This window comes from Zingiber officinale, chromosome 9B (genome assembly GCF_018446385.1).
Source record: "Zingiber officinale cultivar Zhangliang chromosome 9B, Zo_v1.1, whole genome shotgun sequence".
Classification (NCBI taxonomy): Eukaryota; Viridiplantae; Streptophyta; class Magnoliopsida; order Zingiberales; family Zingiberaceae; genus Zingiber; species Zingiber officinale.
The window spans coordinates 23,163,292-23,307,470 of NC_056003.1; the positions used below are offsets into that span (position 1 = coordinate 23,163,292).

At 37.9% G+C, this 144,179-nt stretch overlaps 7 protein-coding genes, 1 long non-coding RNA gene and 1 pseudogene across 11 annotated transcripts; 6 read left to right on the forward strand and 3 right to left on the reverse strand.

The window, feature by feature from the left end:
* Window positions 1–27,042: 27,042 nt before the first annotated feature.
* On the forward strand, window positions 27,043–31,078 carry LOC122023541 (FHA domain-containing protein FHA2-like). The gene is made up of 3 exons (XM_042581684.1): window positions 27,043–27,690; window positions 30,624–30,778; window positions 30,858–31,078. The coding sequence occupies exons 1-3, from the start codon at window positions 27,084–27,086 to the stop codon at window positions 31,056–31,058; spliced, it is 963 nt and encodes a 320-aa protein (XP_042437618.1). The 5' UTR covers window positions 27,043–27,083; the 3' UTR covers window positions 31,059–31,078.
* Window positions 31,079–33,003: 1,925 nt separating this feature from the next.
* On the forward strand, window positions 33,004–41,500 carry LOC122023540 (probable glycosyltransferase At5g03795). The gene is made up of 6 exons (XM_042581683.1): window positions 33,004–33,255; window positions 33,350–33,649; window positions 35,824–36,110; window positions 39,653–39,885; window positions 40,019–40,176; window positions 40,797–41,500. The coding sequence occupies exons 1-6, from the start codon at window positions 33,106–33,108 to the stop codon at window positions 40,896–40,898; spliced, it is 1,230 nt and encodes a 409-aa protein (XP_042437617.1). The 5' UTR covers window positions 33,004–33,105; the 3' UTR covers window positions 40,899–41,500.
* Window positions 41,501–48,009: 6,509 nt separating this feature from the next.
* LOC122024000 (U-box domain-containing protein 9-like) lies at window positions 48,010–51,306 on the forward strand. 3 transcript variants are annotated; one of them, XR_006123284.1, is made up of 3 exons: window positions 48,010–48,516; window positions 49,343–50,526; window positions 50,689–51,306. XR_006123284.1 is itself a non-coding variant. In XM_042582481.1 (3 exons), exons 1-2 carry the CDS (start codon window positions 48,196–48,198, stop codon window positions 50,438–50,440), a joined length of 1,419 nt encoding a protein of 472 aa, XP_042438415.1. In that variant the 5' UTR covers window positions 48,010–48,195; the 3' UTR covers window positions 50,441–50,472; window positions 50,689–51,306. The 3 variants fall into 3 exon arrangements, 2 of the variants coding, with proteins under 2 accessions (XP_042438415.1, XP_042438414.1); XM_042582481.1 differs by having other exon boundaries at window positions 49,343–50,472; XM_042582480.1 differs by lacking the exon at window positions 50,689–51,306 and having other exon boundaries at window positions 49,343–50,527.
* A 1,641-nt stretch (window positions 51,307–52,947) lies between these two features.
* Window positions 52,948–56,139, reverse strand: LOC122022275. The gene is made up of 2 exons (XR_006122922.1): window positions 55,217–56,139; window positions 52,948–53,262 (listed from the first exon to the last, which is right to left on the reverse strand). It is a non-coding gene; the product is annotated as an uncharacterized LOC122022275 (long non-coding RNA).
* LOC122022274 (pirin-like protein) lies at window positions 54,424–56,284 on the forward strand. Its single transcript, XM_042580234.1, has 7 exons — window positions 54,424–54,735; window positions 54,828–54,877; window positions 54,958–54,996; window positions 55,078–55,106; window positions 55,202–55,264; window positions 55,361–55,464; window positions 55,619–56,284. Exons 1-7 carry the CDS (start codon window positions 54,461–54,463, stop codon window positions 56,103–56,105), a joined length of 1,047 nt encoding a protein of 348 aa, XP_042436168.1. The 5' UTR covers window positions 54,424–54,460; the 3' UTR covers window positions 56,106–56,284.
* Window positions 56,285–77,730: 21,446 nt separating this feature from the next.
* On the forward strand, window positions 77,731–81,052 carry LOC122022882 (centrin-1-like). The gene is made up of 3 exons (XM_042580993.1): window positions 77,731–78,040; window positions 78,095–78,201; window positions 80,651–81,052. The coding sequence occupies exons 1-3, from the start codon at window positions 77,731–77,733 to the stop codon at window positions 81,050–81,052; spliced, it is 819 nt and encodes a 272-aa protein (XP_042436927.1).
* Window positions 81,053–81,846: 794 nt separating this feature from the next.
* Window positions 81,847–87,728, reverse strand: LOC122024597 (high mobility group B protein 9-like). 2 transcript variants are annotated; one of them, XM_042583253.1, is made up of 7 exons: window positions 87,654–87,728; window positions 87,141–87,369; window positions 84,406–84,484; window positions 83,342–83,501; window positions 83,147–83,254; window positions 82,482–82,858; window positions 81,847–82,384 (listed from the first exon to the last, which is right to left on the reverse strand). In XM_042583253.1, the coding sequence occupies exons 1-7, from the start codon at window positions 87,697–87,699 to the stop codon at window positions 82,010–82,012; spliced, it is 1,374 nt and encodes a 457-aa protein (XP_042439187.1). In that variant the 5' UTR covers window positions 87,700–87,728; the 3' UTR covers window positions 81,847–82,009. The 2 variants fall into 2 exon arrangements, with proteins under 2 accessions (XP_042439187.1, XP_042439188.1); XM_042583254.1 differs by lacking the exon at window positions 87,654–87,728 and adding an exon at window positions 87,443–87,642.
* A 1,323-nt stretch (window positions 87,729–89,051) lies between these two features.
* On the reverse strand, window positions 89,052–93,793 carry LOC122023556 (GPI transamidase component PIG-T-like). Its single transcript, XM_042581712.1, has 5 exons — window positions 93,413–93,793; window positions 90,207–91,397; window positions 89,913–90,062; window positions 89,593–89,773; window positions 89,052–89,245 (listed from the first exon to the last, which is right to left on the reverse strand). The coding sequence occupies exons 1-5, from the start codon at window positions 93,659–93,661 to the stop codon at window positions 89,112–89,114; spliced, it is 1,905 nt and encodes a 634-aa protein (XP_042437646.1). The 5' UTR covers window positions 93,662–93,793; the 3' UTR covers window positions 89,052–89,111.
* Window positions 93,794–140,207: 46,414 nt separating this feature from the next.
* Window positions 140,208–143,178, forward strand: LOC122024962 (annotated as a pseudogene).
* Window positions 143,179–144,179: the final 1,001 nt, after the last annotated feature.

The window sequence follows — 144,179 nt, forward strand, 5'->3', positions numbered from 1 at the left end:
ATTGGGACTCCTGATGAGATTTCCAACATAATTAATCATCTCAAGAGTGAATTTGAGATGAAAGATCTCGGAAAAACAAAGCTTTATCTTGGACTACAGATTGAATATTTAGAGAATGGAATATTCGTTCATCAATCTGTTTATACATCAAAGGTGCTAAAAAGATTTTATATGGATAAAGCACATCCATTAAGTAGCCCGATGATTGTAAGGTCGCTTGATGTAAATAAAGATCTATTTCGACCCCGAATGGATAATGAAGAATTAATTGGTCCTGAAGTACCATATCTTAGTGTTATTGGAGCACTGATATATCTCGTTAGTTATACAAGACCTAATATTACATTTGCCGTAAATTTGTTGGCAAGATATAGTTCTTCTCCAACAAGAAGACATTCGAATGAAATTAAACATATATTCTGATATCTTCGAGGTACAATGGACGTGGGATTATATTATTCTTATACGCTTGAAGCGGAATTAATTAGATATGTAGATGTCAGCTATTTATCTGACCCTCATAATGGTAAATCTTATATTGGGTATGTATTCACATGTGATGGTACAGTTATATCTAGGAGATCTATGAAACAAATGATTAGTGCTACATCGTCTAATCATTCTGAGATCATAGCGATTCATGAGGCAAGTCAAGAATGTGTATAGTTGAGATGTATTATACATCACATTCGAGAGGTATTTGGTTTAACTTTAAAGAAGAATGCCCCAACAACATTATATGAGGATAACGTTGCATGTATCGCTCAATTAAAGAGAGGATACATTAAAGGCGATCAAACGAAACATATATCACCAAAATTTTTCTTTACTCATGATTTCCAGAAAGAGGTGATATTGATGTTCAACAAATTCGTTTATCAGATAATTTGACAGATTTATTTACAAAGGCCTTATCTACTTCAACCTTCGAGAGGTTGGTGCATAAAATTGGTATGCACAGATTTAGAAATTTAAAGTGATATCATAATGAGGGAGAGTAAAATTACTGCACTCTTTTTTCCTTCACCATGTTTTCCCACTGGTTTTTTTGGTAAGGTTTTTAATGAGGCAGTAAACTAATTGACATAAGGGGAAGTGTTATGAATATTAGTGGATGCAATTAGTGGAATACCTATCATCTATCTCAAAGGTTTTCTAACTCCCATGATAAATGTTGTGACCTTCTGTATATGTAACTTACAAGTATTGAATGTGACTATTGACTTTTTATATTCTATAACTTACATTAGTTTTGTTCTATAAATGGGACATGCTCAAGCCATTTGTAAGATAGATGTGAATTGAGTATGGAATAAAATTTCTTCCCTTTCTCTCATTCTTTTACTATTCTCTTCTTTCCATGTCTCGACTCGACGGTACGCTCTCGCCTTGATCACTCGCTCTTGATTTATAAGAGCACTGACTCTTGATTTATAATAGCTTCTACATTTATAGAGATTTGATAATCCACATTATTAATTAGTCTTTGAATAAAAAATAGTAAATCCATGATTTTTTTTATATTAGATATCCATATTTTACTATCTGATTAATCTTAGTAGACATTCGATCTCATATTCCATCCACTAAATAAATCTAACAAGTGTGATGGGCAATATCAAACTTAATTCTTTTATCTGAATTGATCTTTAAAAATGTGTCTATATTTATAGAGATGATTTGATAATTAATGATTTTATATTAAAATCTTACCACCTCATTAATTCAAGGATATACGATTATCCTATATTCCGTCCACCAAGTAAATTTGGGAAGCATGATGATTCTTGACATGACACTCCAATATCACTTGTAGTTCAATCAGGTGCTTTGCATAGGAATCAAACCCTTGTTAGGAAAATACACTTTACCTATTACCATTACACCCAGCCCTATATATATAACTCTATATTTTGGCTACTAAGTAAATCTAGAAAGTGATGTGACTCCTGACATGGTGCTCCAAGATCACTAGTTGTTCAATATGTGTGTGTTGCATGAGTTTTGAACCCTAATTGTTGGGAATAAGTAAAAATACTATCTTTTACCATTACATCACATCACATCTGGAGTCAATAGTAGATCAATGATTTTTTTATATCAAATATTCAAACCTTACCATGGAGCAAAATGTGAAGTCGTCAACTTAGCGACCCCTCTAAGGGGCCCCACACTCTCTAGAAAAGGATAAATTATGAGGGACATTTGCCCTAGCGTATCAATCCTTTGTATGAGGAGGTCGATATCTATCTAGAGATTTTGCTTCAACTTAAAATTGATCCCAAGATTTATTGGAGTAATCATCCTATCCAAACATTACAGTTTGTGGTAAAAGGTGATAACGCTAACCTCAGGCGACCTAGTATCATCAGCCCCTTGAATAGATATAGACGGGTAAATCACGGAGGTTTCGCCTTGGAACATTAGTGCATGAAAGGATGAGGTAATCCGTGGGATTTCCACACATGTTGGAAATTAACCCGGACTTATTTGTGACAACATCACTACACTAACCTAACCGGTTATTCTATCTCGCGGGGGCTATTCAAATCTTACAATTATAACTCACTCTAGTTATCCCTCATCTTTTATTCCCTAGTATGAAAAAGAAATAAATCACCCCATCAGTTTATGACCACCGCAAAATCTCCAAACATATGCCAGTGAAAGTGATGTATAACTACCGTATAAACTCATAAGGGTACATTTATTATCCGAAGCCGTATCCAATAGTTGAAAAAGTGCGTCGAGAATTTAAAAATGGCATGATTCAAATCGTCGTATCATCACCCTACCAGTTCGAACCATTTATTTGCCAACGAGTTAATTAACTAATCAGACCGAATATGAATATGTCGAACTAATTAAATTCCCAAAAAAAAAAAAAACCGACCACATTGTGTTCTTCCCCGGCCCGGCCTAAGAAGGGAAGCTTGATTGTCAGAATTCATCCGTACTTTCTGATTTCTTATGATGGTCGATTGATCATGAATTAATTGGATCAAATATCTAGATTAAAATAATAATAATAAATAAAAGAGAAGCTTGTTTGCTGGCTATATCTGAAACATGGTGCAGAAGTATCTAATTTGGGATGAGGTGTTAAGGTCTGTGCTTCTCATCAATATTATCCTTATCCCAGAGTTTGCTGGTGGTTAAGATGTTTTTTATTGCTTTCAGTAATCTGTAATATGTTGAAATTTTTTTATTGTTCCAAATTCTATTTGGTTTATATTAATTATTTTAATAATCTTTGATCCACATTAAACTGTTAAAATTTTAATTGACAATAGTTAATATTTATCGATCCGAATAAACACTGCAAAAGTTGGTAAGTGTCAATTGTTTAATTATGGAAGGCACATGCACTGTCGGAATAAGATGGGTCTGTGCTATCTAAGCTGCCCCTAAGGGGAGCGCAGATCCTTCTACGATATAAAGAATAGACTGATTTATTTATAAATGAAAATTTTTAAATCCCACCTATTAGATCATTCACATCAATTTTCTTATCCAAAATACATAATTTAAGATAACAAAATTACTTTATTAAATTTGGATATCCACTTTTCAATACATCATATATCAACTTCCCTATTTCTTCTCTCTCCTCTATAATGTTTAGGGAATGGAATCCATTCCCTAAATTTAGAGAAGTAATGTTCATAAATGCATAATTTAAGGAATCGATAAGGTAACTGATGTAAAAATTTTTTAACTACCCTATCCAAAATTTAAAGTAAAATTTTTGAATAGGATATCTGATGTGAATGCTCTTATATGAATATGATGCATTGAATTCCATCTAGGAGCGGCTTTTGATCCAAAAATAAATCCGGGATCGTGATCCAGAAGCTCCGATCTACTTGACGGCACTGCTCTCATCTCATGGAGATGGAGGGGGTCCACCCAAGGGTCGGTGGGGCCCATCCCTCTGTGAGTGGTGAGGATAGTACTCTTAGGATATATTCAATGAGAGATATTTGGAGGAAATATTTCTCTAAATATATTCTCTTTCAAATATCTCCGATGATTTCATTTTATGTGACATGCAAGTGGGTCTTACAAAAGGTAATGATTATTTTATTGAAATTTAGGATATTTGAGGAGTAAGATATTTGATTGATAATGTGGACGTGGGGATCATAATATTTAGAAGAAATATTTAATGTTATTATGAATATTCTTAGAGGCAAGATCGAATTAACCCTAACTAAGCCCCACCCCCCACATTTAACACTATAAATTAAGACCGGAGTTGAGAGGAGGAGCAGCAGCATCTCTATATAAAAGGGCATTGGAAGACGCAGACCTCGGCCTCCTCCTCCTCCTCCTGCTGCTGTCCTCCCCCTCCTTCTTGCTCTTGTGTGCATTAATACTCGTTAATCTCTCGGACGGGACAATCCGTCGGCCAACCAGTGCGCCAGCTACTGCTAGACGCCGATCGAATGCGTGCAATGGGATAGTGGGAGGTGGCCATGCATGCAAGGAAGAAAGTGCTGCCGCTGCCGGTGCAACATTGTTGCCGAGTGAGTAAGAGATCATACAGAGTCTAGTTTGGTCAAAACGAGACTGAGTCCAGACCCTTTGAGTCTCTACAAGAACATTGATATTTAGCGGCGAACTATTTCATCACTAACAAATATTTTTTCGTCACTAACAAATATTTCCGATGAAAATGTATCATCGCTAGTATCGTTGTTATAAGCTTGTCGTAAATACAAATTAGTGATAATTTTTTATATTTTATCACAAATTGTTTGGCGGCGTGAATAATTCGTCTCTAACCCATTATATCCGTTGCTAATTTGTTTGCGATGAATTAAAAAAAAAAACGTCACTAAAAAATTGTTAGTGACGAATTCATATGATTCGTCACTAAACAATTTGCTACGAATTGAACCAACCCTATTTCGTCGCTAACACTGATAATTTCGCCTAACGTTTAAGATGAGGGGTTAGCGACGAATTTAGCATAATTTGTTGCTAACCCCTTGCTTTAAAAAAGTTCCGGCGAAAAAAATTTGTTAGTGACGAATTTGTATTTGTTCGTCGCTAACTATTTTACTACGATTTATCCCTATTTCATCGTAAGACCATAGCAATTTCAATAACTTTGATGGATTAGCGGCGAATTTAGCGTAATTCATCACTAACCCTTAATGTTAGTGGTGAATTCTCATATTTCGTTGCTAACCTCAAGTTTTTTTAAAAAAATATTTTTTTTGTTTTCATAATTCTTATTCTGTAAACACGTTTACAAACTCATACAATCATCCCAACTCTAACAACAATATTCACAACAATCATAACTCTAACAACAAATTCACAAATAAACTCACAAACAACTAATACATCAACATAAATAAGTTCACAACATTCACAATTCTAGCAACATTCACAAACGTACTCAACATCAAAGTCTAATAACAAGTAACATAACATATAAATTACACAAGTAACAATTCAAAACGTCAAGTTCACAAACAAAAATCCACAACATCAAAGTCTACCAAAAATAAACTTTGCAACATCATGTTCATATCCAAAAGTTCACAACATCGAAGTCTAAGATCGAGGAGGAGGTGGAGCTGAAGATGAATCATGGATCAAGGAATCTAATGCTCCAGGTGTTAATCGATACTACAACAAATATGACTTTTCATAGTGCATTATTATCAACTACGCACAGTTAGGATGCGCTGCTAATAATAGTTTTTACAGCGCGACCAATAAAGTACGCGGCGGATAGTATTATATTTGTAATACAAATGATGACGTACAGAAAAAATACACTGTCAATACTTTTTTTATGGCGTGTAGAGTACACTATTAAACTTTAATATTAATAGCTTGCCGAGCGCGTTGTTAATATTATTATACTTATATTATTGACGGCATATAAAAAAAAACATGCTGTCAATGGTTATTATTAAAATATTAACAATGTGTGGTTGCATGCTGATCCCGTCCGGAAGCTGAGTCAGACGGACCGTCGGATGAGGTGGCGAGAATGTTGACTTAGTTGCGACGTCCCGGAGGAGGGTGTGCTAAGATGGCTTCTGTGTTGACCAAGTCTTCAGAAGTCCTCTGGTCAACGCTACCTGCAGCCAGTGACCGGGTTGACCCGGCCCCCGGTACCCCGATGCTCGAGGCAGATCCAACGAATATATGAGTACAAGACTAAGCCATAAAATAATAAAATGCAGAGAGAATATGGACGAAAAACGTACCCTGGCCCAGGGGGCGCCCTCGGATGGGACGCGGCTCGAGTTATCACGGCCCGGAAGAGCAGATGACTCCGATCAGGCTGGAGAGCTGGATCTGACGACGAGGAGCCGAACGCGACACGAGCCCGGAAGACGAGCTGCGGGTCGAGATAAAACACCAGCATGCAGGCCGGGAAGTACTAGCGGCACGTAGACCGAGATATGAGATCAACACATAGACCGGGACACTAGATTGGCACGCAGGTCGAAACACGAGATCAGAACGCAGGTCGGGACACTATATCGGCACACAGGCCGGAACACGAGATCAGCACGCAGGCCGGAACACGAGATCGGCACGTAGGCCGGGACACTAGGTTGACACGCAGGCTGGAACACGAGATTGGTACGTAGGCCGGGACACTAGATCGGCACGCAGGCCAGAACACGAGATCGACACGTAGGCCGGGACACTAGATCGAAACACAGGCCGGGACACTAGATCGGCACGCAGGCCAGGATATAAAGTATCACACAAATCAGGACAAAATATAATGACAACAGGGGCTCGAAGACCCGGTCAACATCGGAATTGTACGACAGGAACAGATCGGATATCATACCGACCCTAGAAGTGTACGATAGGGTGTATCGGATGTTGGACCGATTTTAGATGCGTAAGACACTGCGGATCAAGAGTTGGAGTGCCGGATCACCAACTTTGAGATGCTGGTAGCGGCGCCGACAACAGAGGACTGCTCGCCGTGGATTATCGAGTGCATGACGACGCGGGAAGACGAAGAGATGATCGGCGGAATGTCGGACCGGTGATGATAGTACGGTTGCGGAGAAGAGATGGAGGAGGTGTGCGAAGATGGGGGAAGCGCGGCTATGGCAGCGGACTGGAACGTCGGAACAGGGGCGAAGTTGGCGCATGATGGCTGTCGGCGAAGGGAGGATGAAGAGAGGGCAGCAGGCGGCGGTCGATGTCTTCGTCGGCGAGGACTGTGAGAGGGAGGAGGAAGCGATAGCGGCGGCTGCCCCATCCCCGGACCCCGCAGCCACCTTTGAGCTTGGCGTGGTCTATTCGCGGAAGAAGAAATAGAGAGAGAGGAGAGGAGGCATTGGCCGAAAGAAGAAGAAGAAGAAGAAGAAGACGGCCTGAGGCTGGCGTCGCGCCGGTGAGTAGCGTCAAAGGAAGAAGAAATGCCCTCTCCTCCTTTTTTCTTGGCTGCGAACAGAAAGCACTGAGAAGAGAGGAGGAAGAAATGTGCGGCAGGCGTCGTGAGGCGAGGAGAAGAAGGAGAGGAAGAGAGGTGGCGGCCGGCGGTGGCGCCGGCGAGGAACGTCGCGTGAGGGGGCTGGCGGCGGAGAAGAAAACACGCACAACCCTCCTCCGCTAAAGTGCCCTCCTTTCCTCTCTTAAAGCCCTAACCAACAAAAAGACAAAAATGCCCTCCCTTTCTCCCCTAATTTCTTCTCTGCCCTTCTCCCAATATTCGTATCACAAGCCTCCCCTTCAAGTCTAGTTGAAGGAGGCGCAAGTCCGACTGACTAGACCAAGCCCAAAACAGAACCGCTACTGAACACGGAATCAGATCACTGAACTCGTCTTGTTACATTGAACGAGTAGCTGCGGTGATGCCGAGCAAGTGACTCACTATATTCGAGCAAGCGATGAGAAATCGCGACGGGGCAAATAGAATGAGTGATAAACAAGCCAAGCTGTGAGCGCGACCGAAAAAATACCGACTGGGCGACGATAAATTGCGACCGGGTGATAGAGATAATAATGGACGAGCGAAGCCGTGAGCGCGAACGAGAAAAATACTGATCGATCGTCAATAAATCACGACCGGGCAATGGAGAGAATAATGGACGAGCGAAGCCGTGAGCGCGACCGAGAGAATGCCGACTGAGCGATAATGAATCGCGACCGAGCGATAGAGAGAATAATGGACGAACGAAGCCGTGAGCGTGAACGAGAAAAATACTGACCGATCGTCAATAAATCGTGACCGGGCAATGGAGAGAATGATGGACGAGCAGAGTCGTGATCACGACCGAGAAAAAATACTGACCGAGCGTCCATAAATCGCGACCGGGCGATAGAGAGAATAATGGACAAGAGAAGCCGTGAGCGCGAACGAGAAAAATACTGATCGATCGTCAATAAATCGCGACCGGGCAACGGAGAGAATGATGGGCGAGCAGAGCCGTGATCGCGACCGAGAAAAATACTGATCGAGCATCCATAAATCGAGACCGGGCCATAGAGAGAAGGATGGTCGCACAAAGTCGTGAGCGCGACCGAGCGAGCGCTGACCGAACAACCGTAAATCATGACTGGACAATAAAGAGAATGATGGACGCGCAAAGTCGTGAGCGCGACCGAGCGAGTGGCGACCGAGCGATAGTAAATCGCGCCCTGGCAACAAAACAATAGTGGACGAGCAAAGCCATGATCACGACCGGGCGAGGGTCAACCGAGCGACAGCGGTGAGCGAAACGCGAACGATGAGTGCAGAGCAGAGTGGCGAGTGAAGCGATGAGTGCCGACCGAGCAACAGCGGTGAGCGAAAACGCGAACTGAGAATGTCGGGCCGAGCGGCAAGTGGATCAAGTGTGATGAGTGCCAGGCAGAGCTGTAAGTGAGTGGTGAGTGGCGACCCAGTAACAGCGGTGAGTGAAAACGTGAACTGACAGTGCCGAGCAGAGCGGTCAAGTGAATCAAGCGTAATGAGTGCCGGGCAAAACGGTGAGTGAGGAGTGAGTGCCGATCGAGCAACAACAGTGAGCGAAAACGTGAGCTGAGAGTGTCGGGCAGAGTGGCAAGTGAATCAAGTGTGATGCGTGTCGGGCAGAGCGGCGAGTGAGTCAGTGCCGACCGAGCAACAGCAGTAAGCGAAAACGTGAGCTGAGAGTGTCGGGCAGAGCGGCAAGTGAATCAAGTGTGATGCGTGTCGGGCAGAGCGGCGAGTGAAGCAAGTGTGATGAGTGTCAGGTAGAGCTGTAAGTGAGCGGTGAGCATCGACCGAGAGGTCGTTGGGCGTGAGAGCATGCTCACTTATAACTCGCACTGGGGCGAGAGTCTAGAATCTCGACCGGGAGGTGATCCGAAGGCTTGACTAGTACTTGATCTGGAGACCTGACCAAGAATTGATCTGGATGTCTGACCAGGACTTGATCTAGAGACCTGATCAGGAATTGCTCTGGAAGTCTGATCAGGAATTGATCTAGATACCTGACCAGAAAACAATCTAAAGGCCTGTCAAAGGAGCAATCTGGAAGTCTGACCAGGCATTGAGCTAGAGGTCTGACCAGAAAACAATCTAAAGGCCTGACAAAGAAGCAATCTGGAAGTCTGACCAGGCATTGAGCTGGAGGTCTGACCAGGCATTGATATGGAGGTTTGACCGGGAATTGATCTGGAGGTCTGACCAGGAATTGATCTAGAAGCCCGACCGAGAATTGGTCTAGAAGCCCGACCGAGAATTGGCCTAGAAGTCCGACCAAGAGATCGTTAGTGATACTCTGATTCGAGACCGGTGGTGACCTTCTGGTCCGAGACCAGTGGCGATAGCTCGACCCCGAACGGAGGAGGATAAGCCTTGAAGTCTATAAAAGCGGAGCTCGTAGCAATATGAGGGAATAAAGTCTTTATCATACCTGATCGCAAAGTGGTGTCAACTGACTGAGGATCTGTCTCGGTCCCTCAACTCCCAAATACCCATGGAGCGAGGGGAGAAGATAAAGAGCGTGAAGCTGATATAAGGGAGCAGAGCCCATAGCCATAGAAGGAAGCAGAGCACCATGGGTGAAGGGAGCAACACCTGTAGATGTAAGAGGTTGCACAACAAGTGAAGGATGCAAAGCATATAATAATAATAGAGTGAAGCGCCTATAGCAGCAAGAGAATGCTGAGCCCCATGGTGAAGGGTACAAAGTCTGTAGCAATAAGAGGATGCAGAGCCTCATAGTGAAGGGTGCAGAGTCTGTAGCAGTAAGAGGATGCAAAGCCTCATGGTGAAGGGTGCAGAGCCTATAACACACCTGATCGGGGAGCTGGAACTCTGGTCCCTGATCGGAGAGTAAGGTCCCTAGCCAGTAATCAAAGAGCGAGGCCCCTAGATCCTGATCGGGAAGTGGTACTGCGAGTCAATGATCGGGAAGCTGTGTCCCTAGTATATGAGCGGGGAGCTGTATCCCAAGTGTATGTACGGGGGAGCTGGCCCCTAGTGTCCGATCAAAAATCGAAGGCCCTAGTCTTTGATCAAGGAACTAGGATTTTACTCTCTTATCAGGGAGTTATATCAGTTTCTATAATCGTAAAAAGGGAGCAGAGCTTGTAGCGTACCTGATCGGGAAGCTGTGTCAACCGGCTAAGGGTTTGTCTCGGTCCCTTAACTCCCGAATACCCGTGGAGTCAGGAAAAAAACATAATGGAAAAACTAACCTGTCAGCCAGCTGAAGCTCCACTCGATCCCTCGACTCCGGAATACCGGTAGAGTGAGGATAGAAGATAATATGTGCGTCGAGATCCTCCGGGATTATGATAATAGCATAGAACCTCCCGACGTCGTCCATCTTCACGTTCCAGAACAGGTGGTTGTGTTCCCACAGACGGCGCCAAATTGATCCCTTCCGGAAGCTGAGTCAGACGGACCGTCGGGTGAGGTGGCGAGAATGTTGACTGAGTTGCGGCATCCCGGAGGAGGGTGTGCTGAGATGGCTTCTGTGTTGACCAAGTCTTCATAAGTCATCTGGTCAACGCTACCTGCAGTCAGTGACCGGGTTGACCCAGCCCCCGGTACCCCGATGCTCGAGGCAGATCTAACGAATATATGAGTACAAGACTAAGCCATAAAATAATAAAATGCAGAGAGAATATGGACGGGAAACGTACCCTGGCCCAAGGGCGCCCTCGGATGGGACGCGGCTCGAGTTATCATGGCCCGGAAGAGCAGATGACTCTGATCAGGCTGGAGAGCTGGATCTGACAACGAGGAGCCGAATGCGACACGAGCCCGGAAGACGAGCTGCGGGTCGAGATAAAACACCGGCATGCAGGTCGGGAAGTACTAGCGGCACGTAGGCCGAGACATGAGATCAGCACAGAGACCGGGACACTAGATCGGCACACAGGCCGAAACATGAGATCAGAACGCAGGCCAGGACACTATATCGGCACGCAGGGCGAAACACGAGATCGGCACGCAGGCCGAAACACAGATTGGCACGCAGGCCGGGACACTAGGTTGGCACGCGGGCCGGAACACGAGATCGGCACGCGGGCCGGGACACTAGATCGGCACGCAAGCCAGAAGACGAGATCGACACGCAGGCCGGGACACTAGATCGGCACGCAAGCCAGGATATAAAGCATCACACAAATTAGGACAAAATATAATGACAACGGGAGCTCGAAGGCCCGGTCAACATCGGAATCGTACGACAGGAGCAGATCGTATATCAGACCGACCCTGGAAGTGTACGATAGGGTGTATCGGATGTTGGACCGATTTTAGATGCGTAAGATGTTGCGGATCGAGAGTCGGAGTGCCGGATCACCGGCTTTGAGATGCTGGCAGCGGCGCCGACAACAAGGGACTGCTCGCCGTGGATTATCGAGTGCATGACGACACGGGAAGACGAAGAGATGATCGGCGGAATGTCGGACCGGTGATGATAGTATGGCTGCGGAGAAGAGATGGAGGAGGCATGCGAACATGGGGGAAGCACGACTATGGCAGCGGACTGGAATGCCAGAACAGGGGCGAAGTCGGCGCATGATGGCTATCGACGAAGGGAGGAGGAAGAGAGGGCAGCAGGCGGCGGTCGATGTCTTCGTCGGCGAGGACTGTGAGAGGGAGGAGGAAGCGATAGCGACGGCCGACCCCATCCCCGGACCCCACAGCCCCCTTTGAGCTTGGCGCGGTCTGTTCGCGGAAGAATAAATAGAGAGATTGGAGAGGAGGCATTGGCCGAAAGAAGAAGAAGAAGAGGACGGCCTGAGGCTGGCGTCGCACCGGCGAGTAGCGTCAAAGGAAGAAGAAATGCCCTCTCCTCCTTTTTTTCTTGGCGGTGAACAAAAAGCACCGAGAAAAGAGGAGGAAGAAAGCTGCGACAGGCGTCGCGAGGCGAGGAGAAGAGGGAGAGGAAGAAAGGTGGCGGCCGGCACCGGCGAGGAACATCGCGTGAGGGGGCTGGCGGCGGAGAAGAAAACACGCACAACCCTCCTCCGCTACAGTGCCCTCCTTTCATCTCTTAAAGCCCTAACCAACAAAAAGACCAAAATATCCTCCCTTTCTCCCCTAATTTCTTCTCTGCCCTTCTCCCAATATCTGTATCACATGCGATTAATAAACTTTAAAAATTTATAATCCCCTAGATCGTTCCCAAACCCTCCCCCCCTTCCCAACCAAAAACTTCGATCCCTCCGACCCTCATGATCAAAACCATCTTCTGTCAAAAAGGCTCACCGCGGAAACGCGAAAACCATCTTCTCCATGAAAACCCTCCTCGCCCTCTTTTGTGAAACCCTCGTCAGCCCTTCTTCGGCCTCCTCCAAAATCTTTATATAGCAGAATCCTAAACTTCCTCTTCGCCGTTGTCATTCTAATATGCCCACTGGCAGTCACTCCATTGACAATCACACCAATACGTCCACTGGCAGCAACCCAAGCCCTCTTCGGCCAACCCGTCTCCTCTCCATAGAAATGAAAATATAGAACTAACAATTAGAAGACTCTTGAGGGTCTAAACCTACTATGCCTAATAACCCTATTGAATTAAAATATGAGATGGGAAACATGTGTACTAGGAAAAATTTATTCTCCAGTTTCTGAGAATTTTTTATATATTGAATTTGTTAAGGTTTGGACTCCTGTTTAATAATCTTAAGTGATATGTATGATTTTACATAACTTTATCCAACCATTTGGTTTTACAAGTCAATCTCGGTGCCTATAATGAAATGCATTGCACCTTGTTAACACCTTGCTAACCCATTAGAGTTTAAGCCAAGAGAAGACCTTTTTATAAATAGGAAAAAAGTTCTTTTTTGTAATATATTGATTTTTTTCAATAAACGATTATAAACTTTGATCCGGTATGAAAACTATAGAGATGATGCGCTAGGTATAGTGGATTAGTGGTTGACTAGTAAAAGACCTTTTGCTTCACGGAAAAGTTGCCTTGTGCTCCTGCACACACGAGGACGAGCCAACAAAATATCAGCGCCCAAAAACCAATGGAGGGAGTCCCTGGCGAAAATCCTCCGACACTCAAGTAAGTACAAGTCCGGAAAAGTGGATGAAGAACAATATGCAACATGCGTGTGAGAGTAAGTTGACGATGTTCAGAGAATGTACCTTCACCAAGGACTCCCCCTTTATATACCACCTCTTAGAATTTCTGCAATCATGAGGTGGCAAAATATGTTAGAGTTTGTTAGGCAATGCACAATAATTATTTGAGTAATCTTCCTTTTACCCATATGTATATCTCTTTTGTCATTTATAATTTTTGTTATTACTAAGGTTGATGAAAGAATATGTTGTTATAAATGGTTGGCTGACGGGAGACAAGATGGTCCCTGAAGAAGGTTTTAGAAAAATATTCTCTGACATATAGTTCATCATTTTGAAAGGATGTTAGGATATTGCCTGCTAAGTATATCTCGACCGATCTTTAAGATGGCCACCTTGTTAGGATGTTGTCTGCTGAGTATATTTCAGCCAATCTTTAAGCTGATCGCTCTGTTGGGATGTTGTCTGATAAGTATATCTCAGCCAGTCTTTAAGCCAACCACCTCTATTGGGATGCTTGGTTATATTTTGTACAATCTACTATGTTGTATATTGTACTGCATGTATTTTGGCCAGCCACTAAGGCAACCATGGTTTTTCGACTCAAGAGGCCCAGGGCGAAAAAATAAAATGAGGTTCAAAATAAATTTTTAATAATATACAATTTATCTATAACTTTTTCTAGTATTTCTATTTGCAAAATCGTCTATAATATTATCAGTTCAAGATTTTTCAAAATATTTTTCTCAATACATAAAATTGTCAATTCATTTAATTTTTCTTGCAACATTGACGATCTCATATATGTTTTCAATAATTTTAATTTTAAAAAACTCCTTTCAACCGATGCTACCGTAATAGGCATAGTTAATAAGATTCTATAAGTAATTGCAACATTTGGATAACAATTTATACTTTGAACAAATTCAAGAATATCAATTGTAGACATTATTACATTTGGTAAAGTCATTTGTAATATTTTTTAATTCGGTAAATAAATCATCTAACTTAACATCTGATGAGTTGTTATGAGTTAGAGTAGATTTTAGATTGACACAATATTTTCGCAATTCATCATCGTATAAAGTTCTTAACATTTTTTAATCAAATAAAAAATCAAATATATTTTCAAAAGTTTTCATTTGCTCAAATCTACATTTTAAAGAAGCAATTGTCATGTCCACGACAACAATAAAATAATCAATTCTAAAGAACTCTAATAGTGAAACTTCATTGTCCTCTCTTTTATTAAATAATTTTTTCTTAAAAATATGACACTTTGTTGTAAATATTGGCTCTATGTTCATATATGATGCAAGACTTTTAGTGATAGTCAAACTTGTAACAAAACCATCATGCCTATACTTTTCAAAAAAATAAGATTATACCTTCCAATTGTTTCTTGGCAGCCCCAAATCTCTAATTTTTCATTTGTTTACCACTTTGCAAATTGCAATCTAAAATGATAAAAGGGAAAGACAATATCAAAAGGTTCTGAAATATGAATTTGAGCTCAACTACCCAAGGCCCCAACTACATGCCTATAATACATAATAGTAAAAAAAAAAAAATTAGGCCCTCCCAAATTCTGGGCCCAGGCCATCGCCCAGTGTGGCCCTCCTCCAGGGCCGACCCTGCACTAAGGTCGACCGCCTTTATATCTGTCTCGGCATTAAACCACTTGGTTATATTTTGTGTCGTATTTAGATATTCGTTCAAAAAATAATATAATGCCTTGGTCATATTGGAAATCCACTCAAGAAATAATACAACACTAAGTGTTATAGGCCTGTCGTTCTTTTATCCGACCGGGCCTATGATGGGCTTGTTAGAGTGTATACTAAAAGCCTAGCTTTTGGTATAAACATTAATCTAGAAATAAGAATCGCATTGGTCAAATGTCTACATTTATGATAAATGTAGTTGCTCAATTAATTTATATTGTAGATAACATGGTGTGTGGTGTCACATACAGAAGATCATGTTATCGATTCCTTATAAATTATAAACAGTAGCTCACGACCAAGATGGAAAGGAACAAACCATTGGAAGGTCGTAGTGTAATTAGGTATTAGTTTATCTTAACTATATGATTACACTAGTACACTTAGAGTGTATTGAGTAGGACCATTTGAGGTCGTTCCTTTTATACTGACTTTATAAAAGAATAAAGACCTCAGTTATTATGGAAGTGTGTGCTCTTAATCCTAATATAATAACAAGCACATATATTTGATATTTATTTCTTTAATTTATCAATGGGTGAGATTTAGTTCGATAAATCAATAAACCCGATAAGTTGGGAAATGGTATCACTTATAGTGTGTGTTGTTGATTATAGAAGGAAACTGTGTCCTAGAGATACTAGGTTGAGAATGTCCCCAAGAGGAGCTCATAAGGATTGTCATGTTAAACCCTGTAGGTGGACATAGTCCGACATGACGATGAAGTTGAGTGGTACTACTCTTGGAGCTAGATATTAATTAAGTGAGTTGTCAGTAACTTACTTAATTAGTGGACATTTGTTATCTTAAACACAGGGAGACTAACACACTCATAATAAGAAGGAGCCCAAAATGTAATTTGGGATTGGTGCGGTAGTTCAATAATAGTTCTTTAGTGGAATGAATTATTATTGATGAAATTAAGTTGTGTGTTCAGGGCGAACACGGGATGCTTAATTTCATCGGGAGACCAAAACCAATTCCTCCTCTCGGTCCCTATCGTAGCCTCTAGTATATAGAGATTTATACCCACCGCATACCCACCTTCTTACCCATCCAATGGGGCCGACCAAGCTAGCTTGGAACCCAAGCTAGGGCCGGCCAAGATCAAGTGGATGAGTCATGTAGGTGGCCGGCCAAAGCTTGGGTCCCAAGCTTAGGTGGCCGGCCACTAGAATATTAAAAAGGATTTTTATTAAAATTATTTCTTATGTGGATATCATGATTTTAAAAGAGAGTTTAAAAATTAAAAATTTCCTTTTATAGTTTTCTACAAAAGATTAAGAGAAGAGATTAATCTCTTTCCTTATTTGTAGTTTAAAAGGATGGTTTTAATTTTTGGTAAAAACTTTCCTTATTTGTAAATCATCTACATGTTTAAAAGAGAGTTTAAAATTTGAAATCTTTCCTTATTTGTTGATTAAAGGAGAATTTTAAATTTTAAGAAAACTTTCCTTTTTAAACCATGTTCATGATTTAAAAGAAAAGTTTAAAAATTAATAATTCTCTTTTATTAGTTTCTACAAAAGATTGAGAAAAGATTTGATATCTTTCCTTATTTGTAGATTAAAAGAGATTTTAATTTTTAGAGATAACTTTCTTTTTATCCACATGTTTAAAAGAAAGATTTTAATTTATTAAATTTCCTTTTTATAAACCAATCATGAAGGGATTAAATTATTGGAGAAATTTTATAAATTTCTGGAGACAAATTATGAAGTTTTAATTAATTAAAACTCTCCTTGTTTGTAGCTTTGGTGTGGCCGGCCATGTAAATTAAGAAAAGGAAAATTGTTTTTAATTAAATAAAATTTTTCTTTTCATGGCAAAAGAATTAAGGAAGTTTTTAATTAAATTTCCTTATTTGCCAAGACCAAGGATTATAAAAAAGGGGGTAGAGAAGGCTTCATTGAGAACAACCTCTATTATTTCTCTCCCTCTTTTCCTTGGTGTTGTGGCCGGCCAACCTCTCTTCCTTTCTTCCTCTTGGTGGTGGCCGAACCTTCTCTATTGGCTTGGAGCTCTTGTGGTGGCCGGATACTACTTGGAGAAGAAGAAGAAGAAGGAGAGAAAGCTTGTATCCCTTGGAGCTTGGTTGGTGGAAAAAGATCTTCATCTTTTGGAAGCTTTGTGCTTGGCCGAAACTTGAAGAAAGGAGAAGAAGGTGCTTTGGTGGATTCTCATCTCGGAAGATCGTTGCCCACACAACGTCCGAGGTTAGAAGAGGAATACGGTAGAAGATCAAGAGGTCTTTCTAAAAGGTATAACTAGTAATTTTTCTTTCCGCATCATGCTAGTTATTTATGGAAATAATACCAAATACAAGAGGCTTACGATTCTAGTATTTGGAATATGTTTTTCGAAGTTGTGTTCTTTTGTTTTATTTTTCCTTGTGATTTGATTGTTCTTTTCGGTTAACCTAAAGTTATTTTAGGAAATTAAATATTAGATTTCTATAAAAGGTTTTGTCTAGTCGGTGGTGGTTGCTCCCATATCCAAGAAGGCCATGTGCCTCGCCACGTCAGTACTGGGAACCAATTATGGAAATTAATATTTAATGGAATTAATAACTTAAGGTGATTTGGGTCGAACGTGTTAAGTTCCGCAGGAGATCCAAGTCAAAACCTAAAAGAACAAATAGATTAAGTTTTGGATCAAACGTGTTAAGTTCCGCAGGCGATCCAAAATTTAATTTAAAAGAACACATGGTAGCTAGGAAAAGGTCCAGACCTTTGTACAAAATTTTTGTACAGTGGAACCTCTAGGCTTTCCGAGTAGCAGGGCTGCCCAGGGAATGAAATTATTTTCTGAGCGGCTCGGTCAATATGTTAAATTAGGCCGCGTTATGCCCGCCCGACTCTCTATACGACTAGAGCGTATGAACTTGTCCGACTTTATAACCGGACGGATACACAAACATACCGCCACATGGAAATTCATTAGGGAGGCCGACAATCAGGGTCGCCCGGGTATGTACAGAGAGACCTGTACAAAGTAAGGAAATGAGTCGGTCACTCTAGCCGGTATGTAAGGCCGACCATCCTTTATCTAGGTTCGATCGATTCAAAGGTTAGCCACCTCTTCCCCGACCAACTTATAACTTGGGCGAGTTGAATCTAAAAAACCTTAACGTTGGGTGACTAATCAAAGTCAAGTAAGAGGTGTTATCCTTTATCAATTTGATTGTCATGTCATCTTGACTTTGACCATCCCGTCAACTTGACTTTAATTGCCATGTCACCCTTGGGTCCGCTCGTCATAACCTATATCACTAGCCTCCCTTTCAAGTTTAGTCGAAAGAGGTGTAGTTGACTGACTTGACCCAAGTCTCACTTTCACCCGTTCACTCCATTTTACTTGGTTACAACCGGGGAGGTTGTTAATCCAAGGAAATGAATCGCACTAAGTATCTCCTTCAGGCAGAGAAGCCTCTTACAGCAGTGAAAGTACAAAAAGATGAAACTAAACTAACAAAGTGAAGCACACAAGTGTTGGAACTCAAATTGTTTGTTGTTTTTCAGCTTCTGGACCAAGGCTGTATTTATAGCCTTGGTCGGGGCGTCTGGAAAGGTTCCAGGCGCTTAGAGTGGGATAAAATTCTATCCCCTATGCAACGATCAATATCCACATCGAATGTGGATAAAAAGAGGTTCCGGACACCCGGACTTCGAGCACCCGGAATGGGTCTGGGCCCTCTGCTCTAGTGTTGCTCGCTTCGGTCCGGGTCTTCCGCTCCGGCTCCGTTCGCTTGGGTGATTTCGGTCATTCGGAATAGGCTCACCCGAACCCAACTTCCAGCCTTCTCGAGCAACCTTCCCCTCTGCTTCTCATCCCTCGGAAACATCGTGCACTTCCTTCTCGTTCGCCCGCGTACTCTTCCGCAGCATCTCGTCCCCAGACACACCGAGCTCATTGGCTCTCTCCCGTGCCGTCCTTCTCGCTAGCTGCTCTTTTTACTCGACTTCCTGTGCTCCTAAGCTCTTGCACACTTAGACACAGGGTTAAACGTAACAAAACGTAACTTAACTTGTTTGATCACATCAAAATAACCTTGGGGTTACAACAATAAAAACTCTAAATAGTCCATACTCTTAACACTTTGCCTTTCGTTTTCTCCATCTTCTCTGACGACCTTTCACTTAAGTGTTCTCCTCTCCTTCCCCTTAAGCAACCAGTAAGTCTTTCGTTCTTTCCTCAATTCATGTTCTCTCATAGTTGAAGAATCCTTTTTCCCCTGGTACACCTTGACCTTTTCGGATTTTGATGTCGTTAATAAAACTTACATTCACTCTTGGTACGAAATCCCCGAGAGCTATTGAATCATCATCATTTCTTTCGACATCTATCCTCATCATCTTCCTGCTAATCATATCACCTTTTTTATGGACCAGCTAGCGATTGGTCTTCGTTTCCTTATTCCCCTGTTCCTATCAGCGATAAGCCAGTATTTTAGTATCCCTCTACAATAGTTTGCCCTAAACACTATTTGTGTTGTATGTGGCACATTCATGTTATTCCGTCAGTTTAGCATTCCTCCTACACCCTAAAATTTCTTTTTGATTTCCTATCCCAAGAAATCGGAACCGAGAGTTTTCATTTTTCAATCTCGCCCAAAATCTATTTTCTTCAAAGACATGCCCTCTTCCAACAAGGGTTGGAAGTCATGATTCTTTTTCCTTGAAATGCCTAAGCCTGCCTCTTGGTCAACTGTCTGACAATCTTCCCTTCCTCCCTTTCCTGACATAGGGAATTACAAATAGGACGCTACTTTCTTCACATACTTTTCCAAGTTGAGTAGCCAACAATTTAGAATTCATCGGTGGCTACGGGAAGACCTCCTACACTTGTTAGGCTTGAGTCTCATACAAAAGAAGATTCCTAGCTTTCCTCGTTAAGCTTCGATAACTTGGTCACTATATTATCACTAGCTAAAGTATTCTTTACTTTACGCAATGAACGCCTTTTCTCTGCTTTGGTTGATGACTTGATCGACATGGAAGAAGAAGAGATCCACGCTAAGGAACGAGAGTTCCAGGCCGAGAGAGACTTGCAACCAGGTTCTCCTACCGATGGGGCGTCTAATAGCCTAGCGGCTTGGTCGAGCACAGCTGCTGCTCGGAAGAATTACCTTCGCTTCCGCCTTCGACATCTGAAGGCTCTCCCCTGAGAAGAGAGGATGCTCCTTTAAAAAGGTGCAAAAGGCGCAAACTTGTTCACGCCGAAATCCCTATAGAACTAGTGACATCAACCAAAGCACCCACAAGCGAGGTGTCTTCCGCTCACCTATCTCTGGCCCAAGCAGAGCCTATCCGGGAGGAAGCACAAGAACAATTGTCCTAGCGGATCTTGTCTGCTCTTTTGCTAGCCCAACGTCCGAGCCTGCCCGGATTCAGTAGGTGATCTCCTTGCTGGACGAGGCGATAGATCCCGCCTTCATTATATCTCCTCGTGCAAAGACTCCTTCGGGCTTTACCAGGCCAAGATGGCCTCATCAATTTTCTACCACTTTCAATGTGCCATCTGCCCAGACCACTAATTCTCCTTCAACTGCCCCGACAAGCCAGATACTTCTAAGGGGTCGCTTTACAGAGGTCTGGGAAAACACTGGAAACCAGCTCAGCGAGCTAACTCCTAAGGAGTTAGTCGATGAATATTCTTTCATACGAACCAAGGTGAAATATTTTAAACTACCACTCCCCACTTTGGATGTTTCTAATGCTATCTGTCCCTTTCTTTAGAGCTAGGCGATCGAAATGAGTGATACTTAATAATTGCACTCCCTAGTACAAGAAAAGAAGAATTGAAATAGAAAATTCTGTGGTTGCTCCTGTACCTTCCTCGGAGTGGTTGGTCAGACTAGAAACTCAACTCCAAAAGGTACAACAATTATCACAAGCAGAACTTGAAAGAACGACCAGCTTAAAGACTGTCCTGGAGACTTCTGAAGCTAAACTCCATTTAGAGGTAGCCCTTCGAGCAAACCTGAAGGTGGAGTTGAGTGAAAAAATTGTCGAAATCGATCACCTCTCTTGGCAGCTGAAGGCTGAAACAGGTCGCTTCTCTTCACAACTGAAGGAGCAAAAGGCTGCACATGAAGCTGAACTTGGTGCCCAAGTTTCTGAGGTGTCTACTCGAGATGTTGAACGAGACACTCTCCGCTCAGATTTGGCGACCACACAATATTCTCTATCTTCTAAAGAATCTGAACTGGTATGTATCTCGACCGAGCTAACAGTTATCCAGGCGGAGTTGGAAGCATACCGAGCAGGAGAGGATGATCGCTTCGAGACAAGGAAGAAAGCTCTACTCCAAACACTTACCTTCAATGTACTCATCACTTGCTCTATCAGCAAAGCACTCCTTCTCGGAGCAGAGGGCGCGGTGGAGCAACTAAAGGAAGGTGGTTACTTAGCTTCCGATCTTCCTGCCCACTTCCTTGACTGTAAGAGGATAAATCATAAAGCTCTGCTTGACCTGTTTCTCCAACTATTCTTATTTATTATGATTTACTCTGTAATCACCTTCTTTTTTGTTTAATACACTAGAATTCTATGTTTATGTCTGCAATCCCTGCAATTAAGCTTTTGGCAAATCCGCTACTTGAATTTACCTTAATATTTGCCTGTCGAACAATTTATATTTTCTGTCTTTCTCAAATATGTGACATATGTGCTAAGGACATCTTAAATCTGCCTGAACTAAGTTCAGCTGGGTCATACTGAGGCACAACTAACTTAGGTAGATACAACAACTTTTAGAAATCACTTTGCCTACCAATCGTTGGGATCTAGGACCAAGCCATCCCTAGAAATATTTAGAAACAGTTGATCTTAACTTCGTTCGACCTCAAATCCGCTTAGAGTTATGTTATTTAGGCATGAATCCTGTCGGGTTTCTTGTCATTACCCCTTCCATTGCCTCAACATCCTGCTCAAGTTTAGGACGAGTCGAGCCTCACTTTTAAAAAAGAGGGGCACAAAAAATAAGGCTTACTTTGGTAAACGCACTGATGCCTCGAGATGATTACCTATCGAATCAATTATTGATGCAAGCTTTCAGTTAGTAACACGTGTGTGCATATTATTAAGGGTATACTCCTTGTCTTATACCCATCGCTTCATCTTATCATCTGATGACCCATAATTTAGCCCGTCTATTGGATGTTATAATCCGACAGTTGTGCTAAAAAAGGAGCCCAAAAGGCAACCTTTAAAGGGTTTTCATAAGAAATCCTTATGAACCCTAGCATCCTTAGCCCTTCTTTTTCTTCTTCGCTTCTTCTTCATTATTCCCACCTATTACTTCTTCTCCCTTACTTCCACACCTTCTGTTTCCCTCATTTTCCTTTTTTTCATTTTAAAATGGCAGAGAATAACGAGTGGTATATGCAATGCTCCTCTGACTTCACCATCATGGATGCCTATGACCTCAGCATCAATATAGACTTCCCTCTTACATAGTCAAACCAACCAGTGAATATCGCCCTCATCTTCCCCTAGCAGAAAATATTGCTATCTTCAAAGAGCAGGTCGTAACAGGGCTCTGCTTCCCCTTCACCCTTTCTTTGTCACTGTCAGCCATTATTTTCATCTATCAATCCATCAATTGCTCCCTAATTATCGTCTATTTCACCATTATTTTTATTCTCAACAAGTGATGGATGACCTATTCCGTTTTCGCGCCTTTGTTTGATAGGATTCTAACCCAGGACGAATGGAGAGATAAATATTTCTTCATCCAACTCTAGGCCTCTTTACCTTGCCCTATAACCTGGCAGCAATATCTTCCTCCCATCCCAGACTTGGGCAATATCCGCGTCAATCCATCCTTGCGCTGGGCTTTGGAGAGACTGAGAGGTCTAACATTTAGCCTACCCGAGCTAACTATAGAAGGCTTGTTATACATCTTCGAGGTCACTCGGGTTAACCTTGGGTTAAGCGCCACTTTTGGTAAGAGCTTTTTATCTCTTCATTGATTATTTGTAAAGGTGTTTCTCATCATATCACTCCAACTTTTCTTTTCCAAAGCACTCAGCTGAAGGGAGATGTTTTGAACCAACGGGGGGAAGCCCTGCTAAAGGACCGCGAAGCCAAGCAAGTGTCATCCTCCATGGGCTATTTACCCCCCCCCCCCCCCCCCCCCTAACCGACAAAAGAAGCCTCCTCTTCTAGCTCTTCAGACTCAAACACTCCCCTCACATTCAAGGGCAAAAGGCCCTGATCGGAGGCTTTGGGTCCGAATCTATCTAAGCAACGTATCACCGAGCGGACTTTCCTTGATATAACCAAGGTTTCTTTCGCTCGAGGTAAAGAGCTTGGATCTCAAAAATATAGTCGATCTCATTTTAGAATTGTTATAATGAGGTCTTATATCTGCATCTCGTGCGACTACCCCAGCTATCTGACCAATTGAGACAATACCAGACCTATTAGGGCATGAGTCAATGTCGAATTTGGTGGAAAATTTATATTGGGCAACCTCAGTCTGCAGTATTCACATGTGAGAAAACATACTAGGAGTTTGCTTTTGCAAGCAAAGTACTTAGATGACCTTACAAGGATGATGAAGATTGCAAAGATTAACTACCGACATATTACTGAGTGTTTTTGGATGAATATGATGGGCAAACTAAAGGGAGGGTTGCCCACCTTTAGAATTAGTTACGCGAAGCTTGAGATTATAAAAAAATCAAAAGTAGATTGATTTTTTAATAAAATTTTCATTTCAGTTTATCCTCTTTGTAGAAAAATGATCTTACAAATTTAAACTTACTAAAATAACCCTCCTAAATTCAAAACTCTTCTATTTTTTCCAACTTACACTAATTAATTTTAGAATGACCGATTCAGCCCTATAAAATTTTTTCACTTCACACGGGATGATCCATCAATAGGGATGGTAATTTTCTCTGAATCTAATGGAAGATCCAATATTCAATCTAAATAGAGTAGGTGTTGTGCCCAAAAGATGTTCATATATCTCTATAATAATATAATATTATACACTTTGGGCCTAAGCTCTCATGACTTTACTATTGGACTCTACCCAAAAGGTCTCATGCAATGGAGATATCTTATATCCTTTTAAACATATGATCTTTCCCAAATCTTTTCAACGTTAGACTTTGATTGAATCCCAACAATATGGTATCAAAGCCATGGTTCAGACCATATGTCATATGGGGTGGCCTTGAACGAATTTGAGGTAGGCCCAGAGCAGGTCAAATTGACCAGATGTTTGTGGGGAGGCCTAGAGCAGGTCAGGGTGATCGAAAACTCATGGGGAGACCCGGAGCAAGTCAAGGTGACTGATGCTCGCGGGGAAGGCTCGGAATAGGTCAGGATGATCAGATACTTGTAGGGAGACCCGGAACAGGTCAGGGATGACTGGATGCTCACGGGGAGACCTAGAGCAATTCAGGATGACTGTATGCTCGCGAGAAAGGTCTGGAGCAAGTTAAGATGACCGAATGCTAACGGAGAAGGCCCGAAGCATGTCAAAATGATTGGATACTTACGGGGAGGCCAGGAATAGGTCAGGGTGATCGGATGCTCGCGGGGATGTTCAGAGCAAGTTAGGGTGACAGGATGTTGGCGGGGAGGCCCGGGGCAAATTCGGGTGATCGAATGTCCACGAGGAGGCCTGGAACAGGTCGAGAATGATCAGATGCTCACGGGGAGCCCTAGACCATAAGAATAATGATTGTCCTTCGTTTAAGGGGAGGATTGTTAGGATTCAATTAAAGTCTCATATTGAAAAGATTTGGAAAAGATCATAAGTTTAAATTTAAAGAATGTAAGATATCTGCATTGACATGAGACCTTTTGAGTAGAGTCAAAGGGCAAAGTCATGAGGGCTTAAGTCTAAAGTGGATAATATCATACCATTGTGAAAATATATGAACATCTTTCAGGCACAACAACAAAGTATGGAGGGACTACATCCATACCCGAATATCCGATTAAATAATTTATATATATATATATATAGCAAGGTATAGAGGGACTACATCCATACCCAGGGGTGGATCCAGCAGGGGGCGACATCAGCGATCGATATCCGATCATTTAATAAGTATAAGGATGAATATATGATCCCCAATGGGTATGAAGATGGAGAATATGAAATCTAACTCATTACTATCCCTATTTATCAACCCAACGTTCTTAAGTTAACCATTCATTAAAAAAAATTATTCGTTAATTTATCGAAATTAGAACTTAATTCTTTTTTTTTTTTAAATAATCTAGGTATCTAACTGTAGAAATCGATTAATCTTGAAGATGACTCATCCGTATTAAAAAAAATTTCACTCATCATTAGAGTAAATTAGAAATCGCTTACATAGGCCTATCTACTTCATTGTTAAATGTAGGTACTGTATTTCCCAGCTGCCAAAACTCTTGTACGTTTATACCTTAATTACGTTATTGATATACACATATGGCATCATTAGAAGAATTATTAGAGCAATAGTAAAATTTTAGCATTTAATTTTTAAGAAAGAGACATATATAAAAAGGAAAAAACAAAAAAATTTAGCATGTTTGTTTAATATTTTTAACTATAAATTAAAATCAATGAAAAAATAAATACAATAAATGTTCGTGTTATTTATTACCATGAGATTTAATTTCTATGGCTCTTAAAATTCTAGAATTTATACTTTATAATTCTCAACTCAAGGCTTAGCCAGTTTTATATGTTCTTACTATTAAAAAATTTACCTATACTTTCCCATCATAATTTCAATTTTACATTAACTCCTTGTATTTTAAAATTCTATTTCCATTTTCTAACCAAATATAATGAACATTAATTTACCTAATTATTCTTATATTTTTTAGGTAAAAAAAATTAAAAATGAGTATACTTCATCTTACATTCACCGCATTAAAATAAAATCTAATATATTTTATATCTCATTAAATTATGTTCAATTGGATGAAAAATATATTAAATTTTCTTGTACTGAATTTAGGATGAATTATATTAGGTGGCAAAAAATCATACTCAATTTGATAAAAAATATACTTAATTCTAGTTTAAAGTGCTGAATTTAACAATAATTATACTCATTTTTAGACTTTTATATCTAAAAAATATGAGGGGTAATTTTAATAGACAATATACTCAATTCTAATTTAAAGTGCTGAATTTAACAAAAATTATACTTATTTTTAGATTTTTATATTTAAAAAATATAAGAGATAATTTGGATAGAAAGTATATTTAATTCTAATTTAAAATGTTGAATTTAAGAGGAATTTTATTTATATTAGACTTTTTGTATTATTTTTTACTTTTATACTTAAAAAATATAAAGGATAATTTAATAACAATGTTTACGAGAGAGTAAACTTTATAGGTAAGAATGAAAATAAAATTTTTTAAATATGAAAATTACATGTAAAATTAAAATTATGGTTGAAAATTTTTCTCTAATTAACCGTCAGTCAATATACTCACTCACATGAAAATGTGAAATTTAAAATACAATATATAACAAATGAGTGTAGAGTGTTTACATGGCGATTTTAAAGTTCGTCACTTTGAAAGCTTTTTATTAATCTTAACAAAGAAGAAAAATTAAAATTTAACAAAAAAATAATGAAAACTTGAATTACAATTAAATAATTTCTTGATTCCAGGAAACAACTGATTTTGGATATATCATGGGTCGGGTCGTGTAGCCTGAACCTCCCCTAATTTGAAATTGGGCCAATCCGAACCCTTTAGCCGGTCTAATCAGATCGAACAAGCGCCACTTCGCATCGATTAACACCCGTCTCGTTGTGGCTCAAGTCTGTCCACCACTCCTTTTGCACCTCCTCGCTGCCATGGCCAAGGGACGAAGCGGCGGCTCTGCACGACGCGGAGGAAGCGGCGACGCCGACGAGGACGACGCCGTTGTGGGTTTCGCAAAGCTCCAGGGCGAGGACTTTGAGTACTACATGCAGACCTACTCGATCTTGTTGGGCCGCAGCAGTAAGACGTCGGAGGTGGATGTCGACCTCGCCTCCATGGGCAGCGGCTTGAGCATTTCCCGTTGCCATGCCCGCATTTTCTATGACTTCCCTCGACGCTGCTTCTCCCTAGAGGTCCTGGGGAGGAACGGCTGCATCGTCGAGGGCGTACACCATCAGCCTGGGTCGCCGCCTATCAAGCTCGACTCCCAGGACCTCATACAGATGGGAGAAAAGATGTTCTACTTTCTTCTTCCATCCCAATCCATCGTCGACGAGGCCTTCCCAGGAGACGCTGATGATGCGCATAATGATAAGGGGGGAGGGGAGGAAGAGGGGGAGGAAACAGAGGAGGAGGAGGACGAGGAGGGCGCTGCGTTTGCAGAAACTGGAAAGTTTTGGAAGAGGAAAAGGATCGATTTTGTCGATGAGCATGTTGGGGCTGTTGGTCATGGCAGGGCGGCTGCGCTGGGACATTCAGGTCAGCGACAAAGGTCTCTCTTATTTGGTTGTCTATAAATTAGAAAAGTTCACGCTTATCCCTAGTAGTCTGTTCTGTTCATGAGTGGCCGTGAGCAATAGAAATCGTATATTTGAAGATTATATATTGCAGGAGATTGCTGGAATAAGATGAAATTTCTTTGTTGATTGTCAGCATACCATTATATACAGCTTTACAAGATATGTGGAGACTCAACATAGGAGAGATCATATTGAGTTTGGGGCATAACAATATTTGAAATTATTGATACAGCAATAGCTTGACAGGAGCCTAACATCTATTGTATGGACATAGAATACATGATTAGCTGCATGATAAGTGGAAAAGGTCATAGGAGGAGATTAGTCTTGGGAGGAGATTAGTTATATTGGATGTTTTCGGAGAAGAAACAGATCTACCCCCATGCATCTTAGAACTGTCCAGTAGCCCAAGAATGTGTTTTGGTTAAACCACAACCATCAAGGTCTTGAATAAGCTTCATGCTGAGAAAGAGGTTGGCCACACCAATGTTACAAATGACAAACTCATGATCTAAACAGCGTGATAGAACATCTGTGGCCGTGGAGTAATTGCCAATGATGATTGTGTCAACAAATAAATGAAAATAAAAATTCTAGCAGAAGATTTATATCAGTAAAATAGGGAGGCATTTGTCTTGGATCTTTTAAATGAAAGAAAAGTGTTGGAAGTGTCTAATTGTCCTATTTTCCAGTTAGAGAAGATGACAAGGAAGGCAATGAAGACAATTGCATTGTTGTGATTTTACTTACCAGATTGAAGATCCAATAGAGTTTATGATGGATGTTTTTGGCCACTAGACAAGCCTTAGGCTGCTGGATGAAGCCATCAATATATCATTTGAGTGCCATTTCAAAATAATGAATCAAACTCTGAAATTATAGTTGTGTCATGTAGGGCCTTTGGATGTTTGACTGAAGCATATAGGTACTATTTGATAGGATGAGGCCATTATTGCACTTGTAATGGGATGGTGAGTTAGAGCAGAAGGTAGTTGGCTGCCTTTGAGTACAATTTTGCTAGAGATCATGCCTTTTTGCAGAGGAGTTATACCATTCATCAATACATTGTTTGGTGGAGCAAAACAAGATGCAACTTTGTTTGTTGGAGGTACGGAAGTTTGCTGTGTTCTTGATGATAGGCTTGATGGCATGCTGGAGGATGAAGTCACATAAGATTTCTTATCTAGTGGAAGGAACAAGAACATTGACTTTGTCTGGCCTTAAAATATGAACACCTAAAGGAGTCATAGTAGACACTGCTAATGAGAAGACAACCTCATTAAAAGTAGCATGTCTAGAAATATGAATAATTCTGGTGATATGTGTACAATAATAACCATTATACATATTTTTGAGACCAAGTAAAATGCTAAATCTAAAACAAGGTTAAGTTTATAATTATTCTAAGGAAAAGAAAGGATAACATAACATACATAACTAAATATGCAAAGAAATTTATACTTGAGAATTTGACCATAGGGTGTCGATATTGGTATCAAATACAAAGTATAGGATTATTATTTTAGAGTAATTAATCTTAGAATTTGGGAGGTAGAGAGATTGTTGTGGGAGTGTAATAGAAGACATAAGGAGTATCTTATAAACAAATAATGATTATTCTCAATTTATCCATTCTGTTCAGAGTTTTTTTTAAAAAAAAATTATTTACCAGAGAGAAGATTTAGTTTTATAATTAAATAAATGTGAAACATGTCCTCAAAAATAATGAAAAATTTCATCAAATTCATATTGATTTTTTGTTGAAATATAACTAAGTATATTACCTGAAATCATCTTTAAAACACAATATGATGTATAAGAGACTTGGAATAGGTCTGCTAACAATGATAAATGTTAATTAGATTTAGATGTAAGGAGGAATAACCCTGTCAAGCATCTTACAATAATGCTAGATTGTTCTCCTACAAAATCAATTGTATGGGTAGCTGAAAAGTGATAGGATTCACCCTCAGTTCCTTATGGAGAAAAACTTTTAGTTTTCGACCTCATAAAACATTCATGACTCATGAGGATAAAATTAAAATGAGATATTATATGATATGTAAATTAGAAGGTAAAAGTGGAATTTTCTTTACAGAAGGTAATTGTAGAATAGTTTGAAGGCAAATGCACTAGAGGAAGAGGATACAGCGTGTTTTCAAGGTGAGTTATTTTCCAAGTGTAGAATATTCTACAGCTGTTAATGCAAATTGTGTTAGACCCATGTTAATTAGGTTGTGATCCTCTGGTGTAATATGATGTGAAGAATGGAGATTTCAATACACAATAATTTTAGTAGTGTTGTTTTCATACAGCCTGTGGAAGCTCCTGATTTTGATTAGGAGTAATAGACTTTTGAATTTAATATAGACCGGAAAGAAATACGTGAGATGATTCAAAGCTCTATTTTTGTGAACCAAACCTCCAAGGAGTTTGAGATCTTCAATGAATTAAATTTAACATCTTCCTCAACCTCATCCTCTACCATGGCCATATTCTTGTCTTCCACGTCAAACTACCAAACTGGCATTATTGATTGATAAAGATGTGGTATGGTACCAAAGGTTCCATGCTTTTGATTGTCATCGTATGTTAGGAACTTTACAGTTTATTTTTCTGGAAATTTATATTATCCCCTACTAAGTACTTTTTTCTCTGTTCATACAAATGATTTGATATAACACGAGATTCAGGGATTGAATGGTTGATAAACTAACATATCATATAGTATTTCAGTCTCCCTTGGATCTGGTCAAAAGTTGATGATTAAATCTAGTTATTTTGCATGTTATACATTTCTGTTGCATAACATCTACATCTAGGAACTTGTAACTTATCCAACCAGTGTTTGGCACTGTAATGAATCTAATTACTTTATCTAATTGGATGAAGAAATGGTCAAGACGAGGTCAAGAGCTGACAGAGAAGCAGACAATCAACTACTGCTGCAGTTGGAAGAGAAAGAGGTCATCTCGTCTATAACTACTTTGCTGCCTAGTCTTTGTGGCCCTGGAGAACAGTTCCCCATTGAAAAACTTCATGCGAAGGTGCTTCTTTTTAGTATAAATCCATATTCCTGGAATTTCGGATGTTTAACAGTTGCATATATATTTTCCTTTGATGCAGTTATTCGAAATCTATGGCCATGTATGGCATCGTAGCCGGGTACGAAGATATTTAACATCTGAAGAGTGTCCTAAACGTGAAGCGAAGGGTAGGCCTTGGTTTGGCTTACTGATGCTGCTAAAGAAGTATCCGGAGCACTTTTCAATTCATACAGAGTTTAAAGGAAGAGTTGTATCAGAACTTGTTTCCTTAGTTCATTAGTCTCAGGGTTTTATCTTTCATCTCTATTGGAATCGTCTTATATCCTTCATAAAAACAGAAGGAACTGAAACTAAAGATGGACTTTTATGTTGCCATCTTGATTCCTTTTGCTAAATAGAATGATGATGCAAGATGGCGTCCAAATCCAAAATTTTTTTTTTTTTATATATTTTATTTTCAGATCTCAATCCATGTATTTTTTTTTTTGTGGCTCTTCAGGTAAGTAAGTTTCAAAAGTACTAAATATCCAATATTATTGAATATATTTTTGAATCGATTGAGCTTCTGTAGCAATTGATTCGGTAATATTTTATGACGACGAATAATTTTTTCACCGATTATGTTTTAGTCAATTTGAACATAAGAAATAATGATAATCGACACTACAAATGAGTGGATTCTTCTTTTTCTGAAAATATATTTTTTTAATTTTTTATTAGCTCATTTTAATTGATGGATCTTAGCCATTTTAAAAATTAAAAATTTTATATGTTTAAAATAGGGAGATTCCAAGGGTCTCATTTGTTGGGTCAGTGATTATCAATCGATTGAGAAATTTGTTGATTGCTATATATAATTTCTGAATCATTTGCTACAGAAAGACAGTTTAGGGGAAAATTATTCGATTGCTACACTACTGTCTTAGAAATCGGAAAAATTTACATGCAATCTCTAATTAGAATTAAAATTTTATATGCAACCATCATTGATAAAAATCTTTATTTCTACTCCTTAGTTAAATATAATAAATATTAATTTATCTAATTACTCCTGATATTTTTAAGTATAAAATCATGAGTATAATTCTTCTTAAATTCAGCATATTAAATTAGAATCTAGTATATTTTCTATTAAATTGAGCATGAATCTTTTTTCACCTCAATTGGATGGAAAATATACTACATTTTTTTTAAAATGATGCTCAATCGGATAGAAAATATACTAAATTTTCTTTACATAATATTAAATTTAGGAGAAATTATATTCAGTAAGAAAAAATATGTACTTAATTTGATAGAAAATATACTTGATTCTAGTTTAAAGTGTTGAATTTAATAGGAATTATATTCATTTTAAGATTTTTTGTACCTAAAAAATATGAGGGGTAATTTTGATAGAAAACATACTCGATTATAGTTTAAAGTGTTGAATTTAAGAGTAATTATACTTATTTCTAGATTTTTTTATAGCTAAAAAATATGAGGGGTAATTAAAAAGTTGTGCTCAATTTTATAAAAAATATACTCAATTCTAGTTTAAAGTATTGAATTTAACATGAATTATATTCTTTTTTAGACTTTTTGTACTAAAAAAATATGAGGAGTAATTTTGATAGAAAATATACTCGATTCTAGTTTAAAGTGTCGAATTTAAGAAAAATTATACTTATTTTTAAACTTTTGTACCTAAAAAATTTGAAATGTAATTAGTTAGCAGTATTTGTATGAGAAAATTTAAGCAAATAAAATTTTACACGTAGAGAATGGAAATAAATATTTTTTTCTTGTTAATATGGAGATTATATGTAAAATTAAAATTGTGATCAAAGATTTCTCTATAATTTATTGTTAGAAATATGTTCTAAGGAAATATGGAGGGTAAAATACATAGGGTAATGTTAAATGGTCAAAATCTGGCCAGCTAGAATCAATACATGCAAGTGTACACATGGGTATTTTAGTAATATAATCTGTGTACATTAATTACATGCATGTACATGCATACATTTTAATTGGAGGATAAAAAATTCTAACCAACAAGAATTACCGAAATACATATTGGGTACAGCGGCTATGTAACTCTGATTACATGTTTAGTAAATTTACCGAACTAATTTAGACAATCATTTAGTAGCATAAATAAAATATATTAGAGAGCATTTTGTTAGGGAGTATTTTAATAAAATACATATTAAAAAATTTAATAAACATCGATGGACATTTTGTCTGAACCCCTGGGCCGCTGCTTTCGATCTCACACCGGTTTTGCTCCGTCGGGCGATTCTGCCGCAGCTTGTCACCCGTTCGTCGACAGCTCACTGGCGCCGATGGCTGGAAAGCCACTCGCAACCTCCTCTCCGATGTCCCTTTGCACTATCCAGCGTTCTCTCCTCCTCATTGCCGCTCTAACCTTGATCTGCTTCACCCTTATCTCCCTCAGATCTCTTCGCTCGTCGCCGCAACTCCCCTTGCATAAGGTATCGCGAAAACAGCCAAATGTTGCGTTTTTTCTCTAAATTTCCTGTTTTATTCATTGACTTATTATGATGCTATGAATTTTGGGCGGTGAAGGTCTCTGTGGCTGAATATTCTGATGATCTTCCCAGCCGGGGACTGCTTTATTCCTCGATCTATCACTCTCCTGATGTTTTTTTCAAGGATTACGCAGAGATGGAGAAGAAATTTAAGGTATATATCTACCCGGATGGGGATCCGAATACGTACTTCCAGACGCCGAGGAAGCTAACCGGGAAGTACTCTAGTGAGGGTTATTTCTTCCAGAACATCCGGGAAAGTCGGTTTCGTACGGAGGATCCTGATCAGGCAGACCTGTTCTTCGTGCCCATATCTTGCCATAAGATGAGAGGAAAGGTTAGTGTGGTTGCGCTTTGTGTGTGGTGCTATATCCTTTTATGCTTTACTTTTTTCCTTTTCTTTTTTTAATGGAAATCAAGGTTTGCTATGCGATCAATATAAGGGCCTTTATTTTCTGGTTTGTGAATCTATTTCGGTGACAAAAATGTTGTTCATAAGACAAATAACTGTAACTTCAATTTTACATCATGTGAAGATTTAGTGTACACAGACTCAGTGAATGCAAAACATGAAAAAAAAATCAAATAGTTGCAGAAAGAGTAGATCGTTATGAATTTTCTATTAGATCAATAATGTATCATCTAAGTGTTTTTCCATAATGCATTCTCTAGCTTTAGTTGAAAACTTATAGACTTTCTGAAATTTGGTCTGTCACTTTTGTTTTGCATCTCATTTTTGCTGGCACTATATCTAACAATGGCTTTCCCATTTCATAATATTTGGCTATTTGCATAAATGATCTATTGGTTTGTATATATTGTGTTATCGCTAACTCATTTATGCATTGTAAGTATCTAACAAAGTGAGATATCAGCACTACCTTCCCAACTGGAAGCTACTTTAATTCCCACGATCCGAGTAACTACCAAAATAGTGTTTTGTAAGAGAAACAAGAAAGCTTGATAGAATACAAAAGTGGGTGAATGAATAGCTAATATTGCGGTGGAACTTCAAAGATGCACAGACAGTTAAATCAACAACTTTCCCATTTAATGTGATAGTTTGAATACTTTGAGATGGGTTTCTAAATGTCAGCAGCCCCAAACTTACAGTTATTTTGCATGATCATATGCAACAATGAGTTCATCCCATGTAGGAGCAAAGATGTTGGAGTTTTGGTGGAGAAGTTCATTGAAATCACTTTGTTCGGGTACTTGGACAGCCATTGTTTTTATGTAGATACAGAAGGTCAGTTATGAAGTTCTATCTCAGAATTGGATTTCTGATGTGTATAGTTGAGTAGTTAGGACATGGCTACCCTCAGTTTTGTAATATGGATGGTAGGAATATGAGCCCCATTTGAAAACACGAGTATGATTTGGCATTGCTTAATTGTCTTATTTATTATATTTCTGACTTGCAAGCTGCTTGTTTGTCTTGGAAAAAAGTTATCTTATGCAAATAACATGTAGTTCTCAAGTCTAAACAAACTGTATTTTCACTTGCCCATTGACATTAGAACCTATGGTATAAATAGGTTATAGGAATTTGGCTCAGAGGAGGCCAACTTTAGTTTGATCCTCTCAGCCTCTCAGGTTCCAAGAGATTCTCAATTTATAAATGACTGATATCTTGATCAATATCCTAGGTATCTTAAGATGCTGATTCATGACCTAATTTTAAGGATGTAAAGTTTCAACACTTTGAATTTTGTCAAAAAACAGATCTATTAGGAGGTGGCCAATGAATTGAGTCCATGTGTTGCATGGATATGGCTTTGGGAATCCTTTTGAAATCTGTATTTTTAATCATCAAGAAGATTAGATGAGTGAGTATAGTACAATAGAAGCTTTACAAAATTCTCCACTGTTGTCACTTGTGTAGGGTAGAGTTAGAGAAGTGTCAATCTCCTAGGTGTATATATCCTATGATTGAGCGTATGATTTTGATGGGTGTATATCCACATGATTCTGTGCAAATAGTCTGGCCACTACCGATTCTTGTGCAAAAATGATAGAAAGAAACTACAAGTGAGACCACACATGATTTCACGAGTAGCTTTATGAACTCAAACCAAATACTTGATGCTCCATTTTTGACAGAGTGAAATAGCCTCTCATAATCTCTTTACCTTTTTTTTGTTGTATTGGGGGAATGAAATGTGGGATGTGTTCACCATTAATGAAATCTGTCCATAGATTGTTGTTGTGATCTGCAGTATTGTCATACTCAAATAGTTATCTATAGAAAGATTATCATAGTTCATTTGTTCTCGACTTTCATTTACGCATGACATGTACTGGCATTCCTAGCTTCATTGATGGATTAATCATTAAAGAATAGATCCCAAGGATCAATCATATTTTTGATTGATGTTAGTTCTTTAGGAAGTGTGTTTGCATTTTGACAATGCTTTTTTTCTATTTTCCCTTTTCTTACCAATTAAGATTTGTACTATGATTTGAGTCATATATTTTCCTTTTATATGTAATGCATTTTAAACTTTGCAGGGAATATCTTATGAGAATATGACTATCATAGTTCAAAATTATGTTGAAAGTTTGATCAGTAAATATCCATATTGGAACAGAACCCTGGGTGCTGATCACTTTTTCGTAACATGCCATGATGTCGGTGTGAGAGCATTTGAAGGAATTCCTATGGTTATAAAAAATTCAATCCGTGTTGTCTGTTCACCTAGCTATGACGTTGGGTATATCCCACACAAGGATGTTGCTCTTCCACAAATCCTACAGCCATTTGCTCTCCCATCAGGTGGACATGACATTGAAAACAGGTTAAAGTCTAGCTAGTTTACCTTTCCTGATGACCATTGTAAATCCTAGCACATTCATATTCTTTGTTATTCAATTGGTGACCTGGATGCAATCCAAGTTTTGAGATATATCTAGATACAATTTTTCATAACAATGATGTGATATGTAACTAGGAATATCCATATGACATGAGTTGAGTGTTAATTCACATCATGACATATAGTGGTATCATGTATGAAGATTGCAAAATGTCAGAAAGTTTTTTAGATCTATCATGCAAATCCCTGCATGTGCAATGAATATTTTCAGTAATATATACAGACATTGGCACATGCTTCTTTCTTGGCATATAAAGTAGTATTATGGTATACTCTGGCTATTCATAACTCATATGACCTGATGATTAGGACCTTAATGCTTTTCTTTTGATTATCTTGCATTCACCAAATGCCAGGATAATATAACATAATCTAGTTTGAATCAGAGAAATGAATTAATAACCACCAATAGGTAGTCCTGAAAATGAATTGATCTAATATTTGATAGTACATCATATAACGACTTTATTTTTTAGGAAATGCATGCAGATGACCTGGCTAGAAACTTTTCAATAGATAACACCATTGTGATTATTCTAGATCGATTCCATTAGCTCTCACTGTGATGAGATATTATAGTGTCGCACATGTAAGATGACTAAAGCAACTAGGTAACCCATGAGTTTCTACACACAATTACCAATTCCACATGGACCTTAGGAAAACATCAACATGGAATTTGTACATGGACTTTGTTGTAGGTTTATGCTGATCCAACTAAAGTTTAGTAGTGGTAGATTGATATTCTAAAATGATACATTTTGTTCCTTATCTTTAGGGAGCTAGACTAGACAAGTTGCCCACATCTATAGCTATTTTTGGAAAACCCTATGAAAATTATTTAGGACCCAATTTATGTTCTTATTTGCCTTTCACTTAAAGATTTGTAGATAATCTAACATTGTTAATTGCAGATTAGGAAATTTTCTAAAATGCGTAGTGAGTGAAAATTTAGGTATTTGGATGCTGTATTTTGCTACATGGCGAATTTTCATACAATAATTTATGAAGCCGCTTCTTTAGTTATAGTCCATTCAAAGTTGTGTATGGATCCAAAATTCGTCAACCAAATTCCTTTACCTATCATTTCACATTTATCTGAGTTAATGAGAGGTTTACTAAGCATACTCAAGAGGTTTATGATGGTATATGGAAGAAAATGTGTGTTTGTTAAGTTGATGCATACTGTAAAATCAAGGAGGAGCATAATATAGGGGACTATGTGCATGGTCACATTCACCTTGAACGCCGCTTTCCTGATATCTCCTTCATAAATCTTTATACCTGCTCCATTTTTGATCCTTTAAAACAAAAATTGGTTCTTAATGCATATATTATTGACTTAACTACTAATTTAAATATTAGTCTGATTTTTAATGTGAAGCATTTACTGTCATACTTGGTACATTTGAGCCCTCCTTGTCTATTGATTTACCTACATATCACACCTCCCAATTGTCCTCCATAGTGTTAGTTCCTGCATTTCCATTCACAACCCAACTCACTCCTGAGATCGAGGGTAATATGAATGCTCAGATGGTGCTAGTTTCTCATGGAAATAGCTAAGGTACCTGGTTCATTGGAGAGGACTTCCAGACATTAATAACATCTAGGTTAACTAAGGATAAGCTTCCACACCTTGCTCCTGATTTGTAAAAATGGAGCAATACTCAACTAATTTATCAATAGAGGTGCCCCCCACTTTGCACCTCTTTGAGGCATTGCAGATCTTAATCCCCCAATCAATAGAGTTGAGATCTTGGTGGGGGAGAATGACGTAGTATAACATTTTATTTTAATTCTGTTATTTAAATAAAAGGTTGTTTATAATTATTAGGGGAGCTGTTGAAATGTTTAAGAGAATCAAATCGTATTGTTACAGAGATTATGCCTTATATTTAGTATATAAAAAGGGCTTGGAACCCATGTATTAAAGGAGGCTAGAGGGTATACAAAGAAACCTTGCAAAATTCACAAGTTTATAACTAGTTTTAGGGAGGGTAAGTATTCTAGTTTTCTTATATAAGAATCAGGAAGACGGATAAAATTATGCAAACTATAGGGGTATTAAACTAATGAGTCATACCATGAAACTTTAGAAAAAGTAATAGAAAAAAGATTAAGAAATGAGACCATGGTGATCCAAAATCAATTTGGGTTCATACCTAGAAGGACGATAATAGAAGCTATAAATCTTCTCAGACAACTAATTGAAAAGTATTGGGAGCAAAAGCAAGATCTACACATGGTATTTATTGACTTAAAAAAAAGTTTATGATGGAGATTCAAAAGAAATTATATAGAGAATTCTAAAAAAGAGAACTATTAGCGTAGCATATATTGAACTAATTAAGGATATGTACGAGCATGTAATGACTAGAATGAAGACTTCAAACGGATTAACTGAAGCATTTTCAATAAAGATAGGGTTAAATCAAGGATCAACTCTAAGTCCATATTTTTGTACACTAATCATGAACGAATTCATTGGACACATTTAAGACAGAGTGTCGTGGTGCATGTGGTGCAGCATAGGATATTGTTTTGGTAGATGAGACATGTGAAGGAATAAATGCTAAACTAGAATATTGGTGGGAAACATTAGAAGCGGAAGGTTTTAGGCTTAGTAGAGTAAAGACAAAATATATGGAATTTAAATTTAACAATATTAGACATAATGAGACATTGTTAAGATAAGAGATGACGAGTTGTTTGGAATTGAGAGCTTTAAATATTTAGGATCATTTTTGCAAAACGATGGAAGGAGATGTCTTTTATAGAATATAAGTAAGATGGTTGAAATAGAGGTTAGCGTTGGGTATTTTATGTGGTCGGAAGTTAGACTTGCTATGTTCTATGACGTTGAATGTTGGGCTATGACTCGAGCACATGAGCAGAAGATGCAAGTTGCAGAGATGAGGATGTTAAGGTGTATATGTGGGCATACGAGAACAGACAGAATAAGAAACCAGAGCATTAGAGAGAAAGCCAGAGTTGCATCTATTGAATAAAAACTTCGACAGACACGTTTAAGATGGTACGAATAGGTATTTAGACGACCAATAAATGACCCAGTTAGGCGATATGAAATTATGACAAATACTCACATCAAACGAAGAAGAGGAAGATAAAAAAAGACTTGGTTATTAATGATAAAATAAGATAAAATTTATTTAAATATAGATGATAATATAGTAGGGGATAAAGCCCAATGATCCATATAGCTGACCTTATCTAGTGGGATAAGGTTTAGTTGTTGTTGTTGTTGTTGTATAACTAGGTTTAGTATTTTATGTGCACATATTAAATATATACTTGTTTATTTAATTTGACTTGCTTTAAAATTGTCAATGAATCTCTTTGAATTTAGCCTTAGTTGTTTCTTTGATGACTCTAAGATGCTCTGCAAAAGATTATAGTCATACTCTAACTGCTTGCTTTTCTTGAAACCTAATAAACACCAGGACTATACTAGGATTTTGGGCAGGTCATAGAAACTCAAAGATAAGAGTTATATTAGCCCGTGTATGGGAGAATGATACTGAGCTAGCCATTAGCAACAACCGTATAAACAGAGCTATTGGTGAGTTAGTCTATCAGAAGACATTCTACAGGACTAAGTTCTGTATTTGTCCAGGTGGTTCCCAAGTCAATAGTGCTCGAATAACTGACTCAATTCACTATGGATGTGTTCCAGGTCAGTGACCATTTAACTATGATATGCCCATGTTTATTATTTTAACATATTTCAATAAGCCTCAGGTTGTAACTTTTTTTTTTCCCTTCATAATTGTCAGTTTTCTAATAAAATTTGTTTGTCTAATTTACAGTAATTTTATCCAATTACTATGACCTGCCATTTAATGACATTGTTGACTGGCAAAAGTTCTCTCTTGTGCTTAAGGAGAGTGATGTCTACGGGCTAAAGTCTATCCTGAAGTCTGTGTCACATGAAAAGTTTGTTGATTTACATAACCGCTTAGTTGAGGTATTTTCTAATTCTTCATTTAACTAATGCAGAAAAAAAATACCTGTTGCTACTTAACCACTTTGAGATATAAAATACATTCCTACTCTTCTAAAGACAGTGCAAATTAATTATGAACAAACACTTTGATTTTTGCAATTTTAGTCTGAACCTTGTTTAAGTTTGACAGTTCCAGTTGTCATATTCCTGCAATCAGTAATTGTGGAAAACTAACAGTTGTTACATGGTAATGTTAGTTTTGGAATATAGAATAAATGTACTAATATTACTTCAGTAATCAAGGTTTAGAACCTTCATAGGCATGTTATCCGTTTTCTGGACATTAATGTTTGGTTAACCATCTAGGCCTGTTGTTATATTCAAAGCATTGTTTCGGATTTGGGTCAAATGGCAATTGGAATTAAAAAAGGATCCACTTAGTATTTTCTTGTAGTTCCAGAACCTGGTGCACAATACCACGAAGGTGACTTGTTAATGACATAGTTTTACTTTCGTGTTGTCTAAATGATGCTTGAGCGTCCAATCCCTAAGCATAAGAAATACTGGCTATGGTTAAGAGATAAGTAGAAATTTGTTTTGTCAGAGTAGACTTACATCTAATAACATTTTACATTTGCCAGGCCCAGAAACACTTTGAATGGCATTCACCTCCAATACCTTACGATGCATTTCACATGGTAATGTACGAGCTTTGGCTTAGGCACCATGTCATTAAGTACTGAGACAAGGTTGATTGATGGACTATGCGTTTTATCCAACTTTTGATTGATGGACCATTCATTTGATCCAACTTTTGATGAAACTCTGAACTGGTTCAAGACCCAGGACATCTGCATATAGAGATGCAATATTGTTAAAGTTTGTGAGTAAATTCAACCACAGAAGTATGGAAGGAGAAGAAGCCATGGAATGGGTTTGGAACTTTTTACTAGAGCATCTTTTCCAGTGTGTATCAACCATTTTCATATAGCAAGAAAAGGGTTCGCAAAATGGTAGAGAGTAGGCAGCAATTCGAACAGAGGTTGGTACCTCCCTTCTCATCTCGGTATTGCTTGGCAGTTTTAAAAAATGCACTATAGTTTCTTATTTGCAATTTTGTTTCATTCTGGAGAATTAATCGCACTAAATTGTGGCTTCTTTATGTGTTTTGTTATGCAATTTAGTGTTGTAATCATGAGAGGAGTAGATGTTAACTTGTGCTGTTTCACTTGCTATAGTTTGTAGTCTCTCCTGTGATCCACTGACATTCTCTTTCACAGCTCTGTGATCCTATGGACACAATTCGCGTACAATAATAATATAGAGAGTGTTTTGGATTATCTCATATCAGAAAATATAATTGTTGCAATTAGTTAGGGATAAGAGTTTGTTTATGTACTTCCATGGGAGTTAAAAAAAACTAGTTACAAAGAAAAATTTAAAAATTTATACATAATTTTTTTTATTGATTGATACATTTTTATGTAGTATATCTAATTATCATCATTTTCATCATCATGTTTAATAAATTACCCACAAGCTACTAAATAAATAGGGGAAAAAATAAACATTGTATCAATTTGTATTTTTTTTTTTAATTTATGGCTTCTAATAAATAAAGCAGCGAAGCCCATGCAAGTTGGGCCAAAAGGCCCATAACCCAATAGTGGAACTGCATGGTCACTTCCCCTACGGCATGGGACACTGTACTTTTGCGCGTATTTAAATTATTAAAGATATAAAAATTTAAATAGGTTTAATCATATCTAAGGTTCATATAAAATATTTTTATAAGCCTATAAAAGATATTAATTAAAGAACATAAAAATATAAATGATATCTTTGACATGAGTTGACAAGCACTCATGTGGAGGTGTCGGTTTGAGGGGGCGTGTCACGTTAGGAAAACGAAGGGCGTTGTCCAATTTCGAACTATATCGGCAGGTGGAAAATGCACAGCCACTGAGCTGTGCCAATGTAATTGGTGGGGCCCGCCCCGCTCAATCATTGGTGGGCGGGTACGGCTTCACTGATTGAACACATGTGTTTGGTGTTCTGCCGCCGCGAGATTTTCCAGCCGTCGATTGTGAATCGGACGGCGAGGCGATGCCCCACCTCGATGGATGCTCATGCAGAAGAAAACAACTCCACAGCGATCGTCGACGTGTGGATCAGCTCGAATGCTCATGCATGTTAACGTGCATGTCGATGATAATCGCCAAGGTACAAAAATCCAAGGAATCTTCCTAGAAAAATGATTTATTTTTAATTTTTTTTTAATGATGCATGAAAGGTTATATTAAAAAATTTATATTTATATAGCGATGGTTGAAGAGATCGAATAGTCAAGTGAATGATTGATGATCATTTCACAAAAAAGATGGATGAAAGAGGAGACAAAAGGTAATAGGAAATGAAAGTGTCTCCATTGCTAATGTAGATCAGTTGGAGAATTATAAATTGTGATTGTTGATTTGTTGTACCTTTAATCTATCAAACATTCCTTTGTACTAAGTGCTTCTATCTACATTTTGTGATTTTTATAGGCCTCTAATAACTACATATAGATCACAATGTATGAAAATTTGATTAATCCCTATTGTAATAGTAAATATATAATTTTGGAAATCAAGAGATGATGACGCTAGGCGCTAGCTATCGTTCGACCACCTAGAGTCGTTCGAATCACGAGATAGTAAACATCATGCAGTGTTTCTAAGTACGCACGAGAAATCAAAGTCTTTGGACTATGGTGCTAATTGTTTGACATATTTAACATGCAGTTAACGATGGCATTTATTTCTCAGACAAATGACTAATTAATTAATTGCGTTTCTTGTTTGTATTTCATAGTGTTCGTGTTTGATGGTCTTTTTCCACAGCTAGAGGGCCCTTTTCCACTCAACTTTATGTTTGTATCATAGCTAAGATGACCTAAAGGGACTACTTAATGGCCCTCCTCCACTCAAAGTGTGAAATTGAGATAAAATCCCATGGGACCCTAGATTGAACCTATATGATTGAATAATTAGTAATAAATATAAAATTATTAATCATATTATGATATTATTAATTGATAGTTAGAAGGGAAGTTTTGACGTAATAATAAAGTTATTGTCATGTCATCTATGGTCACGTATTCGAGTTACGGAAACAGTCTTTTACAATGTTGATTAAGACTTCGTATAATAACTCTTCTCGGATCAAGATCCTCATTGACGGAAGATTCATGCACTGCTCTGTTATTAATTGATCAGTTAATAAACATGCTAATAATAATAATAATACTTTCTTGATGTCATTAATTGATAGTTTATTTTTGAAAAATTATGACAAATGATAAAATCATCTCTAAATGAACATCAATTAATCATGATATATTTTTTTTTATCACAAATATTGTCAACACCTTTATGGTTAGAGAGAAGCTTCACCTGCAGTGCACAGTTATTCCTTGGCCATTTAAAGAGCACCAAGGAACTAAGTACAGATACACGCAGCAAACATACAACAAAGTTGACACACCACCAAAACGTACACAGGGACGGCTCTCTCTCTCTATAGATATATATATATATATATATATATCCACATTCAAGGAATCATCATAAAAATTTAAACTAAAAGAAATGAAGAAGACCACAAAACATGCACAATCGAAAGATCTTTTCTAGAATGCCTGGAGCTGGCCACCAACCTAACTGGACCTGACCAGATGATCAATCAATGGAAGTGTCCTCCATGAATGAACATCAGGCAATTAGTCAGCCGATGACATCGCTTCAGCCGCCGGCCAGGGAGGCAGACTTAACGGTGCATATGTCTCCACTTCATGCCTTGGCTGATCACAATTGCCTGGCTACATGCCAAGAACCAACCAGCGTGGCTTTGTGGTATCCCAGAGCTTTGAGCCTTCAAGCTGAGACACATCATGTGTGTGTGGTGGCATAAGCTAGCTGCTAGTAAAGCTCTTGGCAGGGGGCCACAGCATTATGACGAACACAGAAAGTGATTAGTTAATTATACGCTGAAACAATGTTTGGATAAGGAAGCACACAATTCATGCATGGGCCATGCAAGTGTTTTTTTTTTTTTTTTTTTTTTTCCATCATTGTAAATCAGAAAGCACTCATGCGATTCATCAGTCCAGGTAAAAGTTTACCCAGGCTGTAGCTCGGGGACCCAACCCGGGGGACTCACAACAAATTATATTAATTTTGGTTGTTTATTATATGGATTTTGAAATTTTCAATTTAAACAAAGGATTTTTAGCCCGGGGACATTCGGGAGGTCAAATTCATGCTCCGTCATTGCTTGTCGTTGCACCATTGTATCGAGACTAAGATAGAGGGTTGTGTGTGGCTTCTTGGAAGGTCATGAACATGGACGTGGACGTGCACCTTTGGGCACTGCATTATTGCATGCACTCCATTTTGATTTATGTTTGTGTTGGCTTGGGACTGGCTGACGGAGGTACTGGGATATGCGAATCGCTACTTGCCATCATTTTGATCTGTCTTATTGAATATATGTGAATGGAAAAGAGGTAGAAGAAATATGAAACTCCATTGTAAATAGGACTTTAGTCTCATATTAGAAGTTGTAAGACATATTAGTCGGTTTATATTGATTCACATGCATTGATGATGTGAACAAATGCATAGGGAGAGACTCTCTCTCATGTATAGGTGTACTGACTCATGTACGAGCACAACCTGGGCGCGCCAAATGCCGAATCGGTCGGGGCAAAATTTATTCAAGTGGAACAACCAATATTTTGTCACATAATTTTTGTTGTTGTTTATTTAAGTGTGTAATAGATGCATTAAATTAAAGATTAATGTAGAATGTAAATGGTCGAGTGACACATGGACATTTCACTACTCAGCGAATAATGATCATTAATCGATTATTAATATTGCCCATTGATCTGAGCTCCTACATAAGGAGACTACGATCACACGTAAAAGTAAGATAAGCAGAAGCTCTATACCTCTGTTTCCCTCCTCCTTTGTCGTGCATCTCTTACTCGGCGGATTATTCGTAGCAGCAGTCGGGTACCTCTAGTTCGCCGTGAATACTAGTGCTTAGTACACATCATAGTTAACTATTGTATTCTGGGAAATAGACGATCCGATAAAACCTCGAAACACAACCGGAGGTGGGGCAAATCTGTTTTAAGGAAACTACGTCCATCATAGGCCTTGACCTCTTTGTCCACTCGACTGCACGCTTGCTCGACCGCTCATTCGCTCAGGACCTTCGTCCGCTCGGTCGTACGCTCGCTCGACCACTCACTCGTTCGGCCTCTTCGTTTGCTCAGCTATACGCCCGTCCGACCGCATGCTCACTCGGTAGTTCACTCGCTCGGCCACTCACTTTCTCAGCCTCTTCATTCGTGGATGCACGCTCGTCCGGCGGCACACTCGCTCGGCCTCTTCATTTGCTTGGCTGCTCACTCGGTCGGTCTCTCTACCCGCTCGACTGATCTACTTGCTTGCTCAACTGCACTACCCGGTCGACGGTTCTGCTGGACGACCACTTAGCTTGATCGATCTATTTTATTGCTCTGCTTGCTCGATCGCACTGTCCGATCAGCCACTTCGCCCATTTGGTCGTGTCTACCACTCGACCGATCTACCAGCTCTGCCACGTGTCGGCTCTGCCTCACGACCCGCTCAATCGATTTGCCCACTCTATTAATTTCGATCTGTGTTTAGCACTTGGTAGAAAATTAACTCTCATTAATAATCTAAGATTATCAGATCCGATCATCTTAACATATAAAGAATTTAATACATTATAATGTAAATTCTTATTATATTTTCCTACCTGTCTATCAAATGAGTAGAGGTGAGACAAAGGAAATATAATTGTTCAAGTTAATTTATTTATTTAGTTTGTTTATTAAAAATCTTATCGAATTCTAAAGACTTGTTCATGAACATGTATTATTTATGATATCGTTCAAACTTTTAATATAAAGCTAATTTTTTTAATCTATTTATGGAATTTATATTATTATTTTTTATTTTTAATATATTATAAATAGTAAATTTTAAAAGAACATTAAAAAATATTCACAAATATTTAATTGCATTTTGTTCATTGATGATGTGCGCGGTAAAACAATATTGGAGTTTTATTGTCATTCTCATTTTTTTTTAGTAATCTAGATATCAATTCTTTAACTAATTTTAGAGGCGATTAATCTGATTCCATAAAATTTTTCCACTAACCACTAGAATAAATTTGAAGGTGCAAATGCCGTGTCGATTTGCAACCAACATCCTAGCTAGAATTGTCTTACCATCGGAGAAAATTAATCCACAGTGTGAAAGCTCCTCACCGTTCTCAGTTCTCACACTTGTGTGCATATTAGAGAGTCATGCATCTTTCCCTTTTATTATCTTTTTATTTAGAGGTAGGAATGAAAGTGAAAAACTACTAGATTCTTGCAAAAGTCTTATAGATATATGCAAATATCTTATAATTAACCTAAAGTCTAGTGCAAAACACATCATGCCTTCGTTGGTTGCCACTATAACAAATATTCATTGAATCGTTTATGGTGAGATGTCAATTTTATTGTAGGTCACCGAAGAAGATGATGCAAACATCTCTCATGTGATGCTAGAGATATCCCCCATTGAATCCCTTCTTTGCTTTTGGTAGGAAGACATACTTTTATCGAATGAAGTCTTAAAGCACATCTTCAACCAAAATGAACAAAAAAGGGAGGGGTGGAGGATGACTTTGATTAAGACATTTAATCATTGAATATATTTTTGAAGTTTTGTTAAGAATAATGGAAGATTTAGAATAGCTTAGAACTTAATTAATTATTCTAATTAATTGAGAGAGATAGACTAACTAGCTAGTGAATAAAAAATAATATCCAAAAATAAACTATTCTAGTAATGGAGAAAACCATGTGCACATCGTTAGTTTACTCCACATTGATTTGCAAGAGGATGAGAGCACAAGCTCACATACTATAGCTTATTCCATGAACCTAATAATATAAATGCTAAATCGAGTATGCCTTAGGCAACAAAAGTAAACCGAGTCAAAACTAATTGGGTTGACAACTAGTCCAATTGGGGCAATTAATGGCTCGGACATGTGCTAGAAGCCCATTGTTTGGGCGAGCCCAAATAGAGGTAGACATGCTAAATTTGAGGTTGCACTCTCGATATATTTCTTTTTAATCCTTTAGATCACCCCCCATCTTTGCAACAACATGTGATCCCTAGTGTATCATGACACTCAAGAGTCCCTTAGTTATTATCTTCTCATTTTCATGATGATAACATCTTCAAGATCATGGCACTTGAGAAAATCATGCCTAGAAGTCCCTAACTAGCAATCCAACCGTCATCTTTGTGGACTATGCTCGAGAATTTCCACGCAATGATGCCTTTGTCTTTGTGAGTATAAGATCATCTCTTCGTGAATTTTTTAGAGTTGGATAATCCTCATCAACACGTAACAAAAGTCTACAATCTAAAGTATGTGAGTTTTAAATTGGCTATTATAATGCACTCGACATTAAAATCAAACTAATTGTACATCCCTCTAGCAATATTCATTAATGGAGGCACTAAATGAAAATTTTAAAATAATATCATTAATATCAACTTATTTTATGGAAAAACACTAAAGAAAATAATAAAAACAATCCATCAATTTTGACCGTTGATCACGCTTAACCTATAAAAGACATGGGGGGAACATCGCCGACAGCTGTCGATCCACGACATCAGCGAATGACGATGAAGAATCCAGATGTGCTTTTCTTAAATCCACGTCATTAATTAGACTGGTCCGGCGGAGCATCATACCGGAATGGAAGATTTATATTTAAATGAATTTATAAATACGAGTTTTTGGGCTTCGCTGGGTCTTTCGGTTTCACTGCCTCTCGCCGCAGGGAGTCGATGGGGGCGGAAGGCACCGACGCACCGGCAGGAGGCGCGGTTCGAGATCCGTGATCCAGCGGTCGCGTCTGCGCACTCGGATCGAGAGCGGGCGGCGGCGATGGCGAACTCTGAGGCGGCGGAGGCGCTGACTGGGTTCGTGTCGGCGGCGAGGGCGGAGGAGTTGAAGAAAGAGCTGCGGCGGAAGGTGAGGGAGATTTCGGAGTCGGAGGATTGCGGCGTGGGGACTTATGAGGATGCGGCCAGGGCGCTCGCGGCACTCAGGGAACTAAGGTCCGGCGGGAGCGTGAGTCCGAAGGAGGCCCTAGCGAGCCAGAGGAAGGCGGAGGAAGAGTTCGAGTCGGCGGCCGTCCCCAAGCATTTCTTGTGCCCGATCTCCTCGGAGCTGATGAGAGATCCCGTCATCCTGGCCTCCGGACAGGTACCGGCGGCTCTGCAGTCTCGATTTACCGAATTAATTGATTCTGGTTCCGCTGCTAACGAAATGCTTCTTGCTCGCCTCTTTCATACCTGTGTAATCGCCTTGTTCCTATTTCCCTTTCCTCTTCTTTCGCTAGCCGTGCTTTACCTGGATTTTAGGGTTGCGTTGCCGACTTACAGCTTATTTAGGGCGACGAATACCTTAAGATGTTCTGGTAGATGACTCATCCTACTTCCTCCTCCCTGATTTGCCTGTTTTCTTAGTCAATATTCCTCTAATGGAATTTCCGTGTGAAGTTTTGACAATCGACAAGCTGTTGCGATCAAGAACGTGTGTATAAAACGTAGGGTCCTGCTCATTTGCTAGCTCTAACAAGTTTGGTATTTGCCTAAGTTTCTTTAATCAAAGAAAAGTACAAAAAAAGAAAGAAAGAAAGATTGAAAACTTGCCAGTGAAGTCTCATCTCTTACCTTCCATGTCAAGACTGTCAAAATTTCAGACTTTAGGTAATTCTGCACCTACCCTGTCTTTTACTTTCATCCAAAGGACGATTCCTCTAATCCTTTACTGAAACATTTACCGAAACTTGGTAGACTGTTTGCAATATTTGTTTAGAATGGATTGAATTATAATAGTAAACCTTGGCTCTTTCTTGCAATTGAAATTTGTTGGGGTGTATGATGAGAATGGTTTGGTGTTCATTGTTTAAAATAGTGCTGCAAATGTTGTGCTTCCGTGCAATCAACATATGCTGCTTCTCTTTTGCACAGGTTGGATTCTTAGTGGTGCCTCTATTTGTATTGCTCATGGTTCTTGCCTTTTGCAGACCTATGACAGGCTTTTCATCCAGGAATGGTTCAGTTCTGGGAACAGGACATGCCCACAAACTCAGCAAGTCCTCTCGGACATCACCCTCACCCCTAATCACCTTGTCCGCAGCATGATCTCCCAATGGTGTATGGAACATGGCATCACTCTCTCTCTACTAGATCATGAGCAAGAAGGAGGGTTGATCACTAGGAAGGAGCGGAATGCGCTGCGTGGGATCCTCGATAAGATATCGTTGTCCTCTATTCCTGAACAAAAACAAGCAGTTAGGGAGCTCCGTCTGCTCACCAAGCGAAATGGATCGTTTCGAGCATTGGTAGGGGAGAGCCCAAATGCAATACCACAGTTGTTGTCTGTTCTATCTGTGCCGGGATTGAATTGCGACCTGGAGGTGCAGGAGGATACTGTGACCACAATACTTAACCTTTCAATCCATGAAAGCAATAAGAAGATCGTTGGTGACGACCCCCAAGCCATTGTTTTGCTTATTGATGCATTGAAGACTGGAAGTATGGAGACCCGTAGTAATTCAGCTGCGGCACTGTTTAGTTTATCCGCCCTTGAGTCCAACAAGGCCAAGATAGGGGAAATGGGTGCGATGAAACCGCTGGTTGAACTGCTAGAACAAGGCAGTCCCAGTGCCAAGAAGGATGCTGGGTCTGCAATCTTCAACCTCTGCATGCTTCACGAGAACCGGGCCAGGGCACTGATGGAAGGGGTGGTTCGTGTGCTCCTGAAGTCCATAGCGGACCAGTCACTCGTCGACGAGTCACTGGCAATCCTCGCATTGTTATCAAGAGACCAAGAGGCAGTCGAGGGGATCACCGAGTCTGGCGGCGTGGCCTCCATGCTGAGCATAGTAAGGGACGGCGTTTGCCTCCGGAACAAACAGAACAACAAAGAGAACGCAGCGGTCGTTCTGTTTGCAATTTGCATGCATGACCGGACGAAGCTTGGGGAGATCGCAGAGGAGGAGAAGTCGACTGGGAGCATCTCTCGTCTGGTTGAGAACGGCACCCCCAGGGCACGCAGGAAGGCTGCTGGAATGCTGGATAAATGGAAGAGGACCATGCGTAGCACGCATTACTCATGTTGAGAAATCACCAGGAGCAAGAAAGATGCACATATGTAAATAATACCCCTCTCCGGTCTTTTTGGTTGCTCTTCGGTACAAAAGATGTGGTAAATTTTTATTTGCTCCAATAAATGTTTGCCTTTTCAACACATTTTTTTTCGTCTGCCGAGAGAATCAAGATTCGTCTGTTGCTATGTGCAAACATTGTGGAAATTCTTTTCATTTTATTATTACTCTTATTAATTAGTATTCATTTATAATGTGGATAGGGAAAAAAAGAAAGGAGAGCGGCGATTGCGGTGGCGGTGGCGGCGGCGGTGAACTGCACTCACCGGCTACGCTTCATTGGCAGCACCGCCGCGCACTGATTGCGGACCTCCGATTCACGCGTTTTGCACTTCCTTTCTGTTCTGTCATATCACGGTCCTACTCAACCATTCATTTCATTCCATGGCACCATTCCTTGCCTGATCAATCATGATGCCAGCCAGCTTCGACAGCCCACTAACTTGGATGACTTCGTGTATTACTTTTTCATGTTTCCTCCGGAGTAAATTCTTGATTGTCCCTTCTTTAGAAAGCCATAGAATCTGTCGTCCAAACTCGACCATTTAAAGCTGCCATGTACATTGCTCAAACTCACCCTAGCCGATAGCCATAATGCGGCCAAAAAGGGTATGGCACAGAACAGGTGGTGGCTGTCTTGCATGATGCCCTTGGGTGCAGTAAGTCAGAGAGATCTCTCTTTTCTTTTGTAGTTGCCGGTGAGTCACGCACCGCACGGCACGGGACGGGTGTAGTAGCACTTTTGGTGGTGAAAAGCTCTTTGTAATTCTGATAACACCTCTAAACCTACTCGTAGAAATTAAGAATTTCTGTTTGTTGTAGCGATTGACTGTTGTATTTGGACTGTGACTTTGCATTTGTTGCCATGAGAATGCTGTCTTCCCTTCCAAAGTAAGTCGTGTTGGATGCGAGGATCGAACAACTAATCAGTTCGGTTTGATCAAGTGGGTCAGATGGGTTGAATTGGGATGAGTAAGCTGACTGTGTGTTGGCTTAGACCATCTGATCAAGATGAATAAGTCGGTTGGGTTGGACGGTTTGACTATGCTAAATTGGCTAAGCCTTGCATAGTCTAGCAAAGTAGACAATTAAGCAAAGTTGAGTAGGTAGCTTATGTCGAGCGAGATGGGCGAGCAGATTGGATCAAGCGTTTGGCAACTTGAATGGGATGAGCAAGCCAAACATTCTTGCCAGTCCGAATGAGTAAGTCAGAGCAAATTGGGCAAGTCAAGTCAGTTTGAGCAATCTGAGCAGGCAAGTCATTTAGTCAATTTAAATCTGAGTTACGCCAACACAGACACAAAAATGCAAGCCCATGAGCGTCTCTCAACCAATGTACCCCTTTGGTGTTGTCTCGTGTTCCTTTCATTCAATTGGCAAGTAATCTTCCATCCTCTTCTATTTTAGAGTTCATGGCACTCGCCTTCTCCTTTAGGGCTGGTTTACTAATGGATGGTAGAGGAGATGGATTTTTAATATTTTTATCCTTCATGTAATTTACATAAGAAGGGAAGCATTGACACAACGGTAAAACAATCTGCCATTGTAATTTAGAGATCATGAGTGGGATCGTTTAGGCAAATTGGACAATCTAGTTGGATCAAGTGAGTAAAACAGTTTAGGTAGGCTGAGCAAGCTACATAATCTGATGGATCAAATAGGTTAGATAATCGAGAGAAATTGAGTGGATCTTGCAATACTAACAGGACGAGTTGGTCAAGCAGACCGATCAATCTTAGTGAGCTAATTGGGCTGATTTGACAGTCAAGTAGGCTGAGTGGGTTACACAATCCCTGAATCCGGTCAAGTTGGGTGGTCTAGATGGGTTTAGGAGGGCTAATTCTGCTAGTTGAGTTGAGTGGTTCAGGATGGACAAGTGAGTCATATGGGTAAGACAAGTCGAGTGGGCACACCAATTTAGTCATGTCAAACTCATAGGAAAATTAAGTTCCCTACTCCACTCTTTTTTTTTGAAAAAAAAAACTTTTTCTCCATTTGAACTTTCTTTTCGCTCTCTCTTCTATCCCTTCCATCATTCCTTTAAGTTCCCATAAATTTGTTATTGCCATAAATAAATTTGTTGATCCTATAGAATTTGACTCATTTTATCATCAAACAAAGGATTCAAAAATAAATCAGATTGATATTTCAACCAAAAATAAAAAATGGTATGTGAAACCTTCTATTTTTTTTCTCAACTTCTATTCCTACCACTTAGCATGTATCTCAAAGGTTTTCTTTTCTACAACTGCATCTTTAATATGTTGGAATAGTTATTCAATTCCTCGCAAATTTTATGGAATAACTATTTATAACTTTTGATAGTAATATGAACATGAAATACTAATTTTTTGCAGAATTCTTTCTCAATCATTTTTTACTATTATCATATCAAGCATAAATACTTCTTCAATACATCAGACTAAAAAAGATGTTTACTTTGACTATATTCTTCTGTATTATATTCCTCAAAGAATAATCATTTTATTTCTTATTACCAAACATTTTGTGAATATCACAAAATATGAAGGGAAAGAATGCTGTAAACATAAATAAACTATGCACAAATGAGTTATTTATAGTTTAGACAGATCCAAATTGACATACCAAATGCGCAAGCATTACGGAAATGCAAGTGGTAGAGTGCCATTACCTTCCATGGCCACCAATACTTGAGCAGTAAAGATGGTGCAGCCGAGTGGAGTATATAACTCACCCATTCTTCGATAAGATCAACTTGTCCATTCTCTAGTGGTGCCCAACACACTATGTAGAATCTGCACTTATGAAGGTTTGTTTATAATCCATAAAGAAAAGGAAAAAAAAACAAGGCTGTACGATGGATCATTATAAAACTATATAAAATATTAATCATGTTTTATCTTTATTGATCATGGTTTAGATCATGTATCATAATGTCTAATATTCGTCAAACATATGTGGTAGGAATAAATAATCAAGGTTGATAAAATGATGCATGATGTTACATCATGGATGATGTATATTTGTCGTAGTAAAAACTAAAATATTTGATTGGCCACATATAACAATAAGAATGATAATGATGCAAACTTTTTTCAATAAGTAGAATTGTTAAGAAAATTTGACTTGGTACAGCACTGCATCAAGGAATCTATTGTTGAACATAGCCATCTTTGAAGGAGACTAAAGAAAATTCTAGTCATACCATAGCCTTTCCAAGTTAGCCTTCCTAGGCAATAGAAAATACCAATTTTCAACTTCATAATCAAGCCATCTTCTAGTTGATAGTTTATTTGTTTATTTATCAACGACGTTTTTATGATGCATTAGCTAGTCATCCATTTACTACAGGTGCTAACTAGTTTATTTAACAAAAAGCAATGTAGGGCCTGCAAGAGATGCATTCCAGGGGCAAAAGATGCACTACGCATAAAGGAAAGGAGAAAAAGAATGGGATAAAAGGAAACAAAAACTGCGGATCCAAAAAAAACAAACATATTCTAATCTAAAGGATTTTCAGTATTTGTCTTGCATTGTTTTATTAATTTTTCGAGTACTGAAACCAATCCCACCATCACTATCACCAACTTTATCACTCTAGAAGTTGATATTTAAAGCTTTTCTTCCCCATCAAACTTTTTCTTTCCATTTGGGCATGTGGGAGAAGAAGTCAATGGGGGTTGCTCCCACATCATGTTCACGTAAGGATGACATGGAAAAGTGATAGCCATGGAAACAATTATTTAATCCCTTCAAATATTTTAGTAAGACTTTGAATATTTTGCTTTTTGAGCACTCATTCTAATCCACCAGATGTCAAAAGAATTTTCTTGTGGGCAAAGGAAAACTCAAATTTAAATTCTCTCATCCACTTCATTGTCTTGTCTAAAAACTACAAAAATAGGCATCTATTTAGGAAAACATTCGTCTGCTCCAACAATATAAATCAGCCAAAAAGTCTTAGCTAAAGAGCCCCTACAACTCCATTTGATCATGATGATGAGAATGATGAGGTCTTGTTGCTCCACTATAAATAACGGTATTCTATTAAGATCCTCACCAATCAAACAAGCCTCCAACATAGTTTGTTTCCCTCCTCTCTTTTCTCATCCTAAAGACAAGTACTGGTTCATCAGAAGCCAGCACAAGAGTTCCATGGGAGACAGTGAAACCCAAGGCTTTCAGAATCCTAGATATGTGGTCAAGAAGGTACTTGCCAGGCCGCAACACGAAGGTGATGGAGCCATTGTTAGGAGGAGCATTGGAAGGTGATTTCCTATCAATCTCTATGTTCTAAATCCCTTATTCAACAGAGGATTTAGCTTAACATGATGCTCGTTCGGAAATTGATCTTGTGCAGGGGAGAACTAAGAAACTTGGATCCATTTCTGATGCTGGATGAGTTTTCTGGTAAGTATTTAACCTCTCTTCCCTAATATAACTCCATTGAATGGTACTGGTGGCAGCTAATTCATTCTTTTCCTTATCAGTATCGGCTCCAGCTGGGTTTCCTGATCATCCTCATAGAGGTTTCCTTTTTGTTGATTCAGTTCCCAAATTTGTCCTAAATTCATTACTTTAAGCTTCTCAATCTATCCATTCAATGACAGGTTTTGAGACCGTCACTTATATGCTGGAGGTAATAAATTAATTTGCTAGTAGGAATGAGATAGAAATCAGATGAAATTTTAGCTAAGACGAAGTATAACATGGTACATAAATCATTGAATTCAGGGAGCCTTCACTCACCAAGATTTTGCAGGGCATAAGGGCACCATCAGAGCGGGAGATCTGCAGGTACTTTTGATGACCTTCACTCCTCAAGCTTTACGCTATCAATTGAATTAGAATTAGATTCATCGGTTCACCTCCATACTACATTAATTTCTTCAGTGGATGACTGCTGGTAAAGGAATTATTCACTCAGAAATGCCTGCTGCGCCTGGAGAGAACAAAGGGTTGCAGCTCTGGATCAATCTCTCCTCCAAGGACAAAATGTAATTGCCAAAATTTTATCTTTTTAACAATCACAAATAATGTTCCTAATGGAATCGATCAAACCGATACCATGAGAAATATCGATTTTTTTTTCCTTCCAAACTTTGAGAATTTCACAATGAAAACCTAATTTTTGCGCCTATTCGTTCCAAGGATGGAGCCGAGATACCAAGAGCTACAAAGCAAAGACATAAGCAAGGTGGAAAGGGATGGCGTTGCCGTCCGCATCATCGCCGGCGAATCCTTCGGCGTCCAGTCACCCGTCTACACCCAGACTCCAACAATGTACCTAGACTTCACCTTAAGCCCCGGATCCCAAGTTCATCAGCGGATCCCGGAGTCATGGAACGCCTTCGTCTACATCGTGGACGGCGAGGGCGTGTTCGGGGACCCGAGCGCCGAGGCGGCGGCGAGCCACCACGCGCTGGTGCTGAGCGCCGGCGATGGGGTAGAGGTGTGGAACAGGGCGGCCAGGCCGCTGAGGTTCGTACTCATCGGCGGGCAGCCGCTGAAGGAGCCGGTGGTGCAGTACGGGCCGTTCGTGATGAACACGCAGGCGCAGATCCAGCAGGCGATTGAAGACTACAACTACTGCAAGAACGGGTTCGAGAAGGGGAAGCACTGGGCCTCGCAGCAGTGAAGCCGGAAGGCCCAAATAAATCCATGACTGGCCCAAATTGAACTCTCATCTCCATTTGATAGTTTCTAGAAGATTCGGATGGAGATGGTAGATATATATATGAATTTTCTGTTATTTTATTTTCTTTCAAGAACCAATAATATTGAATTATATATAAAAAGATAGTGATATTTTTCGTTTGTGCAATCGTTCATCTCGCGCAATAGGGACTCAGTAGCTTGGTTGGGCTCGGCCGGCCGTCTGAACTATTCTTGAACTGCTAGGCGGAAAAATAGTTTAATATTTTTTAACTAAATTTTATTAGAAATATTTAATTTTATTAATTAACAAAGTTAAAATTTGTCAATCTAACTGGCCAATACAATCTACCCTACGATCATCTATTAAGAGATAAATCGAAAAATTATAGTTGATCACTACGAAAAAAATATTTTTCTTGACTTTGATGAGATTCAACACTTTACCCATTATAACAATATCTATTCTATATTAGCCAACTCAACCATGTCCCGGGGACAACATTGAATTTTATTAGTAAAATTTAAAAGGACAATTTCATATATTGTCAATGATTATTTATACAATTAGAAGTAGTGACCAACTAGGCCGAATAACAATAACTTTATCTTATGTCAAACCTCATTATTAGTAAAAAAAATTTAAAAAACATTTTATATTAACTAATTTAACAACAAGTAGTAAATTATTATAATACTATTAATATATATTTTAATTATATATATATATATATTTTTTAAATTATCAATAATTTTAACTTCGAGTAAAGAAAGACTCGACACAACAGTAAATTATTATGTGACCTAGAGGAAATAGATTCAAGTACTAGATATAGTCACTATATAATAGTCTCTTCCTCAAAATCACGCATTGACTGGGCTTAACTCTTACAATGTTTTATCTAGATAAGAAAATAAAAAAAAATTAAATAGAAGTTAGTAACTAGAAATAGAATTTTCTAAAAATTTTATTGCAATTATCATTAAATTTTTATTTATTCAAATTTAAAAATTAATATTAATGTAATTGTAATTAAGTAAAAAATTTATTTTATATTTTATAGAGTAATAAAATAATAATTTTATTTTATGAAGTAATAATTAAGTAATATAGAGTCTTCTGACCTTTTTTTTGATACACTCCAAGATGTTCTATTTTTACATAAAAATGTATTCGCTTAAGGACTTTAGAAGATATTAATACTAAAAAAGAGGATTGTTTACAAGGAACCACTAAGGGTATTCACAGTTGTAAACCTTTTAAAAAGGTTTATGCTCTGTCACATCATTGTGATATCAAAAGTTAAAAACCTTACTTCTTTTAAAAAATCATTCTCTATTATCATAAAACCTCTCTCTTTTAAAAACTACACTTCTTTTAAAATTCTCTCTCTATCCTCTCACCACTATTTTTTTTATAAACTCGATCCCAAGATTTTGATATAGGTTTATAAAAAAAAACCATAAACCCCACATATGTAGTGAGGTAGTGATTTATATTGAGAGATTTATAGTATACATTGTATGCTATAAACCTCTCACTGCAGATGCCCCTAATAGAAATTTGTATGATATATATATATAGAATATAGAATTATGATATGCTGCATAACTTTTTCATACGCTCCTTGCGCAACTGCCGCTGTGGCAATCCGAATCAGCATTTTTATTTTTTTATCATCTTTTTTATTTTTTATTTTTTACCATCTTTTTTTAGTTTTTTTCCCAAACAGCCTCTTCTCGTTTTCTTTCCTCTCTCGACGCAGCCGCCGCCATCCTTCTGGGTTGCCACCATCCTTCGGCGCTGCTTGCCCAGAAGCGACTCAGTGCCAGACGCTGACCCACCCGCTAGACGCCTCTCGCCGCCTTCGTTGTTGCCTGCCGAGTGAGACCCCGCGCCAGACACCGACCCTCATCGTTACTGGGACTACCCCAGCCGCTAGACACCCCTCTCCGCAAACTAGGTTTTCAACGCCATCCTTCTTCGTTGCTGTCGCCGTCCTGGAGCAACTAGCGTACTAAGATTTCCTTAAGACGCCGTCCAACTCTGTCCCTGTGAGATCTTTCAAATTAAGGTACGAGAAAAGCTTGCTCATGGAAATTGGAATGAACACTTTATTGTAACCTATATATTTATATGTACACTTTATTTTAATCTAACGAAACAGCATGCTCATGTAAATTGGAATGGACCAAGAATAACAACAATACGACGAATTTTGTAGAGAATTTAGTAACGAAACAACGGCTATTGTTTGTGTTTTGAGGTATTACTAACTTATACTAATGATTGACACTGTTTACTAGAATGAACAATAAGTCAATTATAACTATTTTGTTTCTTTGCTCATATTTTCCTTGAGACAACAGATTACTTATGTTTCATACAATATAAATCATGAAGTATGTCAACCATTTTTGGGGTTCTGTAATTTGGATCATTCAGATAACAACCATAATCTCATCTATGGTGAACTTGAAGTTTGCCTACCTCATCAAAGGTGAAACACCATCCTCTTTGTTAGCAATAATTTCATCCATTTGTGTTCCATCAATTCGTGGTTGGCTTAGTTGGAGGAGAATGCACATAAATTCTTTGTCGGTGACATTAAAACTGAAGCCTCTATCGATGTCATCCCCTTCCCTGGTTTCATAAACCTAAAATTGAAGGAATCATCCTTGTACAAAGTTTGTAAATACTGTGTGCAAATGCACACGAGTGAAATAGAATAAGTTTAGTTTCTTCTATAGTTCCATATTTTCTTGGCAAATCAACTGTCCAAAAAAATTTATCTCACAAAAAGAATCATTTTGTAAACAGTGAAATGAAGGCGATTTCTAGTAAAATGATTCATGAGATATAATCATAGTTGTTGATATATAAAGTGATTTCTTTGACTTTATCTGATTAGTAAAATGCTTCATGAGATATAATCATAGTAAAATGTTGATATATGGTCTGACTAGTTCAATCCAATCACAGTCTTTTTTTATATTATTTTTTCCAAGAGTCTAGTGCAAGTACTAAAATTATCACCACTTCTCACTTTTTCAAAGATCATGTTTTAGTACTAAAACGATACATTTTGATGTCACATTATTGTCACATGAGAATATTGTTTTATGCCTATTTGATTTAGTATACTTTTGTGGCTATACTGTTATATGCAGAGCTTCACTTCATCTGGCATTTCCAGTAATGGAAGAAAATGATGGTGAGGCCCAAATATATATTCCCCAAGTTGCAGATGATCGAAAGCCAAAAATTGGAATGAAATTCTCATCATTAGAGGAGGCATTTTCATTCTATAACCAATATGCACGAGAAGCCGGATTTAGTGCTAGGCTAAATAATAGCAAGAAAAATAAGATGACAAATGAAGTTGTCTGGAAACAATTTGTATGTTTTAAAGAAGGGCATACAGATCAAATGCGGTGGAATAATCATGCAAAAGGTGATCAACAGACAAGGAAAAGAGCACGTGGCGAAGTTAGAACTGGTTGTCAGTCAAAGATTTCACTTGTCAAGGAACAAACTGGATCTAATTGGGTTGTCAAAAACATCATGGAAAGTCATAATCATCCACTCTCAACTCCTTCAAAGGTACATTTGCTACGCTCACATCGTAATGTTTCGGTAGCAAAGAAAGCATTGACTCAACAATTTTCAGAGGCCAATGTGCCAACTTGTCAACAAATGCGATTATTAGAGATAGAGTATGGAGGTCCTGAGAGGGTGGGTTGCACAGAAAGAGATATTAGAAATTTTGAGAAAGAACTAAGGGATGAACAAAAGGGTATCGATGCTGAAACACTAATTGAGTTATTTGCATCTGAGAAAGAGAAGAATCCAGCTTTTTTCTTTGAATATGAGACTGATTCAGATAATAGATTTAGCAGGTGTTTTTGGGCAGATCATGTATCAAGGACGGCATATAATGTATTTGGTGATGTAGTTGTATTTGATACGACATATAACACCAACAAATATGGGTTGATTTTTGCACCATTTGTAGGAGTTAACCATCATCATCAGACAATTGTTTTTGGTTGCGGCTTTATAAGTGATGAGAAAACTGAGTCTTTTGTTTGGCTGCTTAACAAGTTCATAGAAGCAATGTCTAAAGGTGCACCAAATGTGATCATCACTGATCAGGATCCTGCTATGACGAAAGCCATTGCCCAAGTTTTTCCTCAAACAATGCATCGATATTGTTTATGGCATATACTGAACAAATTCCCAGATAAATTACACCCTTTGACTTTTCGTGACTACTATCAAAGTATCAAAAATGTCATTGGAAATTCTACAACACCTGATGAATTTGAGAATTCATGGAAAGAGGTTATCAAATGTGCTAACTTAGAGAAAAATGATTGGTTATCATTGATGTATGAATTACGACACAAGTGGGTGCCAACATATTTTAGTCATGTATTTTGTGCTGGAATGTCAAGTAGTCAGAGATCTGAAGGCTCACATGCATTTTTCAAGAGATATGTCTCAAATAAGAATTCATTGATGGATTTTATCACTCGTTTCAATAGGGCACTGAGACATCAAAGACACAATGAGTTAGTTGCTGACCATATTGATATGAATGAGCATCCCAGAATTAAGACAAACTGGCCAATGGAAACTCAAATGGTTAAGAAGTACACGAAAAAGAAATGGATGGAGTTTCAAAGTGAAATGACTGAAAGTCATGGTTATTATGTCCAACAAGAATCTATAGGAGTTGAGTCAGTGGTTTACCGTGTGATGAATTTTCAAAATTGTTCTTCCTCCAAACCAAGGGTCCTCACACATGACAAACAGAGGGACTACATATCTTGTAGCTGTAGGAAATTTGAGTTCGATGGCATTCCATGCAGGCATATGTTAGCTTTTTTTCGTATCAACCAAGTGTTTCATCTACCTGATAAGTATATACTCAAACGATGGACACGAGATGCAAAGGTTGGAGCAATATATTCATTGGGAGAGCAAAATTTCATCAATGATCCAGAAAGGATTTTAATGTCAAGACACTCGAGGTTATCCAATAAAGTTTCGATATTAATTGATGATGCATCTTTGACTGATGAGGGGACAAACTTCTTGGATGAACAATTTGATTTTATTTACAGCAAAATTCAAGAGATAAATATTAGTAAAAAAATATGCGACAATAGAAGTCAAAGGAATAAATCCATGGATGAAACTCTTATTATTGATCCACCTTTAGTAAGAACAAAGGGATGTGGGAAGAGATTGAAATCATCAAAGGAGAAGTCAACCTCAAAGTCCCGGTTATGTCGTGGATGCGGGCATCGAGGTGTGTCACATGACAAGCGCAACTGTCCAATTTTACAGCAAGGGTATGTGTCGATTAATTTTGTATTTGTATGATAATTTTATTTGCAAATAAATTCTCTAATACAATTTATAAATATGATGATATGTCTTGTCAGATCAACTATAGATAATCATCATAATAACGATAACGATACATATGAAGAAGAATTGGCAGATATCGATGGTAATATCAAAGTTTTATTAAATTATAGTAATTGATTGATTGAGAAATTGAAGTTAATAATTATCTTTATTATTACAGGTTCTAACAATATGCACCAGGATGAATGAAGGTTTTTAAAAACATCAACAAATCACCCTGTAAGTAATTTATCCTACAATTCTACTTATGATTGTTAAACTACATAGTTGCTTATGCTTGGCATTTGAGTTGCTTTTATTCTGTATCAAGAAAGTGCTTGGATTATTACGTTTTTCAAAATTACTTCACTTAGTGTTTTTCTGCCCTTTTATGTGAAGTCTCCAAGTTTCGAACTCTACTTATTATATAACATGATTGTTATATATATAAAGTTGAATATTATATAATTATATGGCGTGTTCATCTCTATTCCACGAACCTCTTAATTGTGATTTTTTTATAAAAAAAAGTCTATTTCGTCTTATTTGTATGAATCATTTAACAACTCTCAACAAGCCAGCTTGGTTGACTTTGTTGAATTATTTATATTGTATGGGGCATCTTTTAGTCTATTGAGGATAGAAATATGTTTCTTTTCCAGAACACTCGTTAGGATTATATAACATGATTTCTTTTATAAAACTAATGTTTCATGTTTCTTCTTAACTGTCATTTTATTTCATTTCACAGGAATCAAGATTTGCATCTGGGTTGACGATTGCATCAACTTCACTTTCAGTTGTAATATGAAATTCCTTTGTGAACATGTTTGGTGCTTAGATTTGTCACTCAAATATAATAAAAAGCGACTCATGAATGCTGCGGTTTACATATTTGGACTAAACATTTTCTTCTATAGATGATGCATCGTGCTCTTTCATGTTATTTTTTTGTTGAAGTTTTAGATGACTTGTCATGCTTCTGAATTATATTTGCATAGTTTAAAAATCAAAGTATTGTTTTAGAAGTATATGAGTGTGATTCAAATTTATTTAGTAAATAAATATTGTGTCATCCAAATTTATTCAGTAGATAAATATCAAATAATGTCTGGATATTTAAATCAAATTTATTATATAACGAACAACAATAACAAAAATTGTTTAAATGATTTACTATTATAATTTTATATGAACATACACCCGATATAATTTTTTTTTTACATAAAAACCATTTCATCGAAGGCTTAGATGAAATCATGTGGTGTGCTTTAGTGCCACCGATTAGGTCCTCAATTGCATGATTTTGTTGAAAAGTTACATCCTAAGGGTCTCGAGGGGCTCTGCCGAGTTTGTTGATCCAAGTTACCAAAAAATACATCTTTTTCAATCAATCTACTAAAGATCAGATAGCATTTTCTAGGTTACCACTACTTGTGTACATGTCAACCATAGAATGAAAGAATCACCAGCTAGATCATTCTTCAAAATATGAGCATGAACTTGGGATCCACAACCGCTATGTCTCAGGCTAGTGCAGGATTTTAACATACTGATGTATGTATAATTGTAAGGAACCATATTCTTTGTTAACATGTGTCTGACAAAACAATGAACTGGCAGGACTCGTCTAACAACCCTGTGCCACTGCTGCCTGAAATCCAAGTCTCCACAAACTGAATAAGATTTCAGACAGGAGGTAAGAGCAAAAGCGTTCGGCGAGCTCCATCCGTCACCATCTTGTAGAACAATATCAAGGATTCTTTCGCGCGATCCATACATGCATACGCTGACATGAGGGTCGTCCACGAGACATCATCGCGCTGAGGCATTTCGTCGAACAACGATCGAGCGACTCCCAAGAAATCGCATTGTGAATAGAGACGAAGCAATCATTTCCACAGATACGCATCGGCGTCGAATCCGGACCTCATCAAGCGTCCTGTATGGGCTTCCCATGGGTGAGGGATCTACTCGAGGTGAGGGTCGGCGTCTGATGGCGGTGGCGGCGGCAACGTCGATTTGTGAATAGAGACGAAGCAATCATTTCCACAGATACGCATCGGCGTCGAATCCGGACCTCATCAAGCGTCCTATGAGCTTCCCATGGGTGAGGGATCTACTCGAGGTGAGGGTCGGCGTCTGATGGCGGTGGCGGCGGCAACGTCGAGAGAGGAAAGAAAACCAAAAGACTCGACTTGTGAAAAAAATAAAAAATAATAAAAAAAGATGGCACTGGGTCACTTCTGGGCAAGCAGCGCCGAAGGATGGCGGCAGCTGCGTCGAGAGAGGAAAGAAAATGAGAAGAGGCTGTTTGGGGAAAAAATTAAAGAAAGATGGTAAAAAATAAAAAATAAAAAAGATGATAAAAAAATAAAAATGCTGATTCGGATTGCCACAGCGGCAGTTGCGCAAGGAGCGTATGAAAAAGTTATGCAGCATATCATAATTCTATATATATATAGAATTATGATATGCTGCATAACTTTTTCATACGCTCCTTGCGCAACTGCCGCTGTGGCAATCCGAATCAGCATTTTTATTTTTTTATCATCTTTTTTATTTTTTACCATCTTTCTTTAATTTTTTCCCCAAACAGCCTCTTCTCATTTTCTTTCCTCTCTCGACGCAGCTGCCGCCATCCTTCGGCGCTGCTTGCCCAGAAGTGACCCAGTGCCATCTTTTTTTATTATTTTTTATTTTTTTCACAAGTCGAGTCTTTTGGTTTTCTTTCCTCTCTCGACGTTGCCGCCGCCACCGCCATCAGACGCCGACCCTCACCTCGAGTAGATCCCTCACCCATGGGAAGCTCATAGGACGCTTGATGAGGTCCGGATTCGACGCCGATGCGTATCTGTGGAAATGATTGCTTCGTCTCTATTCACAAATCGACGTTGCCGCCGCCACCGCCATCAGACGCCGACCCTCACCTCGAGTAGATCCCTCACCCATGGGAAGCCCATACAGGACGCTTGATGAGGTCCGGATTCGACGCCGATGCGTATCTGTGGAAATGATTGCTTCGTCTCTATTCACAATGCGATTTCTTGGGAGTCGCTCGATCGTTGTTCGACGAAATGCCTCAGCGCGATGATGTCTCGTGGACGACCCTCATGTCAGCGTATGCATGTATGGATCGCGCGAAAGAATCCTTGATATTGTTCTACAAGATGGTGACGGATGGAGCTCGCCGAACGCTTTTGCTCTTACCTCCTGTCTGAAATCTTATTCAGTTTGTGGAGACTTGGATTTCAGGCAGCAGTGGCACAGGGTTGTTAGACGAGTCCTGCCAGTTCATTGTTTTGTCAGACACATGTTAACAAAGAATATGGTTCCTTACAATTATACATACATCAGTATGTTAAAATCCTGCACTAGCCTGAGACATAGCGGTTGTGGATCCCAAGTTCATGCTCATATTTTGAAGAATGATCTAGCTGGTGATTCTTTCATTCTATGGTTGACATGTACACAAGTAGTGGTAACCTAGAAAATGCTATCTGATCTTTAGTAGATTGATTGAAAAAGATGTATTTTTTGGTAACTTGGATCAACAAACTCGGCAGAGCCCCTCGAGACCCTTAGGATGTAACTTTTCAACAAAATCATGCAATTGAGGACCTAATCGGTGGCACTAAAGCACACCACATGATTTCATCTAAGCCTTCGATGAAATGGTTTTTATGTAAAAAAAAAATTATATCGGGTGTATGTTCATATAAAATTATAATAGTAAATCATTTAAACAATTTTTGTTATTGTTGTTCGTTATATAATAAATTTGATTTAAATATCCAGACATTATTTGATATTTATCTACTGAATAAATTTGGATGACACAATATTTATTTACTAAATAAATTTAATCACACTCATATACTTCTAAAACAATACTTTGATTTTTAAACTATGCAAATATAATTCAGAAGCATGACAAGTCATCTAAAACTTCAACAAAAAAATAACATGAAAGAGCACGATGCATCATCTATAGAAGAAAATGTTTAGTCCAAATATGTAAACCGCAGCATTCATGAGTCGCTTTTTATTATATTTGAGTGACAAATCTAAGCACCAAACATGTTCACAAAGGAATTTCATATTACAACTGAAAGTGAAGTTGATGCAATCGTCAACCCAGATGCAAATCTTGATTCCTGTGAAATGAAATAAAATGACAGTTAAGAAGAAACATGAAACATTAGTTTTATAAAAGAAATCATGTTATATAATCCTAACGAGTGTTCTGGAAAAGAAACATATTTCTATCCTCAATAGACTAAAAGATGCCCCATACAATATAAATAATTCAACAAAGTCAACCAAGCTGGCTTGTTGAGAGTTGTTAAATGATTCATACAAATAAGACGAAATAGACTTTTTTTTATAAAAAAATCACAATTAAGAGGTTCGTGGAATAGAGATGAACACGCCATATAATTATATAATATTCAACTTTATATATATAACAATCATGTTATATAATAAGTAGAGTTCGAAACTTGGAGACTTCACATAAAAGGGCAGAAAAACACTAAGTGAAGTAATTTTGAAAAACGTAATAATCCAAGCACTTTCTTGATACAGAATAAAAGCAACTCAAATGCCAAGCATAAGCAACTATGTAGTTTAACAATCATAAGTAGAATTGTAGGATAAATTACTTACAGGGTGATTTGTTGATGTTTTTAAAAACCTTCATTCATCCTGGTGCATATTGTTAGAACCTGTAATAATAAAGATAATTATTAACTTCAATTTCTCAATCAATCAATTACTATAATTTAATAAAACTTTGATATTACCATCGATATCTGCCAATTCTTCTTCATATGTATCGTTATCGTTATTATGATGATTATCTATAGTTGATCTGACAAGACATATCATCATATTTATAAATTGTATTAGAGAATTTATTTGCAAATAAAATTATCATACAAATACAAAATTAATCGACACATACCCTTGCTGTAAAATTGGACAGTTGCGCTTGTCATGTGACACACCTCGATGCCCGCATCCACGACATAACCGGGACTTTGAGGTTGACTTCTCCTTTGATGATTTCAATCTCTTCCCACATCCCTTTGTTCTTACTAAAGGTGGATCAATAATAAGAGTTTCATCCATGGATTTATTCCTTTGACTTCTATTGTCGCATATTTTTTTACTAATATTTATCTCTTGAATTTTGCTGTAAATAAAATCAAATTGTTCATCCAAGAAGTTTGTCCCCTCATCAGTCAAAGATGCATCATCAATTAATATCGAAACTTTATTGGATAACCTCGAGTGTCTTGACATTAAAATCCTTTCTGGATCATTGATGAAATTTTGCTCTCCCAATGAATATATTGCTCCAACCTTTGCATCTCGTGTCCATCGTTTGAGTATATACTTATCAGGTAGATGAAACACTTGGTTGATACGAAAAAAAGCTAACATATGCCTGCATGGAATGCCATCGAACTCAAATTTCCTACAGCTACAAGATATGTAGTCCCTCTGTTTGTCATGTGTGAGGACCCTTGGTTTGGAGGAAGAACAATTTTGAAAATTCATCACACGGTAAACCACTGACTCAATTCCTATAGATTCTTGTTGGACATGATGACCATGATAAAGATGGTTGAGGAAGAACAGTGCTGATTCGGATTGCCACAGCGGCAGTTGCGCAAGGAGCGTATGAAAAAGTTATGCAGCATATCATAATTCTATATATATATATATATATATATATATATAGTATCAAAATACGTAGATAGATTTGTTCGGAATAATGAGGCTATTCCAACTATAAAATTCGTGGAGAAGGAACTGCCTCATGAATTAAACTATTTTTTTATCAATTTTAAATTTGATAAATTATTAATAAAATTTATTTAGCCAAAAATATTTAGTTATAAAATATCGATGATGAATTATTAAAAAAAAATAAAAGAATAATAAAATATAAAAAAATAATACTACAATATTAAATATGCTTTTGACTTTCAAATTCATTTATATAACAAAAATATTAATTAAGTATAATCAATAAATATTTTTAATTTATTAATAAAATTTAATTTTGATTAATAAATTAATTTTTTTCAATAAAAATCTAAAATTACTAATTAAATTTTAATAAAAAAAAATTGCTAACCAAATCTAATTTTAAAAAATTAAAATTATCAATTAAATCCAACGACTAAAAAAATAAGATTTAATCTATAAAAAATTTAACTTTTTTTTCCCAAATATAATTTAGTTAGTAAAAATTAAAATTATCGATGAAAATAAATCTCGACTAAAATTTATTTTAACTATACTTTTAAATATTAAATATATAAATTCATATGTTTTTAAATTAATATTCATATTTGATTTATATAGGTATTGATGCGGATGTAGCCTTTAGGATTTGGTAGGAATTAAGAATAAAGGGGAGGGGTGTTTTGGTCTTTTGAGGATTAGGGTTTGGAGTCTATAGGGGCACTGTTCTTCGTGTCCAGGAGGTAGACCCGACCCCGGGCCGGGTCTGGCCCGAACCCGAACCCGGCCCAGGCCCGTAACCGGGTCAACGGGTCGGTTGCCCGTTGACCCGGTTCGCCGGGTCGAACCAGAACCGGCCCGGCAAGTTGCCGGGCCGGTTCCGGTTCATGGGCTGTAAACCCGGCGAACCGCCGGTTAACCGGCGGGTTGAACCGGCGGTTCAGCCGCAAACAAATATATATATATTTTTAAACGGCTTGAACCGCCGGTTAACCGGCGGTTCATAGGCGTTGGGAGGGTTTTTTGGGTATTTTTTTTCAACGGTTAGGATCATTTGACCGTTTTTTGATCAATGGCTATGATTTAGTGTCTGTTACTATCAAAACTCTATAACTAGAGAGCTCATTTCATCATTTTTCACACACATCTTCTCTACTCTTAATCTCATTTTCGTATTCTCTAATCTCTGCACGCTTTCGTTTTCAATTTTCAATTACAATGGAAGGAGGCCGCGGAGGTGCATAATCTCGAGCTCGGAAGGGAAAGCAAATAATGAATCCGCGGGAGGAGGACCCCAACATTCAATCCACCGATGATGAGATCGAGCATCTTCCGAATCCGACACATGAAATACAAGGAAGTACTGATGCAATTACTTCTAAGGTTCGGGAACTTCCTCCTCTAAAGTCTTCTATTTTTACTAAACATTTTGAGAAGGTCACTCTTCCGTCGGGAGAAATGCGTGCAAAATGTAAGCACTGTAATGCTTCCTACAAATTCCAAGCCAGCGGCGGCTATGGGTCGTTGAAACGACATGTAGAAACGAAGCACCCGACGGAATATGGACTCGACCGTTCTCAAACACAATTATCAAGATTTTCTTCAACTAGCGGTAGTACCGATTCCGGTTTATTTTTATATTCGGATAATAAATTAAGAGAATCATTAGCTAAATTTATTTCCGTAGAACATCTTTCTTTTAGTTTTGGATCTAAATGCACATTTGAAGATTTTTGTAAAGAATCTCTTAATCCATGTGCTAAACGTGTTCCTAGAACTACACTTACTCGTACAATTAAAAAATTAGTAAAACAAGGAAAAAAGAATTTAATTGATGAATTTAGTAAATTAGATAATAAAGTTTCTTTATGTTCCGATATTTGGAGTGATAATTGGCAAACACATTCGTATATGGGTGTGACTTGCCATTGGATCGATAACTCTTGAAACCTCCAAAAAAGATTATTAGCTTATAGAGTTTTTGATGAATCACATAATGCTCATAATATCGCACAATTATTATGTTTAATTTTAGAAGAATATGATTTAACTCATAAAATATTTTCAATATCATTAGATAATGCTAGTTCTAATACCGCTTGTATAGATGATCTAAATTTGTTTGTCAACCTATTATTGGAGGTTTATTTTTTCATATTCGTTGTGTATGCCATGTTTTAAATTTATGTGTTCAAGATGGTTTAAAAATTTTAGAAAGTTATATTAAACCAATTAGAATTGTAATTTCTTATTTATGGTCTCATCCATCTATAATGAAACAATGGGGTATGTTTTATAAAATTAATGGAATGAGACCTAAAGAATTTCCACGTGATGTACCAACACGTTGGAATTCAACATACAAATTATTACAAGATTCATTTCAATATAAAAAATTATTATGTTCATTTTTTGCACAAAACACTAATACTAATATATATTTATTTTCACAACAATGGAATATTTGTAGTAGTATTTGTGAAATTTTAAAAGTATTTAATGATGCAACCGAACAACTTTCCGGTATTTATTATCCCACTGCTCAATTAGTTTTAGAAAAAATTTCTAATATAGTATTAGTTTTAAATGAACATATTAATAATGAATCTTTATCTCCTTGCATCTTAGCTATGAAAACTGAATGGGAAAAATATTTTTATTTAATTCCTGAAATTTATTTAATTGCATTTGCTTTAGATCCTATATTTAAATTAGAAGTTTTACAAGAAATGTTAACTTTATATTATGACGCTTTAATTCCAATTAAAGATTCTTCTTCCCCTGATCCAGTTAATATTATATATAATGTTAGAATTTATTTATATGATATTTATAATCAATATTATGCAAAATATGGAACACAAATTAATATTTCTGAAATTCAACAAACTACTAGTAGTAATTTAAAACTTACAAAAGCACAACTCTTATTAAAAGAATGGACAAAAAGTCCACGAGGATCCTCAAGTTCCACACAGGAACTTGAGAATTATTTTACGACTTCTTTTGATTTTAATGAAGCAGATAGCGAAAACTTCGATATCTTAAAGTGGTGGTCACAGAAGGCTCAAAGCTTTCCCGTTCTCTCCGTGATCGCAAAAGAAATTTTAGCTTGTCCAGTGTCAACTGTTGCTGTGGAGCAGACGTTCAATGCCGGCGGCAACATATTAGATGAACGACGATCAACTTTGTCTCCTGACTCATTGGAAGCCCAAGCATTACTGGACGATTGGACCAGAGCGGAGAAAAGAATCCAAGGAATGCAACTTTCAGATGACGAAGTTGAAGATTTTGATACTGAAGGAACAAATACGACAGGAACAGGGAATGTAAGTGAATGAAAATGTAAAAGGATAAAAATGTAAAAGAACTACGTGGGCTTTAATTCCCCTAAAGGGATACGTAGGCAACTTAAATAAGTGCAAGCCCTTTTTTCAATAAATTTTAATTTCTAATTTTTAATGTTTAATTTTTAATTTTTAATTTTTTTTAACATATTAATCTTGAACCGTGACGAACCGTGAACCGAACCGTGAACCGGCGGTTCTGAACCGTGAACCGTAACCGTCTTGGGCGGTTAAGGTTAAGGGTCGACCTGCCTGGAACCGTCGAACCGGCGGTTCCGAACCGTCGAACCGTCGGTTCCGAACCGTGGTAAGGTCTACCAGGAGGAGGCCGCCGCCAGGTTTAGGTAAGGGGGGGGGGGGCTGAGTGCGCGTTTTTGGTCCGCGGCCGAGGGGACCTTCTTCCTCCTTCCTCGTCGGCGCCGACGTCGACCGCCTGCCGCTCCTCTCCTCTACCTCCTGTCCCCCGACCTTCCTTCCAGCGCCGACGCTAGGAGGAAGGGCTGATTTGTGCTTGGACTTTAGGCCGACGCCGTCCAGCCGGCGCTGCTGCCTCAACCTGGTGCGCCGACGTCTGCACCTTCGACGTCGCTCCTACTGAGCGTTCCCGGCACCGGCCATCTCTGGCTAGCAAGTTTTGCCTCCACCTCCAGCAACATCGTTGCCTCCTCCGGCGGCCGTCGGCGCCTTCCCCAGCATCCGTCGGCACCTCCCGCCATCGAGGAGCTATGCCTCAGCCTCCAGTAGCGTTGCTTCCGCCTCTGGTGGTCGCCGACGCCACCTCCAGCGTTCGCCAGCACCTCCGGCGACCGCCATCTCGCCACCTTTGGCGGCCATCGCTGTCGTCATCTCTAGGGATTGCCACAGTCGCCTCCCGCGGTCGACCTCGCCGCCTTCAGCGGTAGTCGCCACACGCCGTCATCACCCTCCGGATAGCCGTCGCCTGAGTGCTTATGTTTCGTACTATTTATTTGATGCGGCCTGCGAGCCGATAGAGTATTCGGCCTTCGAGGCCATTATTGTATTCCGGCCTTCGTGCCCCTAGTTCGCCCTGCGAACCAATGCTGTAACTAGACCGCGCGCCGTCTCGCGGATCCATATCACGCCCGGCTTCGAGCCACCGGATCCAGCTACTTAGTTGGTGGACATCTATCCACTCTCCAAGGTCATGACGACTCGATCCGCATCTCGACCAGCTCACCGATCCATCCGAGGGCGCCTCCCGGGGCCAGGGTACGTCATCGTACTCCTCTTATGTTTATTTTCTTGTTCTGCTATTATTCAACTGCTTATACATCTGGGGGATCCGCCTCGAGCATCGAGATACCAAGGACCGGGGTAACCCGGTCGTTGGATACAGGTACCGTTGACTAGAGGACTTCGGGCGACTTAGTCAACGCAGAAGACAGCTCGCCACCGGGTCATGAGGATGCGGTTAACCATCCAGACACGTCACACCGGCAGGTCCGTCTTCTCAGCATCCCGACAGGATCAAATTGACATCGTCTGTGGGAACGCACCTGATCTGGACGTGAAGATGGACGACGCCGGAAAATTCTACCATCCTCATGATCTCGGTAGGTTTCGATGAATGTGTCATTCTCCTCACTCCACGGGTATTCGAGAGTCGAGGAACTGAACCAGATCCTTTGCTGGTCGGCAGGTCAGTTTTTGCGTTATCTTTTCTCTTTCAGTTATATGATCTGCCCTAGTTCCTCGATCGAAGACCCCCGTATCGATCGGCCGGGCGTATATTATCCGAGCCACGGGCTCGATGTCGAAGACCTCGTACCGATCGACCAAGCATATATTATCCGAGCCACGGGCTCGATGTCGAAGACCCCGTGCCGATCGACCGGGCGTATATTATCCGAGCGATCGGCCCGGTTTGAGTTATGCTTGAAGACCGTCGAGCGGCGACGTTAAACGCCAGAGTCGAGCCGGCGACTATAAATACCCGACTTGAAAACCGTCGAGCGGCGACGTTAAATGCCAGAGTCGAACCGGCGACTATAAATACCCGGCTTGAAGACCGTCGAGCGGGGACGTTAAACGCTAGAGTCGAACCGACGACTATAAATACCCGGCTTGAAAACTGTCGAGCGACGACGTTAAACACTAGAGTCGAACCGGCGACTATAAATACCCGGCTTGAAGACCGTGTAGCGGCGACGTTAAACGCCAGAGTCGAACCGGCGACTATAAATACCTGGTTTGAAGACCGTTGAGTGACGACGTTAAACGCCAGAGTCGAACCGGCGACTATAAATACCCGGTCTGAAGACCGTCGAGCGGCGAAGTTAAACCCCCCGCCTTCACAGACCGGTCCGTCGGATATTCTATCTCCCCCGTTCGGGGTCGAGCTTATCAGAGCATCTATCTCCCCCATTTGGGGTCGAGCTTATCATAACATCTATCTCCCCCGTTCGGGGTCGAGCATATTGGATCTCCTATCTCCCCCGTTCGGGGTCGAGCGATCGTCGATGTTCGCAAATCAGCACATCAGATTTCCTATTTTTCCCTGGTTGGGATCAAGGCGTCATTGCTAGCCTCGCACCAGCTTATCAGACCTGCTATCTCCCCCGTTCGAGGTCGAGCAAACTTCATTCCCCCACTCGGGGTCGAGCGGCCTTCATTGGTCGTGGACCTGCTTATCAGATCTCTCATTTCTCCCGTTCAGTGTCGGGTGCTTCTCATTGGTCATAGATTAGCTTATAAGAGCATCTTATCTCCCCCGTTCGGGTCGAGCTATCTCCGATGGTCGCAAACAAGAGTATCTCCACTGGTTTCGCACCAGAATATCTCAGAGGCTATGCGCCCGGTCGGCTCACTACTTGCGCATCCATGCGCCTTCGACTCACGGGTTACACTCCAGTTCATCTCACGTACGATACGCTCGTTCGGTCCACGACTTTCCTTTTTGCGCGCACTCGATTTCATGGGTGATGCTCCCGCTTAGTTTTCGGACCCCACTCCTACCCAGCACTGCTTCATCTCTCGCTCGGTATTTGTCCAAACGCTCACTGGCAGTTCGCCCGATAGCTTGCCTAGCAACCGCGCGGCACCATTTTTCGTCGCTCGCGCGATACTACTTGAGTCACTTGCTCGGCATCGTTATGACTACTCGTTCGACGTGATAAGACTAGCTCAGTGATCTGATTTCGCGTTCGGTAGCGATTCTGTTTTGGGCTTGGTCTAGTCAGTCGGACTCGCACCTCCTTCGACTAGACTTGAAGGGGAGGCTTGTGATGCGGATGTAACCTTTAGGATTTGGTAGGAATTAAGAAGAAAGGGGAGGACATTTTGGTCTTTTAAGGATTAGGGTTTGGAGTTTATAGGGGACACTGTTCTTCGTGTCTAGGAGGAGACCGCCGCCAGGTTTAGGGTGGGGGGGGGGGTTGAGTGCGCATTTTTGGTTCGCGGCCGAGGGGACCTTCTTCCATCTTCCTCGTCGGCGTCGACGCCGACCGCCTGTCGCTCCTCTCCTCTACCTCCTGTCCTCCGGCCTTCCTTCCAACGCCGACGCTAGGAGGAAGGGGCTGGTTCGTGCTTGGACTTTAGGTCGTCGTCGTCGTCGTCCAGCTGGCGCTGCTGCCTCAGCCTGGTGCGTCGGCGTCTGCACCTTCAACGTCGCTCCTACTGAGCGTTCCAAGCACCGACCATCTCTGGATAGCAAGCTTTGCCTCCGCCTCCAGCAACATCGTTGCCGCCTCCGGCGGTCGTCGGCGCCTTCCCCAGCATCCGCGGGCACCTCCCGTCGTCGAGGAGCTCTGCTTCAACCTCCAGTAGCGTCGCTTCCGCCTCCGGTGGCCTCCGACGCCACCTCTAGCGTTCGCCAGCACCTCCCACCGCCATCGCCGCTCCCAGCGGCCACTGTAGCGACCTCCGACGACCTCCATCTCGCCGCCTTTGGCGGCCATCGCTGTCGTCATCTCTAGGGATTGCCACAGCCGCCTCCCGCGGTCGACCTCGCCGCTGAAGTCACCACATGCCGTCGTCACCCTCCGGATAGCTGTTGCCCGAGTGCTTATGTTTCGTACTATTTATTTGATGCGGCCTGTGAGCCGATAGAGTATTCGACCTTCGGGGCCATTATTGTATTCCGACCTTCGTGCCCCTAGTCCGGCCTGCGAGCCAATGTTGTAGCTAGACCGCGCGCCGTCTCGCGGATCCATATCGCGCCCAGCTTCGAGCCACCGGATCCAGCTACTCAGCTGGTGGACATCTATCCACTCTTCAGGGTCATGACGACTCGATCCGCATCTCGACCAGCTCACCGCTCCATCCGAGGGCGCCCCCCCTCCGAGGCCAGGATACGTCATCGTACTCCTCTTATGTTTATTTCATTGTTCTGTTATTATTCAACTGCTTATACATCTGGGGGATCCATCTTGAGCATCGGGGTACCAGGGACCGGGATAACCCGGTCGTTGGATACAGGTACCATTGACCAGAGGACTTCGGGTGACTTGGTTAACGCAGAAGACAGCTCGCCACCGGGTCATAGGGATGCGGTCAACCTTCCAGACACGTCACACCGGCAGGTCCGTCTTCTCAGCATCCCGACAGGATCAAGTATATATATATAGATATATATATATAAAATTTGTGGATCCCAATATAATAAGGGTCCTAGGTATAGATCTTAATAGCCTATGTCTTAGTCGGCCCTGACCAAGAGTGACTTAGCAACTCATATTGGCTCAATCAAAAGTGACTCCACGGTTTGGAATGACTTGACTAGGAGTGATGACTCAGCTTCAACTTAGCTCCAACTCGTCTCAAAATGACTCGGTTTTGGCTCAACTCGAAATGACTCAAGACTTTGGGTCTAGATACGTGTGGTGAAGATCTTCAAAGATAATGGAGTCACCTTTGTTTCGATTAGTCTAATGCATTTATTCAATTTTTTTTCCTTTCATGTTTCTAGAAGATAATTAGATGTTTTTAACGGGACAGATTTAGAAATTAGAGAAAATTGTATTGATCACGAATTGAGTGAGTTCGCCAAAGACATTTCAGAAAAGGTCTAAATTCATTTTGTATCATTAAGTTACCGTCTCATTTTTTTCCTATATTTTACTAAATTTTAAATTTTTATTATTTTTTATTACCAGAGTATCCTACGGGTTCCATGCCCTTCGACCGCATGAGCCTCGCACCTACTCGAGACACCAACGTCATGCTTTTCGCTCTCCCATTCGACATCATCCCACTCAGTACTCGATTGTCAGGTCAGCATTTTACGATCGCCCGGTCGGCATTCTCTAGGCCGCTCGTTCAGCACTCTTGTAGTCGTCCTACCGGTATCGCTCAGCCGTCCGTTCGGCCACACACATGAACTAGGTCGAATGCTTGACATTCTCTAGATGGTCTGGTCAGTATTTTACGATCGATGGGTTGACACTTTCTCGGTCGCCCGCTCGGCATCACCCGCTCGTTCGCCCGGTCAGCATTTTATGGTCACTTGGTTGACATTGTTGGGTCGCCCGATCACATTTTACGACCATTCGATCGATATTTTTTGGTGGCCCGGTTGGCATTCTCCTGATCCCTCAGTTAGCCTTTTCGCGGTCACATGCTCTGCCTCGCTTACCCAGCGTCTCTCCGCCTGATCGACATTCTTCCAACTACCCCGGTCGACACTTTTTCGCTCGGTCTGCTCGGCATCCCACGTGTCACTCGGTCGATTATCATTTTACTCGTCGCTCACTTGACGTTTTTCCATTCGCTCTACATTGATCCGGTTGTTGACTCGGTATTATTTCTCATGGTTCACTCGGCATCGCTACCATCTCTCGTACGACACCATTACTATAGTGACCACTTGCGAGGCATTATACAAGGGGTTTAGCAATTTGACCCTGATATCGAGAGCGATTCAGCTTTCGTGACGACTATCTAATCAGTTGGATTTGCGCCTCCTTCGACTAGACTTGAAGGGGATGCTTGTGATCCGGATGTAGCTGAGGGCATAGGAGTAATTAAGGAAAAGAAGAGAACATTTCAGTCTTTTGGCATGAGTAGGATTTTGTTTTTAAAAAGGTAGCACTGTTCATGGGCTCGAGGGAAAAAAGGGGGGTTGGTTCGTTTGTGGGAGGAGGCTGCCGCCACAGCCACAGGGAGCACGCCACCACCCCGTTCGACGTCCCCCCGTCGGAGGCTCCCACCACCAGCCTTCGTGGTTCCCAGCCATCACGACTCGCAATAGACGATGCTGCCGCCTACGTCGCCTCCCTTGTCACTGGCGAGCCGCGACCCTTCTCTATTTTCTCCTCTATTCCTTTCCCCAGCGGCCTTCTTCGACTCCTCATGCACAGGGGGAGAAGGGGCTGGTTTTGGGCGCCGCCACCACAGCAGGCGAGCCTTAACACCCTCACCACTGACCCGCCAGTGCCAGCGCCGCCCAGCCGCCAACACTGGAGCCTCCAGCCGCCGACGCCACTCCCGGTGAGCCACTTCGCTGTCTTCGTCGTTCATCGACGACTGCTGACACCAACCGATGCTGGTACGCCCTTTTTGCCCAGTTGCCGCGTCATCCTCTCCCTTCCCAGCGCCGCTGCAGGAGCATGCAGCCTCCTCACGCCGCCATCGCTGCCTCCACCGGCTGCGGATGCCGTAGCCGGTGCCTCCTGTCGGTGCCGCAGATGCCTCCAGTAGCTGCCGACACCGCCTCCAGCGGGTGTCGCCTCTAGCAACAACTGCAACCACCTCTAGCGGTCGCCACCACCCTCCGGCCAACCGTCGTTTGAGTACTCAGGTTTGTCTACTCTGGCCTTCGAGCTGAGATCGATCGGCGCTGGTACGCCCTTTTTGCCCAGCTGTCGCGTCATCCTCTCCCTTCCTAGCGCCGTTGCAGGAGCATGCCGCCCCCTCACGCCGCCACCCCCGCCTCCAGTGGCTGCGGATGCCGCTGCCGCTGCCGATGCCTCCCGCCAGTTCCGCCGACGCCTCCATTAGCTGCTGACACCGCCTCCAGCGGGTGTCGCCTCCAGCAACAACTGCAGCCACCTCTAGCGGTCGCTGCCACCCTCCGAGCAGCCGCCATTTGAATACTTAGGTTTGTCTACTCCGACCTTTGAGTCGAGATGATCTTCGGCCTGCGAGCTGATGTGGTTCCGGTTATTGAGCCATTGTATTTCACTCTTCGCACCGCTATTATGATTGTGAGTTACTGGTATTATCCGGCTTGCGTGCCGTGTGTCGGCCTGCGAGCCGCTGTCACCCTTCGGCCTACATGCCACATTTTGGATCCATGTTGCACCGGATTCCATGTTGTCACCCCTAGATCCGGCTCCTCAACTGACTCACACTCATCTACCTTGCACGGTCACGATGACTTGATCAACATCCCGACTATCTCACCGATCTATCCGAGGGCGCCCCCTCGGGGCCAGGGTATGTTACCGTATTCATCCTTTACTTTACTTTATTAGTCCACTATTCATTCAGCTGCTTATATATTCGTGGGACCCGCCTCGAGCATGGGGATATCAGGGACCAAGGCAACCCGGTCGCTGGCAACAGGTACTGCTGACCAGAGGGCTGTTGACGACTTGGTTAACACGAAAGACAGCTCACCATTTGGGTCATGGAGGTGCGGCCAACATTCAAGACACGTCATTCTGATAGTTTCGTCTTTCCAGATTCCCGACAGAATCATATAGTTTAACTAATAAAAATTTAAAATTATTACTAAAAATAAATCTCAATTAAAATTTATTTTAACCATAATTTTAAATATTTAATATTCAAACTCATATGTTTTAAAATTAATATTAATATTTGATTTATATAGATATATAAATGTAAAATTTGTAGGCCCTAATATGATAGGACCCTAGTTATAAGCCTTAGTGGCCTATACATTGAGCGATGCATGATTAAGAGTGACTTAGCAACTGGCTCGATCAAAAGTGACTCCATGGCTCAGAATGACTTCACTAATGATTCAGCTTCAACTTAGTTCCAACTCGTCTCAAAATGACTCGTTTTGGCTCAACTTCGACTCAACTCGAAATGACTCAAAACTTTGGGTCTAGATATGTGTGGTGCAGATCTTTAAAGATAATATAGTTACCTTTGTTTCGATTAGTCTAATGCATTTATTCAGTTTTTTTTTTCCTTTCATGTTTTTGGAAGATAATTGGATGTGTTTAGCTGTGACATATTTAGATATTAGAGAAAATTATATTGATCACAAATTGAGTGAGTCCGTCAAAAGATATTTTAGAAAATGTCTAAATTCATTTTGCATCATTGTCTCATTTTTTTTTTCTATATTTTACTAAATTTTAAATTTTTATTATTTATAAAATTATTAAATTAATTTATCGATATTAATTATTTTTTTATTATTAAGTTGTGCTAAGAAGTGGTCTGACTCTTTCTTAGTCATTGTTTAATTACGTAGATGGCCGATATAGACTTAGACTTAAGTCAGAGTCAAGTATTTATTTCACGTCTGAATTACGTATAGTCAGAAAATGGTTTAATTTGATCAAGCAAAATAGAAGGAAAAAACAAATGCAGTCGGACTCGTGGCTGTGTCAGAGTCATCGCAGAGGGCCAGCCGTGGCGCCACGGAGGGCCGTCGGATGACCGTGCTCATGTTTCGTCCTCTGATATGAAATTTCTAACCCGGTCTATGCGTGCGAGGCTGCCTCTCGCTGCTGGTCGCTGTTGGTTGGGTGTCAGAAAAAAAAATTAGGGAAAAAGGAAAATTCGTGTCCGTCAAATTTAGACAAATAAAAAATATTTAATAAAATATTCTGTGAAAAAAAAATAGTTCCGTCCTCGATACAGATGAACAACGAAAAGAATGAATAATTTATTCCTCTTTATAAAATAAAGGTGGAAAATTTTTCCACCTGAAAAACTTTCTTCAATTTTTATTTTTATTTATCTTTATCCTCCCACTTAAACAGAGGATTGTTAACGTACCAGATAACTCTATTATTTGAATTTGCCAGCACTCATAACAATACATAAAAAAAAAATTTATTAAATATCCTAGATATATATCGAATCTGTCGTCTTAAATTCTAAAAATAAAATCTAATTAATTTAATCTTAAAATTAAAAATAAATAAATAAATAAAAGTTAATGTATAGTTGCAGAGACTGGAAGCGAAGACTAGTAATTTCATCACCCTCTTAAAATTCAACTAAACAAGTCAAGAGGGCCTATTGATTATAAGCCGCCGCTAGAATCGAAATAAATGGCAACATATCGAGTCCCCCAGATGGACACAAATTGTAGGGTCAGCATCACTATGAAAGCATGCCCCAGCTTCACACCAATTTCCACCCCCTTTCTTTCCAAAGGAAACATGTAGATGGATGAAAGGCAAATTCAATGAAAACACTTCAATTGCTAAACCTATGCTTTCCGCAACTACAGAGGTGACCGCTCCTTCAAGCCTAAGAAGTTCGTCTCTCGCGTTCGAATTATTAAGGATAGAAATTACTGCCTCTAAATTTAATCGGATAATGAAAATTGAATACATGAATAATTTTTTTTTTTTAAAAAAAAAGCCCCTCAGTGGGCTCACATTGTTTATATGATAACTTAGTTTTATTTGGAGGCATATTCCACTCAGAAAATATTATAAAATTCCCCCAGCAGGCCTGGCCTGTTCAATATCTGCACTTCACTGGAACTTTCCTTCCCCTTGCTCCATCAAAGGCCAAACCCATCCTTTCTCTTAACTCCTTGATGACTATAAAACTAAACCCCAGATCCTCAAAACCGAAAAGAAAGAAAGAAAGAAAGAAAGAGATCAGCGATCAGCCTTTCGGTTGCTTCCTTTGCTGCAGTTCGACAACAAAGTAGTAATGGAGAAGATTCACTTCCCTGAGACGATATTCACAATTCACCAAGTGCTCATCTTGGTCTCGATCCTAGTCAAGGACTTGTCTCTCAAGTCCATGTCCTTCCTCCAGGACTTCGTCGGATTCTGCACTTGCATGTCCGTTTTGCATCATGATGATGATGATGAAGATCAGAAACAGCAGCAGCAGCAGCAGCTACAAGAGCCGCCTGTGCAAAATGCTGCCTCTGTTGAGGGTCTCCGAAGAGGGGACTTGGAGCTAATTCTATCAAGAATGGGCTTGGGTCCGAGCGAAGAAGATGAAGAGGAGGATCTATACGAGCTCCTCCCGAACTTGTTCGCGGAGGAGGAGCCGAGCTTGGAGGAGCTGAGGCAGGCCTTCTTCGTCTTCGACAAGAACGACGACGGCTTCATCGACGCCGGCGAGCTGCGGAGGGTTCTCTCGGAGCTCGGAGTCCGAGATCAGAGGTTGGATTTGGACGCCTGTGAAAGGATGATCCGAGTGCATGACCGGAACCGCGACGGGGTGATGGATTTTGGGGAGTTCCTAAGGTTCATGGAGATCGGTTTTTGTTGATCATATATTTGAGAATATGATCGATCCGTCCGTTGGAATCGATCCATGTAGTGATCGCCTTTTTATACGTAACGACTTAACGAGGGACTGATCTGCATGTTTTCTAATGCAATCGATCGCAGGCAGAGTTCTTGAAAGCTGCCATACGCTTCTTGATGAGGCAAGAACAGATGGGAATTGTTCATCTTCTTTGCTAAAATATAATATAATTGTCATTTTTTTTACATATTAAATAGAGATAATCAGATTAGTTGTGCGAGTTAGAAGGGATAGATTTTATGACCGTAAATGAGTCAAATAAAATAAATCAACCATTAAAATGGTCGTTCAAGATTAGTTTTTTTTTTAACGGGTTTGAGTTTGATTTATTTTAAATGTTTGTTTAATTATTTAAAAATATTACATTTTAAAAGTTATTTGATTAATTAATTAGTAAATTGGATATTATAATTTTATTGAATGAATATAAGTAAATTTTCATCTAAAAGTGAAGTTGATTATTTTTTAAAAAAAAATAAAAATAAAACAAGAAAAACAAGAGAAGGAACATCTGTAATTAATTTTTTTTCCCCTCTTTTTGTCAATTAAACACAAGGATAAAAAAATGATAAAAACGAGTTTGAAACATCGACCATTGACCGTAAACAAACTGAATAATTTTTCCACATTCAACTTTGTCTGTTATCCCTCAAGAAGTTTGAAAAAAAATGATAAAAACTGAAAGAGATTTGAAAATATTACCAAAAGAAAAAGTGTATCACATTGAAAGTTGTGCACAGTTTGCATCTCTATGTATATATTTTAATTTCAAGATAGTTTCTGGAGTTGTGGAAGAAATTGGCTTGGAGACCAACATAAACACAAGATGAATAAACATGTAGCAGATGAAATTACTCAAACGTTACAGAACATGTTTTGAGTTAAGATCTGTGGTTTCTTTTTCTATATTCACCCAAACTATGATGACCCTGCACCACTCAATTTTTCATCCTCTCTAGTAAGCAACTCGAACTTGTTTCCTTCCTTTGAAGGCTCGACCGAGCACATAGATCCTAGGATGGTTGTGACATCCGCCGAGCTCTCAATTTCTGGGTGGACTTGTGAACTTCCCCCACCAGAATCTATATCTTCAGAACTGCAGTGATCCTCATCAGATGCTTTCATGTCGCCACCAGCCTTCTGTAATTTTACATCAGCTTCCTCCACTGGTTTGACAGGAAGCTGCTGCATCGGCAATGGGTCCCAAACAAGCGGACCTGGTTTCGAACTTTCACACAATGTCATCTCACTTCCATGCCTCTCCTTGTCCTTCATGCCTCTCTCCTGGAAAACCTGCAATCGCAACAAGGCGGCAAGTGCATAATTTTTCATATGAGGCGGCAATGAGCAGCATCTTCTGTAGATTTAAAAGGATATTTCCAAATCTTACAGCTCTCTCAGTTTCAGTAAGCTCATTCCACTGAACACTGATGATTCTACTGATTTCAGTGTCTTGCCCTGGATGAAGTGGCAAAAGCCTAGCATGCTGCTCGGCAAAGAAGGCATTGTACCCACTGTTATCTTGCTTTAAAGGATTTGGATCTAGCAAGCTGAGCTTCGGCTGATGCTCGTGCTGGTGTGGGCTCCTTAAATTGCCATCATCAGCACTGATAGAAGCCAATGGATCCTGCTCTGCAGTTTGTTCCGGAATATGATAAAGGACACCTTTAAGCTTCTCTGAGCCAACAGTAACAGTCACAAAATATCCATGCTCAAATTTTCCGTCGATCACTCCAATGACTGGGGTATAAGTTGGCGAGGAAAGGCCTACAGTTGAAAAAGATACTCTATCAAAGAGTTGTTAACATGGTGCTTGCCCAATTATCATGCTACTGAACCCTTTTTTGCTTTCTATTTTTGGAAACTAGGAAGAAAGGTGCCAAACTAACTTATATAATTGCCCTTTATCGACTTATCATTTTGATCCTTCTTTAACCTTGAGCTTCACAACCAAAGTAGTTAACAAACAGCTTCAGGGAAGACAATAAAACACATTCTCATACCAGATTATTACCTTAACTATTATTACAAAATAATGGCTTCCAACAAACTCACCACTATTTCTTCTCCGTTTGCCGGAAGCAGCCTGAGCTTCAGAATATATTTTCAAAGGTTCCAATGATCTTCGAGAAGCAACTGAAGATGCAGGAGTATTTGAAGGAGCTGTAACATAAGGTGCATATGATAAAGCAAAGACAAAAAGGGTAGAAAAAAAAAACTTGAGTAGTTAACAATTACACAAGCACAAACCATTGAGAGGGTTCCATCTTTCTGCACCAAATAGATATATCTGCTCATAATGATGCAACAAGGACAAATAGTACTTGCGGAGAATAAAAGATGCATTTGTTGCTGTTGATGGAAAACTAAAAGCTGCAGTTACTTCTCTCCACCTCTTTTCTGAAACTACCTGCAATTAGACTATTGAGTTCAAACATGACATCATCAAAGTGAATGCTTATATGCATAATATAGATGTGTGTGACCCCAAAATGATGTGTTTAAATGAGTGGGCAAGCACTGCCATCTAGATGATACTCAACCTGTTAGAAGTTTTATTGGTGTGGCCAAAAATGCTTAGAATAGCATAAACCAGATTGAAGGAAGAGCACAGCTTTTAATAAGATATTTTGCTACCTCTCCCATTTGGAGCAGAATCAGTCTTCTTTTGTTAAATTTTCTACAATGCAGAAGTTAAACGTATGATTTGGCCAAAGAATTTTATTTCCAGCCAGCATAGCACAGAACCAGACAGTATAATTAGTAAAAAAATGATCTGAGGCTTCAAATTGTAGAGTAGCAAATGAGGCAGGAGTTATTACTATAACAATATCATTGGTTACCATCTATTGGTTAAGCAGCAAATGTATAGTAAAATTTGGATTTCAGAGAAAAATACTGCAGCATAAAACACAACCTCAGCACAATCAAAAGCCACTACAACATCAAAGTGTGTTTTAGGCCAAGGGAATATTTCAAAAATGAGTTGTGCTTTATATGCATTATAAGGTTCCTGACACTAAAAATAAAGTCAGGTAAGAAGAGTTTAATCATTTTAGAATATGTGACAGTACAAATAATACGAGGGTCACTTATTACTTCTTTTAGCCTCTTTTCCATTATAAATTGTTGTTAAGTCTGCTTATTTAATTATTTATTATTTGCTCAACAATGACAAGAGCCTCATGGATATATTTATGTTACAAAGGACAAAAATAACATATTGAGAAATTAATGCTCCAATTTGAGGTAACCAGAAACTAGGCTTATATTGAAGTCAATATAATCTCTTGACTAAGTAATGTCATCCTTACTTTTTCAATACCACCTCGAGAAGTTACTTCAACAAATAGACGATGCAGATCAAGGCCCTTTCCTCCTATAATTGGAACCCTTGTAATAAACAAAGAGTCATTAATCAAAATGTTAGAAAAATGGTAATGTTTTACACCTAATCATAGTAACTTTTTCTGTAATGAGTAATCATAAAGGCAAGTCGATATGTCAAGAAATTAGCCAAATAGCATTACTACACAAGATTACCAGAAGGTTCACATAAGCAAGAAAGGAAAAATATCTCTTTTCCTGTGTTTCTTAATGTGAAAGAATTAATAGGATCTACATTTGGTCCAGTAGAGTGGCAGGTTAAGCAAAAATGTTTCCTTCTACTCTTTCCTATTAATTATCTCCTCCCACCGTCTGCTTTTCCTTATTCCAATTCCCTTTGGTTGCAATTAAATAATTACAGATGACCATGAAAAGGAAAAATAATAATAATAAATTGGCTTCAAGGGCAAGGTTCCCTGACTTCATATTGGATGGTAACCTCATACCATAAATTGTGGAGAGTATCCAAATATTCTTATACTTAATAATTCACATGCGGTTGCATTTAGCAAGTTGCAACTTGTTTCTCTCTTCCAGCATATGGTAATTTCATATATACTTATTTGTTTTAGTTGTGGCTTGACGTGTCCATCATTATGGCTGAAACATTCTTTTTGGCTCACCAAGCAATACTAATATTATGTTAGCATGTGTATATGTCTATGTGCCACTCTTGCTAGCACAGTTTCAATGGTACCGTCTAATATAGAGAATGTCTTGACTGATACCATCCAAAATCAACCAGTAATGTTGTGGAGATGAAACACCAAGGAAAGAGGGGAGGGGAAGAGAAGTACCACCAATGGTATCAGCCAAGGTAAGAAAACTCTCCTATAACCTTTCATTTGGTTCCAACTGTTGGTTACAAGGAGATGCAACACCAAGAAGTGATCACAAGGGAAGAAGAAATGCACCAATCAAAGCACCAGCAGTAGTAAAGAAAGTGGCACCAGAGTCAGAGAAAGTGAAATGGTATCCTTATCTTGTACATATACATATTGAAGTTTTAAAAGAGCCAATCCAAGTCAGCCTCCCAGTAGTTAATCCAAATACAATTGTGATTGTGAAGAAATCAATTCAAATACCAATGCTACTATTTGATGCATGACACTTCATTCTGGGATTAAGAAAATAACCATTATTCAAGATGCTGATTATGTTTTTGTAACTTGTTGCTCTAAAATATTAGTTCAATTGTCTTTATAATTTCCATAGATGTATATTTAAGGTAAATAAGTTTAATAGAAGGGAATTTTTGGACTATAATTTATTTGAGTTGACCTCAAAATTATACAATTCTTATTGGAGATTTATTTTAACCCATAGTTCTAATTCAAATAATTTTTATATGTATATTGGAAATTTCCAGATTTTATTTATTTATTTTTTAACTCATTAGAGACTGCAGTGCAATAAAGTAAGATGTCACAAGGTGTTTCAAAATATATTCTATTAACTAACTGTAAATATATCACATATTTTGATAGAAACCCTAGAATAATTTTATTTTTGTTTCCAACAGTATAAAATTATAGCAGAACTGTATATAAAGCACACAGTATGGTGGCATTTCACTATCACTAATTTATATTTCATAACATTTTATCTGCAACAACTGCAATTATCACATATGCCTTTAATGTGTAGTTTAAGGGCATATCTGTAGAGCTCATGCTTATGTGAAATTCCAGCTAGTCTTGATGCGATAAATTCCATAGTCAAGATGAAAGAGTTGCATACAATGAAGGTATTGCCGCTATAAAGTATAAACTAAGCGGCAATATTGTGACTGTGAAAACAAACTGGTATGCATTAGTGTTCAAAACTTGAATTTGATTATTAATTCGGTTTAAGTTTGAAAATAATGAAAAAAATGATTTTAGTTCAATTTCAATTTGATTCCATAGCGAACCTATAAAACTAAACCAAACAGATTAAAAAAATTGATTGTAAACCAATAAATAGCACCAGCCCTGCAGGTTGTATTTTATTTTGACAAGGACAGCTAGATGCCCCACTTGTGTACTTGCTGGAGAAGTTATTGTAAAATTGAGTAGCGGAAATAAAAAACTACCATATGCTATATTTTAAATGTTTAGGTCCAACAACATGGATGGCATTAGAAGTCCATAACTAATGTATAAATAGTCATAGGAAGCATCTATATGGAAATGTTTTAGAATATATGTTCAGGACAAAATCAAGCAACAAAGCAAACATAAGGACTAGTTAGTTCACTAAACCAGCATCCAGAATGATTCTTTTCCAAGAAAAGACCCTGATGTCATTGAGGATCGATCACGAGTCAAAATTTGTCCACAAGTTAGACTTGTAGAGGAACCATCAGGTCCCCACACTCACAAAACTTAAGCAACCAAGAAATCATATGAAATTTATATTTTACTCAGACAAAACCAGTCCAACATCCCTAGCAAGAGGCAGGTTCACATCTCCTAGAATAAATAACCTAATGGAACAAAACAAATGGGAAATCAAAATCAGCAAACCCAAGGGCACAACAATAATGGAGTTGGTAATATAAAAATATCCATGTATAAAAAATAAAATACAGAGATGATTCCTAAATCTGCATGCCCAGAGCAAACAAAAATGCGAAAGGAACTATTCCGCGGAGACAAGCTAAGGGGTAAAAGGCGCTCACATAAACTTTGTGCCCATTTCAGCATGCAGCTTCATCAAAGTCTCCTTGAATAACTCCGGATCAGCAACCACATTCTCGTACTTGGCCAATGGCTTAGGGTAAGCGCGATGGCTGGCGGCGTGCTGGGCGTCGGAATCACACAGCGCTACCTCCTTCCTCTTCTCAATACCCCTTTCCCTTTCGGCAGCAGAAGCAGCATCACTCATCTCCATGATTCGCCCCTCGATACCTGGGACACCGGCACAGCACTCGTCAATCGACATGAAATCAAAATCCGCCACTGCAAATGCCCCACTTTTTACCAATTCAAATCCGGGAAGTAAGTAACCTAACAATTTCAAACTTCTCCTTAATTTTTGTTTTTTTTCTTTATCTAATCTAATGGCGATGTGACGCTCGCAGCAGCCAGTAATCTGTCTACAAATCGAATGATTCAGTCGGCGATCGAGATCGAAATCATAGAAAGGAGGGAGAGGAATGGAATATTACTGGGAGAGATTGAAGGATTATTACCAGTTACCATTACCATAACCAGCGCCAATGGATGGGAATGGAACATACGCCACGATGAGCGAGTGGATGCGGTTAATGACCGGAGGAAGAAACACCAACAAAATAGATTTAACTTTTTTCATGACCCATTAAATTTCAACCTAATAATAATAATAATAATAATAATAATAATAATAATAATCTTTTTAAAAAATATATATAAATAAAAATTATCCCCAAATGTAAAAATTAAAACAAATAGAGATGGAAATGATACAAATTATGTAAATTTAGGATTAAATTATTATTTTTTTATAAACGTAAAATGTAAATATAATATAATGATTTTAGTTAAAATTGGCCATATATATATATTTTTTTTAAACTACTAAATTTAGCCAAAAGCGCTTTAAGATCTTTTCAAAATTATTTGATCGGTTTAAAAATATAAATAGGCTACTGTATTTATATTTATTTAGATTTAAAATTTGACTGAAAAAATAGCCATATACCATTTTAAGTTATGTACTAACTTTGTCCATGTGAGGGCGAGTTAAAAGGTTATTAAAATATATCTAAATGGTCATTTTGTGAATCTAATAAATAGATGGAAGGTTATTAACCAAATAACTTAAAATAAATTTTGAAATCAATTTTTAACAAGTGCAAAATAATTTATTGGGTGTCTGACTTCTTACATATAAAGAATTATTATGCCAGATAAAATATTACTCATAATTTATCTATTTATATTTTAAGATACAACCAATAAAAGTTTAACAACATCATCTTTTAAATTCATTTATCTATTTAAATTTATTTATTTATTTTTTAGAAAAACGATGATATAACAATTCTAACTTATAATGTATTTTTTTTTATAACCTAGGTGTCCTGTTTTTATAATCCAAAAAATTTTCTATCGATCTTCAAATTAAGTCACAGAAGCGTTACAGTAAATCATCGATAGTGAACCCCCACAATCTTGATCGTCCCTGTAAGACCGTCCAACACCAAATCAATACTTTCGCATCTTCTACTTATACTATAGATGATGAATGTTAAAATGTATGAAATATCGAGTCATTGAGATTAGTTTGCTCAATTAATCAGATCTGTTTCATAAAAACTTAGCACTACTTAATTATAGTGCAACCTTTAAAATTTTCTATTGGGGTCCTTATTCAATCAAATATGAGACTGGAAATAAATGGAAAAAAAACAATTGGCAATATTAACAGAAAAACTAGTGAGCCAGAAAATTTTCATTGTCAATACTTTCACACCAGACAGAATCACATCATGATCGCGGAGTAATGAGCTCATCTTGCAAAAGTTATTTGGCCAAAATTACTATCTATCAGTTTAACAATGTAAGGTCGAAGAAGAGCCAAAGCAACCACTAGAATGAGCAAAAACTTTGATCCGAAGAAAAGTGAGGGCTTTGTCAAATTACTATTAATCCTAAGACATAATCCATCAGTTGACAATGTAGTGAAAAAGAACAGATAATACAACCGCGAATATAAGTAAAGGCTTTGACCGTGGCATTCCTCTTAGCTTGGAAGTTATCTTAGAAACTATCAAGGGAATCAGCCCGCGCTTAGTAGCATCTGCACATCAAGTTAATGCTAAGTTTTCATATAATTTCAGTGGAAATAGCAAGAACACCCCGCCAATTCTATGAAAGAACAATAGGAAATAAGGAATGGGTTTCCAAGAATAACATTCAAAAAGGGAACAGAACTAAGAAAAGATGAGATTTTTTTGTTAAGCTTAAAACCAGTCAATGAATATTGGATTTTAGTAAGAATATAAGTAAAATAATACTGTTATGAGAATAGTTGTTTCTTGCAGAAAATACGTGCTGCATTTCTCTACAAAGAGCTACAAAATTATAAGAAGATTATCTGACAAGTAGATTAAAAGAATTTGAGTACTGATGAAATGTAGAACTAACCTTTGCTCCTCATTAGCCTTTCTTCCTCTCCTATTCTTCGCCGCAACACATTAAGCAATGATCCAAAATACAATGCTAATACAGTGCAGGTGAAGGTAATGACGTTGTATGGCATGCTAAAATCCGGTGTTGTAAAAGGCACGAGCAACACTTCTGTGTAAGATAGAACAACATTCTTTTCCTGTATATAAATGCAAAGGCAAGCAAATTTAACAAGCAATGAACTGCATCCAACTTAGGTATCATAATTCCTGGTTCCAATGTGAATTTAGCAGCGCACTATGTTATATAAATTGTAGCTGCAAGTGTAAGTTGGATACCTGAAACTTTAATAGTAAAGGAGAATGTACAGAAGAATCATCTCCAATATATATTCTGCTTGAATGCAAGTTGGGAAAAGTAACTAAAGCAGATGGTATATCAAAGCCCTGATTAGCATCCGGAGGATATTCATGAATGTGTAAGAAGCCCTGTAAACGATTAATGGTCAAGATAGATAATCCATAATAAGTATTAATTAACACTGAAAAGACAGGCAAGGTTATCTTATATAAACATAACTTTTGGTTTTATAACTTTGCTCCACAAAAGGGCTTATAGAATCTGATACACACCTTGTCAAAATCCAATGTCAGGGCAACAGATTGCACGGTGCAAGGATATCCAAGTACAAGTTCCAGCGTTCCAGGCAACTTCTTGTCTTCTGATGGAGTGACTCGTATCTTCTCAATCACGTCCGAGAGATTTTGAAGTTTTTGATCAATGAAAATCTGGAGTGTATGGTAATAGACCTTTACATACCAGGGAACAACCTGAAATACAACAGCCTGCATTCTGCACTCATTTGATTTGCTCCTAAAGTATTCATCTGATTTGGTTGATTGCAAGGATATGGCTATAGAGCCTCTCTCGGTACCACTTCCCATTAGAAACCTGCTTGCATGGAAAGGTGCATGTGGAGAAGACCAAACAAAAGGCAACTTCCACTTTATACCCACATCCAAAGGCTCATACTCCTTGGAGTTAACGTACTCAAAAAGAATTGAGTTACTTTCTTCTGGAAAGGGGTTCACCTCCTTGATCACCCTAAATGGATTTGGAGACAGATCGAGTAAAGAGTTACTCCATGAACCTCCATGTCCCAACTCCTCAAGTTTGGAAACTATATTTTTCTCTAATTCAACCAATATTCTGCTGGTCCTAGCAAGAACACATGATCCAGTAAGGTTCCTTTTGAACATTGAACTAATAGACCAACTTGGCTGGATGGCTCCATCCAACAAAGAATGTGCAGAATTCCTTTGAATGTTAGGTTGGAGCACAATCGTAAGTGTTTGTTCAAGAATTATACCAGATAATTTAGTTGAAGTTAACCTCAACTTTTGTGAGTGATAATATCCTTTATATATAGAAGGCCTGTCCAGCAACGTGGCTAGTCCAGCTTTGTCTCGACATGGGAGAAGCTTTAACCAGGGAGTGAGATTCTCAGTGCAAACTGCTTCACGGGGTAGCGCACCATACCTTATGTTGCTGACATTTAATCCAAATACAAAACTTGGAGTGGTGTATGAGGTGGAGGACTCAAGGAAATTGATTGAACTGCAAAATAGACCTGACAGGGCATGCGTGAGATTCTTCCAAGTGGTGTCAATCTCTACAACAGGAACATTAAAGGTTGCCCAAAGCTCGACACCAGGGGGCTTTGCATTGGTACTAGATATTGGATCAGATCCACCCCAGTTCTCATAGTTCCATCGTCCTTGTGTGAAGGATAACTCCAGGTCCCTTATTTGGAACTTTTGTACCTGGTTCAAGTATCACATTTCAAGATGCAATTATGGAGAAAAAGGACCCTTCAGAATACAAGATTTCAACTCTCACTATTTCTCTTTGCCTCTTACATTATGACAATAATCAATTATTTAAGATCACAAATCTTTCATATCAATATTCAAAATGAAGTTGCAACAGGACAAAGTGCATAGCAACTTTAGATGAGAATTGATATGTTCTTCTAGTGGTTGACCAAAAAAAATTATGTCATGATGTAACGTCTAAGACACCAGCTATAGCCTATGGATATAAAGGCCAAGAGAGTTTCGACGTCAAAAGCAATGGTCCTTGAGAACAAAGACCCATTGAAAACTTTTGATACAATAATAAGCCAAATTTCAGTATAAGAAATATCTGTAACATGTGGTTAATGTTCATCAGCTTCCAGCAGTAATGAAGTAGGTCAGCTAGCCTGTGCAATCGAATTTATGTAATCATAATCAAGTAGCAAAATAACATTAAATTTAAAGGAAAGCATTCAATAGTGAGTGAACATCTTAACACACTATAGTAGGATTTGTTTTACTTTTATCTAGAATGAGTATATCAAAAAAGATAGCTGAATCATAAGAAACAAATCAAAGAATTCACAGCATACCCAATAGCTTCCATGAGAATATAAATATTATTAGCAAAAGAAAAGCAGTAAAAAGGTAAGCCAAAATGTTTGCCTATGCAATTGAGCCAAGAAAATCTAGTGACTTGCAATCCAAGCGTTTCTTTTGTGGTACAAAAGCTTATTCAGTTGATGCAGCTTGAAGAATTTTCTTTTAGAATTTGCACCATTCAAGTATGCCTTCCAAATGCAAATAGCTTTATCATTTTCTTTTTGCTAATTTTAGTGGATGAATTCATGTACTAATATTCATTGCCAACTTCATGCATATATGCTATTAGGGGAAGTGCTCCATTTTGGGAAGTTGAGGTTGAGGAAGTGGAAGTCTAAATCCAACTGCCACAAGACCTATTCATTTTTAATTTCTGGAAAAAAACCTAGGGACTGACTCTGTAAATCAATACCATACAGAATTTTAAGCATGTCATTTTCCAAAACTAACAGGGGAGAAACGATATGTCTGGTTAAAGTGGATGTCAAAATGGGATGAGACTTGGATAAATTTCCATCAAAACATGTTTAACTAAATTTGTCACAATAAGTGGTATTTTTTATGGTTAAATGTATCAAACCTCTGACAATTGTTTTATACAAAAATAGAAGCATTGATATCTCCTTTGAAGTTCTTGCATAGCTTGAGGCATGATGGATTAACATTGTTCCTTTTGGTGACCATTAAAGAATAGACAACAAGATACATGAACAAAGCTAATCTACATGTTGACAGTGTCATCTAATGTGTAGAAAGTAGGAAAACTCATCTATGTTTGAGATCTTGAGCTTCATATAGCTGAAAATTAAGCTTTAGAAGAGTAGCATCTGGTGCATTTGGAACAATTTTTTGCAGCTGCTTATTCTAGAAATCACTGACATTTGAAAGTGATAAGTGATAACTGAAGGCCGTGCAGCAGTGAGCTAGAAAATGGAAGAACTTCATTCTATTAGCTCAGTGTTGATATCAGCAAGGACTGTCATTGATAGAACAAAATATGAGTGGAGTGAGAAATTGTGTTTATCATGGATTTGTAATTGGGGACAATACCCCCAGTTATTCATTTCACAAGAACTGAAAGAATTACAGCTGAAAGTGTCATTTTGTTCATTTCTTATGTGTGGAAGGAAACAATTGTTATTTGTTTTTGAAAAGAATCCAGAGCTAAATACCATAAAATGCCCTACTGCATCGCAGGGACTGATCTAATTAGTGAATCCACTTCATTAACACAAATAATTATTCTAAAACGGGAACTAAAATTAATGACTGAAGAAACACGCGCGATTCCATATCTGCTTGAACCCAAATTGAAAAGTGACTATGCGATAAGTCAATACTGAGATTGGATTATGGACGGAGGGATCGAGAAATAGTACCAACTGCGCGATGGCCTTCGGGAAGAGATGGTGGTGGTGACCACTGTCAGGGGACGGATGGGCCGTGCTCTGGAAGTGGAAATGAGCTAAGACTTTCCGATCGGGCAAGGGTTTCAACAAGAGTTCTTCGGTAAACTGCTCCCCTTCATCATCACCGATCCAGTCGCCGAAGACAAGGGAAGAGATCGAAAGGGAAACGAGGACGAGGAGAAAGTGGAACCCCGTGAAACGACGGCAGAGCGCCGCCATCAACGGCGGGGCTGGAACGCCGTCGATGGAAGTGCGTCCGGAAAGTAGTGCAAGTTCCGTGTTGCGTGAAGGAGAAGGAGGAAACCAAATGGATGCCGGTCCGGCACATTAACCTAACTACGGGCTGTTTAGAAAGGACTAATGTGAATCTTGTATATTATGAAAGGGAGTTAGTTATGAAAATACCTACAATATTTAATAACATTTTTTAAAATTATTTTTATATTTTTTTAATAATTTGATCCTAACGAATTTGTAGTAAAAATGCATCAATCACTCAATACACAATTGATAAATTTAAGAGAAAATTATGTTTTTAGTCAGGTACATTGCATTTTTTAAAATTATGTTAGAATCGCATGAAAAAGGAGGTGAATGTTGTGATTTTTTTAAAAAAAATCTTCTTTTTCGATTTTAAAAACAAGTACGTAGAAAAAAATTAAAAATAAGAATAGAACGTAAACATAAGAACTCAAATAGTTACTTGATTTAGAATTTTTGACGACTCCTATTTTAAGACTCACGATCTCTCAGATCGTATCAATGAGTAATCCACTACAAACCTCTTCTGGAACCGTTGAAAGATAAAATAGAATACAGAAATAACAGATAAATGTAACAATCTTACACTTCCTTTTATGCAGTAATTAACAACTTAATTGAAAATTTCATTACCCAACACGTGAAGAATATCGGATCGAGCTCGGTGTTAGAGAGTTTCTCAGCAGTATTCGAGCATAGTAGCATCGCAGCACAGCAGCACAGCGGTAGGATGAAATCGGAGAAGTCAAAATCTCAAATGATCGCATATAGAAGTTCTAAACAAGTTGTATTGAATGTTTGGTCGAACAACCCTTTTATTGAGCATTGAGGGCGCCTCAAAGCTCAATGAGGGTGCTTCCAATAGCGAAAATGATCCCCAAAACTTCAGTCATGATAAGCAGCATAGTCTATGGCTTCCATTCACTCGAGGGCATCTCCCATGCTCTCCGAGATACCTTCGAAGCACTCTGAGGCGCCTCCAGTGGTCTTCAAGGCACCTCTTGCGCGAGAACTTTATCCTTAAAGTTCATCCATGCGATGGTGCCTTCGCTGAATCCAGGGTGCCTCTACGCCACTCTGAGGCGCCTCCATGACCCTCCGAGGTGGCTCAGACATTGTTCATCTGAGGCTTAACTTATTTTTTTGTTCCTGCAAAAGCATGTTAGACTAACAGAAAAATATTTAACCTGCAAAACAAAGTTAGCCAAATTTATAAGCATTTATTAATTAAATTATATCTTCCCGAGACCAAGATCTAACTCGGTCTCACTCAAGGTTTCCAAAATAAACCCAAAGTGAACCTATGCTTAAAGTCCCTAATTGAGACTCGTTCTCGCTAGAACAGTCTACTCTAGTGACTTACCTTACTTACCATGCAGAATCACTTGACTTACCTTTGACCGACCAGGTCTTCCTGTCAATTGTCAGGTTCGCAGACCCAACTGGACTTTAGCCAGCTGTTAGGTCCCACAGACCCAGCCATGTAGGATCATAAATACGCTAGAAGGGGGGTGAATAACATTTTTTGAAAACTTGCAAATTAAAGCGAAATACGCAGCGGAAGAATAAAAGAAAGAAACTAGAAGAAGAAAGACAATCACACGCTAACACAAGTAGTTTTTTACTTGATTCGGAGCCTTTAACGACTCCAACTCCAAGGTCACACTCGTTGAGTGCTTTTGTTGGACAATCCACTAATAGTTCGAATCATTACAAAATTTAAGTACAAGAACTAAAAACAATGTTATCGACAACAGAGAAAATAAGAAGATCTTGATCGCCGATTGTCGGAAGAGATTTGCAGCGTCGTAGGAGCTTTTTTGGAGCACCACACATGAGTGAAAGTTGTAGCAGTTAATGATTTGAAGCTGCTGGTTGAAGACCCTTATATAGGTCCATTCTGAGCGCCTGGAACCTCTCCAGACGCCTGGAACCTCTCCAGACGCCTGGACCATGCTGAGGTGCTCGGCTAGTTGACTCGCTCCAACTCAGCTCCTGGATAAGTTTTTTGGTCTGGGTGTCTGGACCAACTCCGAGCGCCCGGACCAGCTCTAGGCGCCCGGAGTGCGGGCGCCTAGACTCCCTTTTTTCAATAGCTCCTTCCCTACAAAAAAGGGTTAATCCAGGCAGCAGAAAATATATTTATCCTACAAAACAGAATTAGTACAACATTAATAAAATATGAGTAGTAATTATATCTTATCTTCCCGAGATCAGGATCTAGTTAATGTCTCAACTTAGGTTTCCCAAATGGATTTAAGTTGGACTGATGCGTACAGTTCCCTCAACTGGGAATGCGTCCTCACTGGATCTCTCCTCCAGTTACTTACCTTCACTTACCACTTACAGTTACTTGACTTGCCTTTGACCCACCAGGTATTCCCACCAGTTGTCAGGTCCCGCAGACCCAACTGGACTTCGGCCGATTGTCAGGTCCCACAGACCCAACCGGACTTCCCGCCAGATATCGGGTCCCACGGACCTATCTGGGCTTCCTACCAGCTATCGGGTCCTGCGGACCTAGCCGGATTTCAGCCTGGTGTCAAGTCCTTCAGACCAGTCAACTCCTGCACACTTGGTAGAAAGGTTAAACAAACAACATATTTAACTTTAAACTATTTATTATACATCAAAATAAGATTATTAGTATAACCTGCACCAACAATCTCCCCCTTTTTGATGTAATGACAACTTAGGTTAAAGTTAGAAAAAATATATAATTAAGCAAGCATTGAGTAAACTGAGTTAACATGATTTGATTTTTCTAGCCTAATCCACTATCCTCCCCCTTTGGCATACATAAAAAAAAAATAATTCATGAAGCATAAATAATTAAATAAAGGTTTAGCAAAAAAGACTTTGCAAACTTAGTTTTTCAAGCAAGTTTTCAAATAATTATGTCAAGTACTTCAAAGTATTTTGAAAGCAAGGTTTTAAAAACCAACTACTTCAAATAGAAAGTGCTATCATTTGGAAGTAATGTTTTCAAATAAAAACTTTACAAAGGTAAAAACTTAGGTTCATTTTAGAGAGAAATAAATGTTTTCAAGAAAATTTTACAAAGACTTTTCAAATAATTTGGTAAAACTATTTATACAATAGTATTCAAAAGATGGCTTTGTAAAAATATTGTGAAAGAAAGTACTATGGAAAATTTGAAAGGAGTTTCAAAATTTTACAAATGTTTGAATTTTTAAAAAAACATTTTGCAAACAATTTGAAAAAACTAATTTTTAAAATGTTTTGCAAACATTTTAAGATATCAGTTTTAAAAAAATATAACACAAAAAATACTTTTTGAAAAGATGGTACTTTTAAAAATAGTTTTCAAATATTGAAAGACAATATTAAAAACACAAATGGTGTTGAATACATACAAACAAACTAAAGTAAATGATAGTAAGCATAATGTGATAAAAATATAATCAAGTCACACATGCTAGCTGAAGTAACAGGAAATATCTAGTAACCAAAGTATAGATCAAATAACATCAAGTTATGAAAATATAGTAGAAAAATAAACTACTGAGATGACGAAGAAGAGGGGCCATAACCCCAAGATCATAACTTGTCCATCAACTCAGTATGACGTGTCTAGTTTACCTCTTGAAGACCATATCCTGTCGAAGATCGAAGATCGAAGACCTCTTATCGAAGATTTGAGACCTCCTGTTGAAGATTCATCATGGATGCCTCAAGTCTAATAACTTTGTTGTCTAAAGTACAAGGGACTGGAGGCGCATGCAACCCAAAAAGATCAGCCATTAACTCACATATCTCTGCCTCCTCTCCTGGAGTTGGATCAGGTGGCGGTTGGGCTGCTGGTGTAACGACCCAAAATTTTCCCATTTCAATTTCTACAAGTCCATAAAAATGTTTGGAAATGCTTTTAAAATATTCTAGAGATTTTTAGGAATTTTTAGAATATTTTTACGTAATTTTTGGAGGTCGTTTAGTAGGTTTACAAAAAGAAAGAAGTTTTGACAAAAACCGTTGAAGGTGAGACTCGAACCCAAGACCTCCGGCCGAACCCGACCTAACCGGACGCAGCCAACCAACTGGGCTACGCGTGGTTTGTTAATAAGTATGAAGCGGGATATATATAAGTCATAGTAAAGGGCAGAGTTAGACCTAGGTTATAAAAGGGATAAGTTAAGGGGAGAAGGGAATTATTCCCGTGACCTAATCGCGCGATCCCTTCCTCTCTCGCGGCGCCGACTTCCTCTCGGGCGAAAACACAGCAATAGCTCAGGCCTCGCCTCCGGCGGTCGGACAAGGACACTTCCGCGAGATCTTCTTGGACCCGAGCTTCTCTCGTCGAAGGGAGCACGCGGACACAAAAGGAACGCCGAGATTTGAAGCTAGCCAAAACCCTAGAGTCCTCTTCTCCGGTTGTAAGTCCAAGAAAGCAAGTAAGTACTACTCACCTGCGGTAGGAGTCACTCCGAGCTTTGATTGGATTTCTTTGCTTCCGGTTTTCACAGTGCCGAGTAGAATTTTATGCTAGGGTTTTTCCTTCCTTGCTCTGTTTGTCAAGCCGAACGGTTATACCTAATTGCATGAGAGTTTTGAGTTTTGTAATGGAGATGCTCCAATTGTAGCAGACCGAACAGCCCTTGTTTGAGGTTTTGTTTCTCCTTGTGTTAGAACTGCCGAGAGTTTTCAAGACTTAGAGGTGTTCAGTTGGGGAAATATAGCACTCCCTGTTGGTGCCATTAGTTCCTTGATTATGATATTGGTTCATGTTGTTAGTTAAATTTATGCTATTACAGAATTGAAGCTCTTTATACCGGGTAGATTAGAGCATCTCTTGCATGGAATTCCTGTTTTGAATTCTTGTTAAACCGGACAGCCCTGATTCCAGCCTATGGTTGTCTTTTAAGCGTGCCTTTAATTCTTAAATGTGGTACCCGTGTAAGTCTAATTGCTGCCATAAATTCCAGCAAAAAGGGATTCCTTTGCCCTATTTTTACAGCATGATAGAAAGTGTAAAGTTGCATTCTTTTGCTTTTATTACAGCATACTTAGAAAGCCTCAAAATTAGCTTCCTTTTGCTTTTATCACAGCATGTTTAGGAAATCTAAATAAGCCTCTTTTGGTTTATTTTACAGCATGTTTAGTAAGTCTAAGTTAGCTTTCTTTTGCTCTATTTTACAGCATGTTTAGCAAGTCTAAGTTAGCTTTCTTTTGCTCTATTTTACAGCATGTTTAGAAAGTTCAGATTTGCTTTTCTTTTGCTTTGTTTTATAACATGCTTAGAGAGAGTTTAGATTTGATTCCCTTGTATTGTTTTTATATAGCATGCTTAGTTAATTGTAATCATATACTTGTTAGGTATATCTAAAGGATTTCAATAAACTCTAATAAAAGATTATGAAAAAAATGAGTGAAGAAAAGATTAGAGTCTAGTTAAAAAGAGATAACAAGTAAGTAAAGCAAGAGGCTAGTACCCGACATCCAAGAGCTTGTCGTTAAACAAATCCAGGTGACCATTTCCGAGGTCTTGGCCCTGGTAGACCGAGGTCTGCTCTTTTAGGATTGGTGGCTCGCAACCCCAACCTATTAGGGAACGCGCATGAGATGGTACTAAGCCTGGGTCCAAAGAAAAGAAAAGGTAAGAAAGAAGAAAGAAAGAAGAAGAGAGTAAAAGATAGAAATTAAAAGATTAATTTCTAACACAAGGGTATAAGAAATGAAACAAGTTACATGCTTAGAATAAATAAAAAGTTAGTTTCTGAAATTCTAAGCTTATAGTATTAATTTCTTGTTATCCTGCTAGATAGTGAGTATGACTTGTATCCAGTTTATTTTCTGTATACCATGAGCACATGCAGATTGCTTTAGTATTTCAGTTTCGGCACTTTTGCATTACATTTATGCATTGCTAGTTTTGTGAGATAGATTAGTACTTACTAAGCGTTTTCGCTTATAGATACTTTTCTTTTTCCTCCTACTGCAGATAAAGGAAAAGCTAAAGTATATGAAGGAAGGTGACAAGGAGATGCGTGATGGATGTGTGTGATGTTGAACTATGGAAGCTTGGGACATTGTCAAGAATATAATTAGACTTTTCCTTGTCATTGGATATACAGTTAATTTAGTCTCTTTTCTTTACTGCTAAGAGTTGATTAGAGTCTTCCTTAAAATGTTAAGAGTTCCCTACGAATTGATTCTTTTGCATTGCTAAAGACTAAGTTTTCTTGTATTACTGCTACTAGTACTTGGTGGATGAGTTCATTACTGTTTTCCTGTTCTGGTTCAGTTTGCATTGTTAAACTCGTATTGCCATGCATTGCTGGAAATTTTAAAGTTTGGCTGGAATTGATTGCTGGGCTGCTGAAAAAGGGGACTTTGTTTGCTGTAGTGGAGTTTTATAAGCATGCAAGTGCAGATATTTTTATGTTGTCGGCTTAGTGATAAATTGCATGCTCATTTTAGCTCAAATTCTAATATGCTGCAGTTGCTGTAAATTACATGCTGTTTGTAGCCGAAATTATTTTAGTTGCTAAGAAATTGTAGTGAGAATGTTTCAATTGCAAGTCTGATAGTTACTACTTCTTGCATGTATGCTAGCTGTAGACAAGTAGAGGTATTAGTTTTCCAAAATTCTTCTTGATAGCAATTGCCATGTATGCTTAATATGAGGTGTAGCAAGAACTAAGATCAGTAATGGAATTTTATGTTAAAATTTCCTTTCCACAGTTTTTTTTTTAAATATTACTGATATTAGAGTAAGTAATACCAGTTCAGTAGAGTTAGTAATTAAGTAGCGGTCACCCTCAGAGTAGTAGTAAGGAGGGTGGTCGTTACAGCTGGGTCAGGCTGGTGCTGAGCCTCTCTCCTCTAGGATAGGACACCCTCATCATCTATATGTACATCAGCTAAGGACATGTTCCTACCACCTACTATATTAAATTCATTTAGGGCTTTGATATCACCCGTGGTGACATCAATACCCAATGATGCTATGTTAGCGGTCATAATATGACAATAGGGCATATGTACCATCAGCTAGTAGTAATACTCGCTGAATAGATGATGGTATGAAATATGTGCAAATTAATGTCTACATCTAATCTATGACATAATGCATAAAGGAGAAATGAATGAAATGGACGGATCATGGCTATATCACGAGTAGTCAGAGGCAAAATGCATGTGACTAAGACCCTATAGAGGGTATAGTCTTGGACCCTAAGAGTGATTGATCTAGACAGGATCATAGTCGATAACGCTGACCCTCCAAAAAATATGAATATATCATATCGAGTGTGATATGTGAATAAGGATCATCAAACGGTGGATCCCTAGGGGGTAGTACTGGAAAGGGCATGCGGAGGGTCGCAATCCTAAAAAGTTTTGAATAATAGTAGGGGATATCATAATATCGATACCAACGACCCTAGTGGAATATGTAAGATCATTAACTCTAACGAAGTTGTTATAGAGTTCAACACACAAACCTATATTTACTGAACTAGAATAATAGTCAATAACCTCTATAGAGGGAATGCATGACCGCATGAAAAAAATGTCTATCTAAATATCTAGAAAGCAAAGGAACATATATAGTGGAGGAAAATCTAACACTAAGCTCTTCAGTTGTAAACCTAAGGTCAGTACTAGGAGTCGAGGGGCTGGCACCAAGATTTGGTCGTTTCCTAATTAACAAAAATATCCTAAAAATGAAATGCTAAATGAAACAAAACAAACAAAATAAAGTTTAGGATTAAAATATTACCGACGCATTGTGAATATTTATTATAGAATTGACGACCTCGGTTAATCCATAGCGGCGACTTAAGAATCGAAAGAGAAAAACTTTTTTCAAAAAAATTCATTTTCTCTTTTTTGCTTTTGCTATAAAGCTTGGTGAGAAGCCTTTGCAAAAGAGAAAAGGGGGTGCTTGCTAGCCCCCTTATATAGGCTGGTCTGGGTGCCCGAACTGTGTCCGGGCTCCTGGATTGGGTGGTTGGGCGGGGCACTCGCTCATGGTTCGGGCCCCTAGTTTGCACCGTGGTTTATTATTATTATTATTATTATTATAAAAATTGTTTGTAAACAAAATAATTTAATCTTGTTGAAAGTTGAATTAAAAATTTAATTGAGTTGTTAAAAAATTAATTTAAGTTAAAAATTAATTAAGCTAAAAATTATGTTGTTTAAAAATTAATTAAGTGGTTGAAAATTTTATATTTAAGTTAAGAGAGAAATTAATTTAAGTTAAAAAAATGATTGTTGAAAAATTAATTTAAGTTAAAAGTTTATTTAAGTTAATAAAATAAATTTATTTAAGTTAAAAATTAATTATTGAGAAATTAATTTTAGTTAATTAAATAAGTTGTTTAAGAATTTAAGTTAAACAATTTAGTTTAAGTTAAAAGTTAAAAATTGATTAAGTTGTTTACAAATTAATTTGAAAAATTAATTTAAGTTTAAATTAAAAGTTAAAAATGAATTTCAAGTTAAGAAATTAATTTTAGTTATGAAGTTAATGTAAGTAAAAAAATCAAATTAATTTTAATTGATTAAATTAAGAAATTAATTTAAGTTAAAAATTAATTTATTGTAAAGATTAATTAAGTTGTTTAATAAGTAATTAGTTAAATTGTTTAATAATTAAGTTAATAAAAAATTAATTTAAGTTAAGAATTAATTTATGGTAAAGATTAATTAAGTTGTTTAATAAGTAATTTAATTAGTTAAATTGTTTAATAATTAAGTTATTTAAAAATTAATTTAACTTAAGAATTAATTTAGGGTAAAGAATAATTAAGTTAAAAATTAATTTAAGTTAAGAATTAAATCGTGTTAAAGATTAATTAGATTGAAAGTTATTTAAGTTATAAAAAAAATTAATTTATAATTTTACCTACTTAAAATTTAATTAAGAGCGATTTAACGTAAAAAAAACTAGTTTAAAAGTACTCATCTAAAATTGGTCCTTAAATGACTAATCTTTGGTTACTAACTGACTATCAGAAGATAGTAGTGTTCACCAATTTAGTCAAGTTAAATATTAATGTCTAGTTAGAATTTGCTGAAAATGATTGCTTAACTTAATTAATGTACTGCTGTATTTTCACCCAGACTTATGCTGATGTACTGATATAAACATATGAAGTCCAAGCAAGAGGCCTACGCATCTCACGTCATTCTATGTTTTTGAATACACAATCAAAGTAAACATAGTGTATTTGTGAGATGCTCGATTCCTAAATTTATAGGAACATGTTTTCTATGGGTTCGATCTAAACTAAGGCCAAAATAATTTTTGCAACACTAATATAAAAGAGAAAATTTTTAGAAAAAGTAAATAATTTTCCTAGAATTTGAAAAATAACCGTATAAATATCCTCTCGCTTAATCTAAGGGTTTAGTATTTATGCAAAAATGATAAATTTAAAGGAATTAATTATTGAATTTCAGATTGATTAATTAGAATTAATCATAATTTAACTTATCTAATTTAATTTAACTTTATTCATCTCACCTGTCTAAATTTTCATACAAAAAGGGATCTTATGATTTTGTGAGATGAGTTAAGTTAAATTTCAGGGTTTGATTTAACTTGTGTTAGATTCAAATTTAGGTTTGGGTTCAACAAATATCCATTCTTTGGATAAACTTCTAAGCTGTAGTGAGTCACCTAGACATCATTAGAGTAACTACGTCTTCAAAATTTTTTAAATAGTCCTATCCATTGAACTTAATAACAAAACTTTAGTCTAACCAGCTAGGATTAGTAAAAGGTAGCTTCAGCTAGTTCCACTAAGCTAAATGCATCAGGTCAAAGTCATATCTTCCTACACATACATAAACATAGTTTCCCTAACCTACTATCATCCAAAACTTCTCCAGTACTATTTTTTAAGTTAAACTGTTGTCCCTTTTTGATCTAATCCTAATTACCCTGTTAGGTAAACTATTATTTTAGAGGTACTAACTAATTTGGAGCCTCCCCTGAATAATAGAACTTTTTTGTTGATTATTTTTGTAGTTATAATAAACTTGATGGTAATTTAAGTTAGCTTTGTAGTTGTTTGATTTAAATTTATTTTTTCTATTGGAGTTTGAATTGTTTGACTTCATTTTACATTTTAGGTTTAGGTTTGATTTATTTGATTTGACTTTATTCTTTAGTTTGGAATTTATCTTTAAAGGTTTATTTTGGTTGGTTTTGAATTAATAGGTTTAGTTGGATTTGGTTTTAGATAATAAATTTTATTTTTAGATATATAAATTGATTGAGTCCTACTTGCATGGTTATACATGCTTTTGGAACACAGACTTTGATTAGTTTCTTATTTTGACTTACTAGAGAAATAAAAGTTTTATTTGTAGAGCTAGATTTATATCCAAGCTCAGACTTATTATATGTAATTTTTTGTATTTTAAGAATTAGGTCTAAATTTTATGATCTTGTGATAAAAGTTTCTAATAATCCTTTGAGTTTATTAATTTCACTTTTTAGAATTGTATTTTCCTCCTCAAGTTTTATTTCTTGATTTGGATTTTTATTTTCAATTTATTCCTTGAGTTGTTGATTTTTGTCAAGATGTGTTCCAGTTTATTTTTCAAATTTTATTAATTTCTTATTCAAACAAGTAATTATTCTAAAAAATTTAGAGGTTAAGATAGAAGATATCTCATTTGAACCTTCAAAAACGAATGTGGACTTGTGACTTAATTTGTATTTAGACTCGTTGTCTTGTTCTGTCTCGCTTTCTGGTTCCGGTCCGAATGCTGTCAACGTGAGATAGTTGTGGTGCTTTTGATCTTCGACGTCTGATTCTTCTGAGGACGATTTGTCCCACATCGCCTTGAGTGCCTTTTTTCTTCTAGTTGTTTTGGGCTTATCGTCTTTGATTTTTGGACACTCATGCTTATAGTGTCTGATGCGGTGATGATGAGGGGTCTCACCCCGCTGCCACAATGGGGGTCAAAGGATGTCAGAGTCAAGATGGTTAACGAGTGGATGACATCGGTCGATCGGGCGGAACACTCCCCAAACGGGGAAGGCCCCGATTTGTCGTCAACTTTGACACAACATTCAAACACCCGACGCTCAAGGGAGAACGACGTACAGAGGCCGAGCCGAGCGGCTACCCCGCTCGACCGAGTAGCATGCTCAACATCAGCCGAGCATGCTGACAGTGAGCTTCCGGCCGAGTGGCTATACCGCTCGGCCCAACGACAGATCACGAGGACAAAGTATTTCCGGCATGACGGCTATCTCGTTCGGTCCGACAGTAGATGGTGCACGGGCAGTGGACTTTCGGCCGAGCGACCATCCCGCTCAACTCGACAACAAACATGTGGACAACAGAATTTTGGCCGAGCGACTATTCCGCTCGGCCAAGTAATAGACACAGCAGGTTATCTTTTGATATCTTTTTGGGAGCTAGTGTCGCTAACAGGTGGCATGGTCAGACAGAGGATCGTACGGCAGAAGCTTTCACTGTCACTTTAGAGATATGCTCGGCCCATTAAGGTACTGTGTCAGAGACACTTTACTGAGATGTCTTTTCAGGGAAAGCTTTGAGATGCGTGCTTGCCTTGGGAAGCATGCACGCGCACTACAGGAGCTCTATATAAAGGGGGGGTTCGAGCATCGGCAGAGGTATGCTTTACATGCGATTTCTACTGTTGCGTTACAGTTCTCATTTCTTCTTCTTCTTTTTCTTCTTCTTGCTTCGTCGAAGACTGACTTGAGCGTCGGAGGCCATCGCCGAGGACCCCTTCCTTGGCTCGGCACTGAAGCTGCTTGTGTTGCAGGCGGGAGCGAGGTCCACAGGAAGTCAGCAGGAGCACCACATCCCCAGCATCCATCTCATCGACTTTCGGACATGATCAGTTTCCTTTCTTGTTGCACTCGTAGTATGTGACCTTCGCCTTTGCGTCATTTGATTTGATCACCTTTTGTAGGTCCTTTTTTATGAAGTTGTTCTTTCTTTTAGTGAACATTTTTCTAACCATGTTCACTAGTTATTCTTTGTTGTCTTCTGAGTCAGATTCAGATTCTGGCTTCGGCTTGTTCTTGTTCTTAACTTCTTTTGAAGAACCTGTAAAATGTGCAATACCTTTCTCAACCGACTTTGAGTTAGTCTGTTCATAGAGTTCAAGTTCACAAAATAACTCATCTAGCTTTAGTTTATTTAAGTTCCTCAAAACTTTATAGGCATCTAGTATGGATGCCTACAGTACATTTTGAGGAAAAGAGTTCAAGGCATACCTGATTATATCTCTGTTCTCCAGTTGGTGACCGATTAGGTGGAGCCCATTCAGAATGTCTTTGATTCTAGTGTTTAGCTGAGTAGCTGTTTCTCCATCTTACATTTTAATGTTAAACAAATTGTTTAATAGTAAGTCACATTTCATTATCTTTGCATCGCTTGTGCCCTTATGCAGTTCAATCAGTTTGTCTCAGAGCTCCTTGGCATTTTCGAATGGGCCGACGCGGTTAAGTTCCTCCTTGGTAAGTCCACATTGGATTGTATTTGTTTCCTTCGAGTCAATCTAGACCTTTTCCTTATCTTCCAGATTCCATCTTTTGGGTCGATTAGTACTTTTGTTGTTTCGTCAATCAGCGCCTTGTACCCTCGTCGGATGGTGAACCACTGATCGATGTCGATCTTCAGGTATACCTTCATCTGCTTCTTTAAATATGAGAATTCATTCCCGTTGAAGAGCGAGGGAGGAACAGCGTTGTATCCTTCGGAATAGGCCATTTAGAGAAATGAAGCCTTGCACAAAAGGAGGAGTAGAGAAATCCCAAGACTAAGTCTTGGATTAGTAGTGTGGAGATAATTAAAAAAACTAAAATTCGATTGGTGTTGCACCAATTCAAAAGTATTTTGCAACAGAATACTTAATCCAAAGAGATAATTATACCAATTTGGATTCTATCAAAAAAGCTCAAAATCAAAAAAGAAATATTAAAGGTAAGTTCAAAAATCATCCCCTTGCCTGATTGGTGGTTGCACTAATTCAGAGCAGGTACAATACCTGCTCTTATACCACTTCTAGGACCGTAAATACGCTAGAGGAGGGGGGGTGAATAGTATTTTTTGAAAACTTGCAAATTAAAGTGAAGTACATAGTGGAAGAATAAAAGAAAGAAACTAGAAGAAGAAAGACAATCACACGCTAGTACAAGTAGTTTTTTATTTGGTTCGGAGCCTTCGATGACTCCTATTCCAAGGCCCGCACTTGTCGATTGCTTTTGTTGGGCAATCCACTAATAGTTCGAATGATTACAAAATTTAAGTATAAGAACTAAAAACAATGTTACCGACAATAGAGAAAATAAGAAGATCTTGATCGCCAATTGTAGGAGGAGCTTTGCAGCGTCGTAAGTGTTGGACCTTGTAATTATTTTAATGTGATCAACCAAGTTAGGTTTGGTATTTTTTGGTTTTTGATCCCTATATCTAAGTGTGCAGGAGCTTAGGAGAACAGAAGTTGAGCAGAAGATGCAGCTAGCGAGAAGGATGGCACGGGAAGGAAGTTGATGGGCTCGGTGCATTCGAGGGATGAAAGGACTGTGGAAGAGTACACCGGTGGTCGAGAAGAACGTATGTGACTTTCGAGGGATGAGAAGTCGGAACGGAAGCCTGCTCAAGGAGAAGGCCAGAAATTGAGTTCGGGTGAGCCCTATTTCGGTTGGTCGTAATCACCCAGGCGATCGGAACAACAACAGAGCATAGAGAGGTTGTAAAGGCTGCTGAAGGCGCCTTTTATGGGAATAGAAGGCGCCTTCGAGGCGCGTCCGCACCTCCGCCACCTTCAGGCGAAAGGCGCCCTCCATAAGCATGGAGGGCACCCTTCATAAGTATGGAAGGCGCCCTACATGAGTATGGAAGGCACCTTCGACAAGTTAAACTAGTCGTTCGTAGTGGATAAAGCTTTATCTGTTGGATCGAGAAGCGCTAGAGGGGGGGGGGGGGGGGAATAGCGCTCGTGGCTATTTTGTTCGATTATCGGAAAACTATCGGAGTTATTAAAATGCAGCGGAATAAAATAAAGACAAAGACACAGAGGGATTTACTTCGTTCGGAGCCTAAGGCGACTCCTACTCGAAGGCCCGCGATCCTTGATCGCTTCTGGTGGGCAACAACTATAATTCGTGAAAGTTACAGATTAATTACAATTCAAAGCAGTAAAAGATTATACCGACAACAGAAAACTAAATCTGAAGCTCCGGGTTGTCGGGGTGTCGTTTACAACACTTTCTGGATCGAGTCGTTAGCAGCTTGTCGGAAGGAGATTGCTTAGAAGATTGTTTTTCTTGAAGCTGCACCTCAACCCTCCTTTTATATGCGGTTCCGGGCGCCTGGATCCCTTCCGGGCGCCTGGAGTGTGACGTGGCCAACCAACCAGGATGCTCCACGTGGCGAAGTCGCGCAGGGGATAAACTCTGGTCTCGGGCGCCCGGACCTGTTCCGGGCGCCCGGACACTCTTTTTCCAGCAGGTTCCTCACCTGCAAACAAAGGTTAGTCTGAGCAAAATACCCTGCAAGACAGTGTTAGAATATGATAAAACATAGTAAGGAATAAACGGCAGTCTTCGGACTGTCCAAGTCTGACTTTGAATTCCCATCCGGAAACCCTAGGTCGACCCGACGCCTACTGTTCCCTCTGCGGGGAACGCGTCCTCACCTACTCCACTCAGGAGATTTACCTGTTGCCAGTCGATCCTCCAGATCGACTGGACTTTTGCTCAGCACTCGACGCTTCCGGACTTTCTGCTGGACATCCGCTTCCCGGCCAGTCCAGTCTTTCACCTGGTTCGCGACACCAGGACTTTTCACCTAGGGTTACCACCCCCTAGGACTTTTGCCTGAAGCCATCGACCTGCCAAGACTTTCCGCATAGGGTTACCACCCCCTAGGACCTAGGGTTACCACCCCCTAGGACCTAGGGTTACCACCCCCTAGGGTTTTCACCTGCCTAACCGCAGTTAGGACTTTCTTGAAACACTTAGTCAAGCACGTTAGATCACAAACATCTTAACTTTGAATACTTTGCCATTATCAAAACTCAGCTTCGATCGTCGGATGCTTCCCGCACCAACAATCTCCCCCTTTTTGATTATGGCAACCCAAATTCAAAGTTAAGTAAAACAAACGCATGAATATATCAAAAGGTTTAAGTGAGCAAGCTTAAGTACATAAATTCAAATAAAAGCATAACTTAAGCTAACACTTAAACTTTTAAGAATACAGGGCTTCCTTTTACTTTTGAATTAGATTTTGATCTTTACTTTGAATTTCCTAATTCTGAAAACTTTGAATTTCCTACTCTCCCCCTTTGCCATTTATCAAAAAATAAGCCAGTTTTAAGCAATTGTTAATTTTTCTTAAAAAAATTAGGCTTATGAATGGTAAATTACTTTGGAAAAAAAATTTAACTAAGTTTAAAAGGCTAATATTTAGTAGACTATTAAGAATGATTTTAGCCACTTTTGAAACTTAGTTGATTTTTGAAATATACTTGGCTAAATTTTGAAAAGCAAAAATTATTTTGAAGGCAGTGAGTAAGAATTTTGCAAAAATATGATTTTTAATACTTTAAGGTAAAAAAAACTTAGTAAGAATTTATTAAAAGTTTGATTTGAAAGGTTAGCTAAGTTTGCAAAAGTTTGAAGGTTTTTATATGAACTACTTAGCTTAGTCTTTTGCAAACATTGAATTTTGAAAATATAGCTTAAGTTAAAAAGACACTTAGCTTAACAATACTTATTGTTGAAAAATTAGGAGTAAGAACTTGTTAATTTTTAGGACGAAGAGGGGGAAACTAAATGTTTGATTTAGTTTATTTAATCAAATTCAGTTGGTCCTTAAGTTTAAGCATGAGTCAAGTTAACTAGATGTTAAGATATCTAAGTTGTTTTGATCAGGTATCAGAGCTCTAAAGTACAAGCATGCTCAATCTTAGACGTATAAGTTGATGAAAAGTTTAAAGTTTTTTTTTAAAAAAAAATTGGATTTGCTTTAACTTTTCAAAGAGTTTAACTGTTAAAGATAATTAAAACCATAAAATTTATTTTAAAAGAAACTTAGCTTGACTCCACTCACTCCCCCTTAATTAATGCCACATTAAGTCCTGAGGGTTCTAGAGTCCAAGCATGTAAATTAAAAAATAGTTATTTTATATTTTCCTAAATTACCATCTCACCCATTCTAGGTTTTCAGGCATGATTAGCTTATGAGTGAGTGTTAGATAAAGTTAACTTTGTTTTAAAATATTGAGAATATAAGTTAGTATTCCAAATAAGTGACCATTTAATTATTTTGAAGATTTAAGAATTAATTGAGTTTAGAATTTCAAATAACTTCTGAAAAGGGTTTTGAAATTAATCTTTCAAGGGATTTTTCAAATGATTTTGAATGAGTTTTTCAAAGATTTTTCAAAGGATTTATAAATAAGTTTTTCAAAATGATTTTTGAAAGACTTTTTAAATAATTTTGAAATGAAGTTTAAAAAGATTTTTAAAAGTGATTTTGAAAGATTTTTCAAATGATTTTGAATTTAAGTTTTAAAAAGATTTTTAAAATGATTTTGAAAGATTTTTCAAATAATTTTGAAAGGATTTTTGAAATAATTTTTAAAAGTATTTTTGAAATAATTTTTAAAAGTATTTTTGAAATGATGATTTTGAAATGATTTAAAATAATTTTGAAATTGAATTTGAAAACATTTTTAAATAATTTTGAAATTGATTTAGAAAAGATTTTAAATAATTTTGAAAATATTTTAAATAATTTTGAAATTGATTTTGAAAAGATTTTTAAATAATTTTGAAATTGATTTTGAAAAGATTTTAAATAATTTTGAAATTGATTTTGAAAAGATTTTTAATAATTTTGAAATTGATTTTGAAAAGATTTTTAAATAATTTTGAAATTGATTTTGAAAAGATTTTTAAATAATTTTGAAATTGAAGATTTTTAAATAATTTTTAAATTGATTTTGAAAAGATTTTAAATAATTTTGAAATTGAATTTGAAAAGATTTTAAATAATTTTGAAATTGAATTTGAAAAGATTTTTAAATAATTTTGAAATTGATTTTGAAAAGATTTTTAAATAATTTTGAAATTGATTTTGAAAAGATTTTTAAATAATTTTGAAATTGATTTTGAAAAGATTTTTAAATAATTTTGAAATTGATTTTAGAAAGATTTTAAATAATTTTGAAATTGATTTTGAAAAGATTTTTAAATAATTTTGAAATTGATTTTGAAAAAGATTTTAAATAATTTTGAAATTGATTTTGAAAAGATTTTTAAATAATTTTGAAATTGAATTTGAAAATATTTTTAAATAATTTTGAAATTGAATTTGAAAAGATTTTTAAATAATTTTGAAATTGAATTTGAAAAGATTTTTAAATAATTTTGAAATTGAATTTGAAAAGATTTTTAAATAATTTTGAAAAGATTTTAAATAATTTTGAAATTGATTTTGAAAAGATTTTAAATAATTTTGAAATTGATTTTGAAAAGATTTTTAAATAATTTTGAAATTGATTTTGAAAAGAAAATAATTTTGAAATTGATTTTGAAAAGATTTTTAAATAATTTTGAAATTGATTTTGAAAAGATTTTTAAATAATTTTGAAATTGATTTTGAAAAGATTTTTAAATAATTTTGAAATTGAATTTGAAAAGATTTTTAAATAATTTTGAAATTGATTTTGAAAATATTTTAAATAATTTTGAAATTGATTTTGAAAAGATTTTTAAATAATTTTGAAATTGATTTTGAAAAGATTTTAAATAATTTTGAAATTGATTTTGAAAAGATTTTTAAATAATTTTGAAATTGATTTTGAAAAGATTTTAAATAATTTTGAAATTGATTTTGAAATTCCTTAGTCATCTCACCCGATCTAAATTTTCAATCAGGTAATCCTATAATTGTTGTGAGATGAACTATGGTTCAATTTAAGGGTTTAGTTTAACTTTATGTTAGATTCAGGTTTAGCTTTGGGTTCAACAAGTAAGCATTCTTTGGATAAACTTCTGGGCTATGGTGAGTCACAAGGAACTCATTAAAGTAACCATGCCTTCGAGGTTTTCCAAATAGTCCTACCCATTGAACTTAATACTAAACCTTGGTCTAACTAGTTAGGATCCATTTAAGGGTAGCTTCGGTCAGTTCCACTTGGCCAAATGCACCAGGTCGAAGCCATATCTTCCTAGACATGCGATGCCCAAGCTTCCTTAACGTACTATCATCCAAAAACTTCACCAGTACCCTGGGTCATGTTAAACCTAGCCCATTTTATCTAACCTTAATTACCCTGTCGGGTAATCTACTCTTGTTTTACCCATTTCGGGTAGATTAGGTTCAGTTACCCAGTCGGGTGGTTCAGTTGGAGGTGCCAGCTAGTTTGAATCCACCATCTATTTTTGAATTTAGAATTTCTTATTTTTTATTTCAAATTTTGATTTTGATTTTGATTTTGATTTTGATTTAGAATTTCGAATTTAGGATTTTGAATTTTTGATTTAGAATTTATAATTTGTAATTTGAATTTTGAATTTTAAATTAATTTCGAATTTTGAATTTGTAATTTGAATTTTGAATTTTTGAATTTTAAATTTTGAATTTTGAATTTGTAATTTGAATTTTGAATTTTTGAATTTTAAATTTTGAATTTTAAATTTGTAATTTGAATTTTAAATTTTGAATTTTAATTTAATTTTGAATTTTGAATTTTTGAATTTGTAATTTGAATTTTGAATTTTTGAATTTTAAATTTGTAATTTGAATTTTGAATTTTAATTTAATTTCGAATTTTGAATTTTTGAATTTGTAATTTGAATTTTGAATTTTTTGAATTTTAAATTTTGAATTTTAAATTAAAATTTAATTTGAATATTAATTTGTATTATGTTCTTAATATTGTTTTTCTATTAGCTCCCCCTGGATCATAGCCTCGATATGGTCTATCAAGGTAATAGACTTGATCCTTCGGGACCCAATAGTGACCAGTTCCAACTTGATTAACCAAGTTGGATTTTGGCACCCATGCTTGGACAATTTTTCTATTATTTCTATTAACTAGCGATAAATATGATTTGTATTTTATTTTAGTTTTAAATCCAAGTCCAGTTTTGTTGTAAACGGCTCGCTGTTTTCCAAGAATCAGATCCAGATTCTTGGAGCCCAAGGTGAACCGTTCCAACGTGTCCTTGAGTTCTTTAATTTGAGCTTTCAAATTGGAATTTTCTTCCTCAAGTTGTTGAACTTGAGTTAGACTTCCAATTTGAACTGGCTCATTTAAAGAACTCGAGTCAGTCGCTTTCTTAAGGGTTGTTACCTCCTTTTGGAGTGACTTGACCCGGACGTTGGATTTAGCCAATTTCTTTAATAAGTAAGGAATTAAATTTTTTGAATCATCTAAATCAATACTAGAAATTAAAGCACTTACAGTGGTTTTGGGTCCTTCGGAAACGAATGCGGATTCGTGGCTTCGCTCGGACTCTGTTTCTGACTCGCTCTCCGTTTCGGATTCGAACTCAGACTCGGTGTCGATAATGTTCGCTATTACTGGTAGAGCAAGAAGGCTCGCTTGCTCTTCTTCATCCGACTCGGATTCGTCTGATGACTCGGACCATACCTTTTCCTCTGTCTTACTTGTACCTACAACTATCGTAATACCTTCCTCAGCCGAAGTAGTATTATTCTGCTCATCTAATTCAAATAAATCATTTATTAAATTATGCTTACTTACTTGAGCGTCGGAAGTGCCCTGGTGTAGTTCCATCAACTTTTGCCACAACTCTTTTGCACTTGCGAAGGGGCCGATGCGGTTCAGTTCTTCATTGGTTAGGCCACATTGTAGCATGCAGGTTGCTTTGGCATCGGCTTCAACTTTTTTCATTGTGCTAGAATCCCAGTTGATGCATGAGATAAGTTCTCCGGTGTCGTCACGTGGAAGTTCGAGTCCGGTCTGGATGATAATCCACATCTCGACTTGCGTCTTGAGGTGGTATTCCATCCGGTTCTTCCAGTATCCAAAGTCCTCGCCAGAAAAGAGCGGCGGTCGGACGGTGCAGAATCCTTCTTGGAATGTCATTTTAAAATAACCTTGCACACAAAAAAAATAGCAAAAAAAATGTACCAGGACTTGATCCTGGATTAGCAGTGCGGTATGAAAGGATAGAAATAGAAGTTCACCAGTTTCGAGAAAAAATAATAAAATAATAATAAAATATTATTAAAAAAATATTTAAAAACTATTATTTCAAATTTTGCCAAAGTCAATATTTTAACAATACTAATAAACCGTGAAAGGATGAAAATAATTTTTTTTTTTTTAAATAATTTTGGAGGGAAAAAAAAACGAAAGGCGTAAGGTTAAAAATATAACCTATATAAACGACAAAGCCACGAAAAATGCTTGAATGGTGGTTGCACTAGTTCAAAGCGACCCCGCTCTGATACCAATTGTTGGATCGAGAAGCGCTAGAGGGGGGGGGGGGTGAATAGCGCTCGTGGCTATTTTGTTCGATTATCGGAAAACTATCGGAGTTATTAAAATGCAGCGGAATAAAATAAAGACAAAGACACAGAGGGATTTACTTCGTTCGGAGCCTAAGGCGACTCCTACTCGAAGGCCCGTGATCCTTGATCGCTTCCGGTGGGCAACAACTATAATTCGTGAAAGTTACAGATTAATTACAATTCAAAGCAGTAAAAGATTATACCGACAACAGAAAACTAAATCTGAAGCTCCGGGTTGTCGGGGTGTCGTTTACAGCACTTTCTGGATCGAGTCGTTAGCAGCTTGTCGGAAGGAGATTGCTTAGAAGATTGTTTTTCTTGAAGCTGCACCTCAACCCTCCTTTTATATGCAGTTCCGGGCGCCTGGATCCCTTCCGGGCGCCTGGAGTGTGACGTGGCCAACCAACCAGGATGCTCCACGTGGCGAAGTCGCGCAGGGGATAAACTCTGGTCCCGGGCGCCCGGATCTATTCCGGGCGCCCGGACACTCTTTTTCCAGCAGGTTCCTCACCTGCAAACAAAGGTTAGTCCGAGCAAAATACCCTGCAAGACAGTGTTAGAATATGATAAAACATAGTAAGGAATAAACGACAGTCTTCGGACTGTCTGAGTCTGACTTTGGATTCCCATCCGGAAACCTTAGGTCGACCCGACGCCTACTGTTCCCTCTGCGGGGAACGCGTCCTCACCTACTACACTCAGGAGATTTACCTGTTGCCAGTCGATCCTCCAGATCGACTGGACTTTTGCTCAGCACTCGACGCTTCCGAACTTTCTGTTGGACATCCGCTTCCCGGCCAGTCCAGTCTTTCACCTGGTTCGCGACACCAGGACTTTTCACCTAGGGTTACCACCCCCTAGGACTTTTGCCTGAAGCCATCGACCTGCCAAGACTTTCCGCATAGGGTTACCACCCCCTATGACCTAGGGTTACCGCCCCCTAGGGTTTTCCCTCTGCCTAACCGCAGCTAGGACTTTTCTCTACCTAGGGTTACCACCCCCTAGGACCTAGGGTTACCACCCCCTAGGGTTTTCACCTGCCTAACCGCAGTTAGGACTTTCCTGAAACACTTAGTCAAGCACGTTAGATCACAAACATCTTAACTTTGAATCCTTTGCCATTATCAAAACTCAGGTTCAATCGTCGGATGCTTCCCGCACCAACATTATCCACTGCGCCATGCTGGAGGCGCCTTCCAAGCCCTTTGGAGGCGCCCTCAAGCTTCAAATGAGATTTTCCAGGGATTATAAAAAGACCCCTGGAGCTAGGAAATTAACAACAACTACTGTAATCAATTTCCTAGTCTTTTCTGAGCTTTTCATAGATTGTAAGAGGCTTCTCCGCCTACACGAAGGAGATATTTCTAGTGGAGCTTTGCAATCACCTTGGATTAACAACCACCTAAGTTGTAACCATGTTAAACCTATTAGCCTCTTTTAATTGTATTAGTTGTTCATTTGAGTTTATAATTATTGTATGGTGCTACTAATCTTATACAGAAAAACAAATAAATGATTTATTTTATTTTTTAACAGACGATGCACCCTCTTACCAGCCCCGCTGCATCAACAAGTGGTATCAGAGCCCAACTGCCTTAGAAGGACTAACCGTCGACTGAAGTATCAAGATCAAAATGATGGTCGGTACAAGCATTCACCCACCAAAGTTCGAAGGAGACTTCACACAATAGAAACACCGGATGGAGGTATTTTTCAAAACAAATTTCAAAATTCTATTAATAATGAAATATAATTTTATAGTTTCAAAAGACAAAGAAGAATATCAGTGGACGAAGAAGCAACAAGCCGACTTCGTGGCGAACGGTAAAGTAGAATTCCATCTGCTCAACGTTCTTCCGCCCCAGGAGGTCAATCGAATCGGTAGCTATGACTCCGCCAAAGATCTCTGGGAGAAGTTTCTAGAACTTCACGAAGGCACCTCAGAAGTAAAGTTACCAAGGCGAGACATTCTCTGAACCCAGCTAACAAACCTGAGGATGAACACTGGAGAAAAGGTTGCACAACTCCAAGCACGAATCAAGGAACTGATTACTAAGTTAAACAATCTCAGAGAATTGGTAACAAACCGATATTCAATCCGGTATGCACTCAATGTCTTCCCAAGAACTTCAGAATGGACGTCCTTAGTAGATGTATACTACATTTCTAAGGATCTTGAAGTAAGTACGCTAGAGAATTTGTTTTCCACTTTTAAACTTCACAAATCTTAAATTGTAGATCCTAAAGAAATAGAAATGACAAATCTCAATGTTGCCCTAAAAGCAAAGACGGAAGATCAAGACTCCGAAGCATCCATCTGTTGGTTAGTCCTAGGAAAACGTACCGGTTCCACTGTACAAAAATTTTTGTACAAGTGTTGAACCTTTCCTTAAATAACCTATTGTGTTCTTTAGAAGTTAAATTAGAAATTACAGATGGAACTTAACATCATCGATTCTAAATTTAACTTATCTGTTTTTAATGGTTTAGATTTGAATCGCAAGCGGAACTTAACACTATTGATTCAAATCCACCTAAGTTATTAATTCCATAAATATTAATGTCCAAAATCGGCTTCTAGGACTACATGGCGAGGCACATAGCCTTCTTGGATATGAGAGCAACCACCACCCCCTAGGCAAAGCCTTTTAAGGAAAGCTAATATTTGTTTCCTTAAATAACTCTAGGTTAACCAAAAAGAACAATCGAATCACAAATTCGAAAAAGAAGAAAACACAAAATCGAAAAATAAATTCGATAAACTAGATCTAATTGCCTCTTGTATTTAGAATTCTTACAAAAAGAAATAACTAGCATGATGCGGAAAATAATTGCTAATTATACCTTCTCTTTGTAAACTAATAACCTCGAGATCTTCTGCCGTATTCCTCGCCTTGGACGTTGTGTGGGCAACGATCCTCCAAGATGAACACCACCCAAAAGAGTCCTTCCTCTTCCTCTAGAATTCGGCCACCACCACCACCAAGGAGAAGAGAGCAAAGGGAAAGGGAGAAGGGAGAGGGCCGGCCACCAATAGATCTCCAAGCAAAAGAATAAGAGTTGTTCTCCATGAAGCCCCCTCACCCCTTCTTTTATATTACTTGCCCAAGGCAAATAAGGAAATTTTTTTTACAAAAAATAAAACCATCCAAGAGTTTTTCCTTTTCCCTTTTAATTTTTCCTTTTCTTTCCTCTTGATTGAATCAATCACCAAATTTTAATTTTGTGATGATTTTAATTAAATTAATATGTCCGGCCACTTGCTTGGGCACCAAGCAAGGTGGTCGGCTACCTCATCAAGGGGAAAAAGGAATTTTATTTTTATAAAATTTTACAAGAAAACTCTTATAAAATTTTACAAGCTCTCTTTCCTAAAGTAGGAGTTAAAAAAGGAAAGTTTCTAAAAATTAAAACCATGTTTTAAAATTTAAAAACTCTCTTATAAAATTTTCTTTTTTAACATGATGATAGAAAATTTTAATTTTAAAACTTATCTCCCTTTTTTCTTAAACCATGAAGATGGTTAAAAAAGGAAAGTTTTAAAACTTTTAAAACTCTCTATTAAAACATGTGGCCAAATTCAAAAAAGGAAAAATTTTAAAATTAAAACCTCTCTTTTAAAACTTATAGTTTTCTTCAAAGAGAAGATTTTAAAAATTCAAAACAACTCTCCTATTTGAATTATTCTTGGCCGGCCCCTACAAGCTTGGTTACCAAGCAATAGGGCCTGCCCCTATAAGAGGATGTGGCCGACCATTGCTTGGTCACCAAGCAATGGTCCGACCCTCTTCTTGGACACCAAGAAGAGCCTTTCATTTGGATGGACTTGAGGCTTTAATGAGGCTACGACAGGAACCTAGAGGAGAAATTGGTTTTGACCTTCCAATGAGCTTGAGTATCCCATGCTCGCCCTGAACACACAACTCAAGTTCATCGATAATAACTCATTCCACTAGATAGTTACTACCGCACTACCGCACCAATCCCAAATTACATTATGGGCTCCTTCTTATCATAAGTGTGTTAGTCTCCCTGTGTTTAAGATTACGAATGTCCACTAATTAAGTAAGTTACTGACAACTCACTTAATTAATATCTAGCTCCAAGAGTAGTACCACTCAACTTCATTGTCATGTCGGACTAAGTCCACCTGCAGGGTTTAACATGGCAATCCTTATGAGCTCCTCTTGGGGACATTCTCAACCTAGATAACTAGGACACAGATTCCTTCTATAATCAACAACACACACTATAAGTAATATCATTTCCCAACTTATCGGGCATATTGATTTATCGAGCTAAACCTCACCCTTTGATAAATCAAAGAAATAAATATCAAATATATGTGCTTGTTATTATATTAGGATTAAGAGCACACACTTCCATAATAACTGAGGTCTTTGTTCCTTTATAAAGTCAGTATAAAAGAAACGACCTCTAATGGTCCTACTCAATACACTCTAAGTGTACTAGTGTAATTATATAGTTAAGATAAACTAATACCTAATTACACTACGACCTACCAATGGTTTGTTCCTTTCCATCTTGGTCGTGAGCTGCTGTTTAATTTATAAAGAGCCGATAACACGATCTTCTGTGTGTGACATCATACACAATGTTATCTACAATATAAATTAATTGAACATTTATATTTGGTATATATAAATGTAGACACTTGACCAATGTGATTCTTATAAATGTTTATACAAAAACTAGGCTTTTAGTATATACTCCAACAATCTCCCACTTATACTAAAAGACTATGCTACCATAAATGCTACCATACATCTGATTCCCATCCCTTCAACATGTCTATCAAAAGATCTTGCCTTAAGGACCTTAGTGAAAGGATCTATAGGTCATTACTTGATGCAATCTAGGCGGCAACAACTTCTCCTCGTTTATAAGATTTCTCGTATTGGGTGGTACTTGCGCTCTATTATGTTTACTTGCCTTATAGACTTATGATTTCTTTGAGTTTGCTACTGCACCATTATTATTACAATAAATTGTAATAATCTTTGGACAAACCAGAAATCATATCTAAGTCTATCTTGAAGTATCTGAGCCATACAACTTCTATGACTGCCTCAGAGGCTGCCACTTACTCAGCTTCTTATGGTAGAGTCCGAAAAAGCACCTTTGCTTATCACTCTTCCATAGTTATGATTTCACCTCCTAAAGTAAACACAAAACCCCGAGGTCAACTTACTATTGTCCCTATCCGATTGGAAGTCAAAATCCGTGCAACCCACAGGGACCAAATTAACTGCCTTATAAACTAGCATATAATCTCAAGTGCCTCTAAGGTACTTCAATATATGCTTTACTGTAGTCCAATGTCCTTGTCCAGGGTGTAACGACCTAAATTTCCTCAATTAGAGTCCTAAAAGTAATTTAAAAATATTTAAAAATGCTATAGAAATATTCTATGGATTTTTAGAAATTTTTAGAGTATTTTTATGTAATTTTTGGAGGTCGTTTGGTATTTTTACTAAACGAAGGAAGTTTTGACAAAAAAATATCCAAGCCGAGAATTGAACCCACGACCTTTGGCTCGGTCAAAACCCAGCTGACCAGGTCGGCAAACGGATTTTTCTATTTAGAAAAGGCAGCGAATTTATTTAAGATAGTTAACAGAATATTGGATTATAAAAGGGATAAGTTGATGTTGGATTTGTCTGTTTAGAAAAGGTAGCGAATTTATTTAAGATAGTTAACAGAATATTATAAAAGGGATAAGTTGATGTTGGATTTGTCTGTTTAGAAAAGATAGCGAATTTATTTAAGGAGTTAACAGAAATATTAAGTTATAAAAAGGGATAAGTTGATGCTCTGTTTTCCCGTGACTTAAACTATTCTCTCCTTCTCTTCTGCGTACGATGGCGGAGCTCGGGCAGAAAACGAAAGGGAGTTAGGGCATCATCTCCGGCGGCTAGCCAAGGTCCTAGAAGCCCTTTTTTGTTCGGTTGTGAGTCCAAGAATCAAGGTAAGTGCTTCTCACCTGCAGTAGGAGTAGTTTCGGACCTTTGTTCTTCTTGAATTTGAAGCATAAGAAGCGCTTATAGTGCAGATTTTTAATTAAGCCTATAGTGCAGATTTTAATTAAGCTTATAATGCAGATTCTTATATTGCATATTTTAATTAAGCGCTTATAGTGCAGATTTTTAATTAAGCCTATAGTGCAGATTTTAATTAAACTTATAATGCAGATTTTTATGTAGAGCTTATATTATAGATTTTAATTAAGCTTATAGTGCAGATTTTATGCTTGCATAGTATGCAGAAATAGTGTAGCATAGAATGCAGAATCTTTATTAGAATAGTATGCAGAATTTTGATTAGCATAGTATGCAGATTTTTGTTTATGCATTTCAAAGTTAGAATTTGTTTAAACATTTCAGTTTTTAAAGAAGCATTCTTTTATTAGAGGTATTAACAAGTATAAGAAAGATAAAGAAAAGAAAGAAAAAGGCCAAGACCTTAAGTAGATCCCAAAGTCAAGACTTTAGGGATTTTGGCACACAAGGTGCTTAAAGAAAATGCCGAGGCATTATATATTAGAAGTAATAAAAGATAACAAGTATTTTACTTTATTTAAGAGGCTAGTACCCGACTTCCGAGGTTGTCGTTAAACAAATCCAGGTGTCCAATTCCGAGGTCTTGGCCCTGGTAAACTGAGGTCTGCTCTTTTAGGATTGGTGGCTCGCTACCCCAACCTATTAGGGAACGCGCATAAAATGGTACTACGCCTGGGCCCAAGAAGAAAGTTGATTATTATTTTGAAGTATTAAAGTATAAGTTTTTAAACAAGTGAAATAAGATTCAGAAAGTGTTTAAAATTCAGCAAGATTATGATAGCATGATTGTATAGATTTGTTTTACACGTTTAGCATTTCAGTATGTTTCTTTTGCTTGTAGATGAACATGAGTAGTTTTCCTTTTGAGCATTCAGCTTTTAGATTTCAGTATATTCACATGCATATTCGAGTTTTGTGACTTAGATAGCGCTTACTAAGCAATTTTGCTTATAGATGCATTTCCTCTTACTGCAGATAAAGGAAAGGAAAAGCTATAGTAAAGGAAGGCAACAAGGCGGTGCGGATGGATGTGTGATGCCTGGACTATAGAAGCCTTGGGATCTAGCATAAGAATTTATTAACAAAGAGTTGAGTAGAATGTATTAGATGAGTCATTTAGTCTTCCGCTGCTAGTTAATTGTATGTTTTGAGTTCTCCGAGAGTTTTAGGAATTACTATCAACATGTGTGCAATGTTAGTTAAGTAAAGTTAGTAGTCCAGTAGCGCTCCGCCCTCACAGTCCAGTAGTGAGGAGGGTGGGGTGTTACACAAGGTTACTTTGATATCTGCTTAACTATGCACTAGGCAAAACAGATATCCGATCTCGTGTATAGAATACATTAGGCTGTCCAACTGCCGAAGCATAAAGAACTGCCTACATGTCCTCAATCTCCTTCGATGTCATCGGAGACATCTCTTTAGATAAAGATACTCCATGCTTAAAAGGTAGAAAACCTTTCTTGGAGTCTTGCATGCTAAAACGAGCTTGTTATATAAAGCTTGGGATAAGCACAACATTCTTTTCTTGCGAACCTTGTTCCCAAGAATATGTGCTCATTCTCCTAAGTTCTTTATAACGAATTGCTTGGACAACCATACCTTTACTTCTGATAACACCTTGATATTGTTTCCAACTATCAAAAATGTAATCTACGTATAGTACAAGAAATACCACCACGTTTCCATCACACTTCTTGTATACACAAGACTTATCCGGTAACTAAATCCATAAGACTAGATTACAACCAGATGTTCCAAGACCTTGAAGCTTGCTTCAGTCCATAGACTGATTGAGCTTACAAACAAAATGCTCTTTTGACCTTTGCAATGAATCCCTCTGGTTGCTTTATATAGATGTTTCCTTTAAGACTTCCATTAAGGAAAACTGTCTTGTCATCCATTTGCTAAATCTCATAGTCCATAAGAGCAGCAATAGATAAAAGAATCCGGATAGACTAAAACATGGCTATCGGTAAAAGGTTTCCCTTTTCAACAAGCCTTGCTTTGGAAGTTCACACATTCCTGTCTATCCTTCTTTTCCTATTGTAGACCTTTTTACACCCAATGGCTTTTACACCATCTGGTGGTTCTACAAGCTTCCAGATTTTATTAGAATACATATATTCTAATTATGTATTCATTGCTCTTTGCTAAGATGATGCATCTTTATCTTGGAGTGCTTTATCATATGTCCGGGATCAGACTCATGTTCATTTGGGATCAAGTCCAAAGACTCTCCCAAAACATGAATCTTTTAGGTTGCTTGACAACTCTCCCACTACGATGAGGCACTGTCTGTAATTGTGTATCATTTATGATATGTGTTGCAGTTTCTTGTGATATTTCATCTTGTACAGTTGGTACTAGATTAGACATGTCCTTTATTATTTCCTTAAGAATAAATTTACTTATGAGCTCGTGGTTTATTACATAGTCCTTTTCTAAAAATCGATCATTGATGCTAACAATGACCTTATGATTTTTAAGACTATAAACCTACTTTCGTTTATCTAGGATAACCCACAAACAAGTGAACTCCTGCCCAACTTATCATTGTCTCTCTTCAACATATGTGCTGGACTACCTGAATCCGAATATGCTTCAAAATAGGCTTACACCTATTCAGCAATTCTATATGAGTAGAAAGTTCTGACTTGGAAGGTACTATGTTCACTTTCGTTTTCAGAGTATATCCTTAAAACGAATTTGATAATTTTCTGAATAACTCATCATCAATCTACTCCTTTCCATAAGAGTCTTATACCTTCTTACTACTACACCATTCTGTTGGGGTGTACCAGGTGCAGTTAGTTGGGATTAAATCCTGACTTCTGATAAGTGACTCCTAAACTCTCCTAAGAGGTACTCGTTACTACGATTTCACCGTAGTGTCTTGATACTTTTACTTTGACGTTACTCCACATCAGCCTAGTATTCTTTGAACTAATTAAAGGACTTAGACTTGTGGTGCGTCAACTAAATGTATCATTATCTCGAATAGTCGTCTATAAAAGAGATGAAATATTCGAAACAACCTCTTGCCTGGATTGTCAAAGGTCTACACAAATCAGAATGAACCAATTCCAACATATCATTGGCTCCATACCCGTTAGACTTAAAAGCTTCTTGGTTATTTTTCCTTCCAAGTAAGACTCGCAGGTTGAAAAGATTTCCACTACCAATGAACCCAAGAGTTCATTGATTATTATCCTTTGAATCCTACTCAAGTTAATATAACCTAGCCTTAGATGCCAAAAATATGATTGGTTCATTTTCGAAGGTTATTTTCTCTTATTAAAGTTAGAAAATGTGTTATTAATTTCCATTTATTGCATCGTGGAAATTATTGGATTATAAATTGTCAACCAACATACCAGAACAAATAACTTCCCTATTTGTCTTGATAACAAGTTTGTTATCAAAATAGACAGAATATCTATTCGTTTAGAAACTGAAATCAGATTCTTTCTAAACTTAGTACGTAAAGACAATTTCTAAAAATCTAATATTTTATTCCTATCAGAGGATAAACATCTCCCACTGCAACAGTTGCTACTTTTGCAGCAATGCCATGTAGACGGTATTTTTTCCTTCATATAGTTGTCGGGTTTCCTGGAACCCCTGCAATGAATTGCAGACATGATCAATGGCTCCCGTATCTGCACACCAGGTACCGGTAGATAACACCACTAATCATGTATCAACTAATGAATAAAACATAGTTATATTGTTCTCAGTTCTAAGAGGACAGTCTACCTTAATGTCCAAGTCTTATTTCCAATCATTATAATTGGGACTACTAAGTCTATTATATAGTATAACAGCTAGGGGATTGACTAACATTTGAAAAACCTAAGAATCACAAAAATATTTGGTCAAGACCAACATCTCAAAATCCCTGTGAATTTTGTATGTCACATTAGTGTGAACGTATACAAATTCTAAAAGGAGATTTTATCCATTAATTTTATTATCTTGTCAACCTATGACAAATAAAATTAATAATTGGTCTGTCTTTGATCAAATATTTGGTCAAGACTCTAAATTTAAAATAATATTGATTCCTCAAACAATACTATTTAAATTTACAAACACCTCAAAACACCATGAATTTTACATACCACGTTAGTGTGGACGTATACAAAATCAACATTTGTAAGAGGAGGGTTTTACCCATTAACTATCTTGTCAACCTAACTTTATGACAAATAAAATTATCTCAAACACCGTTAATTTTGTATGCCACGTTAGTGTGGACGTATACAAAATCAATCATTTGTAAGAGGGGTTTTAACCTATTAATTTTATTATCTTGTCAACCTAGTTTTATGACAAATTAATAGTTGGTTTCCCTTTGGTCACACAAGTGATAGCAGTGACTCCGTTGGGGAGGATACTATTAAATGTGTCTAAGTGTATACCATTACTTGACACTAAGTCCATTAAATAGAATTATGCCCCTTCAGTTGGATCACACACATCTTAAATAACTTCCTATAACCATCCATAAAGGAAGTTTGATCTAGTGATCCGCAAACAAACTCATCCATTGTGGAGGGAGGCACTCAGAGCCAACATGCAAGCTTGTTGCATCACTTACAAACCAGTAATGGAGACCGTGGGATTTATATACTAATCCCTCTCCCACTTAGCTATATATGGTGAGGAATTTTAACCTAATCTAGCATTCATCACATGCACACACACATCACAGTAAATAAAGCAATAAATATGGAAATTAATTTTCCAACTATTATGGCTTCTTCCCTCACTGTCCTCCGTGTGCTTCAACCCTAGCTGCTGCAATCTTTAGCCACCACCATCAGGTCGAGTCGTCGCATCAATCTTGCTTCTTATTTCGCTGCGCCTCTGGTGCTCCAAAAGTACCACCCTCGCAAGCATCCGTTCCGCGACAAATATAGAATTTTACATACATCAATCCTATATTCCATAAAGGAATGTACATGTATTTTAGATCGAACAAAAATGTAAAAACCTAATAACTAATACAGCTCCTGCTATTTTTAATTACATACAATCATGCACACACAAAAATAATGCCATTGACATGTCCAAGGCTCCAATCACACACAACATCTATAACTAGCATGATGCGGAAAATAATTGCTAATTATACCTTCTCTTTGTAAACTAATAACCTCGAGATCTTCTGTCGTATTCCTCGCCTCGCCTTGGACGTTGTGTGGGCAACGATCCTCCAAGATGAACACCACCCAAAAGAGTCCTTCCTCTTCCTCTAGAATTCGACCGCCGCCACCACCACCAAGGAGAAGAGAGCAAAGGGAAAGGGAGAAGGGAGAGGGTCGGCCACCAAGAGATCTCCAAGCAAAAGAATAAGAGTTATTCTCCATGAAGCCCCCTCACCCCTTCTTTTATATTACTTGCCCAAGGCAAATAAGGAAAAACTTTTTACAAAAAATAAAATCATCCAAGAGTTTTTCCTTTTCCCTTTTAATTTTTCTTTTTCTTTCCTCTTGATTGAATCAATCACCAAATTTTAATTTTGTGATGATTTTAATTAAATTAATATGGCCAGCCACTTGCTTGGGTACCAAGCAAGGTGGCCGACCACCTCATCAAGGGGAAAAAGGAATTTTATTTTTATAAAATTTTACAAGAAAACTCTTATAAAATTTTACAAGCTCTCTTTCCTAAAGTAGGAGTTAAAAAAGGAAAGTTTCTAAAAATTAAAACCATGTTTTAAAATTTAAAAACTCTCTTATAAAATTTCCTTTTTTAACATGATAATAGAAAATTTTAATTTTAAAACTTATCTCCCTTTTTTCTTAAACCATGAAGATGGTTAAAAAAGGAAAGTTTTAAAACTTTTAAAACTCTCTATTAAAACATGTGGCCAAATTCAAATAAGGAAAATTTTTAAAATTAAAACCTCTCTTTTAAAACTTATAGTTTTCTTCAAAGAGAAGATTTTAAAAATTCAAAACAACCCTCCTATTTGAATTATTCTTTGTCGGCCCCTACAAGCTTGGTCACCAAGCAATAGGGTCGACCCCTATAAGAGGATGTGGCCGGCCATTGCTTGGTCACCAAGCAATGGTCCGACCCTCTTCTTGGACACCAAGAAGAGCCTTTCATTTGGATGGACTTGAGGCTTTAATGAGGCTACGACAGGGACCTAGAGGAGAAATTGGTTTTGACCTTCCGATGAGCTTGAGTATCCCGTGCTCGCCCCGAACACACAACTCAAGTTCATCGATAATAACTCATTCCACTAGAGAGTTACTACCGCACTACCGCACCAATCCCAAATTACATTATAGGCTCCTTCTTATCATAAGTGTGTTAGTCTCCCTGTGTTTAAGATTACGAATGTCTACTAATTAAGTAAGTTACTGGCAACTCACTTAATTAATATCTAGCTCCAAGAGTAGTACCACTCAACTTCATTGTCATGTCGGAGTAAGTCCACCTGCAGGGTTTAACATGACAATCCTTTTGAGCTCCTCTTGGGGACATTCTCAACCTAGATAACTAGGACACAGATTCCTTCTATAATCAACAACACACACTATAAGTAATATCATTTCCCAACTTATCGGGCATATTGATTTATCGATCTAAACCTCACCCTTTGATAAATCAAAGAAATAAATATCAAATATATGTGCTTGTTATTATATTAGGATTAAGAGCACACACTTCCATAATAACTGAGGTCTTTGTTCCTTTATAAAGTCAGTATAAAAGAAATGACCTCTAATGGTCCTACTCAATACACTCTAAGTGTACTAGTGTAATTATATAGTTAAGATAAACTAATACCTAATTACACTATGACCTACCAATGGTTTGTTCCTTTCCATCTTGGTCGTGAGCTACTGTTTATAATTTATAAAGAGCCGATAACACGATCTTCTGTGTGTGACATCACACATTATGTTATCTACAATATAAATTAATTGAACATCTACATTTGGTATATATAAATGTAGACACTTGATCAAAATGATTCTTATAAATGTTTATACAAAATCTAGGCTTTTAGTATACACTCCAACACCATCGATAAAGTCGAAGCAACTCTTATGGTAAGAAAGTTCAATAAATTTATTAAATCTAATAAATTTAAATCGCAGATAAGAAAACATCTTTGAAATAGAACGACCATCCGATACTACAATTGTAACGAAGAAGGGCATATCAAAGATGACTGCCCAAAACTGAAGAACAAAAACAAGGAAAAGAATAAGAAGTCAGCTCGGCCCAAACATAATCTCAAAGCCACGTGGGACGAGTCGTCATCCTCCGAATTTGAAATCGAAGCATACACTGGACTAGCCCTAATGACAATCCATCAAGAAGAAGATGAGACTAGCTCAGAGATGAGCATAGATGAAGGGGGAGGATAATCGGAAGAAAGCAGCAATGAAGGGGGAGCATCATAACTTAAGGTAAGTGAGGTACGTGCTCTTTCACCCGAGCATTCTTTTCAGTTCATTAAAGCACTTTCGAAAGATTTAGTAAAATTAGAAAAAGAGAACGTTGATTTAAAAAGACAGTTAGATAATTTAAAATCACAAAATGATAATTTAAAAATTCAAATCAAAAGCTTGAATGACCATGCATGCTTGAAATTGAACAGTTGTCAAAAACCAAAGTATGGAAAGTATAGTACATTAAATTCGTATATTAGATATCACCAAGGACAACTTAGAAGAATTCCTAGAAGATATATACCCCCCAAATTCTTAATTAACCTAGTCGGAAGGAGCCTATATTGGGTTCCAAAATCTTATTTAGATTATGTTGGTGCGGTAAGCATCCGACGATTGAACCTAAGTTTTGATAATGACAAAGGGTTCAAAGTTAAGGTCATTTGTGATCTAACATGTTTAAATGAGTTTGCAGAAAAGTTCTAAGTCTACTTAGGCAAAAGTCCTAGCTACGGTTAGGCAGGTGGAAAACTCTAGCGGGTGGTAACCCTAGGTCCTAGGGGATGGTAACCCTAGGTAGAAAGTCTTGATGGATCGAGAGCTTCAGGCAAAAGTCCTAGAGTTGAGGACTCTAGGTGGAAAGTCCTAGTGTCACAAACCAGGTGAAAGTTTGGATGGATCGTGGAGCAGACGTCCAACAGAAAGTCCTGGAGCCTCGGGCGTTGAACAAAAGCCCAGTTGGTCTGGAGGATCAACTGGCAACAGGTAAACTCTCCTGAGTGGAGTAGGCGAGGACGCGTTCCCCAGTAAGGGAACAGTAGGCGTCAGTTCGACCTAGGGTTTTCGGTCTGGAATCCGAAGTCAGAACCGGATAGTTCGATGATTGTCAGATATTTATCTTAACCTTATTGTATTATGTCTAACTCGATTTTGCATGTTATATTTTGTATTTTGGACTAACACATCTTGCAGGGAGTAAAAAAGATGTAAAGCCTCAGATGAACAGTACCTGAGGCACCCTCCATGGAGCTTGGAGGCGCCTCGGGTGCACTAGCTGAACACCTCTCCGCAGCAGGGCAGAGGGCACCCTCATGGAGCTTGAGGGCACCCTGGATGTTGAGCAGAGGGTGCCCTCCATGGAGCTGAGGGCGCCCTGGACGCTGGAGGAGGACGCCCTCCATGGGCTTGGAGGCGCCCTCAGGCGGATAGGTTGCGGGCGAAGCGGAGCTTATCCACGCTATGGATCCGGCAGGGTTGGAGGCACCCTCCATGCTGTTGAGGGCGCCCTCAACAGGATATATAAGCCTCAAGCAACAGCAAAGGAACAACACAATTTGACAACCCTTCTTCTGTGTGCTATACAAAGAATGATCCAGCGAAGCTGCAACAAGTCTCTGACAACCAGAAGCTTCAAGATTACTATTTTCGTTGCCGGTCTAATTTCATTACTGTTTAATATTGTAAATCTGAATTGTAACTCTCTGAGCTTATAGTGATTGCCCAAAGTAAACGCTCAAGGAGCGTGAGCCTTGGAGTAGGAGTCGCCCCAAGCTCCGAACCAAGTAAATATTGGTGTCTGTGTTTTCAATTGTTATTTAATTTTTCACTGCATTTTACTCTTATTTTTTCGAAACATAAGTGAAAGCCACGAGTGCTATTCACCTCCCTCTAGCGCTTTCGATCCAGCAATTGGTATCAGAGCAGAGTCGCTTTGAATTAGTGAAACCACCATTCAAGCAAAATTTTTGTGGTAGTTTCTCAATTTTTCGGAGTCGATTGGAATCGGTAAAATTGCTGCCTTCCGATCTATTTTTTTTCATAATAAAATTTTTTCCTCGAAGTTTGTGCAACACCACTCGAGTTTGTGTTTTAATTTCTTAATCTCGCACTACTAATTCAATACTAAGTCTTGGAACAAGTTTTTTTTTTATTTTTATGTGTGTGCAAGATATTTTTTTAACAATGGCCCATCAAGAAGGCTACAACACAGCCCGCCCGCCGCTCTTCTTTGGCGAAGACTTCGGCTACTGGAAGAGCCGAATGGAGTCCTATCTCCAAACTCAGTTTGAGATGTGGATGATCATCAAGACTGGCATCACACTTCCACTCGACGACTCGGGAAAACCAGTTTCATGCGAGAACTGGGACGCGAGCATAATCAAGAAGGTCGAAGCCAACGCAAAAGCTACATGTACCCTTCAATGTGATCTAACAAAGGAGGAGCTGAACCGAGTTTGACCGTTCTCAAGTGCCAAAGACTTATGGGAGAAGCTAATTGAGCTGTATGAAGGGACTTCCGACACAAAATTAAGTAAAAGGGATCTGATTTTTAATAAATTATATAACATTAAATTGCAGAAGGGTGAAACAACAAGTCAATTGCATGCATGCATCCAAGACCTTCTCAAAGGTCTCCACACAATCAGGCAGAAGGTGGAGAATCGAGACATAATCAGATATGCGTTAAACACTTTTCCCAGGAATACCTTATGGACATCCATGGTAGATGCTTACAAGGTATCCAAGGATCTCTCTTTAATTAAGTTAGACGAATTTTTTTCGGAGTTTGAATTACACGAACAGATTAATACACGCTCTGCTGAGAAGGGTATTGCCTTGATTGCAGGTATAAGCAGAACGCGGGAAGCAAAAGCAAAGCATACAACCGAACTAGAGTCCAAAGAAGAACCAGACTCAGAAGATGACGACGACGAGATAGAAGCCGAACTCGTCAACCTAGTACATAAGCTCTATAGAAAGAAGAAGGGGTTCACAAAGAAGGATATCAAGAAGGTGGTTCAGTCCAAAAAGGTGCAAACGAGTCCAAAGGTAAAGTTCGAAGTAACCTGCTACGGGTGCAATCAAAAGGGACACGTCAAGGCCAATTGTCCAAACCTAAAAGAAGCAAAGAAGCAAAGGAAGAAGAAAGCACTGTAGGCAACATGGGATGAGTCCTCTTCAGAAGACTCCGACGAAGAGCTCAAACAGACTAGCTTTCTTGCACTGACGGTCCGGGAACACATCGACGAATTAGAGACCGAAAGCGAATTAGAAGCCGAGTTCGAGCGAAGCCACGGATCCGTATCCATTTATGAAGGACCCAACCCCACTGTAAGAAATTCACTACATAATTTAGTTAATTATTTAATGCGCAAGTTAGCTAAATCAAATGTCTGGGTCAAATCACTTCAAAAGGAGGTAACAACCCTAAAAGAAGTGACTAACCCTAGCTCCTTGACTGATCACATTCAGACTGGAACCTCAACTCAAGTTCAAAAGCTTGAGGAAGAGAATTCTAGCTTGAAAAATCAAGTTAAGGAACTAAAGGACACGTTGGAACGATTTACTTTGGGCTCTAAGAATCTTGATCTGATTCTTGGAAAATAACGAGCCGTTTACAACCGATCCGGACTTAGATTTAAGGCTAATAGAAAATATAAATCTTATTTATCCCTTGTTAATCAAAATAATAGAAAATTAGTCCAAGCATGGGCCCCCAAGTCAAACTTGGTTAATCAAGTTGGACTTGGACACTATTGGGTCCCCAAGGATCAAATTCATTACCTTGATAGACTCTATCGAGGCTATGATCCAAGGGGAGCCAATAGAAAGACCGTTTTTATCAACAAATATAATTGTTTGATGATTGCCTTTATTGCTTTTATTATACATGCTTAGATTAGGCTAGATAAGGACCTAGGCGTAATTTACACTTGACTAGTTAGACCTAGGGATTTCAAAAGGAAAATTAAATATCCAATTTCTTTGAAAGACTTTGTCTAGAAGTGGTGGATGATCTCATACCCAAGAAGGTCTAGTGCCTCGCCACAGCTTGGAAGTCAATCTTCGAAATGTTTATTTAATTGACTAATTGAAAAACTTGAGTCTAATCGACATGTAAATTAATCCTTAGACATAATTTAAATCAAAGATTAAATTAACAATCTCATAAAATTCATAAGGTTCCCTGATTGATAACTTAGAAACGGATGAGATGGATCTAGGTAAAATTTAGTATAAAATCAATCAATTTAACTTAATTAATAAATCAATTTAACTTAAATTAATAAATCAATTTAACTTAATTAATAAATCAATCTAAACTTAATTAATAAATCAATTTAAATAAATTAATAAATCAATCTAAACTAATTAATAAATTAATTTAACTTAATTAATAAATCAATTTAAATTAATTAATAAATCAATTTAAATTAATTAATAAATCAACTTAATCTTAAACGTGATTAACTCAATAAAATCATCTCACAATCACCCATAGGGATACTATGTTTGATAATCTAGATCGGGTGAGATGGAATATTAAGGAGTTAATTTCAATCAAGCAATCTTTTGATCCGTCAAATTGAACCAAATCAATACTTTATGTATAGAAACATAATGATCTGGATCAATGAATACTAGATAGTGGATGCTCTAGTCACATGACTGGAGATAGATTGAAATTCACTAAGCTGAAATTCAAGAACCTAGGGTATGTTGCATTCGGCAACGATGAAACACTTAAGGTAATCGGAACAGGTAATATCTAACTGAGTTCTGATTTCTATATTTGAAAAGTTTTATTGGTTGATCGATTAAATTTTAACCTACTTAGTATTAACCAATTATGTGACTCAGGTTACTTAGTCAAATTTTGAAAATCCTAAAATCACACTTAAAGGAATTAGGAAAAAGAATATCTATTCAATTGATCTACCAACCTCCTCATTTAAATGTCTATTGACACAACAAGAGAAAACTAAGTTGTGGCACAAAAAACTGGGTCACACTCATACCAGACTCATTTAAAAAATGAGTCAAAATGGCTTAGTTAGAGGCTTGCCCAAATTAAAATTTACCGAAAATTCAATTTGTAATGTGTGTCAACAGGGTAAACAAACCAAGTCAACCCATAAGTTAACCAACTTAAGTAGAACTAATTCAATACTTGAACTCCTACACTTAGACCTGTTTAATTCATATGGGGCTAAGTCACTAAGCAAAAACCAATATTGCTTAGCAATAATTGATGATTACTCAAGATTTACTTGGGTAAAATTTCTAAAATATAAAGATGAAACCTACGAAATCTTTAAAACCTTTTGTAACTTAGTATAAAATGAAAAATATACTAAAATTAAAAGAATTAGAAGTGACAATGGGGGGAACTTGAAAACCTCAAATTTATTGAATTTTATGGACAGTCCGATGACTGTCAGATATTTATCTTAACTTTATTGTATTATGTCTAACTCTATTTTGCATGTTATATTTTGTATTTTGGACTAACACATTTTGTAGGGAGCAAAAAAGATGTAAAGCCTCGAATGAACAGTACCCGAGGCACCCTCCCGAGGTACCCGAGCCCCCTACTCCCCCTACACGAAGGAGATATTTCTAGTGGAGCTTTGCAACCGCCTTGGATTAACAACCACCTAGGCTATAACCAAGTTAAACCTGTTAGCCTCTTTTAATTGTATTAGTTGATCATGAGTTTATAATTATTGTGATAGTGCTACTAATCCTAGTTAGAAAAATAGAGAAATATTTTGTTTTATTTTTTAACAGACGCTGCACCCTTTTACCGGCCCCGCTGTGCCAACAATAGGAACTTTTTTGTAGCATCGCGCAGGAGTGAAAGTTGTAGCAGTTGATGATTTGAAGCTGCTGGTTGAAGGCCCTTATATAGGCCTATTCCGAGTGCCTGGAACCCCCCCCCTCGGACGCCTGAACCATGCTGACATGGCTCCGGCAGTCGACACGCTCCAACTCAGCTCTTGGATAACTTTTTTGGTCTAGGCGCTTGGACCAACTTTGGGTGCCCGGACCGCCCGAGTGCCTGCGCACCCACCCGGACGAGCTGGTCTGGGCGCTCGGATCCCTTCTAGGTGCCTGGACTCCCTTTTTCAGCAGCTTCTTCCTTGCAAAAAAGAGTTAAGTGCAGGCAACAAAAAATATATTTATCCTACAAAACAAAGTTAGTACAATATTAATAAAATAGGAGTAGTAATTAGATTCTGTCTCCCTGATACCAAGATCTAGTCAAGGTCTCAACTTAGATTTCCTAAATAGACCTAAGTTGGGCCGACGCCTATAGTTCCCTCAACGGGTAATGTGTCCTCACTGGATATCTCGTCCAGTTACTTACTTTACTTGCCACTTGTAGTTGCTTGATTTATCTCTGACCCACCAGGTAGACCTGACCACGGTTTGGAACCGACGGTTCGATGATTCGGAACCGTCGATTTGACGATTCCAGGCAGGTCGACCCTTAACTTTAATCGCCCAAGACGGTTATAGTTTATGGTTCGAAACCGCCAGTTCATAGTTCACCACGGTTTAAGATTATTATGTTAAAAAAAATTAAAAATTAAAAATTATAAATTAAAATTTATTGGAAAAAAGGGCTTGCACTTATTTAAGTTGCCTACATATCCCCTTAGGGTATAGGGGAATCAAAGCCCACGTAGTTTTTTTACATTTTTATTCTTTTACATTTTCACTCACTTCCATTTCCCGTTCCTATCGTATTCATTCCTTCAGTATCAAAATCTTCAACTTCGTCATCTGAAAGTTGCATTCCTTGGATTCTTTTCTCCGCTCTGGTCCAATCGTCCAGTAATGCTTGAGCTTCTAATGAGTCGGGAGACAAAATTGATCATCGTTCATCTAATATGTTGCCGCCGGCACTGAACGTCTGCTCGACAACAACAGTTGACACTGGATAAGTTAAAATTTCTTTGGCGATCACGGAGAGGACGGGAAAGCTTTGAGCCTTCTGTGACCACCACTTTAAGATATCGAAATTTTTGCTATCTGCTTCATTAAAATCAAAAGAAGTCGTAAAATAATTCTCAAGTTCCTATGCGGAACTTGAGGATCCTCATGGATGCTTTGTCCGTTCTTTTAATAAAAGTTGTGCTTTTGTAAGTTTAAAATTACTACTAGTAGTTTGTTATATTTCAGAAATATTAATTTATGTTCCATATTTTACATAATATTGATTATAAATATCATATAAATAAATTCTAACATTATATATAATATTAACTGGATCAGGAGAAGAAGAATCTTTAATTGGAATTAAAGAATCGTAATATAAAGTTAACATTTATTGTAAAACTTCTAATTTAAATCTAGGATCTAAAGTAAATGCAATTAAATAAATTTTAAGAATAAAATAAAAATATTTTCCCCATTTAGTTGTCATAGCTAAGATGCAAGGAGATAAAGATTCATTATTAATATGTTCATTTAAAACTAATACTATATTAGAAAAAATTTCTAAAACTAATTGAGCAGTGGGATAATAAACATCGGAAAGTTGTTCAGTTGCATCGTTAAATACTTTTAAATTTTCACAAATACTATTACAAATATTATATTGTTGTGAAAATAAATATATATTAGTATTAGTATTTTGTGCAAAAAATGAACATAATAATTCTTTATGTTGAAATGAATCTTGTAATAATTGGTATGTTGAATTCTAACGTGTTGGTACATCACATGAAAATTTTTTAGGTCTCATTCCATTAGTTTTATAAAACTTACCCCATTGTTTCATTATAGATGGATGAGACCATAAATAAGAAATTACAATTTTAATTTGTTTAATAAAACTTTCTAAAATTTTTAATCCATCTTAAACACATAAATTTAAAATATGGCATACACAACAAATATGAAAAATAAAACCGTCAATAATAGGTTGACAAATAAATTTTAGATCATCTATACAAGTGACATTGGAACTAACATTATTTAATGATATTGAAAATATTTTATGAGTTAAGCGATATTCTTTTAAAATTAAACATAATAATTGTGCGATGTTATAAGCATTATGTGATTCATCAAAAACTCTATAAACTAACAATCTTTTTTGGAGGTTCCAAGAGTTATCAATCCAATGGCAAGTCACACCCATATACGAATATGTTTACCAATTATCACTCCAAATATCGGAATATAAAGAAACTTTATTATCTAATTTACTAAATTTATCAATTAAATTCTTTTTCCTTGTTTTACTAATTTTAAAATTGTACAAGTAAGTGTAGTACTAGGAATATATTTAACACATGAATTAAGAGATTCTTTACAAAAATCTTCAAATATGCATTTAGATCCAAAACTAAAAGAAAAATATTCTACGGAAATAAATTTAGCTAATGATTCTCTTAATTTATTATCCGAATATAAAAATAAACCGAAATCAGTACTACCACTAGTTGAAGAAAATCTTGATAATTGTGTTTGAGAACAGTCGAGTCCACATTCCGTCGGGTGTTTTGTTTCTACATGTCGTTTCAACGACCCATAGCCACCACCAGCTTGGAATTTATAGGATGTATTATAGTGTATACATTTTGCACGCATTTCTCTCGACGGAAGAGTGACCTTCTCAAAATGTTTAGTAAAAATAGAAGACTTTAGAGGAGGAAGTTCCTGAATCTTAAAAGTAATTACTGTTGGAACCCCAAGGTTGTTTTGGTGTGATCAACAAGTTAAGTTAGGTCCTGTGTGTTTTTAACCTTGTGTCTAAGTGTGCAGGAGCTTAAGAGCACAAGTAGTTGAGCGGAAGACGTAGCTAGTGAGAAGGATGGCACGCGGTGCGTCCAAGGGACGAGGCGTTGAGGAAGAGTACACCGGCGGACGAGAAGGAAGCGTGTGGTGGTTCCGAGGGATGAGGAGCCGGAGCGGAAGATTGCTCGGGGAGCAAGAGACGTAGCTAGCAAGAAGGTCAGCACGGGGTGCGATCGAGGGACGAAGACTGCGGATGAGTACGCTGACGGACGAGAAGGAAGCACGCGACGATTCCGAGGGATGAGAAGCCGGAGCGGAAGCTTGCTCGAAAAGACCGGAAGTTGGGTTCGGGTGAGCCCTATTCTAGATGGCAGAGATCACCCAAGCAAGGGGATCCAGAGCGGAAGACCCGGACCGAGGCGAGTAGCAACGGAGCAGAAGGCCCGGACCAGAAAGTCAACTTTGTTGACTTAGGGGTTCGGGCGCCCAAATCCATTCCGAGCGCCCGGAGTTGGAATTTATTCAGATCTCGGTCAAACCGAGATCCGTGTGTTGGGGATAAAGTTTTATCCCCCCAGGGCACCCGGAAACCTTCAGGGCGCCCCGACCAAGGCTATAAATACAGCCTTGGTCCAGAAGCTTTAAAAACATTCAAGCAATTCATTCATTCAACACTTGTGCGCTTAATTTGTAGTTTAGCTTCTTTGTTTTGTTCGTCATTGATGTAAGAGGTTTCTCCGCCTTAAGGAGATACTAGTGCGAGCTTTATTTCTTGGATTAACAACTTCCCCGGTTGTAACCAAGTCAAATCTCTGTGAGCCTCTTCTTTTACTTTCTGCTTATTTAATTTATACAACTGTTAGTTTAAGAAAAGTTGAGAAGGGTTTGCTTTTAAATTTTGCAGGCCATTCAACCCCCTTCTAACCGACCTCAGCAGTCCAACAATTACATCAGTACTTCCTTGTGTTTTAGGTGTCAGATTCAGAAGGTGCTCGATCTCATCATCGGTGAATGTTAGGGTCCTCCTCCCGCGGATTCATTATTTCCTTTCCCTTCCAAGCTTGAGATGATGCACTTCCACAACCTCCTTCCATTGTAATTGAAAATTGGAAACGAAAGCGTATAAAGAATACGAAATTGAGATTAAGAGTAGAGAAGATGTGTGTGAAAATGATGAAATAATCTCTCTATTTATAGAGTTTGGATGGTAACGAACACTAAATCATAGTCATTGATGAAAAAACGGCCAAATGATCCTAATCGTTGAAAAAAATACCCAAAAAAACCCACCCCACCCTCCCTAATGGCTAGGAACCGTCGATTAACCGACGATTTCAACGGCTAGGAACCACCAGTTAATCGACGGTTCAAACCAAAAAAAAAAAAATTTGAACCGGCGGTTAACCTGCGGTCCACTGGGTTTTCACCAAAGGAACCGGAATCGGCCCGACAACTTGTCGGGCAAGTTCCGGTTCGACCTGGTGAACTCGGTCAACGAGCAACCAGCCCGTTGACCCAGTTACGGGCCCCGCCTGGGTCCAGTCCAGACCCGGCTCGGGGTCGGGTCTACCACCAGGTTTTCCCGCCAGCTGTCATGCCTGGTGGACCCAACTGGACTTCAGCTAGTTGTCAAATCTCGCAGACTTAACCGGACTTCCTGCCAAATATCGGGTCCTGCGGACCTATCTGGACTTCGCACTAGCTATCAGGTCCTGTGGACCTAGCTAGATTTCAGCCTGGTGTCAAGTCCTTCAGACCAGTCAACTCCTGCATACTTGGTAGAAAGGTTAGACAAACAACACATCTAAGTTTAACCTATTTATTATACATCAAAACTAGATTATTAGCGCAACCTGCATCAACAAGATGGACTTTCCGTTAGATATCGGGTCACTTCTTGACCTATCTGAACTTCTACACCAGCTATCAGGTCATCTAGACCTAATTACATTTTAGTCTAGTATCAAGTTCTTTAAACTCATCAAATCTTTCACACTTGATAGAAAGATTAGATCATACTACATCTAACTTTAATTTATTTATAATTCATTAAAACGTAGATTTATCGATTATCTATCCAGTTACATTCTTAATATATTAACTTGGATTGTTTTCTAATTTTAATTTTTTTTTGGTCTGGAGTTCCAATTGACCTCCCAGCCACGCAACCTTAAAAATAAAATCAATAAAATAAAATTCTTAAAAAAAAAATTATATCCATTATATTTCTTCAATACATTGTTCAACATTCACAACAAAATAAATCAAATACAAAGTCCCTAAATACTGTAAAAGCTTCAAATCTGCAAAATCAACCGTTAAAACATATATAAAACAAACAAAATAATCATGGCAGCACAACCAGTAACTTCATAGCTTTATTCTCCCTAGCTATTTTTCGATTTTCTTCTTTAGGCACAGTTAACTTCTATTTTAATCCTGGAATTGTGGTCACAGCTATTGGTGGATCTTCCAAAACAAAAACAAAAGTTACATCCATCCTTCTATTAAGAATAAGATAAGAGTGTGAGGTATTAACATTGAATAACTATTAAGGATAAATAAAAGAAAAAAATATCACCTTTCAATCAATGTAGTCATGAAACTTTCTACTAAAGTTATCTAGGGTTTATGACAGAGAAGAATGTGGATGTGTGTTGGGTGTATATTTTTTAAAGAATTTTATTTTATTAATTTTATTTTTAATGTGATATGAGTTTGATTTTATGTTGCTTATTTATTTTAACATTCAGGTGGACTTTAAAAAAATTTACGATGTAAGCAATTTGTCCACTAAAATAAAAAATATCTAAATTAATTTTTCATGTCAACATCACCAGACACTAATTACATGTGGTTAATTAGAATTTGGGATAAAAAAGTATTGAAGTTAAAAAAAATACAAGTTAATATACTAAAAAATATAAATTTATAAATAACATGATCAAAATTGAGAAAACACACTATTGAAACTACTAGTAATAGGATAAAAAGTGAAATTTACAGGATTAAAAATGTAATTTGCTCATAAATTTAATTAAGATAAAATAAATAAATAAAACACACGATTAAAACTAATAAATACTAAATTAGGCATGCGAAAATCATTTCATCAAGATTCTCATAATTTATAATTTTATTTTATTCCTAATTCAAACACAACAGTTGTTACCTTCTTTTAAATTTTTTTCTAAAGATCAAAATCAAAAGAAAATTCTAATTATTAAAAGCGTAAAAAAACCTAATACTTTTAAAAAGTTAAATAACACCTAAATATATTTTTTTATGTTAAAGATATTCATTTAACGACTGCTATAATGCATAATGGTATAGCAGTTAGCTATGATTAATATATTAAAATAAAATGATTCATTTAGTTAAAAATATTATAAATAAAATATTTTAATATTAATAATTTTGTATTAATTTTATAAAAATATATAAATTTAATTAAAATCAATTAATATATTAAAATTTTATTTTAAAATTATTCAATGTACTATCAACTAGTATAACAATCATTAAATAACTTATACAATAATTATATCAATTGGCTGATAATTTTAGAAAAAAATATTGTAGCAACTGAATTGAAATTTAACTAATACCAACTAAAAAAAATATTAGAACACTTTTATGATAATTAGGACGCTATGTTGATTTTTATTCTTTTATAAAATTAAAAATATAATATTTAAAAATTCTAACAAACCAAATGCACCTTAATTAAGCACGCGTGCCACGAATAGGAATATACCGCTTCCATTCAGTTCCTCACGTGCTACACGTTGTCGAGAAGGCGGAGTTGAACAAATCAACTTACCTAATTAAGCACAGATTCCAAAGTCCACGTGTCTATCATCCTACGGGCCAATAGGCCACCGCTCTGCGTACCGGACCTATATATAGATAGTCGATTGGTCGGCCGGCCGGAAATAAGGAAAAGGTGAAGCGCGACACGAATGGATCAATTTTTCGTCTCGCTTCTCCTCTTTGCGACGATCGCCGCCGCAGCCTCCGTTGCGGCCATCGTGCCGAAAGACAAAAATGACGATTCTTTGATCCGGCAGGTGGTGCAGGATGAGTCCGCTCTCGGTGGAGAAGGAGGGGAACTGTCGGCGCTCGATGCGGAGGCCCACTTCTCCGGCTTCATCAGGAGGTATAAGAAGGCCTACGCCGATGCCGAGCAGCGGGCCCTCCGGTTCGCTATCTTCAAGGCCAACCTGCTGCGGGCGAGGAGGCACCAGCTTCTCGACCCCACCGCCGTTCATGGCGTCACCCAGTTCTCTGATCTCACTCCTGGAGAGTTTCGACGCTCCTACCTTGGCCTCCGCAGCGGCAGCTCTGATTTCGCCTCGTCCTCCCACGAGGCGCCGATTCTTCCGACCAATGACCTTCCTGAAAAATTCGACTGGAGAGATCACGGAGCGGTGACCCGGTAAAAAATCAGGTTTCTACTTGTGTCTCCGCCCTTTACGCCCTTTTCTGTTGGTCGATTATTGATCTGATAAATCTAGTATCGCCTTTTCGTGTTTGATATTCTAGGGTTCATGTGGATCGTGCTGGACCTTTAGCGCTGCCGGGGCGCTTGAAGGAGCTAACTTTCTAGCCACTGGGAAATTGGAGAGCCTCAGCGAGCAGCAGCTTGTTGACTGCGATCATGAGGTTTGACTTTGGCCTCTCCAACAACGTTTCACTTCAGATTGTACTGTTTGGCTTGGTGTTCTATCATTCATATTTTAGGAATTTATTAAGAGCTTTCGTTTATTTACAATCTATTGGAAACATTTTAAGTCGTACGAACCTCTGTGAATGCAATCTGTCTTGTGATTTAATCCTTGATTGGATATGATAGATCAGGAAACCGTGCTTTCATGCCCTGTGGGTTCAATGCGATAAAATTTTAACTCTGGAGATAGAAAATGGTTCTAGTTGCTAAAATACCAAATAAGTCTCTTTTTTTTTTTTTACACATGATAAGTTTTAAGTTTGCTAGATTGCATAACTTCATCAGTGTGCTTGTTTAGTTGGGGAAAAAATAATTTGAACCATAAGAATTGTCTTTAAGGTTCTGAAGTTGATTAAGAGATGCCGTCATTCATATTTTAGGAATTTATTAAGAGCTTTCGTTCATTTACAATCTGTTGGAAACATTTTAAGTTGTACGAACCTCTGTGAATGCAATCTGTCTTGTGATTTAATTCTTGATTGGATATGATAGATCAGGAAACCGTGCTTTCATTGTAGGTTCAATGCGATAAAATTTTAACTCTGGAGATAGAAAATGGTTCTAGTTGCTAAAATACCAAATAAGTCTTTTTTTTACGCATGATAAGTTTTAAATTTGCGAGTTGCATAACTTCATCGGTGTGCTTGTTTAGCTGGGGTAAAAATAATTTGAACCATAAGAATTGTCTTTAAGGTTCTGAAGTTGATTAAGAGATGCTGTCTAGTTAACTAGATCCTCTTCCGAACAATATCTTTTGATGCAATCTATATTTGGATTTTGTGACCCCTAAAATTCACAAGTTGTATTTAGCATGCTTAATGATGCAGCATGGTTTGATTCTGTTGATTATGCTCTTACATGTTTCATCACGATATGTATCTCCTTTCCATCGAGAATCAGGACTATAGACAAGTAATTTGCGTGACAGAACTAAATTCTGAGCCTTGACTTCAAGAGGTTTAACTTATGTCTTATTTGTTTGTCAAAAACAAACGGTGTTACAATTCAATAATCAACTTGTTCTGAAGTGTAGAAGCAACAAAGCTGTGAATCACTGCCACCAGAAGTTTATCTTTAATAAACTCTATTGGATGACAGAGATGGGAGCAATGTGTGGGGTTGATATATAGAAAAGATAGAATACAACAAATAAATACAATGATGATGCGTAGCTTGTTTTTTGAACTGATGAGGTCTTAGGTAAAGGCAAATATTCCTTGGATCATAGTTTTCATTTTTGTAAGTTCTAGTTTTCCATGGTTTTGTTTTGATGATGGCGATAAAGGAGAATATGCCTTGATCTTAGCCTGTTTTGTCCTTTTAGATATTAACTTGCTCAAGTGGCTAGCTGATTACTGATTGCTCATGAATTTTTGGATAATTGGACGTAACAATTAATGTTTGAGCTTGCAACATAATTAAACAGTGCATCCAATTTACCATTTTGTTTCGCAGTGTGATTCCTCAGAACCGGGTGCATGTGACCAAGGTTGCAACGGTGGTCTTATGACAACAGCATTTGAGTATTTGCTAAAATCTGGCGGCCTCGAGCGCGAAGAAGATTATCCTTACACTGGAACTGACCGAGGTACCTGCCAATTTGATAAATCAAAAATTGCTGCTTCAGTCAGCAACTTCAGCACTGTCTCCATTGATGAAGACCAAATTGCTGCTAATCTTGTGAAACATGGCCCTCTTGCAGGTTAATGATATTCTCTCGTTTCATTCCGTTACTTCTTTTGAGATACTAGGAGAATAGCTACATCATACTAATCTGTCTAAAACTTGTTGAGATGAAATCTTTCATTATGTAGAGGGAGCTGCTCAAATATTTGTTTCCTTTTGCAGTGGGCATAAATGCAGTGTTCATGCAAACCTATGTTCATGGTGTTTCATGCCCTTACATTTGTGGGAAGCATTTGAATCATGGCGTGCTTCTAGTGGGTTACGGCACTGGTTATGCTCCGAGTCGCCTCAAGGAGAAGCCCTACTGGATCATTAAAAATTCATGGGGTGAGAATTGGGGAGAGAAGGGATACTACAACATCTGCAGAGGCAGGAATTTGTGTGGAGTGGACTCCATGGTCTCCGCAGTTACTGCCATCCGCACGCAGCAACAAGACTAACCATTCCTATATATATATATACCATTTGATGTATGCCAGCACTCAGCTCCTCTGCAATTTACATAAATATCATGAATTTGACTGTATTTAGTACTTAACAAATGAGTGTGATTATTCTAATTAAGAATTTGGATAACCTTGGGTACTAGGCTAAATATGAACCAAATGAATGTTTTTCACTATCTAACTTAAGTTTTTAATTCGAAGTAATTTTTTTTATCAAATTATAAAGAATATCTTAATATAATAATAATTCAACAATTGACTAAAAATCAGCATTGGTATATGAATCCTAAAATTAACACCACTATGGTGTCAATTTTTAAAGTACAACATTACGCCTATGACCTGTGTACCTATATGAACCTCCCTTCATATTCATAGGGCCGGCACTAGGGGGGCCGCTAAGGTAGCGGATCTATCTTTTTTAAAGTACAACACTATTGTTGATCTTTGAAATCTAACGTGATGTTATTGTTTGAATGCAACACCATAATAATAAATGCGCATTATGAGAATTTCACAACTCTAAATGCCCCATGTGATAAATTCTCGATAATAATTTTTATAGAATAATTTTAATTAATTGAAGTTATCTTAATTCTTCAACAATTCCAAGCGGAAAGAATGGATGATGGATATCTCAATAATGTCTTTTGATTTAATAACTATTGTAATTTCAATTTCACAATAACTGTTATAGCTTTAATATTTACTATATCAAAGATTGTTTATGAATATTTTTTAATTGTATTTTATTTCTAGATCCAAACTAGTATTATTTACGGTGAGGATTAGTTAGGATTGTAAATAACCTAAATATTTATAAATAAGTTTAGTGTTAAGCTTGATAAGAGTTTATTTATGTTCGTTTAATATACACAAGATCAATTAAATAAATAAACTTGAATAGCTCATTAAACTAAACAAATTAACTTGAACACAAATGTGTTCAGCTCATTAACAATGTTTGTGATAATATTCATGAACCATGTTTAGCTCAAGTCGAGTTTGAATTGAAAGCTCAATAACATCTAAATGAACTCAATTCAACTCAATTATCTTATTAAATAAA

Coding starts and splice junctions, on each gene's coding strand:
- LOC122023541 (XM_042581684.1), top strand. CDS start 27,084: ATGGCCAAGGGACGAAGCGGCGGCTCTGCACGACGCGGAGGAAGCGGC. Junction 27,691..30,623: donor GGCTGCGCTGGGACATTCAG/GTCAGCGACAAA, acceptor AATTGGATGAAG/AAATGGTCAAGACGAGGTCA. Junction 30,779..30,857: donor TTGAAAAACTTCATGCGAAG/GTGCTTCTTTTT, acceptor CCTTTGATGCAG/TTATTCGAAATCTATGGCCA.
- LOC122024000 (XM_042582481.1), top strand. CDS start 48,196: ATGGCGAACTCTGAGGCGGCGGAGGCGCTGACTGGGTTCGTGTCGGCG. Junction 48,517..49,342: donor TCATCCTGGCCTCCGGACAG/GTACCGGCGGCT, acceptor TGCCTTTTGCAG/ACCTATGACAGGCTTTTCAT.
- LOC122023540 (XM_042581683.1), top strand. CDS start 33,106: ATGGCTGGAAAGCCACTCGCAACCTCCTCTCCGATGTCCCTTTGCACT. Junction 33,256..33,349: donor CGCAACTCCCCTTGCATAAG/GTATCGCGAAAA, acceptor TGGGCGGTGAAG/GTCTCTGTGGCTGAATATTC. Junction 40,177..40,796: donor TACATAACCGCTTAGTTGAG/GTATTTTCTAAT, acceptor TACATTTGCCAG/GCCCAGAAACACTTTGAATG.
- LOC122024597 (XM_042583253.1), bottom strand. CDS start 87,699: ATGTTCCATTCCCATCCATTGGCGCTGGTTATGGTAATGGTAACTG. Junction 87,370..87,653: donor GGTTATGGTAATGGTAACTG/GTAATAATCCTT, acceptor CCGGTGTCCCAG/GTATCGAGGGGCGAATCATG. Junction 83,255..83,341: donor AAGATGGAACCCTCTCAATG/GTTTGTGCTTGT, acceptor CTTATGTTACAG/CTCCTTCAAATACTCCTGCA.
- LOC122022274 (XM_042580234.1), top strand. CDS start 54,461: ATGATGATGAGAATGATGAGGTCTTGTTGCTCCACTATAAATAACGGT. Junction 54,878..54,957: donor GATGCTGGATGAGTTTTCTG/GTAAGTATTTAA, acceptor TTTCCTTATCAG/TATCGGCTCCAGCTGGGTTT. Junction 55,265..55,360: donor TCAGAGCGGGAGATCTGCAG/GTACTTTTGATG, acceptor TAATTTCTTCAG/TGGATGACTGCTGGTAAAGG.
- LOC122022882 (XM_042580993.1), top strand. CDS start 77,731: ATGATCTTCGGCCTGCGAGCTGATGTGGTTCCGGTTATTGAGCCATTG. Junction 78,041..78,094: donor GGCGCCCCCTCGGGGCCAGG/GTATGTTACCGT, acceptor CTATTCATTCAG/CTGCTTATATATTCGTGGGA. Junction 78,202..80,650: donor AGAGGGCTGTTGACGACTTG/GTTAACACGAAA, acceptor GATGAAGATCAG/AAACAGCAGCAGCAGCAGCA.
- LOC122023556 (XM_042581712.1), bottom strand. CDS start 93,661: ATGGCGGCGCTCTGCCGTCGTTTCACGGGGTTCCACTTTCTCCTCGTC. Junction 89,774..89,912: donor CTTTACTATTAAAGTTTCAG/GTATCCAACTTA, acceptor ATTTATATACAG/GAAAAGAATGTTGTTCTATC. Junction 89,246..89,592: donor AAGGCTAATGAGGAGCAAAG/GTTAGTTCTACA, acceptor CTTGATGTGCAG/ATGCTACTAAGCGCGGGCTG.